The sequence below is a fragment of the Myxine glutinosa genome, chromosome 1 (genome assembly GCF_964187855.1).
Source record: "Myxine glutinosa chromosome 1, kmMyxGlut1.1, whole genome shotgun sequence".
NCBI classification, from domain to species: Eukaryota; Metazoa; Chordata; class Myxini; order Myxiniformes; family Myxinidae; genus Myxine; species Myxine glutinosa.
Genome location: NC_136261.1, coordinates 4,873,142 through 4,979,849, shown reverse-complemented (window position 1 = coordinate 4,979,849; position 106,708 = coordinate 4,873,142). Strand labels below are relative to the sequence as shown.

The following is a 106,708-nucleotide window of genomic DNA, read 5'->3' as shown; positions in this document are numbered from 1 at the left end:
AATAAAAAGAAATGGCATTGACAAAATTATTGACACCCGAGACTTAATATTTGGTAGCACAGACTTTGGACAAAATAACTGCAGTCAAGCGCTTCCTATAGCCATGAATGAGCTTCCTTCACCTCTCTACTGGCAGCTTGACCCACTCTTCTTGTGCAAACTGCTCCAGTTCTCCCAGATTTGAAGGGCACCTTCTCCCAACTGCTGTTTCCAGATCTCCCCACAGGTGTTCAATGGGATTTAGATCTGGACTCGTTGTTGGCCACTTCAGAACAGTCCAGCGTTTTGTCTTGAACCATTCCTGGGTGCTTTTTGAAGTGTGTTTCGGGTCAATGTCCTGCTGCAAGACCCATTACCTTTGACGGAGACCCTGCTTTCTGACACTGGGTTGAACATTGCGCTCCAAAATGCCTTGGTAATCTCCTGATTCCATGATGCCATACACACATTCAAGGCAACCAGTGCCACAGGCAGCACAGCAACCCCAAAACATCACTGAACCTCCTCCATGTTTGACTGTAGGGAAGGTGTTCTTTTCTTTGAAGGCTTCATTTTGTTTTCTGTAAACATAGAGATGATGTGCTTTACCAAAACGCTCTGATTTGGTCTCATCTGTCGAGAGGACATTCTCCCAGAAGGATTTTGGCTTGTTCGGGTGTGTTTTAGAAAACTCCAGTCGGGCTATCTTTTGTCTCTCTCTCAGCAGTGGGGTCCTCCTGGGTCTCCTACCATCAAACCCCCTTTCATTGGGGGTTTGATGTTTATGTTTTGCACTTGCACTTTTGCACTTTATGTTTGTTTATGTTTTCTTTTTGTTTTGCACTTATGTTTATGTTTTATGTTTTGCACTCTGTCAAAGCGTCTTTGGGCTCCTTGAAAAGCGCGATATAAAATAAATGCATTATTATTATTATTATTATTGAGTTGGCGACGGATGGTGCGGGTTGAAACTGTCATAACTTGTATCTGAAGGTCAGCTTGAATCTGTTTGAATGGTAGAGAAAGCATCTCGATCAACTGCCAAACAATCCTTCGCTGCAATCTTCGATCAAGTTTTCTCTTGCGGCCACGTCCAGGGGAGGTTGGCTGCAGTGGCATGGGCTTTAAACGTCCTGATAACATTGCGTACGGTAGACACAGGAACATCAAGGTCTCTGGAGATGGACTTGTAGCCTTGAGATTGCCCATGCTTGTCTACAATCTTGTGTCTGACCTCCTCAGACAATTCTCTGGTTTTCTTTCTTTTCTCCATGTTCATTGCAGAACACACAGTGACACAAAACAGCAGAATGACTCCTTTTCTCTATTCAAACTGGCTGAATGAGTGATTTTTTATTTTGCCGGCACCTGCAACTCACCACAGGTGAGTTCAATTCCAAAGTAAAGGAGAATCACCTGCTTGAAATTTAATTATTCCGAACAACTTCTAAAAGGTGCCAATAATATTGTCCGGGCCATTTTAGGATTTCTGTCTGGAATAAGCTAAGATTTCGTAATTTTTTCTGCCTTTTTTTTTTTGCTCCACTGCAAACCAAAGAAATACATTTGTGGATACCAAAAGTTTTTTTATTTCAATGATTTACTGGAAGAAATTGTGCATTCTTTGAAAAAAGTGCAAGGGTGGCAATATTTTTGGCCATGACTGTATAATTTGAATCACAGGTACGATATGAATAGCGATACTTGTCATGATGTTGTTTGTGTACTCCTGCTCTCCAGACTGGATTGTGGTAGTTTCACAAACAGGATTTGTATCGATTAAAGTGCAAAACAGGTGTGCTCACCTGATCTTTCAGCAACTGAGATGATCACATGTAAGCCCATGTTAAACAGGTAGACTGCCTCGTAAAGCAATCGCTCATTTTGAGCACAGTGCAAACCCTAACCAAAGTCTCCCCTTTCTTTTATCTCAAAACTACATATTGACCTGATAGCCGCAAGACCCCAGCATCTGATGGGCCATGTTTACCAATCTCTTAGCTGCTAGAGCATCTGAAGGGCCTTGTTTACCAATCTCTTAGCTGCTAGAGCATCTGAAGGGCCTTGTTTAGCAATCTTTTAGCTGCGAGAGCATCTGATGGGCCATGTTTACCAATCTCTTAGCTGCTAGAGCATCTGAAGGGCCTTGTTTACCAATCTCTTAGCTGCTAGAGCATCTGAAAGGCCTTGTTTACCAATCTTTTAGCTGTTAGAGCATCTGATGGGCCATGTTTACCAATCTCTTAGCTGCTAGAGCATCTGAAAGGCCTTGTTTACCAATCTTTTAGCTGTTAGAGCATCTGATGGGCCATGTTTACCAATCTCTTAGCTGCTAGAGCATCTGAAGGGCCTTGTTTACCAATCTCTTAGCTGTTAGAGCATCTGATGGGCCATGTTTACCAATCTTTTAGCTGTTAGAGCATCTGATGGGCCATGTTTACCAATCTCTTAGCTGCTAGAGCATCTGAAGGGCCTTGTTTACCAATCTTTTAGCTGTTAGAGCATCTGATGGGCCATGTTTACCAATCTCTTAGCTGTTAGAGCATCTGATGGGCCATGTTTACCAATCTTTTAGCTGTTAGAGCATCTGATGGGCCATGTTTACCAATCTCTTAGCTGCTAGAGCATCTGAAAGGCCTTGTTTACCAATCTTTTAGCTGTTAGAGCATCTGATGGGCCATGTTTACCAATCTTTTAGCTGTTAGAGCATCTGATGGGCCATGTTTACCAATCTCTTAGCTGCTAGAGCATCTGAAGGGCCTTGTTTACCAATCTCTTAGCTGCTAGAGCATCTGAAGGGCCTTGTTTACCAATCTTTTAGCTGTTAGAGCATCTGATGGGCCATGTTTACCAATCTCTTAGCTGCTAGAGCATCTGAAGGGCCTTGTTTACCAATCTCTTAGCTGCTAGAGCATCTGAAGGGCCTTGTTTACCAATCTTTTAGCTGTTAGAGCATCTGATGGGCCATGTTTACCAATCTCTTAGCTGCTAGAGCATCTGAAGGGCCTTGTTTACCAATCTCTTAGCTGCTAGAGCATCTGAAGGGCCTTGTTTACCAATCTTTTAGCTGCTAGAGCATCTGAAGGGCCTTGTTTACCAATCTCTTAGCTGCTAGAGCATCTGAAGGGCCTTGTTTACCAATCTTTTAGCTGTTAGAGCATCTGATGGGCCATGTTTACCAATCTCTTAGCTGCTAGAGCATCTGAAGGGCCTTGTTTACCAATCTCTTAGCTGCTAGAGCATCTGAAGGGCCTTGTTTACCAATCTTTTAGCTGTTAGAGCATCTGATGGGCCATGTTTACCAATCTCTTAGCTGCTAGAGCATCTGAAGGGCCTTGTTTACCAATCTCTTAGCTGCTAGAGCATCTGAAGGGCCTTGTTTACCAATCTCTTAGCTGCTAGAGCATCTGATGGGCCATGTTTACCAATCTCTTAGCTGCTAGAGCATCTGAAGGGCCTTGTTTACCAATCTCTTAGCTGCTAGAGCATCTGAAAGGCCTTGTTTACCAATCTTTTAGCTGTTAGAGCATCTGATGGGCCATGTTTACCAATCTCAGCTGCTAGAGCATCTGAAAGGCCTTGTTTACCAATCTTTTAGCTGTTAGAGCATCTGATGGGCCATGTTTACCAATCTCTTAGCTGCTAGAGCATCTGAAGGGCCTTGTTTACCAATCTCTTAGCTGTTAGAGCATCTGATGGGCCATGTTTACCAATCTTTTAGCTGTTAGAGCATCTGATGGGCCATGTTTACCAATCTCTTAGCTGCTAGAGCATCTGATGGGCCATGTTTACCAATCTCTTAGCTGCTAGAGCATCTTATGGGCCTTGTTTACCAATCTCTTAGCTGCTAGAGCATCTGAAGGGCCTTGTTTACCAATCTTTTAGCTGCTAGAGCATCTGAAGGGCCTTGTTTACCAATCTTTTAGCTGTTAGAGCATCTGATGGGCCATGTTTACCAATATCTTAGCTGCTAGAGCATCTGATGGGCCATGTTTACCAATCTCTTAGCTGCTAGAGCATCTGAAGGGCCTTGTTTACCAATCTTTTAGCTGTTAGAGCATCTGATGGGCCATGTTTACCAATATCTTAGCTGCTAGAGCATCTGATGGGCCATGTTTACCAATCTCTTAGCTGCTAGAGCATCTTATGGGCCTTGTTTACCAATCTCTTAGCTGCTAGAGCATCTGATGGGCCATGTTTACCAATCTTTTAGCTGTTAGAGCATCTGATGGGCCATGTTTACCAATCTCTTAGCTGCTAGAGCATCTGAAGGGCCTTGTTTACCAATCTTTTAGCTGTTAGAGCATCTGATGGGCCATGTTTACCAATCTCTTAGCTGTTAGAGCATCTGATGGGCCATGTTTACCAATCTTTTAGCTGTTAGAGCATCTGATGGGCCATGTTTACCAATCTCTTAGCTGCTAGAGCATCTGAAAGGCCTTGTTTACCAATCTTTTAGCTGTTAGAGCATCTGATGGGCCATGTTTACCAATCTTTTAGCTGTTAGAGCATCTGATGGGCCATGTTTATCAATCTCTTAGCTGCTAGAGCATCTGAAGGGCCTTGTTTACCAATCTCTTAGCTGCTAGAGCATCTGAAGGGCCTTGTTTACCAATCTTTTAGCTGTTAGAGCATCTGATGGGCCATGTTTACCAATCTTTTAGCTGCTAGAGCATCTGAAGGGCCTTGTTTACCAATCTCTTAGCTGCTAGAGCATCTGAAGGGCCTTGTTTACCAATCTCTTAGCTGCTAGAGCATCTGAAGGGCCTTGTTTACCAATCTTTTAGCTGTTAGAGCATCTGATGGGCCATGTTTACCAATCTCTTAGCTGCTAGAGCATCTGAAGGGCCTTGTTTACCAATCTCTTAGCTGCTAGAGCATCTGAAGGGCCTTGTTTACCAATCTTTTAGCTGTTAGAGCATCTGATGGGCCATGTTTACCAATCTCTTAGCTGCTAGAGCATCTGAAGGGCCTTGTTTACCAATCTCTTAGCTGCTAGAGCATCTGAAGGGCCTTGTTTACCAATCTTTTAGCTGCTAGAGCATCTGAAGGGCCTTGTTTACCAATCTCTTAGCTGCTAGAGCATCTGAAGGGCCTTGTTTACCAATCTTTTAGCTGTTAGAGCATCTGATGGGCCATGTTTACCAATCTCTTAGCTGCTAGAGCATCTGAAGGGCCTTGTTTACCAATCTCTTAGCTGCTAGAGCATCTGAAGGGCCTTGTTTACCAATCTTTTAGCTGTTAGAGCATCTGATGGGCCATGTTTACCAATCTCTTAGCTGCTAGAGCATCTGAAGGGCCTTGTTTACCAATCTCTTAGCTGCTAGAGCATCTGAAGGGCCTTGTTTACCAATCTCTTAGCTGCTAGAGCATCTGATGGGCCATGTTTACCAATCTCTTAGCTGCTAGAGCATCTGAAGGGCCTTGTTTACCAATCTCTTAGCTGCTAGAGCATCTGAAAGGCCTTGTTTACCAATCTTTTAGCTGTTAGAGCATCTGATGGGCCATGTTTACCAATCTCTTAGCTGCTAGAGCATCTGAAAGGCCTTGTTTACCAATCTTTTAGCTGTTAGAGCATCTGATGGGCCATGTTTACCAATCTCTTAGCTGCTAGAGCATCTGAAGGGCCTTGTTTACCAATCTCTTAGCTGTTAGAGCATCTGATGGGCCATGTTTACCAATCTTTTAGCTGTTAGAGCATCTGATGGGCCATGTTTACCAATCTCTTAGCTGCTAGAGCATCTGATGGGCCATGTTTACCAATCTCTTAGCTGCTAGAGCATCTTATGGGCCTTGTTTACCAATCTCTTAGCTGCTAGAGCATCTGAAGGGCCTTGTTTACCAATCTTTTAGCTGCTAGAGCATCTGAAGGGCCTTGTTTACCAATCTTTTAGCTGTTAGAGCATCTGATGGGCCATGTTTACCAATATCTTAGCTGCTAGAGCATCTGATGGGCCATGTTTGCCAATCTCTTAGCTGCTAGAGCATCTGAAGGGCCTTGTTTACCAATCTTTTAGCTGTTAGAGCATCTGATTGGCCATGTTTACCAATATCTTAGCTGCTAGAGCATCTGATGGGCCATGTTTACCAATCTCTTAGCTGCTAGAGCATCTTATGGGCCTTGTTTACCAATCTCTTAGCTGCTAGAGCATCTGATGGGCCATGTTTACCAATCTTTTAGCTGTTAGAGCATCTGATGGGCCATGTTTACCAATCTCTTAGCTGCTAGAGCATCTGAAGGGCCTTGTTTACCAATCTTTTAGCTGTTAGAGCATCTGATGGGCCATGTTTACCAATCTCTTAGCTGTTAGAGCATCTGATGGGCCATGTTTACCAATCTTTTAGCTGTTAGAGCATCTGATGGGCCATGTTTACCAATCTCTTAGCTGCTAGAGCATCTGAAAGGCCTTGTTTACCAATCTTTTAGCTGTTAGAGCATCTGATGGGCCATGTTTACCAATCTTTTAGCTGTTAGAGCATCTGATGGGCCATGTTTACCAATCTCTTAGCTGCAAGAGCATCTGAAGGGCCTTGTTTACCAATCTCTTAGCTGCTAGAGCATCTGAAGGGCCTTGTTTACCAATCTTTTAGCTGTTAGAGCATCTGATGGGCCATGTTTACCAATCTCTTAGCTGCTAGAGCATCTGAAGGGCCTTGTTTACCAATCTCTTAGCTGCTAGAGCATCTGAAGGGCCTTGTTTACCAATCTTTTAGCTGTTAGAGCATCTGATGGGCCATGTTTACCAATCTCTTAGCTGCTAGAGCATCTGAAGGGCCTTGTTTACCAATCTCTTAGCTGCTAGAGCATCTGAAGGGCCTTGTTTACCAATCTTTTAGCTGCTAGAGCATCTGAAGGGCCTTGTTTACCAATCTCTTAGCTGCTAGAGCATCTGAAGGGCCTTGTTTACCAATCTTTTAGCTGTTAGAGCATCTGATGGGCCATGTTTACCAATCTCTTAGCTGCTAGAGCATCTGAAGGGCCTTGTTTACCAATCTCTTAGCTGCTAGAGCATCTGAAGGGCCTTGTTTACCAATCTTTTAGCTGTTAGAGCATCTGATGGGCCATGTTTACCAATCTCTTAGCTGCTAGAGCATCTGAAGGGCCTTGTTTACCAATCTCTTAGCTGCTAGAGCATCTGAAGGGCCTTGTTTACCAATCTCTTAGCTGCTAGAGCATCTGATGGGCCATGTTTACCAATCTCTTAGCTGCTAGAGCATCTGAAGGGCCTTGTTTACCAATCTCTTAGCTGCTAGAGCATCTGAAAGGCCTTGTTTACCAATCTTTTAGCTGTTAGAGCATCTGATGGGCCATGTTTACCAATCTCTTAGCTGCTAGAGCATCTGAAAGGCCTTGTTTACCAATCTTTTAGCTGTTAGAGCATCTGATGGGCCATGTTTACCAATCTCTTAGCTGCTAGAGCATCTGAAGGGCCTTGTTTACCAATCTCTTAGCTGTTAGAGCATCTGATGGGCCATGTTTACCAATCTTTTAGCTGTTAGAGCATCTGATGGGCCATGTTTACCAATCTCTTAGCTGCTAGAGCATCTGATGGGCCATGTTTACCAATCTCTTAGCTGCTAGAGCATCTTATGGGCCTTGTTTACCAATCTCTTAGCTGCTAGAGCATCTGAAGGGCCTTGTTTACCAATCTTTTAGCTGCTAGAGCATCTGAAGGGCCTTGTTTACCAATCTTTTAGCTGTTAGAGCATCTGATGGGCCATGTTTACCAATATCTTAGCTGCTAGAGCATCTGATGGGCCATGTTTACCAATCTCTTAGCTGCTAGAGCATCTGAAGGGCCTTGTTTACCAATCTTTTAGCTGTTAGAGCATCTGATGGGCCATGTTTACCAATCTCTTAGCTGCTAGAGCATCTGATGGGCCATGTTTACCAATCTCTTAGCTGCTAGAGCATCTTATGGGCCTTGTTTACCAATCTTTTAGCTGCTAGAGCATCTGAAGGGCCTTGTTTACCAATCTTTTAGCTGCTAGAGCATCTGAAGGGCCTTGTTTACCAATCTTTTAGCTGTTAGAGCATCTGATGGGCCATGTTTACCAATCTCTTAGCTGCTAGAGCATCTGAAGGGCCTTGTTTACCAATCTTTTAGCTGCTAGAGCATCTGATGGGCCATGTTTACCAATCTCTTAGCTGCTAGAGCATCTGAAGGGCCTTGTTTACCAATCTTTTAGCTGTTAGAGCATCTGAAGGGCCTTGTTTACCAATCTCTTAGCTGTTAGAGCATCTGATGGGCCATGTTTACCAATCTCTTAGCTGTTAGAGCATCTGAAGGGCCTTGTTTACCAATCTCTTAGCTGTTAGAGCATCTGAAGGGCCTTGTTTACCAATCTCTTAGCTGTTAGAGCATCTGAAGGGCCTTGTTTACCAATCTTTTAGCTGCTAGAGCATCTGAAGGGCCTTGTTTACCAATCTTTTAGCTGTTAGAGCATCTTAAGGGCCTTGTTTACCAATCTTTTAGCTGCTAGAGCATCTGAAGGGCCTTGTTTACCAATCTTTTAGCTGCTAGAGCATCTGAAGGGCCTTGTTTACCAATCTCTTAGCTGTTAGAGCATCTGAAGGGCCTTGTTTACCAATCTTTTAGCTGCTAGAGCATCTGAAGGGCCTTGTTTACCAATCTTTTAGCTGCTAGAGCATCTGAAGGGCCTCGTTTACCAATCTTTTAGCTGTTAGAGCATCTGATGGGCCATGTTTACCAATCTCTTAGCTGTTAGAGCATCTGATGGGCCATGTTTACCAATCTTTTAGCTGTTAGAGCATCTGATGGGCCATGTTTACCAATCTCTTAGCTGCTAGAGCATCTGAAAGGCCTTGTTTACCAATCTTTTAGCTGTTAGAGCATCTGATGGGCCATGTTTACCAATCTTTTAGCTGTTAGAGCATCTGATGGGCCATGTTTACCAATCTCTTAGCTGCTAGAGCATCTGAAGGGCCTTGTTTACCAATCTCTTAGCTGCTAGAGCATCTGAAGGGCCTTGTTTACCAATCTTTTAGCTGTTAGAGCATCTGATGGGCCATGTTTACCAATCTCTTAGCTGCTAGAGCATCTGAAGGGCCTTGTTTACCAATCTCTTAGCTGCTAGAGCATCTGAAGGGCCTTGTTTACCAATCTTTTAGCTGTTAGAGCATCTGATGGGCCATGTTTACCAATCTCTTAGCTGCTAGAGCATCTGAAGGGCCTTGTTTACCAATCTCTTAGCTGCTAGAGCATCTGAAGGGCCTTGTTTACCAATCTTTTAGCTGCTAGAGCATCTGAAGGGCCTTGTTTACCAATCTCTTAGCTGCTAGAGCATCTGAAGGGCCTTGTTTACCAATCTTTTAGCTGTTAGAGCATCTGATGGGCCATGTTTACCAATCTCTTAGCTGCTAGAGCATCTGAAGGGCCTTGTTTACCAATCTCTTAGCTGCTAGAGCATCTGAAGGGCCTTGTTTACCAATCTTTTAGCTGTTAGAGCATCTGATGGGCCATGTTTACCAATCTCTTAGCTGCTAGAGCATCTGAAGGGCCTTGTTTACCAATCTCTTAGCTGCTAGAGCATCTGAAGGGCCTTGTTTACCAATCTCTTAGCTGCTAGAGCATCTGATGGGCCATGTTTACCAATCTCTTAGCTGCTAGAGCATCTGAAGGGCCTTGTTTACCAATCTCTTAGCTGCTAGAGCATCTGAAAGGCCTTGTTTACCAATCTTTTAGCTGCTAGAGCATCTGAAGGGCCTTGTTTACCAATCTTTTAGCTGTTAGAGCATCTGATGGGCCATGTTTACCAATCTCTTAGCTGCTAGAGCATCTGAAGGGCCTTGTTTACCAATCTTTTAGCTGCTAGAGCATCTGATGGGCCATGTTTACCTATCTCTTAGCTGCTAGAGCATCTGAAGGGCCTTGTTTACCAATCTTTTAGCTGTTAGAGCATCTGAAGGGCCTTGTTTACCAATCTCTTAGCTGTTAGAGCATCTGATGGGCCATGTTTACCAATCTCTTAGTTGTTAGAGCATCTGAAGGGCCTTGTTTACCAATCTCTTAGCTGTTAGAGCATCTGAAGGGCCTTGTTTACCAATCTCTTAGCTGTTAGAGCATCTGAAGGGCCTTGTTTACCAATCTTTTAGCTGCTAGAGCATCTGAAGGGCCTTGTTTACCAATCTTTTAGCTGTTAGAGCATCTTAAGGGCCTTGTTTACCAATCTTTTAGCTGTTAGAGCATCTTAAGGGCCTTGTTTACCAATCTTTTAGCTGCTAGAGCATCTGAAGGGCCTTGTTTACCAATCTTTTAGCTGCTAGAGCATCTGAAGGGCCTTGTTTACCAATCTTTTAGCTGCTAGAGCATCTGAAGGGCCTTGTTTACCAATCTCTTAGCTGTTAGAGCATCTGAAGGGCCTTGTTTACCAATCTTTTAGCTGCTAGAGCATCTGAAGGGCCTTGTTTACCAATCTTTTAGCTGCTAGAGCATCTGAAGGGCCTCGTTTACCAATCTTTTAGCTGTTAGAGCATCTGATGTGCCATGTTTACCAATCTCTTAGCTGTTAGAGCATCTGATGGGCCATGTTTACCAATCTTTTAGCTGTTAGAGCATCTGATGGGCCATGTTTACCAATGTCTTAGCTGCTGGAGCATCTGAAAGGCCTTGTTTACCAATCTTTTAGCTGCTAGAGCATCTGATGGGCCATGTTTACCAATCTTTTAGCTGTTAGAGCATCTGATGGGCCATGTTTACCAATCTCTTAGCTGCTAGAGCATCTGAAGGGCCTTGTTTACCAATCTCTTAGCTGCTAGAGCATCTGAAGGGCCTTGTTTACCAATCTTTTAGCTGTTAGAGCATCTGATGGGCCATGTTTACCAATCTCTTAGCTGCTAGAGCATCTGAAGGGCCTTGTTTACCAATCTCTTAGCTGCTAGAGCATCTGAAGGGCCTTGTTTACCAATCTTTTAGCTGCTAGAGCATCTGAAGGGCCTTGTTTACCAATCTCTTAGCTGCTAGAGCATCTGAAGGGCCTTGTTTACCAATCTTTTAGCTGTTAGAGCATCTGATGGGCCATGTTTACCAATCTCTTAGCTGCTAGAGCATCTGAAGGGCCTTGTTTACCAATCTCTTAGCTGCTAGAGCATCTGAAGGGCCTTGTTTACCAATCTTTTAGCTGTTAGAGCATCTGATGGGCCATGTTTACCAATCTCTTAGCTGCTAGAGCATCTGAAGGGCCTTGTTTACCAATCTCTTAGCTGCTAGAGCATCTGAAGGGCCTTGTTTACCAATCTCTTAGCTGCTAGAGCATCTGATGGGCCATGTTTACCAATCTCTTCGCTGCTAGAGCATCTGAAGGGCCTTGTTTACCACTCTCTTAGCTGCTAGAGCATCTGAAAGGCCTTGTTTACCAATCTTTTAGCTGTTAGAGCATCTGATGGGCCATGTTTACCAATCTCTTAGCTGCTAGAGCATCTGAAAGGCCTTGTTTACCAATCTTTTAGCTGTTAGAGCATCTGATGGGCCATGTTTACCAATCTCTTAGCTGCTAGAGCATCTGAAGGGCCTTGTTTACCAATCTCTTAGCTGTTAGAGCATCTGATGGGCCATGTTTACCAATCTTTTAGCTGTTAGAGCATCTGATGGGCCATGTTTACCAATCTCTTAGCTGCTAGAGCATCTGATGGGCCATGTTTACCAATCTCTTAGCTGCTAGAGCATCTTATGGGCCTTGTTTACCAATCTCTTAGCTGCTAGAGCATCTGAAGGGCCTTGTTTACCAATCTTTTAGCTGCTAGAGCATCTGAAGGGCCTTGTTTACCAATCTTTTAGCTGTTAGAGCATCTGATGGGCCATGTTTACCAATCTCTTAGCTGCTAGAGCATCTGAAGGGCCTTGTTTACCAATCTTTTAGCTGTTAGAGCATCTGATGGGCCATGTTTACCAATCTCTTAGCTGCTAGAGCATCTGATGGGCCATGTTTACCAATCTCTTAGCTGCTAGAGCATCTTATGGGCCTTGTTTACCAATCTTTTAGCTGCTAGAGCATCTGAAGGGCCTTGTTTACCAATCTTTTAGCTGCTAGAGCATCTGAAGGGCCTTGTTTACCAATCTTTTAGCTGTTAGAGCATCTGATGGGCCATGTTTACCAATCTCTTAGCTGCTAGAGCATCTGAAGGGCCTTGTTTACCAATCTTTTAGCTGCTAGAGCATCTGATGGGCCATGTTTACCAATCTCTTAGCTGCTAGAGCATCTGAAGGGCCTTGTTTACCAATCTTTTAGCTGTTAGAGCATCTGAAGGGCCTTGTTTACCAATCTCTTAGCTGTTAGAGCATCTGATGGGCCATGTTTACCAATCTCTTAGCTGTTAGAGCATCTGAAGGGCCTTGTTTACCAATCTCTTAGCTGTTAGAGCATCTGAAGGGCCTTGTTTACCAATCTCTTAGCTGTTGGAGCATCTGAAGGGCCTTGTTTACCAATCTTTTAGCTGCTAGAGCATCTGAAGGGCCTTGTTTACCAATCTTTTAGCTGTTAGAGCATCTTAAGGGCCTTGTTTACCAATCTTTTAGCTGCTAGAGCATCTGAAGGGCCTTGTTTACCAATCTTTTAGCTGTTAGAGCATCTGATGAGCCATGTTTACCAATCTCTTAGCTGCTAGAGCATCTGATGGGCCATGTTTACCAATCTCTTAGCTGCTAGAGCATCTGAAGGGCCTTGTTTACCAATATTTTAGCTGTTAGAGCATCTGATGGGCCATGTTTACCAATCTCTTAGCTGCTAGAGCATCTGATGGGCCATGTTTACCAATCTCTTAGCTGCTGGAGCATCTTATGGGCCTTGTTTACCAATCTTTTAGCTGCTAGAGCATCTGAAGGGCCTTGTTTACCAATCTTTTAGCTGCTAGAGCATCTGAAGGGCCTTGTTTACCAATCTCTTAGCTGTTAGAGCATCTGAAGGGCCTTGTTTACCAATCTTTTAGCTGTTAGAGCATCTTAAGGGCCTTGTTTACCAATCTTTTAGCTGCTAGAGCATCTGAAGGGCCTTGTTTACCAATCTTTTAGCTGCTAGAGCATCTGAAGGGCCTTGTTTACCAATCTCTTAGCTGTTAGAGCATCTGAAGGGCCTTGTTTACCAATCTTTTAGCTGCTAGAGCATCTGAAGGGCCTTGTTTACCAATCTTTTAGCTGCTAGAGCATCTGAAGGGCCTCGTTTACCAATCTTTTAGCTGTTAGAGCATCTGATGGGCCATGTTTACCAATCTCTTAGCTGTTAGAGCATCTGATGGGCCATGTTTACCAATCTCTTAGCTGCTAGAGCATCTGAAGGGCCTTGTTTACCAATCTCTTAGTTGCTAGAGCATCTGAAGGGCCTTGTTTACCAATCTTTTAGCTGTTAGAGCATCTGATGGGCCATGTTTACCAATCTCTTAGCTGCTAGAGCATCTGAAGGGCCTTGTTTACCAATCTCTTAGCTGCTAGAGCATCTGAAGGGCCTTGTTTACCAATCTTTTAGCTGCGAGAGCATCTGAAGGGCCTTGTTTACCAATCTCTTAGCTGCTAGAGCATCTGAAGGGCCTTGTTTACCAATCTTTTAGCTGTTAGAGCATCTGATGGGCCATGTTTACCAATCTCTTAGCTGCTAGAGCATCTGAAGGGCCTTGTTTACCAATCTCTTAGCTGCTAGAGCATCTGAAGGGCCTTGTTTACCAATCTTTTAGCTGTTAGAGCATCTGATGGGCCATGTTTACCAATCTCTTAGCTGCTAGAGCATCTGAAGGGCCTTGTTTACCAATCTCTTAGCTGCTAGAGCATCTGAAGGGCCTTGTTTACCAATCTCTTAGCTGCTAGAGCATCTGATGGGCCATGTTTACCAATCTCTTAGCTGCTAGAGCATCTGAAGGGCCTTGTTTACCACTCTCTTAGCTGCTAGAGCATCTGAAAGGCCTTGTTTACCAATCTTTTAGCTGTTAGAGCATCTGATGGGCCATGTTTACCAATCTCTTAGCTGCTAGAGCATCTGAAAGGCCTTGTTTACCAATCTTTTAGCTGTTAGAGCATCTGATGGGCCATGTTTACCAATCTCTTAGCTGCTAGAGCATCTGAAGGGCCTTGTTTACCAATCTCTTAGCTGTTAGAGCATCTGATGGGCCATGTTTACCAATCTTTTAGCTGTTAGAGCATCTGATGGGCCATGTTTACCAATCTCTTAGCTGCTAGAGCATCTGATGGGCCATGTTTACCAATCTCTTAGCTGCTAGAGCATCTTATGGGCCTTGTTTACCAATCTCTTAGCTGCTAGAGCATCTGAAGGGCCTTGTTTACCAATCTTTTAGCTGCTAGAGCATCTGAAGGGCCTTGTTTACCAATCTTTTAGCTGTTAGAGCATCTGATGGGCCATGTTTACCAATCTCTTAGCTGCTAGAGCATCTGAAGGGCCTTGTTTACCAATCTTTTAGCTGTTAGAGCATCTGATGGGCTATGTTTACCAATCTCTTAGCTGCTAGAGCATCTGATGGGCCATGTTTACTAATCTCTTAGCTGCTAGAGCATCTGAAGGGCCTTGTTTACCAATCTTTTAGCTGCTAGAGCATCTGAAGGGCCTTGTTTACCAATCTTTTAGCTGCTAGAGCATCTGAAGGGCCTTGTTTACCAATCTTTTAGCTGTTAGAGCATCTGATGGGCCATGTTTACCAATTTCTTAGCTGCTAGAGCATCTGAAGGGCCTTGTTTACCAATCTTTTAGCTGCTAGAGCATCTGATGGGCCATGTTTACCAATCTCTTAGCTGCTAGAGCATCTGAAGGGCCTTGTTTACCAATCTTTTAGCTGTTAGAGCATCTGAAGGGCCTTGTTTACCAATCTCTTAGCTGTTAGAGCATCTGATGGGCCATGTTTACCAATCTCTTAGCTGTTAGAGCATCTGAAGGGCCTTGTTTACCAATCTCTTAGCTGTTAGAGCATCTGAAGGGCCTTGTTTACCAATCTCTTAGCTGTTGGAGCATCTGAAGGGCCTTGTTTACCAATCTTTTAGCTGCTAGAGCATCTGAAGGGCCTTGTTTACCAATCTTTTAGCTGTTAGAGTATCTTAAGGGCCTTGTTTACCAATCTTTTAGCTGCTAGAGCATCTGAAGGGCCTTGTTTACCAATCTTTTAGCTGTTAGAGCATCTGATGGGCCATGTTTACCAATCTCTTAGCTGCTAGAGCATCTGATGGGCCATGTTTACCAATCTCTTAGCTGCTAGAGCATCTGAAGGGCCTTGTTTACCAATATTTTAGCTGTTAGAGCATCTGATGGGCCATGTTTACCAATCTCTTAGCTGCTAGAGCATCTGATGGGCCATGTTTACCAATCTCTTAGCTGCTGGAGCATCTTATGGGCCTTGTTTACCAATCTTTTAGCTGCTAGAGCATCTGAAGGGCCTTGTTTACCAATCTTTTAGCTGCTAGAGCATCTGAAGGGCCTTGTTTACCAATCTTTTAGCTGTTAGAGCATCTGATGGGCCATGTTTACCAATCTCTTAGCTGCTAGAGCATCTGAAGGGCCTTGTTTACCAATCTTTTAGCTGCTAGAGCATCTGATGGGCCATGTTTACCAATCTCTTAGCTGCTAGAGCATCTGAAGGGCCTTGTTTACCAATCTTTTAGCTGTTAGAGCATCTGAAGGGCCTTGTTTACCAATCTCTTAGCTGTTAGAGCATCTGATGGGCCATGTTTACCAATCTCTTAGCTGTTAGAGCATCTGAAGGGCCTTGTTTACCAATCTCTTAGCTGTTAGAGCATCTGAAGGGCCTTGTTTACCAATCTCTTAGCTGTTAGAGCATCTGAAGGGCCTTGTTTACCAATCTTTTAGCTGTTGGAGCATCTGATGGGCCATGTTTACCAATCTCTTAGCTGTTAGAGCATCTGATGGGCCATGTTTACCAATCTTTTAGCTGTTAGAGCATCTGATGGGCCATGTTTACCAATCTCTTTGCTGCTAGAGCATCTGAAGGGCCTTGTTTACCAATCTCTTAGCTGTTAGAGCATCTGATGGGCCATGTTTACCAATCTTTTAGCTGTTAGAGCATCTGATGGGCCATGTTTACCAATCTCTTAGCTGCTAGAGCATCTGAAGGGCCTTGTTTACCAATCTCTTAGCTGCTAGAGCATCTGAAGGGCCTTGTTTACCAATCTTTTAGCTGTTAGAGCATCTGATGGGCCATGTTTACCAATCTCTTAGCTGCTAGAGCATCTGAAGGGCCTTGTTTACCAATCTCTTAGCTGCTAGAGCATCTGAAGGGCCTTGTTTACCAATCTTTTAGCTGTTAGAGCATCTGATGGGCCATGTTTACCAATCTCTTAGCTGCTAGAGCATCTGAAGGGCCTTGTTTACCAATCTCTTAGCTGCTAGAGCATCTGAAGGGCCTTGTTTACCAATCTTTTAGCTGCTAGAGCATCTGAAGGGCCTTGTTTACCAATCTCTTAGCTGCTAGAGCATCTGAAGGGCCTTGTTTACCAATCTTTTAGCTGTTAGAGCATCTGATGGGCCATGTTTACCAATCTCTTAGCTGCTAGAGCATCTGAAGGGCCTTGTTTACCAATCTCTTAGCTGCTAGAGCATCTGAAGGGCCTTGTTTACCAATCTTTTAGCTGTTAGAGCATCTGATGGGCCATGTTTACCAATCTCTTAGCTGCTAGAGCATCTGAAGGGCCTTGTTTACCAATCTATTAGCTGCTAGAGCATCTGAAGGGCCTTGTTTACCAATCTCTTAGCTGCTAGAGCATCTGATGGGCCATGTTTACCAATCTCTTAGCTGCTAGAGCATCTGAAGGGCCTTGTTTACCAATCTCTTAGCTGCTAGAGCATCTGAAAGGCCTTGTTTACCAATCTTTTAGCTGCTAGAGCATCTGAAGGGCCTTGTTTACCAATCTTTTAGCTGTTAGAGCATCTGATGGGCCATGTTTACCAATCTCTTAGCTGCTAGAGCATCTGAAGGGCCTTGTTTACCAATCTTTTAGCTGCTAGAGCATCTGATGGGCCATGTTTACCTATCTCTTAGCTGCTAGAGCATCTGAAGGGCCTTGTTTACCAATCTTTTAGCTGTTAGAGCATCTGAAGGGCCTTGTTTACCAATCTCTTAGCTGTTAGAGCATCTGATGGGCCATGTTTACCAATCTCTTAGTTGTTAGAGCATCTGAAGGGCCTTGTTTACCAATCTCTTAGCTGTTAGAGCATCTGAAGGGCCTTGTTTACCAATCTCTTAGCTGTTAGAGCATCTGAAGGGCCTTGTTTACCAATCTTTTAACTGCTAGAGCATCTGAAGGGCCTTGTTTACCAATCTTTTAGCTGTTAGAGCATCTTAAGGGCCTTGTTTACCAATCTTTTAGCTGCTAGAGCATCTGAAGGGCCATGTTTACCAATCTTTTAGCTGTTAGAGCATCTGATGGGCCATGTTTACCAATCTCTTAGCTGCTAGAGCATCTGAAGGGCCTTGTTTACCAATCTCTTAGCTGCTAGAGCATCTGAAGGGCCTTGTTTACCAATCTTTTAGCTGTTAGAGCATCTGATGGGCCATGTTTACCAATCTCTTAGCTGCTAGAGCATCTGAAGGGCCTTGTTTACCAATCTCTTAGCTGCTAGAGCATCTGAAGGGCCTTGTTTACCAATCTTTTAGCTGTTAGAGCATCTGATGGGCCATGTTTACCAATCTCTTAGCTGCTAGAGCATCTGAAGGGCCTTGTTTACCAATCTCTTAGCTGCTAGAGCATCTGAAGGGCCTTTACCAATCTTTTAGCTGCTAGAGCATCTGAAGGGCCTTGTTTACCAATCTCTTAGCTGCTAGAGCATCTGAAGGGCCTTGTTTACCAATCTTTTAGCTGTTAGAGCATCTGATGGGCCATGTTTACCAATCTCTTAGCTGCTAGAGCATCTGAAGGGCCTTGTTTACCAATCTTTTAGCTGCTAGAGCATCTGAAGGGCCTTGTTTACCAATCTTTTAGCTGTTAGAGCATCTGATGGGCCATGTTTACCAATCTCTTAGCTGCTAGAGCATCTGAAGGGCCTTGTTTACCAATCTCTTAGCTGCTAGAGCATCTGAAGGGCCTTGTTTACCAATCTCTTAGCTGCTAGAGCATCTGATGGGCCATGTTTACCAATCTCTTAGCTGCTAGAGCATCTGAAGGGCCTTGTTTACCAATCTCTTAGCTGCTAGAGCATCTGAAAGGCCTTGTTTACCAATCTTTTAGCTGTTAGAGCATCTGATGGGCCATGTTTACCAATCTCTTAGCTGCTAGAGCATCTGAAGGGCCTTGTTTTCCAATCTCTTAGCTGTTAGAGCATCTGATGGGCCATGTTTACCAATCTTTTAGCTGTTAGAGCATCTGATGGGCCATGTTTACCAATCTCTTAGCTGCTAGAGCATCTGATGGGCCATGTTTACCAATCTCTTAGCTGCTAGAGCATCTTATGGGCCTTGTTTACCAATCTCTTAGCTGCTAGAGCATCTGAAGGGCCTTGTTTACCAATCTTTTAGCTGTTAGAGCATCTGATGGGCCATGTTTACCAATCTCTTAGCTGCTAGAGCATCTGAAGGGCCTTGTTTACCAATCTTTTAGCTGTTAGAGCATCTGATGGGCCATGTTTACCAATCTCTTAGCTGCTAGAGCATCTGATGGGCCATGTTTACCAATCTCTTAGCTGCTAGAGCATCTTATGGGCCTTGTTTACCAATCTTTTAGCTGCTAGAGCATCTGAAGGGCCTTGTTTACCAATCTTTTAGCTGCTAGAGCATCTGAAGGGCCTTGTTTACCAATCTTTTAGCTGTTAGAGCATCTGATGGGCCATGTTTACCAATCTCTTAGCTGCTAGAGCATCTGAAGGGCCTTGTTTACCAATCTTTTAGCTGCTAGAGCATCTGATGGGCCATGTTTACCAATCTCTTAGCTGCTAGAGCATCTGAAGGGCCTTGTTTACCAATCTTTTAGCTGTTAGAGCATCTGAAGGGCCTTGTTTACCAATCTCTTAGCTGTTAGAGCATCTGATGGGCCATGTTTACCAATCTCTTAGCTGTTAGAGCATCTGAAGGGCCTTGTTTACCAATCTCTTAGCTGTTAGAGCATCTGAAGGGCCTTGTTTACCAATCTCTTAGCTGTTAGAGCATCTGAAGGGCCTTGTTTACCAATCTTTTAGCTGCTAGAGCATCTGAAGGGCCTTGTTTACCAATCTTTTAGCTGTTAGAGCATCTTAAGGGCCTTGTTTACCAATCTTTTAGCTGCTAGAGCATCTGAAGGGCCTTGTTTACCAATCTTTAGCTGCTAGAGCATCTGAAGGGCCTTGTTTACCAATCTCTTAGCTGTTAGAGCATCTGAAGGGCCTTGTTTACCAATCTTTTAGCTGCTAGAGCATCTGAAGGGCCTTGTTTACCAATCTTTTAGCTGCTAGAGCATCTGAAGGGCCTCGTTTACCAATCTTTTAGCTGCTAGAGCATCTGAAGGGCCTTGTTTACCAATCTTTTCGCTGCTAGAGCATCTGAAGAGCCTTGTTTACCAATCTTTTAGCTGCTAGAGCATCTGAAGGGCCTTGTTTACCAATCTCTTAGCTGCTAGAGCATCTGATGGGCCTTGTTTACCAATCTATTAGCTGTTAGAGCATCTGAAGGGCCTTGTTTACCAATCTCTTAGCTGCTAGAGCATCTGAAGGGCCTTGTTTACCAATCTATTAGCTGCTAGAGCATCTGAAGGGAGTTCTGCAAAGTGTGGTGAAAATAAGACTATTAGTTTTAGCCTCACGGGTGATGAAGTTTATGGTGAAATTTCATCGAAAGTCTGTATTTGAGCGACTATGACTAGTTAGACTCTCATGATGTCTGGTCTGTGCCAACACCTCCTTTGTTTCCTACAATTGTCATACAAATTTCAATCCTACAATTGTCATACAAATTTCAATCCTACAATTGTCATACAAATTTCAATCCTACAATTGTCATACAAATTTCAATCCTACAATTGTCATACAAATTTCAAAAATGTTTGAGGGACTCTGTTAGCATTGGCTAATTTTTACTCGGTAGGCTTCCGTGAGTTATTGCTTTTTGATGTTATATTTAAATGTTGTTGCAGCGCAGTGAATGGACCAACGTCTTGTCTTGGGATCCCAGACCCCGGATCCGTAACAATATATTGTAAGGTTAAAACAGCCATTACAAATTGGGTGGCGATGCCCGTCGGTCCGTTAACATTTCAGATTTTTTTGCCTCTTTCGGAGTGGGGGGGCTCAGTGGGGACTGACCATGCGGGGAGAGTGCTGGGTCCAAACCCCCAATGGTGACAAGAAGCAGCCTCTTTGTCTGGAGTGAGCCTGTCCCTGCTGTACCCTGATTGCCTCTTGGTCTCTTAGCTCAGTCTGGTGTCTGCCTCCAGGGTCTTGTCCAGTGTCTTGCACCTGCACTGGCGAAGATGAGGCCACAATGTGAGAGCTGAGCTCCAGTTCCATTGCTTTTCATACTGTACCTTTCCCTCCAAGAGGTGTGTGTGTGTCTTTGTGTGTGCGTGTGCGTGTGTGTGTTTGTGTGTGTGTGTTTGTGTGTGTGTGTTTGTGTGTGTCTGTGTGTCTTTGTGTGTGTGTGTGTGTGTGTGTGTGTGTGTGTGTGTGTGTGTGTGTGTGTGTCTTTGTGTGTGTGTGTCTGTATGTTTGTGTATGTGTGTGTGTCTGTGTGTTTGTGTGTGTGTGAGTCTTTGTGTGTGTGTGTGTGTGTGTATTTGTGTGTGTGTCTCTGTGTGTGTGTCTTTGTGTGTGTGTGTGTGTGTGTGTGTGTGTGTGTGTGTGTGTGTGTTTGTGTGTGTCTTTGTGTGTGTGTGAGTCTTCGTGTGTGTGTGTGTTTGTGTTTGTGTGTCTTTGTTTGTTTGTTTGTGTGTGTGTGTGTGTGTGTGTGTGTGTTTTGGTCGGTTATCAATTGTTATCTTACTGTAATTCACCAAATGTCCGTCCGTTCCCAGGTACCGCAAAAACGGCTGATCCGATCGCAAGGATATTTTGGGTGAGTAATCCTGGGACCCCCTGGAGTAAAATACGCTATATTGTTTTTCCAATTTTTTTTAATTTTCCAGTTTTTCCAAACACGATGGAATAATATTTACCGATTATGAACAGTGATGTGGCTTTTATTGAAATTCTACAAATACTGTTTAGATTTTGATATGAATTATGATTCTGCCGCGAATGTGGAAGTGGACAGATGACGGCAATGCACGAGTTTGATAATATCCCAATACAACCGTCATTCAATCGTAATGTTAAATCGTTAAATGTTAATCGTGTTAATCGTTTTGTTAAAGTATCAATTGATGATTGGAATTGAGTGAATACAATTACGATTTTGAATTCGTAATTGTATTCACCCAAACGTACAGAACTTCACATCAGGATTTAAATATTTGTTTGCCACGAATGTTGTTAAAAGTTTATTTTTTATATTAATGTTATTTAATTTGTGATTGGAGTTATGGTGTTTGGAATGAAAAAAAGAGATATCGAGTTCAAGTGAATTACGAAATGCCGTGATGGTTTCTGCTTTCTAAACGTGAAATTCGCGGATTGCCATATGCAGATTCGCCATTGATTGGTGATGGAACAAACGTGCCTGTTTGTTTGCGCATGGGTATGTTTTTCATGGAAGTCCTTCACGAACTTGCTGTCCATGTCTGACGTGCGACTGAAGGTGCTACAGGAATGTGGAATTTATTGGTTTCATGCTTTATCATTTGCCGTTTCTGCGTTGTCTGTTTGCTTCTGGCCTCCTAACCATGCGTAGCACAGGTACCTCACTAGTTTTAATAATTTGGGTTTCAGAAGGTGGGACAGAATCCTCTCAAGACTCGAAGTATCCACCTTCGTTTCGGTGAAGGATCCTGATTCATGGTTTAAGTTGTGAAGTTTTGTTGTTCTCAGAGTTTTGTTCCAAAGGATATTTTCAGGGTCGTCACTGAGGCCGGAAAACCTCGAGCTGTACTTCGCTTGTCACTGAGGCCGGAAAACCTCCAGCTGTACTTCGTTTGTCACTGAGGCCGGAAAACCTCCAGCTGTACTTCGTTTGTCACTGAGGCCGGACAACCTCCAGCTGTACTTTGTTTGTCATAATGTTCCCAGGGATGGTATGAAGGAAGGAAGTTTAAATGATTCTTCACCATTTTGAGATTGGCCAAAAACAACATACAACATGATATTTCAAGAAGTTATGGACAAGTTATGACTAAACATGGTGAATGAGTTGGTTCGGCGACAAGAACAAGCAGATTCGATTTTGGTTCAGGTCCGAATCCAGATCCGGCCTATCAGTGGGATACAAACCGTAAAGAGTCATGCTCTCCACCGAGTACCAATCTAGTTACTCCACTTTTGAAGTAGCTTTCTTTGGATAAGTAAGAATTAAGGAACTATAGGCCGATCTGAAATTCGCCATTATGAGGCAAACTCATAGGCACTTGGGACGCGCTGTACATGAAACTTGGGAACCGCTGGAATCTCATTTGTCATATTATCTCCTTTATCCTCGACTGACTGAATATGTAGCAGAACTTTGTGCTGAGAGCCATAGATTCAGGACAGAATGACTTATGAACGAAATAGAAAGAGTAGAGGAGGTGGGGGGAGGGTGAAGAGGGTGTGGAATAGCGTGAAGAGAGTTTGGGGAGCGTGAAGAGGTTGTGGGGGAGCATGAAGAGGGTGTGGAGGAGCATGAAGAGGGTGTGGAGGAGAATGGAGAGGGTGAGGAAAAGCATGAAGAGGGTGTGGGGGAGCGTGAGAAGGGGGATTGTGAAGAGGGTGTGGGGGAGCATGGAGAGGGTGAGGAGAAGCATGAAGAGGGTGTAGGAGCAGTTCGATTAGAGTCCCTGTATTTCCAAGTCCCGACACCTTGCAATTCGAAGCCATTTTGTTTCCATCGAGCACAGCATACCGTACCTGTTTCCATTGTGTGTGAAGTGTAATGTTTCCGTTTTCTAATCAAACTCTCTCTCTGCACCAAAAAGGGAGATTATATTTAGAAATGATTTATTTTCGTTCTTCTATTGCATTATAATAACCATACAATCAGATAGGATTGATTTATAACCTTGAAACAAATCACAGAAACCACGGCAAATGAAGTGTAAGGAATGAGTAGAGTGTGGTTGAGTACGTACCTGATTTGAGGTGTACGGAGAAAGTGAGTAAAAGAAACACATAAACATTTCAAGCTGAATGTGCACACACTATACTTGCCAAATGCACACACTATACTTGCCAAATGCACACACTATCCATGCCAAATGCACACACTATACATGCCAGATGCACACACTATCCATGCCAAATGCAAACACTATACATGCCAAATGCACACACTATCCATGCCAAATGCACACACTATCCGTGCCGGATGCGGACACTATCCGTGCCAGATGTGCACACTATCCGTGCCAGATGTGCACACTATCCGTGCCAAATGCACACACTATCCGTGCCGGATGCGGACACTATCCGTGCCAGATGTGCACACTATCCGTGCCAAATGCGCACACTATCCATGTCAAATGCACACACTATCCATGTCAGATGCACACAATATCCATGCAAAATGAACACACTATCCATGCCAAATGCGCACAATACCCATGCCAAATGCACACACAATCCATGTCAAATGTGCACACTATCCATGTCAAATGCACACACTATTCATGTCAAATGCACACACGATCCATGCCAAATGCACACACTATCCATGCCAAATGCACACACTATCCATGTCAGATGAACACACTATTCATGTCAAATGCACACACTATCCTTGTCAAATGCACACACTATCCATGTCAAATGCACACACTATCCATGTCAAATGCACACACTATCCATGGCAAATGCACACACTATCCCTGTCAGATGCACACACTATCCATGCCAGATGTGCACACTATCCATGCCAAATGCGCACACTATACATGCCAAATGCCCACGCTATCTATGCCAAATGTGCACAATATCCATGCGAAATGCGCACACTATCCGTGCCAGATGTGCACACTATCCATGCCAGATGTGCACACTATCCATGCCAGATGCTCACACTATCCATGCCAGATGTGCACACTATCCATGCCAAATGCACACACTATTTGTGCCATATGCGCACACTATCCATGCCAGATGCACACACCATCCATCCCAGATGCGCACACCATCCATGCCAGACGTGCACACTATCCATGCCAGATGCACACACCTTCCATGCCAGACGTGCACGCCGTCCGTGCCCGACGCACACGCCATCCGTGCCCGACACGTACACCATCCATGCGCACACCATCCATGCCAAAAGGGGCTCAGAGTGAAGAAAACAAAGGAGTGGTGGGGAAACACTGGTGTGAACATGACATGGAGAGGATACTGGGGTGAGGATGTGGTAACCTGGATCTGGTGTGTCCGGGAACCCTGGTGTGAACATGACATGGAGAGGATACTGGGGTTTAGGGTGTGGTAACGTGGATCTGGTGTGTTGGGGAACCCTGGTGTGAACATGACATGGAGAGGATACTGGGGTGAGGGTGTGGTAACCTGGATCTGGTGTGTGGGGGAACCCTGGTGTGAACATGACATGGAGAGGATACTGGGGTGAGGGTGTGGTAACCTGGATCTGGTGTGTGGGGGAACCCTGGTGTGAACATGACATGGAGAGGATACTGGGGTGAGGGTGTGGTAACCTGGATCTGGTGTGTGGGGGAACCCTGGTGTGAACATGACATGGAGAGGATACCGGGGTGAGGGTGTGGTAACCTGGATCTGGTGTGTGGGGGAACCCTGGTGTGAACATGACATGGAGAGGATACTGGGGTGAGGGTGTGGTAACCTGGATCTGGTGTATGGGTGGACCCTGGTGTGAACATGACATGGAGAGGATACTGGGGTGAGGGTGTGGTAACCTGGATCTGGTGTGTGGGGGAACCCTGGTGTGAACATGACATGGAGAGGTACCGGGGTGAGGGTGTGGTAACCTGGATCTGGTGTGTGGGGGAACCCTGGTGTGAACATGACATGGAGAGGATACTGGGGTGAGGGTGTGGTAACCTGGATCTGGTGTATGGGTGGACCCTGGTGTGAAGATAATGGGGTTAGAGAGTTTGGCACCGCATTCCCAAACACAACACAAAAAGGGGAGAATTTAAGAATTCCAAGGGTCGAGAGATGAAAACAGACATCAGGATTGAGATGGCAATAATGATTAAAGGGCCGAAGGCAAACAGCTCCATTGTTCAAGGAATTCATGGAATCTTGTGCGGAGTTTTCTGAGGAAACCGGGACAGAATGTCATGCAGGTTCCTTGAGGATCACCTCACCTGGATCACCTCACCTGAACTGTCGGATTGACCGTTGGCTGCTCTGGTCAGTGTAATTAAAATGACCCCACATGACGTCACTCCTAATTGGCTAGCAAATTTAAATCACATTGACTGCTTCATTCACACACCACTGACACGTCATGTTACAATATGGGGTTTGTGTTCAGTATTTGATTCACACACCACACACGTTACAATATGGTGTTTGTGTTCAGTATTTGATTCACACACCAATCACATGTTACAATATGGGGTTTGTGTTCCATATTTGATTCACACACCACACACATGTTACAATATGGGGTTTGTGTTCAGTATTTGATTCACACACCACACACATGTTACAATATGGTGTTTGTGTTCATTATTTGATTCACACACCAATCACATGTTACAATATGGGGTTTGTGTTCCATATTTGATTCACACACCACACACATGTTACAATATGGGGTTTGTGTTCAGTGTTTGATTCACACACCACACACATGTTACAATATGGTGTTTGTGCTCTGTGTTTGATTCTTGAAATGTTAGTTTCTCACTTCTTTCAACAATCGTGTTTTATTTTGTGAATATTACAATTGAGACACAAAGATGTTTGAACATTTCCACTCTTTATTTTTAATATCACACCTGAAATCATTGTTCATTGATTAATCCGTAATGTACCACCACACAAATGGAATTAAAAATCAATATTTAGATTTGTATTTTCTATCATATATGAAATCTGGTTCATTGATTAATCCGTAATGTACCACCACCCAAATGGAATAAAAATCAATATTTAGATTTGTATTTTCTATCACATATGAAATCATTGTTAATTGATTAATCCGTAATGTACCACCACCCAAATGGAATAAAAATCAATATTTAGATTTATATTTTCTATCACATATGAAATCATTGTTAATTGATTAATCTGTAATGTCCCACGACCCAAATGGAATAAAAATCAATATTTAGATTTATATTTTCTATCACATATGAAATCATTGTTAATTGATTAATCTGTAATGTCCCACGACCCAAATGGATTAAAAATCAATATTTAGATTTGTATTTTCTATCACATATGAAATCATTGTTAATTGATGAATCTGTAATGTACCACTACCCAAATGGAATAAAAATCAATATTTAGATTTATATTTTCTATCACATATGAAATCATTGTTAATTGATTAATCCGTAATGGACCACCACCCAAATGGAATAAAAATCAATATTTAGATTTGTATTTTCTATCACATATGAAATCATTGTTAATTGATTAATCTGTAATGTCCCACCACCCAAATGGAATAAAAATCAATATTTAGATTTGTATTTTCTATCACATATGAAATCATTGTTAATTGATTAATCTGTAATGTCCCACGACCCAAATGGAATAAAAATCAATATTTAGATTTATATTTTCTATCACATATGAAATCATTGTTAATTGATTAATCTGTAATGTCCCACGACCCAAATGGAATAAAAATCAATATTTAGATTTATATTTTCTATCACATATGAAATCATTGTTAATTGATTAATCTGTAATGTCCCACGACCCAAATGGAATAAAAATCAATGTTTAGATTTATATTTTCTATCACATATGAAATCATTGTTAATTGATGAATCTGTAATGTACCACCACCAAAATGGAATTAAAAATCAATATTTAGATTTGTATTTTCTATCACATATGAAATCATTGTTAATTGATTAATCTGTAATGTCCCACCACCCAAATGGAATAAAAATCAATATTTAGATTTATATTTTCTATCACATATGAAATCATTGTTAATTGATTATTCTGTAATGTACCACGACCCAAATGGAATAAAAATCAATATTTAGATTTATATTTTCTATCACATATGAAATCATTGTTAATTGATTAATCCGTAATGGACCACCACCCAAATGGAATTAAAAATCAATATTTAGATTTCTATTTTCTATCACATATGAAATCATTGTTAATTGATTAATCTGTAATGTCCCACCACCCAAATGGAATAAAAATCAATATTTAGATTTATATTTTCTATCACATATGAAATCATTGTTAATTGATGAATCTGTAATGTACCACCACCCAAATGGAATAAAAATCAATATTTAGATTTCTATTTTCTATCACACCTGAAATCATTGTTATTTGATTGATCTGTAATGTACCACCACCCAAATGGAATAAAAATCAATATTTAGATTTATATTTTCTATCACATATGAAATCATTGTTAATTGATTAATCCGTAATGGACCACCACCAAAATGGAATAAAAATCAATATTTAGATTTATATTTTCTATCACATATGAAATCATTGTTAATTGATGAATCTGTAATGTACCACCACCAAAATGGAATAAAAATCAATATTTAGATTTATATTTTCTATCACATATGAAATCATTGTTAATTGATTAATCGGTTATGATCCCATTCAGAAAGATCATTCTTGTTTTAACAGTGAAGTGAACTTTTCAAAGCAGTGAAAGACCCAGTGTAGCACACCCAGATTGACAACCAGCATGACCGGTGATGAGGTCCTTGTGGGAAGGCCACTGTTACCAAGTGAACAGGTGTTCCTCTTGCGGTTACAAAGGTGAGCGAGTGACCGGGACCAAGACTATTCTTCAAAGATGTTTACTTTTACACGCGGAGATGCGTCAGGCTGTAGAATATCATTCTCAAACTTGTGTAGACCCTCCCAGGTGTACACCTTGTGTAATGTGCTGTCATCCTTGTTCTCTCCCCAGTAAACAAATGGCTCCCCGACAATCTTGCCCTTTATCCTAGGAGGTCGGGAGAGGGAGAGGGTTTTCATGTAAATCATACAAAAATACACCACAAGTCCTTCAACCACCTCGGTGGTGTATGGGGAAGGGGTCCTGGAAAGGTAGTCACATAATTGGAGAGAGAGAGAAAGAGAAAGAAAGAGAGAGAGAGAAAGAGAAAGAGAAAGAGAAAGAGAAAGAGAAAGAGAAAGAGAAAGAGAAAGAGAAAGAGAAAGAGAGAGAGAGAGAGAGAGAGAGAGAGAGAGAGAGAGAGAGAGAAAGAGAGGGAGAAAGAGAGAGAGAAAGAAAGAAAGAAAGAGAAGAGAAGAGAAGAGAAGAAAAGAAAAGAAAAGAAAAAAAGACTGACTTTTGTGTCCTTTAATTATAAAAGTGTAAAGCCATTCCACAAAGCAGTTGTAAGCAAAGCAACCAGTTTACAGAAACATTGCATAAGGATAATGAATACACCAAAAAGGAGCAAAGGATATTTAAAAGAAACCAGCAAATATAAAAAATATTTTACAAACCAAAGGTAAAGACACACAAAACCACAAACAATTTTAAAGGAAAAAACCTCATGCAAGAGCTATGAATACATCAAGAGCAAAATTAAGCGTTTCATTTAAGTTAAGCGAAAAATTAAGTGAGAGAGAGAGAGAAATGTATTCAAGGACACATGAAGAAACATATGTGCAAGCAATCAGTTCCAAAGAAAAAGTCAAATCAATCAGCGATTATAAATTAATTATCACTTTTGAATCATCGACTGAACACAAAACATTGCCAATACACCACTTTCTCTCAAAAAGTTGGACGTTTCCATTACTGAAGAAGAAATCAAATTCTAGCTCGAGTCTTGTTGAGACAAACCCTTTAAAAATAGAAATAGCATCAGAGCCATAGCCGTTATCTATTTTAATTTTCCGAGACTTAGTCATGTGAAAAAGTAAGTCCACCCCATGTAAAGTTTTGACTTTTTCAACACATTTCAACATACAGCTATTTGATCTTCATTTCAACAATATTGATAGATAAAGGTGATATAATATAACAAATATCATGAAACATTTACATTTTGTAGTCCATTGTATAATTTAAATAAACATAAATGCAAATGTCGCATGTGGAAAAAGTAAGTACACCCCTACATTTATCACTACTTCAAATACCTAAAATTAGAATCAGGTGCACCAGCTCAGGTGAAAATTATTAGAACATCGTTAGAGAGAATCTTGGAGGTACCTGTCATATTTAAACCTCAGACATTTAGTTTGGTTTGCTCTTTGTTGTTGAAGTGTGCGGCGTCACCATGCCGAGATCAAAAGAGCTCTCTGAGGCCTTCAGAAAGAAGGTTATAGATGCCTTCGAGTCTGGGAAGGGATTTGAAAAGATCTCCAAACAATTTGAAATCAATCATTCGATTGTCCAGAAGATCATCCACAAGTGGAGAAGATTCCAAGCAACTGCCAACTTGTTCAGGCCAGGCCGCCCCAGCAAGTTCAGCCTGAGAGCAGACCGCAAGATGCTGAAAGAAGTCTCTAAGAACCCCAGAATGTCATCACGGAACCTACAGGTAGCTCTTGCCACTGTTGATGTGAAAGCGCACGAGTCTACTATTAGAAAGAGGCTGCACAAATTTGATCTACATGGGAGGTGTGCCGGGAGGAAACCTTTGCTGTCCAGAAAGAACATCAGGGCAAGACTAAAGTTTGCCAATGAACACCTTGGCAAAGCCCAGCACTTCTGGAACAATGTGCTCTGGACAGATGAGTCAAAGGTAGAGCTATTTGGCCACAGTACCAGAAGACATGTTTGGCGAAAACCAAAGACAGCATTTGACTACAAGAACCTGATTCCAACTGTAAAGCATGGTGGTGGAAATATTATGGTTTGGGGCAGCTTTGCTGCATCAGGGCCTGGGCAGCTCACCATTATAGAATCCACTATGAATTCTTCATTGTACCAGAGGGTGCTTGAGGATAATGTGAGGCCATCTGTTGGAAAGTTGAAGCTCAACCGAAGGTAGACCTTCAAACATGACAATGACCCTAAACATACCAGTAAATCCACCAAGGAATGGCTGAAAAGAAAGAAATGGAAGGTTCTGGAATGGCCAAGTCAAAGCCCGGATCTAAATCCCATCGAGATGTTGTGGGGGGATTTGAAACGAGCTGTGCATGCAAGAAAACCCTCAAACATCGCACAGCTGAAAGAATTCTGCATGGAGGAGTGGGCAAAAATTTCTCCCAGTCGATGTCAGAGACTGGTAGACAGTTATAAGAAACGCCTACTTGAGGTTGTTTCTGCCAAAGGGGGCAATACCACCTATTAGAGCCAAGGGTGTACTTACTTTTTCCACATGTGAAATTTGCATTCATGTTTATTTAAATTATACAATGGACTACAAAATGTAAATGTTTCATGATATTTGTTATATTATATCACCTTTATCTATCAATATTGTTGAAATGAAGATCAAATAGCTGTATGTTGAAATATGTTGAAAAAGTCAAAACTTTACATGGGGTGTACTTACTTTTTCACATGACTGTATATATTGCATATTTTGCAACAGCATCCAAAATATTGAGAAGAACACCCACGTCTCTACACGTGGGCCTGAAAGACACACCAAATATAAACAAATGCATATTGAAAGGAAAGGACAGTTGGTGAAAGAGATATTCAAGGAACAAGAAAAGCGATGTCAGTCTACGACACTGTACATAAGCATGAAACAAATCCGCCTTCTGATCACAGAAAGGACAAGTTTCCGGCAGCGAGCTGTTAATACGGTGAACAAAAATATTGGAGGGGAGCGCCCAGTGTGCTAACCTCCATTGTATATCCGCTAACACACCATGTATTGGTAAGGTGTGCATGTGAGGCCAAAGGGGAGTAGAGGGAGACCCCGATCCTAACCGCTCTGACCACAAAGATACTCGTGTTCTCCCAGAGAGGGGTACATTCTTATTTTGTCGAGAGAGATCACGGATTCCAATCTTAGTTACAAGATGAAAAGGAGGGGTATGTTAAATCTACGGCTGAAGAGAAGAAGAAGGGAGCACTTTGATTTCAGGGAAACGTAACCGAAAATCCTCAATGTTACCAACACCTTCCCAGCCGATGTTTAGCTGTCTAAATTTCCTAATGACTATACGTACAACTTGGGCTACAAGTCAGACAGATCGAGATCCAACTGAGGTTGCCACAAACCCAGCAGGTTTCCACTTAATTCCAGATGAATCTCTCCGACACATACTTTGTTGATCCCTCCTAGGATAATTTTTTAAATCAGGGCATGGCTATGAGGGATACCAGGAAAATAGTTATTGAAGAAAAGGGGTTCTTGAAGGAACATTCGACAATTGTAGCCCTCAAGGAAGCGGTGGACGTCAAACCTTTTCCAAGTATCCATTAAACTCTGAAAGAACCTCGGAAGAGAGGCAAAGTTTATATGCTCGAGGTCTATCAAAAAAAGCTGCCGATCATATCTCAGTTTACCAGCCTGTTGTAACAGAAAAAACGCAAAAGGCCGCCAGGGCAGCTGTTCAGCGAACAGTAGTCTCTGCAGAGACTGCAGCCGAAAGGCCACAACCCAGCCAGAGATATCAACCATGCCCTGGCCACCTTCCTTCCGGGGGTAGTACAATATCTCAGGCCTCAGCCAATGGTAGCCACTCAAAAAGAAGTTTACCAGCATTCGTTGAGTAGCCATAACTAGTTGGTTTGATGGCTGTAAAGCAATAATTCTGTGCCATAATTTTGTTGCAACCAGATTGTTTATGACAAGGGTACGACCTCTATAGGAGATGGACCTCAGCAGTCCTTTCCATGCTTTCAATCTGTGCATAATTTTTTCCAGCACTCCTTCCCAATTTTTCATTTCTGTTTCACGATTACCAATATGCACTCCAAGATATTTAACGCCATCCGTTCTCCAGACCAGGTTATGTGGGAGTGAAGGTGGTGATACACAAGAGAGACTGCTTTTGCCACACCATAATGCTGTACTTTTATTCCAATTGATCCCACCGGAAGAGGCTGTGGAGAAATCTCGCATACAACGTTGTACAACATACAACATACAACGCATACAACATACAACGTTGAGCTCATGATGGAATTCAGGGATACCTGACTCGATAAGGCCAACAAGGCTCTGCATGTTATTGTCACTCGCTATTGCGGTTCGAACCCTGTCCCATGTTACAGATTTGAGGCTGAGTGAGGCGAGGGAGGACATAGCAGACGTGGAAACATAGTCGTCGGGGGTTTCTGGTGCTGATCTACGTAAGCCACTCAGGAGGGTTTTGGAATGCGTCAGGATGATGGGTGTGGAATCAATGGCTGCCATATCATCAGTGAGGGTCAGTTTCACAGGCTCTCCGGTTGGGTGGCGTGAGATGCAGTCTGTGGCGCGATGTCTAATCCCCGGCACCTGGACCATCCGGAACCTGTATCGACAGGTCTTCTCCTTCAAGTTCCGAAGTCGAGCGTTTGAGATATCCTCTAGACATCGATCATTAAAGATCCTGAGCAGAGGTTTGTGGTCAACAGCGATTATGAGGTCTTCACATCCCAGAACAAAGTATCTGGCCTTGTCTAGGGCATCAGCAACTGCTAGTGCCTCACCCTCAACTGGTGCATAACGTGATTCAGTAGGGTGGGTGAATCTGCTGCCAATGAGTGTGATTTTCCATCCTGTGTGACAACAGAAGGGTTTTATGTTGGTACAGGTGCAGTGTTTCTGCAGTAGCCAGAAGCCAATGCCAGTCTTGGACCAGTCTGTAGCGAGGCACGTGGGCTTGCTTGGGTCGAATATCCGGACACCCTCCTCGATCTCACTGGCAATGCCACCTTTCGACTCTTCAAATGCATCTTGGAGATGCTCATCCCACTTAAACGGTGTACTAGGTTTAAGTAGTTGCCGGAACGGCAACATCTTCTCAGCCATACTGAAAGCGTATGACACTTGATTGACAAGTCCAAACCAAGAACGTACATCTGTGATGTCCTTGGGTGTTGGGAAATGGAGGATCGCGCGTAGGTATTTCCTGCAAGGACGGACACTATTGGGAGTTATTTCGAACCCAGCAAATTCCACTATATCTTCGCCAAACACAAACTTGTCAGGGTTCAGGGTGATTCCATTCTGTCCACAGGTGTCAAGCCACTGAACAGCCTGGAAGAAACTGTCTGCCAGCGAGTCAGACCATAGCAAGACGTCGTCAACGCACTTGGTCTTATTGGGGATGTCAGACACTCTTGTCATAACGTCTTGTATATCCATCGCCAGATGCAATATACCCTTGAGGGGCTGTTTTATAGCGGTATCTACCCCAGGGTGTGATGAAGGTGCTCAGGTGCCGGTCTTCTTTGCAGATGGGCACGCTGTGGTAACCGTTCCACGCATCAAAGACCGTCTTCTTCTTACCGTTCAGAACCGATCTAGCCTGATGAAAGAGTGATGGCGTGTGATGTGTTTCCTGTGTAGCATGTGCGTTGAGGGCCTGGAAATCAATGGTGCGGCGTGGCTGGCCATTCTTCTTTGCACAGACAACCATTCTATGGCACCAGGTGATGGGTTCACCAATGGGGACTGGTTCAAGCACACCCAACTGTACATCGTGGTCTATCCCAGCTTTGACCACATCCCGCCAGTGTAGTGGGACTGGTACCGGTGTGTGGTGTGCCACTGGTTCAGCATTAGGATCCACCATCAGTTTCATTGGCAGGCCATCCATTAGAGGCAATGTTTGATGCTCACAAGTGTTAAATGTGCTTGACTTATAGTATTCAAAGACAACTGGTCTTATTTATGAACACGGTGCAAGTTGACCAAAGCCACGATGCCTGCTGACTGCACCACTGAAGACCTCGATCCTGCTATCGTGGCCGCACTCATCACTGCCCACAGTGCCATACACGCCCCTGGACATGCCGCCAAGGTTGAAAAAGTCAAAAGGCCCACAATTGTCGCTGCTGGCTCCAGTGAAGAGTGGGCTTACTTCGAGTCACGATGGTCTGAATACGTCGATGCAACCAAAATCACTGGCCGCGATAAAGTAGTGCAGTTACTAGAGTGCTGTGATGAACCTCTGCGCAAGGATCTTTCTCTCTCCAGTCTCCATATCGTCTGAGTTATGGTGTCCTCCTTTCTATCACCTTGTCTGATCATTTGAGAGAGAGAGAAGAGCATTCGCCGGTTTCTCGGAGGAGAGAGAGAGATGATTAGACCTGCCTGATCCTCGCCATCTTCCCTGAAAGTGCCTCCGTGGATTCATGCAAATGTAATTCTTTGGAATAGATTGACATCGGTGCGATCAATGGAGCAAGACCGTGTTCATAAATAAGACCAGTTCTCTTTGTTAATCCAGTTGGCGGTTTATTGCAACTTCAACAATGAACACGGTCTGAAAGACGTAAGAACAAACATAATGATCAGTAATGATTAAGAATCCTCTATAAAGTATGAATTTGTTGTGACCTTTTGAGGGAAGACTCTAACTTAAAGAACTCTTTGTTTGGCATGTCCAGAGTTAAATAGCTCATTCGCATTCGGACCAAGGCACCCATCGCCGAACCGCTTCCGCTAGCACTGCTTTCTTTGCCCATATTAGTTGGTCACGTGCACCTCTCCCAACCTCGTCAACATTCTGTTCTAACAATACAATTTCAGATTTTAACTGATCGATTGATATTGATTGGATTTTAGTGGTGTATGCACTATACTGTTGACAGAAATTCTTAATTTGGGACTTTGCAATGTCCCACCACAGCCGGAGACTATCATACTCAGGTCTGGAGGAGCGAATTTTCTCCCACACGACGTGAAAGGCCTCATTAAATTCCTTGTCGTGTAAGAGATGAGTATTCAAAGACCAGTAAGCACTACCACCGGGTGGAAAGGGTAACTTAAAGGACATTGAGATTAAACTGTGGTCTGTGAATCCAGTTGGTAAAATTTTGGAGGCAGACACCACATTCAACATTGGCTTGTTCACATAAAATCTGTCCAGCCTTGCCATTGACATAATACCATCATTGCATCTACACCATGTATAACAGCGTGAGCGTGGGTGTTGTGATCTCCACACATCCTTAAACCGAAAGATGTTGATGGTGTCCTCTAGAGCTTTCGTAGAGGCAACATGAGGCTCATGACCATTCCTATCAATCGACGGACAAATTGTGCAATTAAAATCTCCCGCGATACAAATAAAAGCTGTTGCGTCCAGAGTTTTTACAAAATCCCGTAGAGTGGAAAAGAAGATTTTCCTCTCCATTGGGTCGCACGGTGCATAAACATTCACTACTATAATCTTTTGGGTATTGTAAAGAAATTCTACGGAGATCAAATGCCCTTTATAGATTTCTTTAAGTGAAACCTGTTGAGCACAAATTTTATGACTTAGGCAAATGGCAACACCGGCCCGAGGTGTAGGGAACCCACTTAGCCATCATTGCCCCTTAAAAGGTTTCCCCCAATTGGCTACTTGAGCACTAGTAGCATGGGTCTCTTGTAAAGGGCACGACCCCCATTTATATTTAAGGATACAACATTTAGTTCCATAGTTGATTCTTCTGGTGGGGGAAGTCCTCTTCCTCATTTAATTCCTTGTTTGCCTTCGTGACGGCTTTCCTCAGCCACCGAAATTCAGGTTCGGAGATTTCCACATGATCGCTCCTTTGCAGCAAAGGTTTTGTGGCTGCAAGGAAGGCCTGGATATTAGGAAAATTATCCTTCATTCGTAGATGCCGTTGTCTGAAAGTTTCCTTCAAAAATCTAACAATATTTTATTTTGAGATCTCCAAAGGCTGTTCTTCCTCCTGAAGGGAGGGAGCCCTGTCAACCATTGCCACTGGTTCCTCATGGCCGATCAGTGTCTCTGTAGTTAGAATTCCCTCAGTGACGCTAGTAACGAGTTCTTCCTGAACCTGTACAGAAACACCTGTTCCATCCCCATCTACCTTAGGTTCTTCATCCTCTTTATCCTCATGCATCATTGCAATGAGGGGGGAGGAGTCGTTATTAGCGGTAATGGGTATTTTGCATTCCCCATTAGAATTGATATGGTCATGAGTAGGTTGTTCGGTTTCACAGGTTGATTTACAACCTTCAGGAAAAAGTTCCCCTTCACTCTGAGCAGATGGTATCATGTCAGCCATAGTTTCACCACCTTGCTGATCTTCATGTGAAGGACTGTCTGAATCATTTAAACTGCTTCCTGTCTGCACCACCAACACATTAACACCTTTGTCCTCATTCCTCGTACCTAAAAGTGACCGTTTCAAATTTTTCCGAGACGCCGCATCTACAATCTACTGCTCCTCACAAATCATTCCCTCTACAGGTAGAGGCTTCTCCCTTACATTTGCTGACTCATCGGTTGCAGGATGGCCAGCTGTACTGGATGACTCATCGCTTACACGAAGCACATCCGTATGGGTCTTATCAGCACCACTCTTAGCCGTACCTTGATGGTCCGATGTAGATTCTCGCACTGAAGGCGAAACATCTATAGAATCATCCGTAATGGTCACGGATGGGGCTGGTCCGGCTGCTGTGGCATACGTTTTCTCCCCATCAGGACAATACTGCCGAGTGTGTCCATGTGCACCACACCCGTAACAAATCAACCTCTCCGTTGCCGCAAAAATCCTGTGCTCACGTTTTGACGACTTAAAAACGAGAGAGACATTCAAATGCGTCAAACCATCCTTCAAAACAACATAACAAAACCGTCTAAACGTTTCGATATGCTTAAGCTTCCCGTCTGTCGTGCGAATGGAGGCTTGGATAATTCTCGACACCACAGTACCGTACTGACCGAGCTTCTGAAGAATCTCCTCATTAGACAGCGTCGGTAGAACGTTTGATAGTATTACCTTCGAGGCCGGAGTGTTCCATGGCGAAACCGGAACAAACTGGTCATTACCCAAGGTGAGTCCGTTCTGCACGACGATGCGCGCGAAACGGACACGTGAGAGGAAAACAACCACCTTGTGGTGCATTCGGGACGCTGCCCGGATGTTCTCACAACCGATCAATTCTCCGATTGCGAGGAGCGTCTCCTCCAGCGAGACATCTTCCGGTGGGACAAAACACATGCCGTGTTCATCTGTTAACACCTCATCGGCGTCACAACCAGCATTACTTCGACTATTCTTGCTAGCCATTTGAAGTAACTAAACAAAAAATAACCAATAAATGGTACTAGGGTTTATAAAGCCTAAATAAATAAAAAAACAACAACAACAATAACTGGGAAATAAATAAATAAATAAATAAATCCCGTTAACCACCTAAAGTGGCTAACTTTAACCGCGCTGTCTCTCCCTATCTCGCTCAGGAGACAAGACGATAGAAAGGGACACCGGCACTCGGACAGCAGAAAAAGGACCAAAAGGTAGGAAGAAGGAAAAAGCAACAAGAGACATAGCACGTACCGCCAGTGACTGAGCAACAGACCTGGCGCTCGCACGTGCGTGCTAAGCGAGCGGCAGCTGTGCAACGTGGGAGGAGAGAGAGAGAGAGAGAGAGGAAGAGGAAGAGGAAGAGGAAGAGGAAGAAGAGAACGAGAGAACGAGAGAACAGGCCTAGTTTCTATTTTAACGGCCTTGGTATTGCTTGGCCATGAGCTTGTAATGTGAGGGAAACAGGAAAACAGGGAAGGTGTCCAATTTCAAGGTGTGAGTGATGTGCTGCTGTTTGAATGTCTCTTCCATTGTTCCAATCTTACGCCATCCCGTTTTGTCGTCGGTAGTTAAGGTGATCATTGTATTTGTGGGTAAATTGTTCACCAATTAGATAATCCCCTAGCCCTTGCTATGTTTATGCTCACGAGGTGTGTTGTGTTCGGTAATATTGTAAAAGGTTTGTGCAACAAGGAAGAGACACTCGAGGTGTATCTCCATGGACTGTCGGTTTGGCTGTGGGACCAGAATAACTCCTTTTTATTTATTTTCTTAGTTTTCTTTTCATTCTTCTTTTGAAAGACCTTCCTTGTCTACCTTCTTTTCCCCCTTCGAGGCCTCTACATAATATCATGGGTGAGAACTGAGTGCATGGCTTGAGAGGGGAATGAGGGAGAGAGAGAAAGAATTGAATTGAATTTGCAACACCATTTATTTCACAAAAAAACACACCAGGTCAAGTTACATTTTTACAGGAGAGAAAAAAATAGAAAAAAACAACAGTTCTTAATGTTAAAAAGAAAAGTACAAATTCGATTCATTCACAACACATAAGGCTTCATTAATACACCATTTGCACTCAAAGAGTTTGACATTTTCATTCCCCACATAATAATCAAACTCTAACCTTATTCTTGCAGACACCAGCCCTTTAAACATAGGAACAACATCAAACCCATGCCCATTATCAATTTTAATTTAACTTGATTTATATATTGAATATTTTGCTACAGCAGCTAAGAAGTTTAGGAGAACACCAGAGTCCTTGCAGGAGGGTCTGAAAGATACACCAAAAATAAAAGAATGTGAAGTAAAAGGAAAAGACAACTGATCAAAAAGGTGTGTGAGAATCAAGAAAAGAGGTATTAGTCTTTCGCATTTCACATAGGCATGAAAGAGATCCTCCTTCTGTACACAGAAGGGGCATGCTACTGGCACTGAGCTGTCAAGGTGATGAACAAAGGTGTTCGTAGGGAGAGCCCAATGTGCTAGTCTCCACTGGATATCTGCGAGGAACCCGTAAATAGGTAGTTTGTACATATTAGGCCACAGTGGCGTGGCAGGAGACCCTGGCCCTAACCTTTCTGACCACAAGGCCACTCATGCCACTCCGGAGAAGGGTGATGCTTGGTTTTCTCGAAGGAGCTTGTGAATACCCGCCTTTGTTACCAAGTGAAAATGAGATACAAGTTCACCATTCGACTGGAGAGCTGGGAGCACCTTAATTTCAGGGAAAGACAGCCGAAAATCCTCGACATTGTTTATACCTTCCCAGCCAATATTTAACTCCTTAAACTTCCTCTTGACGATGCGTATAATTTGGCTGACAATACGCACGGATCTTAAACCAAGAATGGCCGCCACCCTGCCAGCAGACATCCATTTTGTCCCAGGTGTATCTCTCAGGTCACAAACTTTGCCAATTCCTCCTTGAGTAAATTTCCTAATCAAAGTCGGACTATGAGGAATGCATGGAAAAAACCCATTATAGAAAATAGGCTCTTGGATAAACATCCGGCAATTATAAGCCTCAAGGCAACGATGAACCCCAAAACCTTTCCAAACTCTCAGCAAACCCTGATAAAAAGTTGGGATTGAAACTAAGCTGACATGGTCAAGGTTCAGCAGGAACAAGTGCCTATCATAACACAGGCCTCCCGCTTGTTGCAACAAGAAAAACGCAAATGAGCGCCAGGGCAGCTCTTCAGCATACAACAGACGTTGCACAGACTGTAGGCGAAAAGCCATAAGCCGGGTGGACACATCCACAATTCCATGTCCACCCTCCTTCCGAGGATGGTACAGTATTTGCGGCCGAAGCCAGTGGTATCCATTCCAAAAGAAATTAACCAAGACCCGCTGGATGGCTGGTATCAACTCCTTGGGTGGCTGCAAGGCAATTAGTTTATGCCATAATCTTGCTGCTATCAAGTTATTTATAACAAGAGTGCGGCCTTTATAAGAAAGAGATTGCAGCAGTCCTTCCCATCGTTTCAACCGGTGTGTAATTTGTTCAATCATTCCTTCCCAGTTCTTCGTTTCTACTTCCTGGTTGCCGAGATAGACACCAAGATATTTGACCCCATCTGTTTTCCACTCTAAATTATGTGGGAGTGACGGTGGCAGTGTTAAAGAAAGGTTATCTGAACCGCACCATCGGGCTACACTCTTGCCCCAATTTACTTCGGCGGAAGAGGCTGCAGAGTAGTCTTTAAACTTTAAAGCAACGCTGCACTGCAGCAACACTACTTGGGCCCTTAATCAGAACACATACATCATCAGCATAAGCTGTGACCACAAATCTTGAACCAAAAACGGCTCCCACATCCTGAGTTATTCGCTGCCTGATGGATGCTAAGAGTGGTTCAAGGGCAATTATATACAGAAGTCCAGAAAGGGGACAACCTTGACGGATACCCCGACGGAAAGGAAAAGGGGGACATAAACTGTTGTTTACTTTCATCATGCAGAAGGTGTTAGTGTATAACAGCTTAACATAGGAAATGAAAGTTTCGCCAAAACCCATCCGCTCCAGAACAGAAAACAAATATGTATGATCAACACGATCAAAAGCCTTTGTTTGGTCAAGAAACAACAACCCAAAACTGGCACGCAAGTACTTATTACAAGAAATAATATCCCTTATCAGAAAAATATTGTCATAAATTGACCTTCCTGGTACACAGTAGGTCTGGTCAGGGTGCACAATAGAGCTGATCACAGTTCCCAAACGGTTTGCTAAGGCCTTCGACAAAAGCTTGTAATCCACACACAGCAATGAGACAGGCCGCCAGTTCTCGACTAGTTGAGTGTCCCCAGCCTTTGGCAACAGGCAAATGACTGCTCTTCTGCAGGACAGGGGAAGCTCTCCAACATGAAGGCATTCATCAAATACCTCAAGCAGGTCAGGTCCCACAAGTTTCCAAAAAGTCTTATAGAACTCTCTGGGCAAACCATCAATCCCAGAGGCTTTACCATCCTTCAAGCTCCGCATAGCAGTTTCAAGTTCAGCAGCCGAAACTGACATGTTCAATGTGCGTTGCTGGTCTTCCTCAAGTCTTGGAAGCCCAGTAGCCGGCTCCTGCAAGGTCTCATTACTTATGCTCTGGGTGGAGTACAAGTTTGTATAAAAACCCTTCAAAACAGACTTCATCTCCTGTTGGGAGGTCACTATTGGCCCATTAGCAGCACGTAGCCCATGAATATGTTGTGATTTTTTGACAGAGTTCTCCAAACCAAACAAGGCCTTATTTGGCATATCCAACGTTAAATAACTCATTCTCATGCGTACCAGGGTGCCCATTGCCCGCTGCCGTACCAATTCAGTCAAGATTGCCTTTTTAGTCCATAGCAGCCGGTCACCTGTAGTGTCTTTCCCAGCCGTATTAATGTTTTCCTCCAGGGCTGCAATTTCAGCCTTTAATGAATCAATCGAGAGATTTTTCAATTTAGTGGCATAAAGACTATATTGTTGACAGAACGATTTGACCTGACCCTTTGCGAGGTCCCACCACAGTCGAAGGTTAGCATGTTCAAATTTGGAGGACCGAATTCTTTCCTACACGGCTCGAAAAGCCTCTTTGAATCTCATATCATTCAGCAGGTGGGTATTAAGTGACCAATACGCACTACCACCTGAGGTCAGAGGCAAATTAAAACCCATTGAAACCAGGTAATGGTCTGTGAAACCAGTTGGGAGTATCTGGGTTGTGGCCATCACATTTAGCATTGGCTTATTCACGTAGAATCTGTCTAGCCTTGCCATTGATATCCTCCCATCATGGCATCTGTACCACGTATAGCACCGTGAAGTTGGGTGTTGCAACCTCCAAACATCTTTCAAATGCTGATTTTTGATGATGTTCTCCAAAATCCTCGTAGAAGCCGGATGGGGTTCATGACCGGTCCTGTCTACGGAAGGATTGATAGTGCAATTGAAATCACCAGCAATACAGATGAAAGCGGTTGTATCCAGTCCTTTTACAAAGTCATGCAGAGTGGAAAAGAACACTCTTCTTTCCATGGGCTCACTCGGTGCATATACGTTTACAATGATGATCCTTTGCGTGTTGCAATAGAAATCCACCGCTATCAGATGTCCCTTATAAATTTCCTTAAAGACAATCTTCCGAGCAGGGATTCTATCACTCAAGGCGATGGCAACACCAGCTTTGGGTGTGGTAAAACCACTCAGCCACCACTGCCCTCGGTAAAGTTTTCCCCATTCAGCAACCAGGGTGTTCGTAGCATGAGTCTCCTGTATCAGGATGATGTCGGCTTTCACCCTCTCCATCACCTGAATTGTCTGAATTTTTTGTAAGGGGGTACAACCCCCATTGATATTCAGGGATGCGATACATATCTCTCGCAAAGCCATTTACAAAGGTAACTCACCCTCCGCCTGCAATTCCTTATTCGCCTTTGTGACCGCTTTCCGAAGACGCTGAAATTGGGCCTCCGAGATTTCCATTGGGTCATTTCTTTGCAGGAGGGGTCTTGCAGCCCTGATGAAAGTTTTCACATCAGGAAAATGGTCTTTGATCACAACATAGCGTTGCCTAAACGTCTCGTTTAGGAAACTGATGACGTTTTCCTTTGTTGCTTCCATCTGTTCTTCTCCCTGATGATCATTCACAGACACAAGGCTTTGAGCTTCCTCATCCAGCTCCCTAACCACATCAACGTTGAAACTCCTTTGTTGTGTGTCAGGAGCTGGCACACCTTCTGTGTCATCACCACTGCAGTCTTCCTGTTGCATCACCAGGGGCACATCTGTGCCACCACTGCTGCCTATTATAGGTCTGCTTGGACCATCATCCTTGGTCGTTTCAACCGTATGTGAGCAACAACCGTTGTCACTCAGGCCCTGGGACTGCTCGTTGTCACAAGGGACAATGGTGCCATCATCACAACCAATACTGGTGCATTGATTTTCTTCAACAAGAGCAAGGGATGAAGTCCTACTCTCCTCTGTTTCATCACCACCCTGCCCAGCTTGCCGAGAATCATCAGGATAGTCTGAGATACTGTTTGTTTGTATGAGTATCACTTTGCTACCTTTGTCTTCCACCTCGGCGCTCAAAAAGGTACGTTTTAGGTTCCTCTTAGCCTCGGTGCCTTTCATCAATACCTCCTCAAAAACCATATTATCTTGAGGTTGCAGCCTCTTGTCCACATCGACTGGGTGCTCCCCTGCTGCACTAACCTCAGCAACACCGCCACCACTTGCCACACCCTGGTCTTCTGGTGTGGATGTCTGTACTCCACCAGGCTCATGAACGGGGGGCACTGCATCAGTCACAGGGGGGGGGGGGGGGGGGGCCGACCCAGCTGCTGTGGTGTACGTCTTCTTGGCGTCTGGGCAATACTGCTTAGTGTGTCTGTGTGCTCCACATCCATAGCAGATCAAGGTCTCGGTCGCCATGAAGATTCTATATTCATGCTCGCCTACTTTAAAGGTGTGGGAGGTGTTCAACTGCTTCGCTGCGTCTTTTAGAACAACAAAACAAAAACGTCTAAACGATTGTACGTGCTTCAACCTGCCGTTTCTCGTACGTAGAGGAACCCTAATGATTCGAGAGACGACAGTGCCAAACTCACCGAGCTTGTGCAGGATTTCCTCGTTACCGAGAAAAGGCGGAACATTGCTCAGAATGACTTTAACTGCCGGCGTGTCCATCGACGACACAGGAACAAACAGATCGTTTCCCAAGGTCAAACCATTCTGCACAACAATATCGGCCAGACTTATTTGCGAAACAAATACCACAATTTTGTGATTCATACGAGACGCAGCACGAATGTTACTCACGTCGATCAAATCCCCAATCGCGAGCAAAATGTCATCCATTTCAACTCCCTCCGGCAGGACAAGGCACAGCCCGAGCTTACGCGATAAACCCTCATCGGTAACACGATCGGCAGGCCTTTGGCTACTCCTATTAGCCATATCGTCAAAGGAGAAACGAAGTGAAAGCAAATAGATTTGTATAATCCCCAAAAAAAGAATAGAAAAAAATATATATTAAATAACTAAAAACGAAAGCACGGTTTAAACCACGTTAGGAAAAAAACGTGGTTTAAACAATCCCTCACCGTGCTGGCTCTCCCTCTCTCTGTCTCGAAGGAGGGGAAAAAGAGGGACAGGTGGTAACGAAGCAGGAAGGGAGGAAAAAAGGTCAACAGACACGACAAAAGTACAAAAGGAAAAAAACAAAGGAAAGGGAAAGGTAAAAAGGGAGGTGGGGACAGGACGAAAACAACACGAGCCAGGAGCTACAACACACAAACACGAGCACACGCCATCTTGCCACGCCCAACAACAGATGGCCAGCAGGGGGCGAGAGAGAGAGAGAGAGAGAGAAAGAGAGAGAAAGAAAGAAAGAAAGAAAGAAAGAAAAAAAAAAAGAAAAAAAAAGAGAGAGAGAAAGAAAGAGAAAGAGAGAGAAAGAGAAAAAAGGAAGAAGACGCGCACGTGGCCGGTGTGGAGTTTTTGCCGGTGAGAGTATAGGCGGGAAAAGTGAAAGGCAGCAACAAAGAGAGGGACAAGTGCCCGGTTGTGCAGCGGGGAAATCAACCATCTGTGGAGAACTTCGGTGATCCGTCCCATGGGCTGGCAGTTGGAGGCACGGTTTGCGTAGGAGGGACAGGTGCGGAACTAGTGAGGAAGAAGGCCTATGGGGGCCTGGTACATGAAGCGTCGGATAGCAAAATGGGAGAGCGCAGAAGCGTGTAGTGCTCGGCGAGTATCGTCTTCGCCAACCAGAGGAAAGGTGCCGTTTCCTGGTGTTGCAAGAGTTGGAGGAGTTGTGTGGACCAATTGGGTCGTGGAGTGTGGGGACGCGACCTGAGGAGGAGAGAGGAAGGTGAAGATGCCATCTTTGGAGCCTGCGACTGGGACGGGACCGGTGGAGTCATCCAAAGCAGGCTTGAATCCCTTCCCCCTAATTCTCTTTCAATTACTATTTTTTTCTTTTTAATTTTATACCTGGGCAAATATTATTTTGTTATTTTGCTTACTCCTCCCCCCACGCAGCCCTATGCCCCCCACCCTTTGGGATTATATCGGGATATCTGTTTGATTTGGATGTTTGTTTGATTGATGTTATTTTGCTTACTCCTCCCTCCAAGCAGCCCTATGCCCCCCACCCTTTGGGATTATATCGGGATATCTGTTGGATTTGGATGTTTGTTTGATTGATGTTATTTTGCTTACTCCTCCCTCCACCCAGCCCTATGCCCCCCACCCTTTGGGATTATATCGGGATATCTGTTTGATTTGGATGTTTGTTTGATTGATGTTATTTTGCTTACTCCTCCCTCCACGCAGCCCTATGCCCCCCACCCTTTGGGATTATATCGGGATATCTGTTGGATTTGGATGTTTGTTTGATTGATGTGTCTCATTCCGGGGCTTGGCTGTTCTTCTTTAATGAATTATTATTTCCACATGTCTGTGGAATTTTCCTGTTGTTTTTTCCTTGTATGGCTTGGTCGTATATTCTGCAGTTTGGTTTATCCTGAGTGAAGGATTTGTCCTCATTTTTGAACTTGCATTGCTTTGCTGTATTGGGATACATTTGCATACTGTGTATCGCTGAGTGGGGGTGAAGGGTTGCGTCAGTACTCGGATAATCTCGCTCGGTCATATCTGGCTGCTTAAACTGCGCGACCTTCGAAGGCTTAATTATACTGCTTTATTACGTGTATCTGTATTATATACAAATGAGATAGCAATGCGACCTTCGAGGAGAGAATATGAACAAAAACCAATAGCGATGGAATGTGAGGTACGGAGAGCCCTGAAAGAAGCTGGTAAGTGGAAAATCAGCAGGTATCGACAAAATTCCAATATAACGCTTTGAGGTAGTTGGAGAGGAGACAATAACCACTTTAACAGGTATCTGTACATCGATCTGGAGCAGGATTGTTTGGCCTAACAGGTGGAAGCTGTCGGTGTACATGCCATTGACAAAGAATGGGGATCCAAGAGAATGTTCAAATAACCGAACGATTGTCTTGATTTCACAATGGAGCCGAAGGATTGTCTTGATTTCACATTGGAGTGACATATTACTAAAGATCATTCAACACAGAATTGAAGATCAGGGAGAAACACCTGTTGATCAGGTTCCAGAAGAGGAAGAGGTACTGGACATGAAATTGTAAATATGAGGTGGATTATGCAAAAAGCAAGAGAATATCAAAGGAAGGGAATATCAAGGGAAAAAGCAAGGGAATATCAAAGGAAGGGAATATCAAGGGAAAAAGCAAGGGAATAGCAAAGGAAGGTGTATCTCTGTTTTATAGATCACTTGCGTGGATTGGCTGCCTCACCACACGTCGCTACATGAGGCATGGGCTTGTTTAAATTGAGAACAATTACCTAACTGTACCTGAGTTTCTGTGTTGTCATGATTTACACCAATCATACTACAAACATTTATTTAGTACAAATTTATCACTGATATTGGTGATATCATTTATTTGTAATTTATTTGTCATCAAAAAAGGTCCAAGTGGTGTAAAGCTCTAAATGGTCATGGGTCCAATCTGGTCTTGTGGGTCCAAATAAAGGCTCTTATGGGTCTTTGAGGTCTTCAGGATCTAGGGGATATTTGAGGTATTTTTGAACTTTTGGGTCTTCATTGTCTTTAATACTATTTGTGGTCTTTGTGTATTTTATGGCTTCGGGGTCTTTTGGGTCTTTTGGGCCCTCTGATGATGGAGATGATGGAAACGCGGAGATCTCGCGAGATCTCGGAGACGGTGGGAGGGATTTTCGAAGCTCCACACGGTCTCCACGTTTTTCGAAGTTAAGTCTGTTCACAATTGTATTTTGTCGAAACTGTATTTATCCTTCGGTGTGTGAAGTTATTGTGTGCAACTTTGGTTGTTTCTCGGTGTTTATCTTTCATAAATTGATCGTCTGTTTGCCGTGTCGTGTCTTGAGGCCTTGTACAGTGTGCACTGTACAACCTTGAGGCTTTGTTTTTCTCTCAGCGGTCCGTCGTTTGTGATCCAATAACTTTCGTTCTCTGTATTCCCAGGCTTTTCACCCATAGCCTACTTCCTTGTGTAAATCTCAACTCAAAAAAAAAACAAAAAAACATTTCCTTCTCTGTTCTCATTCGTTTATTCATTCTTATTCGTTCGTTCGTTCTTCGACCACGTGTTTCTCCCCCATTTCCCCAGATAGTTTTCACTCATTAACCTTCAATGTTTACACTTTCCCCTCAAGTTATGTATTCCGTCATATTTTATAACACCTTTTTCTTCTTCTTCTTTAAAAGGCTGCTTTCGACTTGCTCACCAAATCAATTCATCCCAAAAAAAATATCCATCTCCTATAGTGCCTTTTTTCTACATTCCCTAAACTCTCCTGCACTCCATCCTCCATCCAGCGTCCTTAAACGTATTTTTAACTCGAAGGTCACAAGAAACTCATTTTGCAATAAATGTTCGTTTCCCATAAATCGTACACTTTCAAAAATCCAATCTCACCCCTCCCCTCCAAATCTTCCCCATAACCCCTCCCCTCCAAATCTTCCCCATCACCCCTCCCCTCCAAATCTTCCCCATCACCCATCCCTTTCAAATCTCCCCCCTTGCCCCCTCCCTCCTAAACTACCCCCTCACCCCTCCCCGCCAAGACGCCCCCTCGCCCCTCCCCTCCTAGACTCCTGCCTCACCCCTCCCCTCCAAATCTCCCCCATATCCCATCCCTTTCAAATCCCTCCCCTTGTCCCTTCCCTCCCAAACTCCCCCCTCACCCCTCCCCTTCAAATCTCCCCACCCTCATTGCTTCTCAATTTCCCCCCTCTCACTCCCCCTCCTCAAAGCGTCCTCCCCGCTTCTTCCCCCTTCAAACTCTCACCTCCATCTCCCCCAACCTTCTGCCTCGCTCTTCCCCCTCCTCAAATAACACCTCATTGTGGCTCACCCAATCACCATCAAACCTTTTGTCCGCCCCATCCTTCCCTTTCTCCGAGCTATTCTGAAATCTCTGACACACCTTCAACAGCTCTCCCTATCTCTTCCACCTCTTCCACATCTTACCCTACCCCTCCTCCCCCCTGTTCTGTATCTGATGCTCCCCCTTCCTCTTCATTAACGGTATGGACCTCAAACATCCGGGGCCTTCGTTCAAACTTAACTGATCTCTCCATACAGGTTGCTTCTGTCAAACCAGACGTGATCTGCTTAACAGAAACTTTCCTCCTTTATGATGTCTCTGATTCCATAGTATCTCTCCCGGGCTACTCCCTCCTCCGGTATGATAGACCTGAGCCTCGCCCTGGAGGCGGGGTTGCTATCTTTATCAAAAACTCTCTTCCTCACTCGCCCTGCACTGCACTCTCTCCACCTCACCCCCAGGAATACCTCTGGCTACGGCTTCCCCTTCGCTCCCACCTCTTGTTCATATGTGTGTTGTACCGTCCACCAAACAGTGATGACTCCATCTACATCTCGCTGTCTGATGATATGGACCAACTTCTATCTACTCATCCCAACTCTCTCTTCCTCATATGTGGTGATTTCAATTGTCACCATGCCAGTTGGCTGGGTGTGGGTACCTCTCTCACCAGCCATGGCTCTTCAGCAAAGGACTTCTGCGACTCACTGGGACTGACACAATCTGTCAATTTCCCGACCCGGATCTCAGTCAACGGAACATCTTCTCTTCTGGACTTGGTTATGACTAACTTCCCTGAAAATGTCTGCTGCTCTTCTTCTGCTCCGATCGGATCATCTGATCATGTCCTTGTTAAAGTGGACATCTCTCTGACCATCCTCAGGGAGCCTGCTCAGCGTCGACGAGTCTGGCATTTCACTCAGGCCAACTGGCACGGTCTTCAAGCAGCCATCAATCATCTGGACTGGTCTCCCATCTCTACCACCTCTGACATCAACTCATCCTGGGAATTCTTCCAAAGTAAATTGCTCTCTCTCATGCACAGATTTATCCCATCTCGTCTTCAGTTGTCATACCCTTCCTCCCGTCCATGGTACACGGAATCTTGTGGTGAGGCTGTTGCCCAGAAACAACTTGCCTTCGTCTCCTGGAAAGCAAATCCAACGGAAGGAAATCTCATTTCCTTTCACAAAGCCCGAAACAAGTGTGTGTCCACCCTCAGGAGAGCCAGGAAACAATATCTCTCCATTCTCAAGACCGAACTCTCTTATCTGTCTCCCTCTTCCAAATCCTGGTGGCGTCTGGTCAAATCCGTTTCTGGTGTTTGTTCCCCCTCCATCCCCTCCCTTACCTCAAACGGCTACACAGCTGACTCCGCACGTGAAAAAGCTGAATGCCTCAACTCTGTGTTTGCCTCTAAATCTTGTGTCCCAAACCCATCCCTCTCTGTACCCACCATACCCAGTCGTACCCTGCTGCTCCTGGACTCCGTGTCCTTTCCTCCTGACAAGGTGGAAAAGTTTCTGTCAACCCTCGACTCTGATTCTGCAACTGGACCCGACGGCATCAGCCCACGGGTCCTAAAATCCTGCTCTGCTGCTCTATCTCACCCTCTCTCTGTTCTCTTCACCCTCTCTTTTGCTCAAGGTCAACTGCCATCTGCTTGGAAATCAGCCAACATCACCGCTTTGCACAAAAAAGGTGCAAAAACAGATCCTAGCAACTACAGACCAATCAGCCTTCTCCCAATTATCAGCAAAGTCATGGAATCCATCATTGCTTCGGATATGAAATCTTTCCTCTTCTCCAATGGCTTGATCTCTGATCATCAATTTGGTTTCAGACCAGGTCACTCTACTCTGGACATGCTGCTTCTGCTGTCTCAACAATGGATGGAGGTCCTCAATGCCAAACAGGAAATTAGAGCTGTCTCCCTCGACATATCACGTGCCTTCGACACGGTCTGGCACCCCGCTCTGCTCACCAAACTCTCCTCCTTTGGTATCCATGGAAATCTCCACGCATGGCTGGCGGACTTCCTCTCTAGTCGTCGTCAACGTGTGGCCCTGAATGGGTTTCTCTCATCTCCTCTTCCTGTTCAGGCTGGAGTTCCCCAAGGCAGTGTTCTGGGCCCCGTGCTTTTTCTGGTCTTCATCAATGATCTCTCTGACTCTCTCGAAAATCCTCTCTATCTCTTTGCTGATGACTCCACTCTCTGCCGCTCCATTCCTCTTCCCTCAGATCGGCAGTCTGCTGCCTCCTCACTCTCTGAAGACCTGGACAAAATCACAGACTGGTCAAACAAGTGGAACATGTCTTTCAATCCTGACAAATCTCACACTCTTACTATGTCTCTCCGAAAAGATCGACTGGACAACCCTCCCATCTACTTTCTCAACAATCCTCTCCAAGAAGTTCTGTCGCTCAAGATTTTGGGTCTCACTATCTGCCATGATCTTTCTTGGGAAAACCACATTTCCAAGCTGGCCTCCAAAGCCAGTCGCCGACTGGGCATCCTCCGTCGTGCGAAGTCCTTCCTCGGCACACCTGAGCTCCTCACCACATACAAGGCTTTCATCCGCAGCTCAATGGAATACTGTTCTCCCCTATGGGCCGGTGCTCCTGCCTCACACCTAGCTCGGCTTCACGCTGTTGAAACCAAAGCTTTCAGAATTATTGGAATCTCCCGCGATGAAGCTATCTCTGAGGGCCTTTCACTCACTCACCGCAGGCAGGTAGGTGGTCTTTCTGTCTTCTACCGACTCCTCTCCGGCCTTGCACCCCCAGCTCTCTCTGTGCTCTGTCCCCCAAATATTCCTACAGGTCGCACAAGATCTGCCAGCAACCCTCTGATGGTTAAACTGCCGAAATCTCGGCTCTCTGCTCACCTTCACTCTTTCATTCCTCTTTTCTCCCGCCTCTGGAACAAACTCCCTCACTCCCTTCAATCCCACTCCTCCCTCCAGGTCTTTAAAACAGCTGTTCACCACCATCTCTTATCTTCCCCCATCCAAAACCTTGATCTTTTCTACCCCCGCTAATTCACCCCAGATCCACCTTGTTTGAAATTCCAACTTCTTTCCTGGAAGTCCTGGCAGTGTCCATATGTTTTATACCTCTCCCACCGCCCCCTTCCCATGCCCCCCCCCCCCCAAAGCCCTCGCCCTCTCTCAGATCTCTCGATGTCTCCATGTCTCTCGGTCCCTGCTCTCAAATGTTGTGTTTGTGTCCTTCCCCCTCTCTCCCCATCTTGTCTACCGCTCCCGATGTTATATGTTTTATGTGTCGGTTTGTCTTTGTGTGATTAATGTTCGCTCTTTCACGAGCCTCGATCTTGTATACCAAAAAAAAAAAAAAAAAAAAAAAAAACCTGGGTCTTTTGGGTATTGTGGGTCTTTGGGTGTTCAGGGTCTTTTGGGTTTTCTTGGTTTTTTGGGTCTTCAGGTTATTTTGAGTCCTCTGGGTCTTTAAAGGTCATCCGGGTTTTTTGGGTCTTCAGTGTCTTGGTGGTCTTAAGGGTTTTGGAGGACTTAACCATCTTAGGGGACTTAAGGGGTCTTAAAGTCTAAGGGGTCTCAGTAGTCGAAAGGGTCAAAATATATATTCCAACAGTATGTAATTAACAGACGTACATAATTAATAGACACATTATCACACAGATTCTTGCATGGCTTCAGACGGACCGTGGTTTTCGGTCATTATATACAGTGCGGCCTTCAGAAAGTATTTGCTCCCCTTGACCTTTTCACATTTTGTTGTGTTACAGCCTGGATTTAAAATGGATTAAATTGAGAATTTTTTTGTCACTGATCCACACATACATATTGTTACGGATCTCAGGGGTCGGCTCTCCCCTTATCAAGGGGGGGGGGGGTTAATCCCCTTGTCCTTTTAGGCTGGCCGTCCCGAGTCCTGGAAGCTATAACGCTCCTCCCGGTCGGTCTTAGGTAGGGTGATTGGTCATTTTGGGTCCCAAATACATAATTACTAACACCGGCCGCGAGCAGGGAAATAACTCCCGCTCGAACCACGGATAAGATGGTAAAGTGCCGAGCGGTTAGCAATCCGCGATCCGAGCCGTTAACAAAGACTAAACCCGATTCTGAGCGGTTGCGATCGTGCCACAAGTACCCAATTGAGAAATGACGAATGCGATCGGATTAAGGAAAACCAAGAAAGAACAAGGTAATTTATTTACAAACCAAAAAGAAGAGGAAAGGAAAGAATGTACAAGAAGAAGAAGAAGAAGCAGGACACAGGGCAATCTTAAACAGTCTTATTCTATACCCCGGACAAACAGACACACTCACATGGGGATTGTAGCTGGCAGGGTGGAAGGTCCAGGTAGATGATCCAGGCTCCAGTTGACCCCGTCCAGGCTCCGGTTCCGCGGCGAAAACCCGGCAGGTAGCTCCACGTATGGTTCAACCGCGAGCGGACCTTACATATGGCGGGGGGGGATGTGGGGGGGAAGGGGAAGGGGGGGGAGGCTCGCGCCCTTCAGCGTACGCAATACTTGTACGATCGTGCTAACGCTCCCTCTCTCTCTCTCTCTCTCTCTCTCTCTCTCAAGTTCTCATTCAGCGCCAGCGAGTGAGTCCTCCTTACAATGTGCGCTTCGTATCAAAAGCAATCCCTCACAACAGGGGCGCCTCCGACCAGTCCTTCAATAACGACGGTCCCCTGCCCCCTGCGCGGTTCGAGTTTGTTAACAAATGTGCTCGCTCGCCAGACCTCCGCGCAGTCCGAGTTCGTTAACAAATGTGCTCGCTCGCCAGACCTCCACGCAGTCCGTAAAAGGGCCTTTCGCGCGTGCTTTTATAACGCCGGCCAAGATTACTATGCGCTTCACCAAGCCATGCCCACCATTGAGCTCACCTCAGCCCTGGTTGGTTGGCGAGGGCTTACCGGCTCCGCCCTTGATGGCTAGTTGACGTGGCCACACCTTCTTCCTGGGGTTCCGCCCCCTTCTTCCTCGAGCCGACCGTATGGTTAATGGCGTCTTAAGCTAGCGCTAAGGCAGCGACGAAGGCTCAACGCAGCGAACGCTGCTGGCAAGACGCGTAATGGCGTCGTTTGGAGAGGGAGGTTGCTAAATGGACGGAATGAAATGGGACCTATTCTTATTTGATTGACACAACGCAGATTCAACTATTGGAAACACAGCCTTAACTAAACACATAATAATGAAATAACTGCAAGTCCTATGGTGTCCTACGTGTTGCTGTGGCCTATATAGGGTGCTACCTTTAACCTTTTAATGATGAGAATTATTTACAACTATTTACACAAGTGATTATTTATTTACAAAAGTGTGGGTTCTCAAAACTGCAACACTGCACCCTCCCTTTCTCTAGGCTCCCCCGAGCCGAAACAAAAGGGCTATCTTTTAAATTAATGTGACACTTAGGTGTGGTTACCCTCTACTTTTAACCTCACCCTGAGTGCGACAGTTTAAACACTAAATATGTCCCACCTGCTGCGTTGGTCCGACCTAACTGACTCACGCCCACAATTAACCGAATTACGGAATGGGTCTTCAAACTAAACATTTAGCCGGTGGGGAGCATTATTTACAAGACTACTAATTTGATTATTTACAAAACTCGAACGCAGGACCTGTCTTTTGTGGGAAAAAGAGCAGATGTTTTAAGGAGGGGAAAAATGCCATTGCCATGCACTGCACAGATACACCATACCATATGCACCAAATGAAATAAAATGCACCAATATGCACCATCACCAAAATGCACAAGAACAAACATTTTAAAAATAATAAATGATGCCTTGTCCTTGCTTGTCTGCTGGGCCGATGTTTCTGGCTGTCTTCTTGCTTGATGTTATTTTAATAAAAAGGGCACACGTCCGTCCGTTTTTTATTATTTCTGGCCTGCAGGGCCAACTCAGGTGGTCCACTGCCAGGCATGGATGCCACTTTAGAACACAGTGGTCCGTAAACCAGATACCGCTGGCCACAGTGGCCGGTCCCAGCAGACGTGCCAGGCCACAGAACGTGTGGTCCATAGGTGGTGCCAGGCCACAGACGTGTGGTCCATATGGTGCATCAGTGCAGGTAGGCGGCAGCGAAGGTGCGGGCACACAACTGCGGCACCTGCACTTTCCCCTCGGGCACAAAATAACATGTCCATGAGTGGGGGAAGGAGGACAAGCAAATCAGCGGGGCAAGGGCGCAAGGGTACACATCAATAACAGGCAATGCGAGGTGAGGGGCGCAGGAGAGCGAGCCGAGAAAGCTCGTCCCTAGCGTACGTCCCCCCCATGTCACCTACCCTACCCTTGCCCTTACCCGTATTTTAACAATTTACACATTTACAAATTCCGTCTCTACTGTCTCATCCCCCATATCTCCCCTAATGCCAAATTCGTCATCAACCCCTCCTAAGGAGGAAGAGATGGAATTACAACAATGTCTCACCCACGTCCTGATGCGTCTTTCATCCAAACATCTGCAAAAACTGGTGTGGAGTTTTATCACCTTGGTGAGTGGATGCGGATGGTGCGAAGAGATTTTCTCCTAGCTATGCTTCTAAATGACATTAACACTTTACACTACCTGGGGTCTTTCCCTGCAAAACCATTGGCCACTTTACTGTATGCGGTTCTAAAAACCAATTCCCATTGCACATACTGTGGCGCTCCCCAATTTGGGGTCTCACTCCCCCGATTCTTTCCCCCTGTGCCCTCGCACAATTTCGGGGCTGGGTCGTGTGGCTCCCCTAGCAGGTCCTACTTACCTGCGCACCTCCGCCACTGAACGTTCGCACCCGAGCTTGCCTAACTCCTCACCCTAACCTACCTGGGGAAGGCCCTCCCTGGCACTTACCCCCTCGATGCCCTTCCTGGCATTGTGCTACCCGGGTCCTTCCTCCGGATCATCGGGCCCCGCTGAACTGTACACCAAACTACCTGGCTCCCAGAGCCTACCTGCGGCCTCACCTGGCCAACAGACTACCAGTGGCGGAGTGCTCAACCAACCATACCTCTAACAGGCCACACACCCAGCCATTCCATACACTCATGCACCCATCCAAGCAATACTCTGCTACTTTCAGCACCACAGATGTCAATATCCAACCAAATTTACCTACTCCCTCTACCTAACTTTAACCTACCCTCCCCGGGTGTTCGTGAAGGGGTCCATCCTTCCCCCATCCACTCCTTCGCACCATACACTCCACTCCACTCATTCCACAATACTCACTCCACACCATCCATTCCAGACCATTCATTCCAGACCACCAAGCTCTCTTGCACACTCTTGTGCTCTCACCATCCATCCACTTGCACCCCTTGCAAGTCAATCACTCAATGCACAATCACACACATCCTCAATACTCTGCTCAATACACAAGCTCATACACAATTCAAGCTCATACACACAGCATCACCTGGCTATCTATTTCCCCCTAACTTAGTGCTTCCCTGTCATCCCTTATACTATGCACTCCCTCGTCGTTATCAACCATCTAATCTGACTACGTCCCCACTACTTGTACAATGACTCTACTTAACTCTCAAGTCACCTATGGTCATTTCTAGGTACCTATACATTTATCCTAACCCTCCCGGGCTAGTTTGTACTGCCACCCCATAATCTATAGCTCATGTGCCCAAAAGGATGCGACGGATGGTAGAGCTACCATCCCTCTACATCACTATCGCCATTTCTATCACTATCCGTTCGCTATCCTTGAGCCTCTCGGTGCGGGAATACATTCTCTTTACAGCTCGGCTTCGAAAAGCCGGCTATCCGTGCAGATGGTCAGTCTCCTGTGGTTGGGTCCGTCCGGCATGTCGATTCTGGGGAGGAGGTTTTGTCGGACCGAGATTCCACGGTCCATCTCGGCGCGGACCATTGCGGTCTCCAGCCCGATGACCCAACCTCGCCCGGTCGGAACACCGCCCCCGCTAGGGGGCGAAGGTCCGACCTGGCATTTCTCCCCCGGAATTGCGCCGATCGCCTGAACGACGCGGCACCGACCATACAGGGTGGGACCCGGCCTGAATCGTGCACGGCGCTTCTGGCAGAAGCGCTGCTGCAACGATCCCCGCCGGCCCCCGCAGCACACAAAGCGCACCACGCCCCGAGAGCTCGCGTCGGCTACCTGTCAGCCTAACCACTGCCCCGGTCAACGTCGATGCTCCAGTCGCATGCTCACATTCACCCGCGTTCCTTTTCTTACTTACAAAACGGGGCGCTCCAACGCCTCCCATACATCCCACACATTTCGTCACTGAACTCTCTCTCCGTGCACACCACGCAGGCACACTCACACACTCCATTACACACCTCTCTCGCGCACCTTCCTGCGCACACTCTCTACTCGCCCACTCCATCATTGCACACACCTCCGTGACACACCTCTCCTCCATTGCACACTCCGTAACACTCATGGGTGTGCACTCTGTTGCACACCCACTCACCACCGCACACCCTCGCGCACACTCCTCGGTTACATCCTCTGTAACAAACATGGGTGTGCACTCTTTTGCACACCCAATCACGTGCTCCGGTGTGCTCTTCCACTCACTCGCCACAACCAACTCAGGTGTGCATCCTTGCACACGCTCCTCATCCATACCACACTCTGTATCACATTCATCACACATACACTCCGATGTGCATTCACTCTCGCACTCGGTATCACACTCTCGCTCCGGCACACACTTTTCTCTCACACGTGCACCATTTCCTCTCATACCACGCACAAAGGACCTTCCACGAACGCCCGGGTGCTGTCTGGATCCCAAACGCACGAAAAATCCTTTTGCGCTAAACACTTTCCCGAAAAACCTTTTCGCGCCATATACAGCCCGGCTTACCTTCGGGATTCTTCTCTCCACACGCACCTGCAAATCTTTATAAGGATTAGCAAGTACGGCATCAGGAAGCGAATACAGACTTTGGACATATTCCATTCCTTCCTCCCGCGAGTGCTTTTCTAAGTCTGCGGTCTCTTCCGCCCCAATTTCCACTATTGCTTCGATTTCTTTTCTTAGCCCAACGACCGCCGGCGCGCCTAAAAAAAATTCTTTTAATTCTGCGGCCGTTGGTTTTTCTATACCCCGGGTCGCGATTTCTATACCCGTCCACACGACTTCGTTTTGCTCTAACTCGCTTTTCTCATGCTCCTCAGGTCGCGCTACCTCGTCGCGTACAAATGCGACCTCCTCGCTTGCCCCGCGGTCAACCTCCCTCTCAAATTATTTTGCCTCATACCTGGCTTGCCCCCTCGCTAGCCCCTCATTAATTTATTGGGCTTGGCCACCCATGTCCTCCAATTGGCCTCCTAATTTGTTTTATAACCCCCCAATTTGGCTTCCCATCTCATTTCTCAATCCGCCAATTTGATTGCCCGTATCATTCCTCAACCCCCCAATTTGATTGCCCATCTCATTTCTCAACCCCCCAATTTGATTGCCCATTTCATTTCTCAACCCCCCAATTTGGCTTCCCATTTGCTCCCCCATTCTATCCATTTTGGCACCCAGTTGGGTCAGGAACAATCTGAGGTCAAACCCCATTTGCACAGCGGCCCCAGCCGCCACCGCGGGCTCGGCCTCCGCCGCCATGTGCGCGGCGCCGCCATTTTGCATGCCTGCAAACCCCACTACCGCACCTCCTTCATTACTTTCCTCATCCATCTCTCCCAATTGTTCTTCCCTGGGGTCCTGGGTTGACTCTAACCCTTCCTCTTCCCCCTCATTTCCCACACCGGCATCCGATGGCCTTGATTATCCATGGCACGATTCAATTTGGATGTTAAATAAAATATCGGCCGCTCTAAATTTTGACCAAAATTTTTTTCCCACAATATAAAAAATTTCGTTCGGGTCCAAATCCCACTCACAGACACCAATTGTTGTGGCCAATAGCACAATTGGTGTCCAAAATTTGGTCTACTAAATTTAGTCCCGTGTTTCAAATCCCAACTCCTGACACCAATTGTTATGGATCTCGGGGGTCGACTCTCCCCTTATCAAGGGGGGGGGGGGTTAATCCCCTTGTCCTTTTAAGCTGGCCGTCCCGAGTCCTGGAAGCTATAACGCTCCTCCCGGTCGGTCTTAGGTAGGGTGATTGGTCAATTTGGGTCCCAAATACCTAATTACTAACACTGGCTGCGAGCACGGAAATAACTCCCGCTCGAACCACGGATAAGATGGTAAAGTGCCGAGCGGTTAGCAATCCGCGATCCGAGCCGTTAACAAAGACTAAACCCGATTCTGAGCGGTTGCGATCGTGCCACAAGTACCCAATTGAGAAATGACGAATGCGATCGGATTAAGGAAAACCAAGAAAGAACAAGGTAATTTATTTACAAACCAAAAAGAAGAGGAAAGGAAAGAATGTACAAGAAGAAGAAGAAGAAGAAGAAGCAGGACACAGGGCAATCTTAAACAGTCTTATTCTATACCCCGGACAAACAGACACACAAACACGGGGATTGTAGCTGGCAGGGTGGAAGGTCCAGGTAGATGATCCAGGCTCCAGTCGACCCCGTCCAGGCTCCGGTTCCACGGCGAAAACCCGGCAGGTAGCTCCGCGTATGGTTCAACCGCGAGCAGACCTTACATATGGCGGGGAGGGGTGGGGGGGGGGGGAGGCTCGCAATACTTGTACGATCGTGCTTACGCTCCCTCTCTCTCTCTCTCTCAAGTTCTCATTCAGCGCCAGTGAGTGAGTCCTCAGTAGATGATAAATGTTGCTTCTGGGACACCTCCGTTTAACATGGGAAATCCCTATCTAATGTCATTTACCCCCCTGTTTTAAAAAAAATCATAAACACCTCTATTTCTCCCTCTATGAACCTATAATCCTTCTCGCCTTATGAACCTATAATCTTTCTCGCCTTATGAACCTATAATCCTTCTCACCTTATGAACCTATAATCCTTCTCGCCTTATGAACCTATGATTTTCTTCCTTTATGAACCTATAATCCTTCTAGCCTTATGAACCTATGATCATTCTCACTTCCATGTAAATTTTACCCTATTCCCCCCACTACCCCCTTAATATAGTTCCTTAGACCACTCTGCTAATGAGCCTATAAATATATTATCTCTTTCTAACTTTTTTAAGAGTTCCATTCTCCTATAGAACTCATCCCCATCAAGTATATTTATAAAGTATACAGGTTCCTTAACCTTTTGTTGTGAAAGTATAAAGTGGTATGTTTCACGGAGGGTTCTTGTTTGACCTCCTCCTCTCCCACATACCATTTTAAAATTATAATATTTATTATCCGATTGATAACCATTAAAGTTCTCACTCCACTCTAATATATTTTTCTTCCCACCCTCCATTACCCCACTTAACAAATGAATACGTTTATCCGTCTTGAGAACCTTCTGACCAGTGATTCTCTCAACCTCTTGAATCTGATATTTTTCACATTCGTTATGTTTTCCATTTATATACCAAGGTTGATTACACCTCCACTCTTTAGTCTGGTTGATACTTGGTTCTATCATTTATATAATAGTAAAAAAGGTGGCGGTAGCCCGTTAAAATCCCTAACCCCCCTTTTTAACTTATCACTTATATATATATATATCTTATATACTTATATAACCATAAGGGAGACGATCAATTCCATTTTCTAAAATAAACCTCTTATCATCAAAAGCCCCCAATGCTTTCTTATTCACCTCTTCTGAATATAATTGATGTTTATAACTTCTTATTCCATTAATCTTTCTAAACTCTTCTTTCTTTGTTGTTAAACAGTTATAATAATCCTTAAAGTTTATTGTTTCTTTAATGACATTTTTCTTTATACCTTTTAACTTCTTATCAGTCTTTTCAACGTTATTCACAATGTATTTATAAGCATAAGCCTTCGACCTCAATCCCACAAATTCACTCATAACATTTCCTCCCAATTCATCCTTGAACTTTCCAATCACCTTTTTATTTTTAGAAGAGAACAACTCACTCTCTGGACTGTAATTACTTGTATCATAGATATTAATGTCCTTTTTCATATCTGAATAAACATCATCAGTATTAATTTTCAAAATAAAACTATCAGTATCCATATACAACAATGACACATTATCCTTATACTTTGATTTTAGATTAATATAAAAGTAATCATACATTAATGACTTTGACAAGTCAAGAATTGATGTTCCAATGTAAATAGGTTTGTCCATTTCAATACTCTCTTTAACCAAATGGATCGCACAAAAGTTCTCAGTAAAGACCTCAGCTCTAGTAAAACTCGGTCTATTAATTAATTTTGATGCTTGTTCCCAAGATGTTGCTAGTCTGATATTTTGTCTTTTCCTCACATTCTCCATGGTCTTACCAAAGACCGCATTATTCATTAATTTATAAAAGTCTTTCTCAAAATCTGTTTTTGACTCTGTTCTTCTTTGTGTATTAAAATCAATGTACCCCTTTAACCAATGACTTTGATTGAACTTTAGAACCCTGTGGATCTTCTCTACTCTTAGACCTTTTGATAAATATTGTCGCAAATTTCTTTGGTGTAGTACATAATTTTTCTTGTTATATAATGTAGTAAGTAATTTTTCTGTTGATTCACCTATATCAAACGATCGTTGATAATCACTCAACCATTCTTTCTTTGGACTTTCTTTCTCACAAGCAAATGGAAGATCTTTATGTTTGATATGAAGTTCTTCAGGATATTTTAAATCAACCTCAAAATAATAACCAACCTTTGAATCATCCAATTGTTTTTGTGTAGAGATACATACATCTTGTAAAACCTTTGTGTAGTCTTTTTCCTTTACCCATCTTAGTTTCCCATAAGGAAGAGCTTGAGACATTGCCCAGCCATACAAGTTGTTTGCGTCATAGTACATCAAGTAAGAACTCTCTTTCGTTGAATCATAATTTGGAAGATATTTGTTATTTGCTTTTGAGTAGCTGCTCGAGCATACTTGTGAAATTCCACCTCTTTTTGCCTTTTCAATCATCAAAAGCATATCGACATCGGTTATCAAATCCAAATCTTGTTTTGTCATTTTCAACATCGCGCTCCAAGCCAATCCAGGTGCTGTGTAGTAGTGAGCAGGATCCAATCCATATCCAGTGCGACAAACAGATCTAAAGGCTTCAAATACATCGGCCAATAAAAGCACATCAGTTTTGAGATACAAATCGTGATACTCACCAAGATTCTTGATGTTATATTTTTCCCAAACATTTTGTGCGTGTACATAATCTTTATCAGATATATGACTGTTGTTTAATTTGTTATCGAAATTTTCTTTTAAAGGAAGTTGTGTTTCATTGAATCTCTCAAATGAGTCCATATAGTCATAGGGGTAAATTCCCTTTTGTGTTAGAAAATCTTTATCTGAAAAATACTCTGAAAGACATGGAAACTCTTTTAGATTTTGAACCAAGTTAGCCAATGGACTTGCCATGAATTTAAATGTATCAAGAAATCTGATATGAGTAATAGGAGATGTGTGAATTGTTTTTGTGAATGAAATGTATTTCTGATCTGTGTTAGGAATTGCTGAAATGTGTCCAGATGTCTTTGAAAGTTCATTAATAAATAGATGCGTATCATAATGAGCATTGTTATGAAGAAAGACAGGAATGAAAGAGGGGAGTTGATAATTAATATTGCAACTTTGATGAGCTGGACCTCTATATTTACCAGTGAGATGACAATGATCTCTAACCTTTAGACCTTCACCAATTTTTTCCTCACAAATATGACAAACATTGTTTTTTCTAAATTCCCTTTTCTGTTCACTCGTCAAAGACATTGGTTTATTAGTTTCTCTCATTATCTTGGTTAATCGGACACAGTCTTTTTCTAGTCGTTTCACAAACTCCTCTGGGGTATTTGAGCCTCTATACTCCTCTAACTTGTTATATTTATCACCAACGGATGATTTGATATAATAACAAAAACCGCAAGGAGTATGTTTTTGATATTTATTTGTGTATGAATCTTTTGGATCTGGAGAAGCAGTATCTATTTTTTCTAGAATACTTTCAAAATCAGCATATATAACAAATGGATGTTTGATCTTTTTCTTTTCATCTTTGAATGTGATATTTGAGCCTTCTTTAGGCATATTGATTACCGTTGATTTATGTTCACCACAATAATTTGAATGTTTATCTAATCTTTCTTGTGTATGGAAGAAGTTAAGACAACGCAAACAAATATATATTTTATTTGTTCTTTTACATACTTGTGGTTTTATTAATTTAGCAATATCTTTAATGTATGTATAATGTGAATTTTCCTCTGAATTAAAATATAGAAGATTAATATGAGTTTGTTTACAATTGTCAGAAAGCTTTAAAACCTGAATGCTGTTTGTTTCTGTTAGACCATAAACATTAACTGATAAATTATTTATCTTTTCAAATTTAGGAATATCATTTAAAGCCATCGGAAACTTTAGATCTTTCGTATTTAATGTATTCTCATATTTTTTATAATGAGATACTCTTTCATCATGAAAATGTGGAGGATGTAAGTGTGCTAGAATAGACCAGAGAAAACATTTATTGTCTTTATTTTTGATATTGATAACTGCTTTTCTATTTTTGATAACACTGGGTAAATCAATGTAGGAAGAAGCTTTTAGAGGATCTGATTTAAGAATATGAATGTCTATGTAAATAATTTTTCCTATATTGAATCCACTTCCTACGATTGAATTATCCACATCTTGCTCTTGTTTAATAAGTTCATCATAGACTCCTGATGTTTTAAAATCTTGATATGAAGATATAAAGTGTGGCTCAGTTCTCATGTATGGTGTATCTATAACTCCTTCGTCCTTTGTCATTTCTAATTTTACTCCCATATAAAATTTAAGTGGTTTCATTTCTTTTAGTGTTTTTTCAATCAACGTTTGAACAACAGGTTTAACTCTTTCTACAGCATCAACTATAGACTCTGGTTCAGGAGGTTTGAAGTTAAAGACTCTTATTTTAATATGTTCTTTGAATGCGCCATCAGAGTTTTTAGTTGTGATAAAATTTGATAAATGTAGAATTGTTTTAAGATGTATTTCGAAGCCTTTCTTGAGGATATTTTTATTACATGCAGAACAGTGTTTTGTTTCCTTCTGAATAGGAGATAGTAGGTGAAGTAGATTAAATGTGTGTTTGTTAGTTTTAAGGTGTCTTTTGTATTGTTTATATTCTTGTTCACAAACATCGCAATACGTTGCTTTGATCATATTTATTTATATAGTAAAATTATACTTAAAACAAAGTGCCTTTTTTAGAGGCTTTTTAAAAGATGAAACTGTGCTTAAAGTAAACACCTTTGAGCTTTTCAACTCGTTTTATGTATATAACTTTACTTAAAGTAAAACACCTTTGAGTTTTTCAACTCGTTTTATGTATATAACTTTACTTAAAGTAAAATACCTTTGAGCTTTTCAACTCGTTTTATGTATATAACTTTACTTAAAGTAAAACACCTTTGAGCTTTTCAACTCGTTTTATGTATATAACTTTACTTAAAGTAAAACACCTTTGAGCTTTTCAACTCGTTTTATGTATATAACTTTACTTAAAGTAAAACACCTTTGAGCTTTTCAACTCGTTTTATGTATATAACTTTACTTAAAGTAAAACACCTTTGAGCTTTTCAACTCGTTTTATGCATATAACTTTACTTAAAGTAAAACACCTTTGAGCTTTTCAACTCGTTTTATGTATATAACTTTACTTAAAGTAAAACACCTTTTTTTTTTTTTTTTTTTTTTTTTTTTTAAATATATATATTTTTTTTTTTTTTTTTTTTTTTTTTTTTTTGTATACAAGATCGAGGCTCGTGAAAGAGCTAACAATAATCACAAAAAAGACAAACCAACTCCTCTCTGGGGGAGCAAGGCCAGAGAGGAGTCGGTAGAAGACAGAAAGACCACCAACCTGCCTGCGGTGAGTGAGTGAAAGGCCCTCGGAGTTGACTACATCGCAGGAGATTCCAATGATTCTGAAAGCTTTGGCCTCAACAGCGTGAAGCCGAGCAAGGTGTGAGGCAGGAGCACCAGCCCAGAGGGGGGAACAGTATTCCATTGAGCTGCGGATGAAAGCCTTGTATGTGGTGAGGAGCTCAGGTGTGCCAAGGAAGGACTTCGCACGACGGAGGATGCCCAGTCGGCGACTGGCTTTGGAGGCGAGCTTGGAAATGTGGTTTTCCCAAGAAAGATCATGGCAGATAGTGAGACCCAAAAGCTTGAGCGACAGAACTTCTTGGAGAGGATTGTTGAGAAAGTAGATGGGAGGGTTGTCCAGTCGGTCCTTTCGGAGAGACATCGTAAGAGTGTGAGATTTATCAGGATTGAAAGACATGTTCCATTTGTTTGCCCAGTCTGTGATTTTGTCCAGGTCTGCAGAGAGTGAGGAGGCTGCAGACTGCTGATCTGAGGGATGAGGAATGGAGCGACATAGAGTAGAGTCATCAGCAAAGAGATAGAGAGGATTTTCAAGAGAGTCAGAGAGATCATTGATGAAGACCAGAAATAGCACAGGGCCCAGAAAGCCAGAAAATAGCACCTTTGAGCTTTTCAACACGTTTTATGTATATAACTTTACTTAAAGTAAAGCGTCTATGTATTAGCCAGAAAGTTTAGATACTCTAGTTCATCAATTTCAATTTCACTATCTGAGTCATCAATAAAGCTACTCTCATAACTATCATTTGAACACAAACTATTAGTATCATAACTATCTTCAGATCCTAGACTCTCAGTATAATAACTCTCAGAGTATTGACTGTTAATATCACTCATTTACATACCATTAAACTTCCATCAATATCTATATATTTTCTTTCATTAGAACTAATAACCACAATATTTTTTACATTAAATGTTATTTTCAAATAATCTCTAATAATCAGAGTACGGAATGATAGTTCACCACTAATATTCATATTATTAATTTCACCCACATCTTTGGGTCTATTAAAGAATATACAAATGTTTCCTCTAGAATCGTTGATGGTTTTATCATTCATTTTCAAAGCTTCTTTATCAATGATCTTTTCAAGCTTTGAGTAAATTGTTAGTAGTAGTGGAGAAACTTTTGTCAAATTTACTTTAATAGAGTTATTAATTAACATAGCTTGTCCTGTAAATTTAATAAAAGGACACATGTTATTCTCCATTATGGGTTTAATCCAAAAATTTCCATATTTATCTTTGTTCAATTTAACATCTTTGACATATTTTTCTATATCTTCCACCGAAGTAGAGATTGATTGAAATTTGTCTTTTGTGTTTTGAAACATTGTATTTATTAGCTAATAAATTTGCGTTTAGTTTAAGTAAAGTTATATACATAAAACGAGTTGAAAAGCTCAAAGGTGTTTTACTTTAAGCACAGTTTCATCTTTAAAAAAGCCTCTAAAAAAGGCACTTTGTTTTAAGTATAATTTTACTATATAAATATGATAAATTCTGAAGGATATTTAGAATTTCCAGACTCTCCATATGATAAATTAGAGAATTGTCCGGCTTGTGGTAGAGTGGGGCTTAATACAGAATCAGAAGCATATAAACAATGTATTTTCTGTGATTATCTTCTAATTAATGATAATAAAAAATATAGAAAAATATATAACTCTTTTAAATTAGAACCAAAAATGAATTACTTTACAAGATTAATAAGAGAGATGAATGTTAAGTATTATGGGGATAATACACCATTTCTTACAAGGGAAGAGACTATTTGTATTGAGGAAATGTATAAGGGTTTAATGATATTTATTATTCAAAATAATTTTAATGGAAATGTTAATACAAGATACTATATAAACAAAATAATGGATTATTTTGAAATTAAACCTGAACTCAGGATAAAATATAGAGTTTCTCAAAAAACTCAAAAAAAGTTAGATGACTTGTTTTCCAAATATATAAATGAATGATTTTTTACCTGTTTGGGAAAATAAGATAAAATTTAATAACCATAAAAATCTTCCAAATTCATTGAGATGTCTAATAGTCGGTTCAAGCGGATGTGGAAAAACCTGTTTACTTTTAAAGATGCTCCTTAGTCCTAATTTTTTAGATTATGATAATTTAATAATTTTTACAAAGTCAAGTTTTCAACCTGAGTATCAACTACTCTCACAGGGTTTTAATGCGGGTCTTAAAAAGGAAGACATTATCGGTTTATTTAAACTTCAAAACAAACTAAATGATTATAATATTGATGATATAATACAATTATTTTGTGATACACAGAAATCAAAATCAAAACTAAAACCCATAACTTGTATTCTCAGTGATAATACGGATGATATACCTTCACCTCAAGATTTAGATAAATCAAAAAAGAACCTCGTTATCTTTGATGATTGTGTTAATGAGAGAAACCAAACAGTAATGGATAGCTACTATACAAGAGGGAGACATTCTTCTTGTAATTGTATTTATCTTAGTCAGTCATATTTTCAACTCCCTCGGCGCTCAATAAGAAACAATGCTAATACTTTTATTTTATTTAAGTTAAATTCAATAGATACAAATAATTTTTGGAGAGATAATTGTTCTACATTACGTAGTAAGAAGGAATTTGAAAATAATATGAAACACACGATCGGAAAATATAAATATATTGTTGTGAAACAAGATGAGATACTAAATGATATTTTTCAATAAATAAATACAGAAAATGAATACCGAAGAAAGAGTAAGAAAGTTTAAAGAACATCAAGAGTTGCTTTCAAAAGTTGTAAAGCAACAGGAAGACATAAAGAAGAAAAGGAGACAGAAACTAACTGGTGAAGAAGCCTTTGAAAGAAAACAAGAGAAATTTTTTAAACCACTTTTAAAAACTCAACAAACGATTTCACCTACAGTTCCCATGGTAGAATTTACTCCAAAAAAATTTCAAATGCTCAAAGATTTTAGTCAAATGACAGAGCAAGAACTTGGAGAATTAGAATATGATGATGAAGGATTATTTCGGCATCTTGAGAAGGTAAATAAACTTTCCAATTATATTGTAGAAGCTCTTCAAAACAATGAATATTTGAAGGGTTCAAAAACCAGAGCAGGTCTCATTCCAACAGAAGAACCAGCACAGTTCCATCTTGTGAAAGAAAAGTTATTGATATTTAATGATAAATTGGTGTTCTTAAGTTCTGACCAACCAAATGTTGAATTAACCCCAAGATTAATGTTTCTTCTAACAAAAGATGGACATTCTAATTCACCTTATTTTGATGAACCGCTTGAAATGGAAAGAGAGGAAGATAGAGAGTATATTGAGTTGCTAAACACACTTGATTATGGAGTTTCTGTTGCTGGTAAAAGTAAGAAGAATGAGAAGGAGAAACATATTATTGATGCTTTAAGTAAGCTTGGTTCGGGTGTTAGTTTTCTTCCAAATGACCCATCACAATTAGTTAATAGGTTATTATTGTTGTTAGGTAGTAAGAAGGCTGGAAACAACAATTGTTTTAATGAAGCATCCGCCATTTTAGATCAGTTGATGAATATGAAAATAATTAATAAATGTCAATACAAAGATATTTTATTAGATATTAAATAAGATGAGAAGCACAATTCTTAGTTTTAATTTCACAACGAGTGATTACACAGCTTCATTCCCTTACCCACTACAACTTGACCCCAAAAAAGAATATGAGGCTTCTTTGTTGTCAATGGAGACTTATAATACCTTGTTTAATATCACAGAGAAAAACAACAAGTTTAGTTATAATCCAGGAAGTGGATATAAAACTATAACCGTTTCACCCGGTGCTTACGAGATTTCTCAAATATCTTCAGAAGTCTCTCGCCTTATGAAAGAAAAAGGTGATGAACCAAAAAATATTGTAATAGATATTCAAAAACACACTTCAAAATCAACTATTAAACTTAAAAATAATTATAAAGTTGATTTCACCATTGAAAAATCGTTTAGAGAGCTATTGGGTTTCTCTTCAAAAAAGGTTGAAACTAACGGGACGTCTTACAGTGATAATGTCATTCAAATATCCTCCGGTATAAATTCAGTATTAATTCATTGTGATTTGATTGATGGTGCTTATAACGATGGAATAAGAACAAATACAATATTTTCATTCAGCGCATACTCAACCCCGATTGGTTATAAATTTAATATGGAACCAAAAAATCTTGTCTATTTACCTGTGTCAGGAAAAACCATATACAGAGTAAATTTTAGGATAACCGACCAAGATAATCGTATGATATCCTTTAATGATGAAATTATATCCATCAGAATTCACCTACGTGAAGTTTTTCAATAAATAAATAATGGTTATTGTGAGAAAACACGAGTTGGGAAAATATAAAATAATTACAGGGGATGGGATGTTCCTTTCACCATACTATAAGGGTGAAGGTATGTTTCTTGGGAGAGGATACTATAAACCAAAGAGACAACGGGGTGTGGGACATCAATTTAGAAATAAAGGAGATGGGATAATTGATACTCTAATGGGTATTGGTTCAACCATCCTTAAACATAAAGACCTAATTGGTTCAACTGCTTCTGCCGTGGGCTCAGTTGCGGGTGCTATAAAGAGTATAAAAGATGCTCAAAAGGAGTCTCATAAATTACAAGCAATCAAAGAAATTAAAAAAGGTAAAACTCAACTATCTTCACAAGAACGACAAAAAATCATTAAAATACTTGGGTCAGGGTTTCAACAATTTTAATGCTATATAAATACAAGTATGGAAGCGATTGATAGTATCTATGATTTGGATGATACGATTATCATTTCAAACTCCACTAAAAAGGAAGACTATTTTAAGGTAAATGCTATAACAGGAACAGACTGGAATTCAAATGGAACAAAAAGTTTTGAAATAAATAATCAACAAACTTACTTGAATATAGCTGATAGTTTCTTGCTGTGTAAATTTAAATTCACTAAGGCTGCGAATAATACTAATGCTACACTCGTAAATGATTTCTTCTGGAAAATGTTTGACAGTGTCCGCCTGTATATTGGAACACAAGAGGTTGAAGCGGTTGATTATGTCTCTGCTACATCTGAAATGATGAAATTTACACTATATTCGTTTAGTGATAGAATGGGTAAGGGAGCTGTTGAAGGTTTTATTCCTGATATGTCAACAGGAACAAACGCAGACCCTGGTTATAGTCAAAGGAAGTCAATGTATAATGATGACGCAAAAGCAGAGAATAGTTTTACGGTAGCAGTACCTCTGAAAGGTATATTTGGATTTTGTGATTATGATAAAGTTTTGTATGGGCTTAAAATTAGATTTCAACTACAAAGGAATGATAATGTAAATAGGTTGCTTTTTGGGGTTGAAAATGCTTTTGGCGACAATAATAAATTTGTTATTAATGATTTGTGTTGGTATATTAGTGAATATACTCCTAATCTTAAAACGGAAGAGATGTTAAATAGAAGACTTAACTCAAAGAAACCGCTAAATGTATCATACCTTAAAAGAAGATGTCAACACGTTAAACTGGAACACACTACCTACACTTGGAATTTGGGTGTTCTTGAAGGAAAGCCACGATACCTATGGCTCATTTTTAAGAAACCAGATGGAGAGGACGGTACTAATAAGAATAATGCCCTGAGTGATAATGCTAAGGTGAAACAACTTCGGGTTTCTCTTGATGGGACATTTTATCCGCGAGATAGATTGGAAATTGATTGGGAAAAAAATGATTATGCGGAAGCCTACAAGTCTTACCAAAAGGTGTGTGAAAGCAACGGTAATAATGAACCTATTTTGGATATGGTTGCGTTTCAAAAACTTTATACAATCTACACAATTGACCTGAGTTCTCAAAAGGAAACTATAAAGTCTAATAGAGTGGATACTTCTCTATACATTGAAAGAGGAGAGAATGAAGAAGTTGATGCTTATTGTTTGCTTTTGGAGGAAACAGAATTACAGATTAATACAGATAATGGTGTTATGATTAATATCACATAGGTTTTTTCTCATAAATAAATGGTAGGGGTATATGTTAATCAAATCAATCTTGATAAATTAACATCTTGTATTCAAAATCAAAAGCCTTGTATTATTAATGTTAATACATTTCAAAGAAAAGGAGCTGTAAGAATTGATGTTTTACTCACAAGAGAGCAGGTGAAAACACTAAATGATGTTGGATCACTTAAAATTAAAATGACAAAACCTATGTTAAAGAAATATTCAATAGACAAGTCAAGAGGAGGATTTCTCCCATTTCTAATTCCTTTATTTGCTGGTTTAAGTGCGGCGGGAGCATTGACTGGTGGTATTTCAGCAGCGATAAAAACTGCTAACGAAAGGAAGGCACAACTAAAAGCTCAAAAAGAATTGGAAAGACATAACAAGGAGTTGGAGAAACAAATTAGTGGAAGTGGTGTAATTGTAGATTTTGCTCAAAAACTTGAAAGTCTACCTGATAAAGCTAGATTGTTAGTTGGAGATATGCTTTCCTCTATCGCTCAAGCGGGTGTTAAACTAACTAAACGGGGTAATGGATTGTATCTTTCTCATAAATAAATGGATAAATGGTTTAAACAATTTGGAAAGAATACAACGTCAAATATAGAACTCGCTAAGTATTGTAAAACACTAAAAATTGATAATGTGGTTATTTGTATGAGAGATGAATTAATACATATAAATAAGAATACAAAGAATATTATTATGAATTTAGACACACAGAATGGTTCTCATTGGGTTTGTATTCATAATAGTCAGGATAAATATTATTTTGATAGTTATGGTATGCCACCACCTGTTGAAGTAATACAATTCTTACAGAATGGTGTTTATCAAACATTTCAAGTTCAAGAAATTAATTCTAAATGTTGTGGTCAATTATGTTTATATGTATTATTTAAACTCAACAATAATGAAAATTTTTATGATATCATTTTTAATCTAATATAAATGACTTATGTTGGAAAAGATGGTTCTATCTTTGGAAAATCCTCTCAGGATATTGATTTATCAAATTATTATACAAAGGCACAGGCTGAACGACAAAAATATAGTGTAAGTAAAAATATTAATATGAAGAATACTTATAAATTAATCAATTATCCAAACCCTACAGATGCGAATGACTTAATTAGATTAAGTGATTTATCACAATATATATTTTTAAAGAAAACAGCACGTTTTGTTAAACAAGTAAAATTTACAACCACAACACCTGGTTATACTGACCATACACCTTTCCTCATTGAATTTAACTACCTGCTTACAATTGAATTTTATAAAGAAGGACATTTAGTTAATATGCGAATTAATAAATGGGGGTATGATATGTCTGATTTAGGGTATAATTGGTCTTTTTCAATAAACATAGAAGACCTACATGATTTAAATCAGTCTCGTAAAGAAGAATATTATCCACTTGGTGAAGATAAGGATTTATGTGGAAGTACAATTAGCAAACAACAAATACGTGATTTTAAGAAAAGAAAAATATATGATAGTATAGCGATGGTTCGCATGACAAAGAAGGAAGGTAATGAGATAAGGATAGAAAGCCGAGGAATACAAACCGATTTGGTAGTGGGAAGATGGGGTGGTATTACCTGTCATAATATTAATCTCACATATATTTCTGATACATAAATGGCAGGAAGAAGACTACAAGAGAATTATAATTTTTGTATTCAAGGATACCTACAAGAAAAGGGTGCTCGGTATTACATACCTTATGATTTGGAGCATATACATGGGAATTTTGTCATTAAAAACTGGCCTTATACTGATATTGTTAAACCCACAAATAGAGACTTGTTTAAAATATTAAATAAAAATGAACTTCTCAAAGTTATGAAATATAAAACTCTTTTAGAAATCGTCAACAAATCTTATTGGTATCCTATTATGAGAAAAATAATTATAGATACAAGAATATCTCAAAATCCAGATGAGTATATGTATAATATTCTTTGGGGTTCAAACTCAAGGGTAGCAAGGGATGAGGAAGGAGTTGAAGAAGAGAAGGAGGAAGGAGTTGAAGAAGAGAAGGAGGAAAGAGAGAAGGAGGAGAAGGGGGAAAGGGAGAAGGAGGAGAGGGAGGAAAAGGAGAAGGAGGAGAAGGATGAAAGGGAGAAAAAGGAGAAGGAGGAGAGGGAGGAAAGGGAGAAAAAGGAGGAGGAGGAGAGGGAGGAAAAATATAAAAATATGACCATTCCTGAGATTAATGAAAGATTGAAGGTATTACGACAAATAAATAAATCTCAACGCACTGAAGAGGAAAATAAAGAATTAATGACTCTTCCGAACTTATTGGTTTTTAAATTTGCTATAATGAATTCAGAGCGCAGATATACAACATATAGTTGATGATGTTGGTGTTATTGACTTTAGTTAGTTTTATTTGTAAATAAATGGAGGAGAGAGTGAAGTCATTTCTAAGGATTCTTTATGTTTTAAAAATCAAGATAGAAATGTATATGTTGAAAACCAAAAAGGTTTTGGCACTATGTAGAACTTTTTCTCATAAATAAATATGAGTTATTGTCTCAAATGTAAAAAGAAAACTAAATCTAAAAATATCTCTTATGTTAAAGCTAAAAATAATAGAGTTTATCAAAAAGGAATATGTCAAGTGTGTGGTTCTAAAAAGTGTCAATTCATCTCTCCTAAAAGTGGAGGAGACATACAAAAGTTTTTGTCAGGTAGCAAATTTACAACAACTGGAATTCCAGGGGAATTACACCTTCCAGGGTATTCTTTCTGTGGCCCAGGAACAAACTTGGATAAAAGATTAGATGAGGCTGACAATCCTAAACCTTGGTCTAAACCTACAAATAGGGTTGATGAAGTGTGTATGAAGCATGATATTGCTTATGGGAAAACCACTACATTGACTGAAAAACATAAAGCCGACAGAGAAATGTTGTATAATTTGTCTTTGATACAAAATCCAACGTTGAGAGAGAAAGTTGATAGGTTTATTGTGAGAAATTTGATAAATGCTAAATTGAAACTTGGCCTTGGTTATTCACCCTCAAAAAACTATTAGGCTCTCATGATGTCATCAAGACTGAGGAGCTTTTGGCTGATGAATTACATAAACCTATAATCACAAAGTTTAAAAGAAGGAAAGTTTATTCTAAATACACCGACCACATATGGTCCGCTGATTTAATCGAACTAAAAAATGATAAGGGATACAAGTATGCTTTAACCGTTATTGATTTGAGGAGTAGATTTGCTTGGGTTGTTCCTTTGAAAAACAAGAGAGGTTATACTCTGAAGTTAGCCTTCCAACAGATATTTAATAAAAGTAAAAGAAAACCAAAGAAACTGTGGACCGATGAGGGAACAGAGTTCTATAACAAAATATTTATGAAATTTCTTAAGGGGGAGGGTATTAAATTATACAGCACCTTTAATGAAGGAAAAGCAGTTGTTATTGAGCGTTTTAATCGTACTTTAAAAGAGAAATTATATAAAAAATTCACACAACTCGGTTCCCAAAAATGGGTGTATTTTATTCAGGATATTGTAGATAATTACAATAATACAGTTCATTCATCAACAAAATCAAAACCATCAGAAACATTTACAAAATTAGAATATGAAAAGGAGATTAATTTGAGAAAGCCCAAGTTCAAAGTTGGTGATATTGTAAGAATATACAGATGGAAAAGTCATTTTGAGAAAGGTTATACAAAGAGATGGACTAATGAATTATTCAAAATCGTTGATGTAATGGATACTATGCCTTGGACTTACAAATTATATGATATGAATTGGGAAGAAATCTTGGGTTCATTTTACTCACAAGAATTACAAAAAACAAAACTGATAATTCATTAAACAACAACCATCCATACTTTCATCCACCCAGATTAGCTAATTTAATTAGTAGTAATAAAAAAAAAAAAAAAAAAAAAAAAAATCATAAGCCACACCCACACAGACCCCACCCACAAACCCCACCCACACAGACCCCACCCACACAGACCACACCCACACAGACCACACCCACACAGACCACACCCACACAGACCCCGCCCACACATAAGAAAGCATTGGGGGCTTTTGATGATAAGAGGTTTATTTTAGAAAATGGAATTGATCGTCTCCCTTATGGTTATATAAGTATATAAGATATATATATATATAAGTGATAAGTTAAAAAGGGGGGTTAGGGATTTTAACGGGCTACCGCCACCTTTTTTACTATTATATAAATGATAGAACCAAGTATCAACCAGACTAAAGAGTGGAGGTGTAATCAACCTTGGTATATAAATGGAAAACATAACGAATGTGAAAAATATCAGATTCAAGAGGTTGAGAGAATCACTGGTCAGAAGGTTCTCAAGACGGATAAACGTATTCATTTGTTAAGTGGGGTAATGGAGGGTGGGAAGAAAAATATATTAGAGTGGAGTGAGAACTTTAATGGTTATCAATCGGATAATAAATATTATAATTTTAAAATGGTATGTGGGAGAGGAGGAGGTCAAACAAGAACCCTCCGTGAAACATACCACTTTATACTTTCACAACAAAAGGTTAAGGAACCTGTATACTTTATAAATATACTTGATGGGGATGAGTTCTATAGGAGAATGGAACTCTTAAAAAAGTTAGAAAGAGATAATATATTTATAGGCTCATTAGCAGAGTGGTCTAAGGAACTATATTAAGGGGGTAGTGGGGGGAATAGGGTAAAATTTACATGGAAGTGAGAATGATCATAGGTTCATAAGGCTAGAAGGATTATAGGTTCATAAAGGAAGAAAATCATAGGTTCATAAGGCGAGAAGGATTATAGGTTCATAAGGTGAGAAGGATTATAGGTTCATAAGGCGAGAAGGATTATAGGTTCATAAGGCGAGAAGGATTATAGGTTCATAGAGGGAGAAATAGAGGTGTTTATGATTTTTTTTAAAACAGGGGGGTAAATGACATTAGATAGGGATTTCCCATGTTAAACGGAGGTGTCCCAGAAGCAACATTTATCATCTACTGTCCTCCTTTCAATGTGCACTTCGTATCAAAAGCAATCCCTCACAACAGGCGCACCTCCAACCAGTCCTTCAATAACGATGGTCCCCTGCACAGTCCGAGTTCGTTAACAAATGTGCTCGCTCGCCAGACCTCCACGCAGTCCGAGTTCGTTAACAAATGTCCTCGCACGCCAGACCTCCGCGCAGTCCATAAAAGGGCCTTTCACGCGCGCTTTTATAACGCCAGCCAAGATTACTACGCGCTTCACCAAGCCACGCCCGACAGTGAGCTCACCTCAGCCCTGGTTGGTTGGCGAGGGCTTACCGGCTCCACCCTTGACGGTTAGTTGACGTGGCCACACCTTCTTCCTGGGGTTCCGCCCCCTTCTTCCTCGAGCCGCATGGTTAATGGCGTCATAGGCGAGCGCTAAGGCAGCGACAAAGGCTCAACGCAGCGAACGCTGCTGGCAAGGCGCGTAATGGCATCGCTTGGAGAGGGGGGTTGCAAAATGGACGGAATGAAATGGGACCTATTCTTATTTGATTGACGCAACGCAGATTCAACTATTGGAAACATAGCCTTAACTAAACACATAATAATGAAATAACTGCAAGTCCTATGGTGTCCTACGTGTTGCTGTGGCCTATCTAGGGTGCTACCTTTATCCTTTTAATGATGAGAATTATTTACAAGTATTTACACAAGTGATTATTTATTTACAAAAGTGTGGGTTCTCAAAACCGCAACAATATTAAATACCCCATAATGTCAAAGTAGAATTTTGTATTTAGAAACGAGTACACCCGTTCCTAGTGGGGCGGCTTAGCCCAAATATTCAAAAGAATTGTGCATTTTGTGATACAAGCACCAAATTTGGCACACTAGTAGACTATCATATTATGAAAAGATCTGGATATTGGGCCATCTCAGATTCAGAGATTTGATTTTTGCAAGATTTGCAGATTTTGCAAGCTGAGATTGCAACGCCAGGGACGGCCGACTCCTTCCTACGAGCTGCCCACGTCACCCACACAAGAAGAGCTCATCAAATCACTGCAGCGGCACTGCACATCCTGCAACACCGTGCGTATGAACGCCACTGTATGACATATGCTGATGATGCAGAAGACCTGCCTGAGTTCGAAGACTGGTGTCACCAGAGAGGAGAAGACATTCCCAACTTTCAGTACTGGGCAACTGTGCTGGAACTAGAGATGTTGGTACTGGTCTACGTGCGTTCTCTGCGGCAGGCTTCATTCACGACGTACCTTGATGCCCTGACGGAACTGGTCCCATGGTTCCATGCCTTAGACCACACACACTATGCCAGGTGGGTCCCTGTTCACCTGAGGGACACGGTTGCACTCCCAATGAAGCACCCAGATGTAGCCAGAGAATTCAGGGCTGGCAACTTCACTGTACAGAAGACGAAGAAGGTGTTCTCTTCGATCCCAATCGAATCGAAATCTTGCAAAAATCAAATCTCTGAATCTGAGATGGCCCAATATCCAGATCTTTTCATAATATGATAGTCTACTAGTGTACCAACTTTGGTGCTTGTATCACAAAATGCACAACAGGTTTGCTATGCTGCTACACTATCCCTACGGGGGTGGAAAGGAGGGTCATTCCTCTCTGGGATGTATACATAACAGTAGATCTAGGGTTGGGCCTCCAGAACATCGGGGAGAGGAAGAGGGGGGTGAGGGGTGCGCGGGGTTGTTTATTTACCGAGCTCACCAAGTGGTTTAAGCATTCGAGCAAGCACTCCATTCAACACCGTTGATAAGGACCGGCCAGCTTGGCAAGCGTTGCTAGCTGCTTGGTAAATAAACACATCCCGGGTTTCCTCCCTTTCAGTTTAGTGTTAAACAGCAGTAGCGACTGATTAAAAAGCTAATCATGCGTGTTTGTGGTTTATAATATTTTTACTTCTGGTAGAGGCCGTTGGGCCATTGCTCCCACAAAACGCCATGATAAGCTATTTATAAACGTTGACTCAACGTTTGTTCAAGGAGGAAAAACACGTTGGGGAGGGGGGACATTATTACGATAAATATTGTTTTGCAATAACATTAATATTATGCTGTTATCATTAGTTTTGTTATTCGAAGCAGCCTTGGAAATATGCCACAATAAAGCAACTTAACACGGATATACACCTCAACACGCAACCCCATTGGTGGGGAAGACCCCATTGGGAAGGGGGGTAAATCGAAATGCATTCGCTACAACCTTCATTGTGTAACTCTTCGTCCTCCTGTCAAGTTTGGTCTACCAAACATTACAGGGAGGACTTTGGGAGAGCAGTACTCCATCAACCTATGGAAGAAGGCCTTGTCGGTGGATAAGACAGGTGTGCAAGGAAAGATTTGCATGATGCACAATGCCCAGTCGGCGGCTGGCTTTGCAGACCAAAGTTGGCCAGGGAAAATAACAGGGAGGCAAACATGACAAGCTAGTCATATCACATTCACTTCAGAGCTGTCTCGGCTGGGTGTGAATCCCAACCTTGCTATAAACCACCCTCCTGGTGTTTCGCAGGCAGGGCGAGGCAGGGCAGGCAGGGTTTTTTTTTTTTTTTGTATACATAATCGAGGCTCGTGAAAGAGCTAACATTTATCACACAAACAAATCAAACAGACAAACAAACAAAGTATATAAAAAGGGGAGCGGTAGACAAGATGGGGAGAGAAGGGGAAGCACATAAACACAACATTTGAGAGCAGGGACATCGGGAATGTGTGGGAGGGAGAGGGCTTGGGGGGAGGCGGCGTGGGTAGAGGGGGGTGGGAGACGTATAAACACAAGGACACCAAGGACTTCCAGGAAAGAAGTTGGTATTTCAAAAAAGTGGATTTGGGGTGACATTAGCGGGGGAAGAAAAGATCAAGGTTTTGGATGGGGGAAGATAAGAGATGGTGGTGAACAGCTGTTTTAAAAAGGTAGGTAGTACGTTTTTCAAGAGAAAAAGTCAAGAGGTTTGACTTTTTGTGTGATTAATGTCAGCTCTTTCACGAGCCTCGATCTTGTATACAAAAAAAATTTAAAAAAAGAAAAAGACATCAATGTGTGAGGCGTTCACATCCGGATGTATGTTAAACTGGGCTTCCCATCCGGATGTATGTTAAACTGGGCTTCCAATCCGGATGTATGTTAAACTGGGCTTCCAATCCGGATGTATGTTAAACTGGGCTTCCAATACGGATGTATGTTAAACTGGGCTTCCAATCCGGATGTATGTTGAACTGGGCTTCCAATCCGGATGTATGTTAAACTGGGCTTCCCATCCAGATGTATGTTAAACTGGGCTTCCAATCCGGATGTATGTTAAACTGGGCTTCCCATCCAGATGTATGTTAAACTGGGCTTCCCGTCCGGGTGTATGTTAAACTGGGCTTCCCATCCAGATGTATGTTAAACTGGGCTTCCAATCCGGATGTATGTTAAACTGGGCTTCCCATCCAGATGTATGTTAAACTGGGCTTCCAATCCGGATGTATGTTAAACTGGGCTTCCAATCCGGAAGTATGTTGAACTGGGCTTCCAATCCGGATGTATGTTAAACTGGGCTTCCAATCCGGATGTATGTTAAACTGGGCTTCCAATCCGGATGTATGTTAAACTGGGCTTCCAATCCGGATGTATGTTAAACTGGGCTTCCAATCTGGATGTATGTTAAACTGGGCTTCCAATCCGGATGTATGTTAAACTGGGCTTCCAATCCGGATGTATGTTAAACTGGGCTTCCAATCCGGATGTATGTTAAACTGGGCTTCCAATCCGGATGTATGTTAAACTGGGCTTCCAATCCGGATGTATGTTAAACTGGGCTTCCAATCCGGATGTATGTTAAACTGGGCTTCCAATCCGGATGTATGTTAAACTGGGCTTCCAATCCGGATGTATGTTAAACTGGGCTTCCCTTCCAGATGTATGTTAAACTGGGCTTCCAATCCGGATGTATGTTAAACTGGGCTTCCAATCCGGATGTATGTTAAACTGGGCTTCCAATCCGGATGTATGTTAAACTGGGCTTCCCTTCCAGATGTATGTTAAACTGGGCTTCCCATCCGGATGTATGTTAAAATGGGTTTCCAATCCGGATGTATGTTAAACTGGGCTTCCAATCCGGATGTATGTTAAACTGGGCTTCCAATCCGGATGTATGTTAAACTGGGCTTCCCTTCCAGATGTATGTTAAACTGGGCTTCCCATCTGGATGTATGTTAAACTGGGCTTCCAATCCGGATGTATGTTAAACTGGGCTTCCAATCCGGAAGTATGTTAAACTGGGCTTCCAATCCGGATGTATGTTAAACTGGGCTTCCAATCCGGATGTATGTTAAACTGGGCTTCCAATCCGGATGTATGTTAAACTGGGCTTCCAATCCGGATGTATGTTAAACTGGGCTTCCAATACGGATGTATGTTAAACTGGGCTTCCGGTTCGGATGTATGTTAAACTGGGCTTCCTGTCCGGATGTATGTTAAACTGGGCTTCCTGTCCGGATGTATGTTAAACTGGGCTTCCAATCCGATGTATGTTAAACTGGGCTTCCTGTCCGGATGTATGTTAAACTGGGCTTCCCCTCCGGATGTATGTTAAACTGGGCTTCCCATCCGATGTATGTTAAACTGGGCTTCCTGTCCGGATGTATGTTAAACTGGGCTTCCGGTTCGGATGTATGTTAAACTGGGCTTCCTGTCCGGATGTATGTTAAACTGGGCTTCTCGTCCGGGTGTATGTTGAACTGGGCTTCCGGTTCGGATGTATGTTAAACTGGGCTTCCTGTCCGGATGTATGTTGAACTGGGCTTCCCATCCTCCAGCATTAGTCGGTGTATGTTTGATGTCACGTTGTCCTTTGTGAAGAGGATGAGATCTATCAGCAGCACCCCATCCCTGCATTCTCATTCTGGTGGGAATGGTGACCAGTCTGGGATTGTAACCCTTAACAAACTAGAACGACCCTCGGTAGAGAGAATACCTCTGCCAGACTGAACAATTAATGTTTTGTATCCACTGATGGGCTGGATCTGGATTTGGACCTGAACCAAAATCGAATCGGCTTGTTCTTGTCACCTCACAAACTCATCCACCAAGTTTATTCATGACTCGTCCATAACTTTTTTTCATATCATGTTATATCTCGCTTTTCACCCTATCTCTCAATGGTGAAGAATCACTTAAAATTAAATAATTATCATATCCGAATGCATATTCAGATCTTCACCAAAATCGAATCGGCTTGTTCTTGTCACACACCCAACCTGTCCACCAAGTTCGTCCAAATCCGTCCACAACCTTTTGAGATATCTTGTTCACAAACGGACAAACAGACAGACAGGGGTGAAAACATCACCTCCACCTTTGGTCCACCTTCGGTGGCGCAGGTAATAAGCTTCCTCGGTAGGACCGATTCTGTATTGAGAATGGTGACTTGATGTTTGGCCTATTTTAAGAATCACCACCAAATGGGAGCAATGTTTACATGTTTTTAAATCGTAACCAATTTGGGACAGCACTGCCTTGGTTTTAACCTACTTGTCATCAACACGACGGAAACAACTGAATAAAAGCTTTTCAAAAACACCTGATAACTTCACCTTTCAAGTCGATAATTAATATGGGAAGAGTACACATGATAAATACCTTTACTGGTAAATAATTTAAAAATTATAAAGGTAAAGATAGAAATAGAAGATGATTGGTTTGGGGCTCATTCTCACCGACAGCAAGCTGCGCTCCACATCATGGCGGGGATGTTGACTCGGTTGTTAGGATCTGACCAGTACGGCGGTGTCCAATTCCCGCACTTTGTCCCACAGCCGATGAAATCACGTCCTTGTATAGCACCGGTGACTGCGAACGTCTCACCTTCTCGGTTCCGGCAGTTCTTTGCAATCTCACGGAGTTCTTTCTCTGCATTTTGCCATGTAACTTTGTTGAATTCCTTAACCTGAGGGACCACATTGGTGAGTGTAAATGTCGCATTTTTAGCCACCTGTGTATTTTGCGCCATGACCGGATTCAGGTGACCCCTATCATAATTACTATTATTGGCGTAGTCTTCATTGATTGCTTGAAAAAGTGGCAAGCACGATCGATCTGTGGTGTTCAAATTTCCAGCTTTATCCATGTCATCCCCTAATTTGCAAGGGTTGTTTTGGTCTCCAAGACCTCCGAGTTCCACCATCCAATTCTTTGGCCTTCTACCTGACCCTGGATTGAACTTGTAGGCCGAGTATATGGCCGAGCGGTTGCCTGTATCGTACAGCGTCACAAAGTGGAACAGGTTTTGATACTTCTGGCAAATAATTTTCACATGTGGTCCAGGGTCTTTATATATCGGTGGAATGCCATTCAAAAAGAATTTCTTACAGTCAGCTGGTACCTCATTCCAGCTTTGGAACACCATGGCTGGGATGCCAAGAGACATGCTGAAGATGATGACAATGGAAAGCAGGTTGGGATTCATGATGACGATCACACAAGGCAGCAGAAGATCTCTGTGTGGGAAACATGATCACAGTTAATAACCTGGTGGAGGTACTCCTGTTTTTTTTTGTTTTTTATGCCTCGGCTGACGAAGTCGCCGAAAGCATTATGTTTACAGGTTGTCCGTCTGTCCGTCCGGATAGGTTGTCGTTACCGCGATAACTTGGGAATGACCCAAGGGATCTCAGTCAAACCTGGTGCAAGTATGTATAATATAATAGACAAGTAAAAATTTGAGAATTTTCGAATAGTGTAGGCATTTTATGTTAAAAGTGGTTAAACAAGTTTTTTAGGATAATTCGAGGGTGCTGAATTCAAAAATGCTGTTTAACCGGTTCAATTTTGGAGTCTTAACCTTCAAATCGTAAAAAACAAAATGCCCGCCATTTTCAGCATATCTTTTGCCATAACTTGAATTTTAAGCAACATAGAAGGCTCAAAATAGTGGCAATACCCATGTTTGTGATACTGAGGATTCCAAATTTACTGTTACCTAAGTTGTAACTAGTTTGGTTTCGCCGCCATGTTGAATTCCAAGATGGCCGCCATATTTTTGGTAATTTCTGGGGTGTATTTTTTTATGTACATCACTTTCACTGGTCAAATGCACTTTTAATTTCTTTAGAACAAAAAAAATGATATTAAATCATTTCTAAAGTGCATTTAAAAAAGGGGTAAAGTTCCAAAATGGCTGCCTTTTAGTAATTATACTTTATAAATACCGTATAGCTCAATATTGGCATTCTCAAATGTTTATCTGTCTATCTTAGTCTGTTATGTTTCTGCATTCTAGTTGTCTGTTGTATGCACATGCACATCCTCCTGTGCATGTTAGCCCAGCTTTTCTGCAGCTGCAACGGCCATTTATACATCCTTTGGTACATCCGCATGTTACTATCTCGCGACACGCCTTAGGAATTGGAGATAGCGTCATCAGCTTCGGCACCAAGTTCCCATCGATGTATGTCCATCCCATGTCTGTTACTTGGGGGAGTACTGGAGTAGCGATGGTTGCGCACTTCCAAATAAAAGCCTGGTAATGTGCGCGCCTTATGTGTAGTCTCACTGCATCTGATGTTGGTGGCAGAGTCTCCTGTGGACAATCCTTAGAGAAGAGTATTACACGTGCCTTGTCGCATCTGTCCACATCATCGGGTACCTTGTAAAGACGGCATATGAACTTTTCTGCATCGTTGATTACTTCTTCAGTGATATCTTCTGTGCCAGATCTGTCAACAATTGGCTGTGTGTTTGAAACACCTTCCAGGCTGTCTTTTTGCCGTGGCCAGCAAGCTGTGACACACTGTCACAACCAGTAATTGCATGGAATGGCAGCAACGCTTCCACTTGGCAAGGTGGCAGTTTCTGGTGGAGTTTGTGGATGGGAATGTATTTTGGCTTCTTAAGAGTTCCTGCCTTCATCCACAGCTGAGTGCATGGCATCTTATCAAAATGAGCAGCTAACAAGACCAGCACGTCAGTGTCACGCACTAAAACCACCACTGTTTCAGCATTTGTGTCGACGCAATGAAGAACAAGTCGTGTGTCCGCCTCCTCATGGTTGGCCTGTAGGGATGATGTGTCCATCTCTGGATCTGAAGATTTCACGTCTGTGATCTGTGCAAATCCTCCAGGCACTACAAGTGTTGTGGGTGCAATAGACACCGCATTTGTCATGAGCTGCTGAGAACGAAACTCTGCTAGATTTGCCTTATTCTCTCCAAGTGAGAGAAAGTTGGTCCATTTGTCTGGTAGAGGAACGTTTTGGTTTTCTATTACCCGACGTATTGGTCGAGAGGCCCGGGTTCGTTTCATTCTGGTTCCAGTCTTGATGGAATCCTGCTGGTATCGGTCGAAAGTTACGTCAACTCTCTCAAATTTTTTCCCCATGGCAAACACTGAATTCACAAACGCATCTGCATATTCACCAAATGTGGTTATTCCGCTGGGCTTTCCAAGAGCCATCACCAGTGCTTGACCATCAATTACTAAGCAAGTACTTCCAGTTAATGTCACTTGTTCTGGGGTTGAGACATCTTGAATCAACTCATTTGCCAGTCGAGATTTACCGCTACTGCCTGTATGTAGACTCCCATTCATGGCAGCAAGTGAAATTGGCACAGGCATAAGCTCATGCTGCAGAATCAGGTCCAGGTTTATCACACGCCCTGCTTTGGAAGCTGTCACAAGTCGCTGTAGAATGTTTCTATCTGCCTTGATGGTCGTTTCTTTGCCTTTGCTTTCTTTGCAGTCTACAGCATACAGAGACGAGAAAGTCTGTGCTTTGTTCCTATGTAAAGCGGCATTGAAATTGATATGACATGTGCCATCAGGAGGCTGAAGAAGGCGCTGATCAACAAACTCATCCAGCTGCACCTGTCCAAGTTTTTCTGCATTAAGCAAAGAATGTTGAATGCTCTCCGATGCCAAATCCTTGGTAGCAATATTCTGCAGTACAGAAGATGACATTCCCTCGCTGAATACATCGAATCGTCGGAACGCTGAGACGACTTTCTCCTCATCAAGGTTGTCACGCCCTTTCCTGGAAGGTGTAAGCTCGTTGTACACATACTCACTTTCCTCCCCTTCGATCATCAGCATTTGTCTAGTTTTACTCGATATGCAAGTTCTCAAGTTATATGATAGTGCCCATCTGCCTAATGCAGAGATACTTCTTGTGATGCCCACAATGCCACCGCTCTTCTTTCCAGTGCCATTCAGCCATTCTTGGCTATGATCAGGTGATACTTGATTTAATTTCCGGCCGGACTCCTTTACAACAAAATTTCCTGCCTGGAATTCCTGAAGGACTTCTGGTGGAAGGCAGTTCATTTATGCCAGGTAAATGGTTCCCCATCTAGCATAATGAGTGTGGTCATACCTAAAGAAGAAAGGTAGCATCCTCCTGAAGGCATACATGTGGAGGTCCCAGACACCATCACGCTGTGCTCTGATGAAAAGCAAAAGAATGCTTACCATGTCCATATATTGCCACCAGAACTGAGAATTTGGATCGTCTTCCTGTAGTTTGTGACTAAAGGTATCCATGTGATTACGGAAGTCCTCTGTAGAGAATGTATCCAGCAGCTCTGCAAAATCATAGTCGTTGGATTGCAAAGTGCTCTGCAGTTGTTCCTTCAACTCTTTATCATGCTCGTCTAAGTAACTGTAGAGTTGGGGAAGAAGTAACTGCCACGAGGCCTGTAATGTGATCTTGTGGACTCTAACGGCACGTGCATATGCTTTGCCCGCCATTACGTGTTATGCTGCATTGGCTCCAAGAATGTCAGTTTCGGTCCACACATCAATTAGACCACAATCTTGCATGTGTTGTCCAATTACTCGAAGGAAGTTCATGGATGTATGCAGTCCACCAAGGCGTGGTATGAGGATATCATTGTATTTTGGAACGGACCACTTTAGCTCCATTAGCTTTGGAAAGAGGACTTCATCGACAGTTAGGACAATATGTTTCTGGTTGAGGGCTTGTGTGATGTGTAGCGCTCTTCGAACAACAGTGTTCAAAGTGTTAATGGCATGCGCTGGGGCTTGAATGATTGGCAGATACCCTACAGTAGTCATTTCAGCATTAACATCACTGTGTTCCTGGTTGAATGCAGTCCATGACGGCTTTGGAGAAGTTGATTGTCTTGTCATCATGAACGCATTATCTGTTGCCTGTGCTTTCAACGCTGAAGGTGATTCTTCAAGGGGAATGTCAAACCACTCCTGTTTAGTAGCAGCTCTGAAAGGAGGTTGAGTAATACTCTTAGAGTTGGCATGTACAGGTAAGATATCATTCATGGCATCAGGAATACTCAATGTAGTATTTTTTGAGAGTTTGATACCATCTAGGAGACTGCCAGCAGGTGGTCCTCTCTGCCAAGCAGCAAATTGTGTGGCATGGAAGGAGTTTTTCCAATCAAGCGTGTTTTCGTTAATATCAATATTGTCAGTAGAGAAAAAAACGAAACGATCTTTCACTAAATTGGGTGGTAAGACAGCCCCACTTTCATCCATTCCTTGCAGCGTACTCTCTGCTAAGGCTGTGTCTAATCGACGTACGTCTGTGTAGCTTATAACATGTCCAGCATTGTGAAACATCTGCACTAGTTCGTTTGAGCGAGTTGCTTGGTGCAGGGCACTGCCTAATCCGATGTGTTTTGGAGTCAAGTGCTTGTCACCACTAGCTGTGTAAATCAAATCTTGTGCAATACTGAGGATGCAGCATCGTCTTACTGACTCCTCTTTGCTTTCATCATAATCCTCATCAATATCTTGCTCTAGTAGACGCTGGCCGCCCAGCATCATGTTAAGGAACATATACAAGCTATTCCTTTTTATATATTTTTATATAGGACCGAACTCCCTTATCTGTCTCCCTCTTCCAAATCCTGGTGGCGTCTGGTCAAATCTGTTTCTGGTGTTTGTTCCCCCTCCATCCCCTCCCTCACCTCAAATGGCCACACGGCTGACTCCGCACGTGAAAAAGCTGAATGCCTCAACTCTGTATTTGCCTCTAAATCTTGTGTCCCAAACCCATCCCTCTCTGTACCCACCGTACCCAGTCGTACCCAGCTGCTCCTGGACTCTGTGTCCTTTCCACCTGACAAGGTGGAAAAGTTTCTGTCAACCCTCGACTCGGATTCTGCAACTGGACCTGACGGCATCAGCCCACGGGTCCTAAAATCCTGTTCTTCCGCTCTTTCACTCCCTCTCTCTGTTCTCTTCACCCTCTCTTTTGCTCAAGGTCATCTTCCATCTGCTTGGAAATCTGCCTACATCACCGCTTTGCACAAAAAAGGTGCAAAAACAGATCCCAGCAACTACAGACCAATCAGCCTTCTCTCAATTATCAGTAAAGTCATGGAATCCATCATTGCTTCAGATATGAAATCTTTCCTCTTCTCCAATGGCTTGATCTCTGATCATCAATTTGGTTTCAGACCTGGTCACTCTACTCTGGACATGCTGCTTCTGCTTTCTCAGCAATGGATGGAGGTCCTCAATGCCAAACAGGAAATTCGAGCTGTCTCCCTTGACATATCACGTGCCTTCGATACGGTCTGGCACCCCGCCCTGCTTACCAAACTCTCCTCTGTTGGTATCCATGGAAATCTCCACGCATGGCTGGCGGACTTCCTCTCTAGTCGTAGTCAACGTGTGGCGCTGAATGGGTTTCTCTCATCTCCTCTTCCTGTTCAGGCTGGAGTTCCCCAAGGCAGTGTTCTGGGCCCTGTGCTTTTTCTGGTCTACATCAATGATCTCCCCGAATCTCTTGAAAATCCTCTCTATCTCTTTGCTGATGACTCTACTCTCTGTCGCTCCATTCTTCATCCCTCAGATCGACAGTCTGCAGCCTCCTCACTCTCTGCAGACCTGGACAAAATCACAGACTGGGCAAACAAGTGGAACATGTCTTTCAATCCTGACAAATCTCACACTCTTACAATGTCTCTCCGAAAAGCCCGACTGGACAACCCTCCCATCTACTTTCTGAATAATCCTCTCCAAGAAGTTCTGTCACTCAAACTTTTGGGTCTCACTATCTGCCATGATCTTTCCTGGGAAAACCACATTTCAAATCTGGCCTCCAAAGCCAGTCGCCGACTGGGCATCCTCCGTCGTGCGAAGTCCTTCCTTGGCACACCTGAGCTCCTCACCACGTACAAGGCTTTCATCTGCAGCTCAATGGAATACTGCTCTCCCCTCTGGGCTGGTGCTCCTGCCTCACGCCTAGCTCGTCTTCACGCTGTTGAAAGCAAAGCATTCAGAATCATTGGAATCTCCCGCGATGAAGCTAACTCCAAGGGCCTTTCACTCACTCACCGCAGGCAGGTTGGTGGTCTTTCCGTCTTCTACCGACTCCTCTCTGGCCTTGCCCCCCCCAGCTCTCTCTGGGCTATGTCCCGCAAATATTCCTACAGGTCGCACAAGATCTGCCTGCAACCCTCTTATGGTTAAACTGCCAAAACAAGACTGTCTGCTCACCTTCACTCCTTCATTCCTCTTTTCTCCCGCCTCTGGAACAAACTCCCTCACTCTCTTCAATCCCACTCCACCCTCCAGGTCTTTAAAACAGCTGTTCACCACCATCTCTTATTGGTTCACCACCATCTCATCTGGCTGTTCACCACCACCACCCCCATCCAAAACCTTGATCTTTTCTATCCCCGATAATTTCACCCCAATTCCACTTTTTGAAATACCAACTTCTGACCTGGAAGTCCTTGGTGTCCTTGTGTTTTATACTTCTCCCACCCCCCACCCCCCCCCCCCCACCCCTTCCCACGCCTCCTCCCCCCGAGCCCTCTCCCTCCCACACATCTCCCTGCTCTCAAATGTTGTGTGCTCTCAAGTGTTTGTGTGCTTCCCATTCTCTTGTCTTCCGCGCCCTCTTTTTATATATTTTGTTTGTCTGGTTGATTTGTTTGTGAAGTAAATGTCATGGGGGGTTCTGGAATGTCAGCTCTTTCACGAGCCTCGATTCAGTATACAAAAAAAAAAAAAAATCCCCTCCGGATGATAGGGAGTAGTGCGACTGGCAGTGATCCCCAAGCCCACAAGGAAGGTCCGCACCTCCTGTGACATGAGCGTGGCCCCTGGATTCGAATGCATGAACCCGGGATACCCGAACATGACAAACAGGTGACGCAGGCATCGAATAACCGTGGCGGATGTCATGTCCGAGCACGGAAATGAAAACGGGAAGCACGAGAACTCATCAACTACCATCAACATATAACGTAGCGTGCTCTGTGTGGGTAAGGGACCGTTTAAATCGATGCTGAACCCTTCCCAAAGTCAAGTCGCCTGAACGAGAGCTCCCACCGGCGGTTTATAAAACCGCGGTTTCAGCTCAGCGCACACCGAGCATGAGCGGCATAGACGTCTGATGTCCTCAATTGAAAACGGTAAATTGCGGCAGCGCACGAAATGAGCAAAGCAAGTTACCCCTGGATGGCACAATGAGTCATGGATGCGGTTCAGATCCTCCAAAGTCATGCCGGCACATACCGATGGGCGAGATAGCGCGTCGGCGGCTACATTTTCGCTCCCTGGTCGATATATGATATCATAACAGTAGTCAGCCAGTTCGACCTGCCATCGTAATATTTTCTCGTTTTTAATGCGCTGGAAATATTTATGTCCGTACATAAATGCCACGGACTACTGATCAGTCAAAGGATCAAACTTCCTGCCCAGCAGCAAGTGGCACCACCGTCGGACTGATTCCACAACCGCATAAGCTTCTTTTTCTACCGCAGAATGTTTATGCTCGGCCGAGGTCAATGTCCTGGAGAAGAATGCCACCGGTTTACTCCCTTGAGTGAGGGTGGCAGCGATGGCACAATCCAAGGCGTCTGTCTCGACGAGAAATCGAATGTTGTCATCAATCGAAGTCACACAGGCCCCAGCGATATCTTCCTTCAGAAGTTGAAAAGTGTCTTGAGCATCCTGCGTCAGAGGGAAGGCTTTACAATCCACTTTCACGGTCCATTTTTATTCACTCGAATCCGACGCGTGGGAGCGATGGAGAAGCTGCTACACCTTGAGGTCTTCTCGGGCGACCCTCAGGCTACGAACGTGGCAGACCAATGGGACCATTGGTACAACTCTCTTCGGAATTACATCTCTGTAGTTCCTGATCTCACTGACCTGATCTCAGCGGCTATCGATTCTGAACTGTCATGTCACCGACATCATTTATGGTTACATTTCCCAATGTACCATGTATGATCCAGCCGTGGTGACGTTGTGAGGTATATACATCAAGCAACGAAGTGCGTTGTATGGTCGCCACATGCTCGCCTCCCGGCATCAGGATTCGTCGGAGAGCCAAGAGCATAACATCCAGGAGTTGATACGCCTGGGGAAATATTGTTTGATGGAACCTCGAACGGTTGCAGAGTCGACTGATAACCTAATGTGAGATGCTTTTGTGACGGGAATCGCCTCGCCAGCAATCAGGTTCCGATTGCTTGAGGAAGCCATGTTGACCTTCCAGCAAGCATGCGACAAGGCTCGCATATTACAGCTGGCGACAACTCATGCGGAGGCGCACGGTGGATCCTTTCTCACGGCAGGGGCTATTGCAGAAGCGGGCGGTGAGACAAAGCAAGTATGAACTGACTGTAGACTTGGTGCAGCTCGTGCAGGTGAATCCGCAGTACGCAACCGTTCGGCTTAGGGACGGCCATTTGTCGACCGTGTCGATCGAACATTTAGCGCCATGTGGGGTGGGGGCTGGGGATGAGGGCCCCCATAATGACGTGGTCTCCGAAACTCCGGTCGCCGAAATGGAGGTGTCCGTGCCGGGCACCCCTCAGCCTGATCGGGCCGCAGGTGACGTCGAGCCGTGACAGGTGTGGAATTTCGGGGTGGCGCCTCCGGACTCGCCTTGTCTTCCGTCCCCGGAGAGCGAGCGCGGGTTGGTTAGCTACCACACACGTGCCGGCCGGGTATGTCGTCGACCCCAGCGCTTGGGAGTGTGACGAGTTGTTGTGAATCTTAGTTGACCGCTAACCCGAGATTTTATACTAATGGCTTCGACTTTTATACATTTATACCGTTAGTGCACGTGCTGGCTGAAACTTTAATGGTGGGAGAATGATATGAAATTGTGGGTTCTATCTCTGAGCTGTGACCTGCTCCCTAATACATTACTGACAATGCAGTCCCTGTGTCGGCCGCGCGGTGAGCGGCTTATAATACCACCTGTAAGCAAGGAGGGTTCATTACTGCTGTAATGGGTCCTCAAGTTGGTAAGACCGATGATGATGTGCATATGTACCCGCAAATGTCTTTGCATTGCCTCTGCATTAATGAAGGTTGTCTGGACATGCTTGCTTATAAGGTTTCGATACTTCTTTTATAGATGTGTTGCATTCAAGTGAATAAAAATGTTATGAAGTCAAAGATGTCCACCAATAGACTCCAAAGTGAGCTTTTATTCACTCGAATGCAACACATCTATAAAAGAAGTATAGAATCCTTATAAGCAAGCATGTCCAGACAACCTTCATTCATGCGGAGGCAATGCAAAGACATTTGCGGGTACATATGCACATCATCATCGGTCTTACCAACTTGAGGACCCATAGCAGCAGTAATGAACCCTCCTCGCTTACAGGTGGTATTATAAGCCGCTCACCGCGCGGCCGACACTGCATCGTCAGTATTGTATTAGGGAGGACGTCACAGCTCGGAGATAGAACCCACAATTTCATATCAGGGAGAGTTGTTGATCATGTGTTGGAGATTGCAGAAGAGCTAGGAGAGAGGAAAGGATGAGAAGGACAAAAGGTTTGATGGTGATGGGATGAGACACAGTGAGCCATTGTTTGAGGCAGGGCAGAGTAAGGAAGGAAGAAGGTTGGAGGAGGGGGAGGTATGAATTGGAACGGAGAGGAAGTGGGGAGGAAGCAGCTTTGAGGAGGAGGGGAGAATTTTAGAGAAATGGAGGGTGGGGAGATTTGAAGGGGAGGGGTGAGAAGGGAGTTTTGAAAGGGAGGGGCGAGGGGGGAATTTAGGAAGGGAGGAGGCAGTTTTGGAGGGGAGTGGTGAGGGGGAGATTTGAAGGGGCGAGGTGAGGGGGGAGCTTAGAAGGAGAGGGGTTAGGGGATGTTTAGGAGGGGCGAGGGAGGAGTTTGGGAGGGGTGTGACGAGGTGGAGTTAAGAAAGTCTTGGACAATCAATGGAAAACGAATATTTATTGCAAAATGAGTTTGTTGTGAATTTCAAGTCAGAGGTCCGTTTGAAAACGTAAGAGGGGTGGAATGAAGGTGAGTTTAGGGAATGTAGAGAGGAAGAACTATAAGAGATTGAATTGTTTTTCATCAGAATCAAAAAAAATTTTTTTGATAATGACAATTCATTTTCAAAAAGTTACAGATTCAGAGGAAGCACTGGTGGTTTAGGTATGCTACAAGCCAATTGATTAAGAAAATATTTTATGATTACTATTTATTGATTTTAATTATGCAATTTCATTGTATTGAAGGAGCTGGGGCTCCCACGTCGATCAGAAGAATGGACGCGACAAAAAGCTGGAATTCATCTGAGTTGCTTTATTGAAATCAAACACTCAGGCACTCTGAAAACCCGTTTATCGGTCAGCAATATATATCTATTAACCCAGGGGGTTTGCCCAGGCCCGGCGCCAGGGGGCGTGGCCCAGCGTCCTGGCTGCGGCCTGGCAAGTTGAGGGCGAGCCTGCCCAGGCGTCCTGGACGAGCCCGGCATGGTGATCGCTCCGCGTCCTTGATAGGTGCAAGGCGATTGTGAAACCCCAGCGGCAGCCGCTACACACGTCCCCCCAGAATCGACTTGCACCGGCAGGGTCAACTTGAGGGGGGTCCTGATGACCCGGCCGAAGCGACCCCTGGCGGGTCGTGGGAGGGGGTCCGGTGAGGTGGTGGGCGGTCGAGTGGGGGGCCCCGTGGACGGGGGGCGGCCTCGCCGCGGCGGAAGGGCCACCCGTGGTGGGTGGTCGACGTCCACGTGCGCCGGCTTGAGGCGGTCCACTGCAATCCGGTCCGACCTGCCGCCGATGTCGATGACGAACGACTTGTCGTCCCGTCGCAGCACCCGGAAGGGCCCGTCGTACGGCGGCTGGAGTGGCCACCGATGTGCGTCGTGACGCACAAAAACATACTCCGCTGTGCGGAGTGCTGGGGGGACGTAGGACCGGGGGTCACCGTGGTGGGATGTCGGCACGGGGGCAAACCGTCGGGCGGCCTCCTGGAGGTCCGAGCGCTGGTGAGCTGCGGACCAGGGACTGGTAGCGTCGGGCACGAATTCGCCCGGGACGCGTAGCACCTGGCCATAGACCAGCTCGGCGGTGGATGCCTGGAGGTCCTCCTTGGGGGCCGTGCGAAGGCCCAAAAGGACCCACGGCAGCCGGTCGGCCCAACCGCCGTCTTGAAGGCCGGCCATGAGCGCGGCCTTCATGGAGCGGTGGAATCGCTCGCACAACCCGTTTGCTTGGGGGTGGTAGGCCGTAGTACGGTGGAGCTTGACCCCCAGGTTGCGGGCGACCGCGCCCCACAGCTCGGAGGTGAACTGTGGTCCGCGCTCTGACGAGATGTCCGCCGGTGCGCCGAAGCGGGCGACCCAGGTGGCGATGAAAGCCTGCGCCACGTCGGCGGTGGTGGTGGAGACGAGGGGAACGGCCTCCGGCCACCTGGTGGTCCTGTCCACCATGGTGAGCAGGTGTGTGAACCCCCGTGACGGGGGGAGGGGGCCCACCAGATCCACGTTGACGTGGTCGAAACGTCGTTCGGGCACGGTGAAAGGTGCCAGCGGGGCCTGGGTGTGTCGGTGGACCTTGGCCCGTTGGCAGGCCGTGCAGGCGCTGGTCCAATCGCGGACGTCCCGACGAAGGCCGTGCCAGACGAAACGCGCCGACACCAGCTTCTGGGAAGCTTTCCGGCCCGGGTGGGAAAGGCCGTGGAGGGAGGCGAAGATGCGGCGTTGCCAGGTGACGGGCACGATGGGGCGAGGCTGGCCTTGGGAGACGTCGCAGAGCAGGACAGTGTCCGCACAGGGGATGTCGGCCAGGCGGAGGCCCGTGTCCGCCGCCCGGAGGGCTTGCACCGTGGTGTCGGTGGTTTGGTCCGCCGCCATAAGCGCAAAATCCACGCCCAGGTGGACCGCGTTCGCGCTGGCCCGGGAAAGACAGTCGGCCACGGCGTTGTTTTTGCCGGCGACGTGCCGGATGTCCGTGGTAAACTCCGACACGGCGGAGAGGTGGCGCTGTTGGCGGGCCGACCATGGCTCCGTGACCTTGGCCATGGCGTAAATCAACGGCTTGTGGTCGACGAACGCCGTGAAAGGTCGGCCCTCCAGGAGGTGGCGGAAATGGCGGACGGCCAGGTGTAGACCGAGGAGCTCCCGGTCAAACGTGCTGTATTTGAGCTCGTTCGGCCGGAGCTGCCGGCTGAAAAAAGCGAGTGGCTGCCAAACCCCGTTCACCCATTGCTCATGGACGGCGCCCACCGCGTAGTCGGAGGCATCCGTGGTGAGGGCGATGGGAGCGTTGAGCACCGGGTGAGCGAGCAGTGTTGCGTCGGCGAGGGCCCGCTTTGAGCTTTGGAAGGCCGCATCCATTGCTGCGGACCAGACGATGTCGTGCTTGGCCGGCTTGCCCCGGAGGGCTTCGTAGAGGGGCCGCATGAGGTGAGCAGCGCGGGGCACGAAGCGGTGATAAAAATTCACCATTCCCAGGAATTCCTGCAGGGCCTTTATGGTGCGGGGACGCGGGAACGTGGTGATGGCCTCGACCTTGGTTGGCAGCGGCACGGCCCCGTTCTTGGTGATGTGGTGGCCCAAAAAATCAACGGCCGTCGTGCCGAAGTGGCATTTGGCCGGGTTGACGATGAGGCCGTGCTCGCTGAGGCGCTCGAACAGTGTTCGGAGGTGGAGGAGGTGCTCGGCCCGGGACGTGCTGGCGACGAGGATGTCGTCCAGGTAAACGAAAAGGAACGGCAGGTCACGCAGCACGCCGTCCATCAAGCGCTGGAACGCCTGAGCCGCGTTCTTGAGACCAAACGGCATCCGCAAGAATTCGAATAAGCCGAACGGCGTGATGACTGCCGTTTTAGGGACGTCGGCCGCCCTGACAGGTACCTGGTGATATCCCCGTATGAGATCAATTTTCGAAAAAATGACCCGTCCCGCCAGACGGGCGGAGAAGTCTTGGATATGCGGGATCGGGTACCTGTCGGGGGTGGTAGCGTCATTCAGACGGCGGTAGTCGCCACACGGGCGCCATCCACCCCCCGGCTTTGGCACGATGTGCAGTGGCGAGGCCCACGCGCTATCGGAGCGCCGCACGATGCCGAGGTGCTCCAACGCGTCGAATTCGGCCTTCGCTACGGCGAGCTTGGCTGGGTCGAGGCGGCGGGCCCTGGCGTAGACCGGCGGGCCCGTGGTTGGTATGTGGTGCTCGATCCCATGCCGTACTGCGACGGCCGAAAACGTCGGCCGCGTGAGGGCCGGGAACTCCGTGAGCAGGCGAGCAAACTCGTTCGCCGCCGGGACGGTGCATGCCAGCTCGGTCGGCGCGGAGCTGCTGAATGTGCATACCAGGGAGCTGAAGGTTTCAGCGTTGATTAAACGACGCCGTTGGACGTCCACCAGCAGTCCGTGTGCGCAGAGGAAGTCGGCGCCTAGCAGAGCCACGGGCACGTTGGCGGTTACAAACGTCCAAGCAAAGCGTTGGCCGCCGAAGCAGAGGGTGACGTTGCGCGGGCCGAAGGTGCGGATAGTCGATCCGTTGGCCGCAACTAAGGAGGGGCCGCAAACCGCGGATTGCCTGTCCTGGTCAGAGGCGGGTATGACGCTCAGTTGGGCGCCGGTGTCGCACAGGAAGCGCCGTCCGGACGCTTTATCCGTGATGAACAGTAAGTTGCCCGTATGGCCGGCGCTCATGGCTGGTAATGAACGCCGGCCCGGCCGTTTCCCGGCCTGCCGAAGGTGCACGGGGGTCGGCATGTCCGGGCCTTTTGTCCGAACCTGGCATGATAGTAACACCACGCTTGGTCGGGTGGAGGTGGTCGGCACGGTAGAGCGGCCGCCAATTGCGTCGGCAGTTCGGCCGTCGACCGTGCCGGGTGCTCGGGCGCCATGGTTGTTGCGTCGGACGGCGGTGGGTCCCATGTTGCCGCTGCGATGCGCCATCCTGCAGCGGAGATCTTGTCGGCTTCTCTGGCAATGGCCCGGGGATCTGTGATCGTCGTGCTTGCCAGGGCGAGGCGTACCGGGTTAGGCAGCTGACGGAGGAACAGCTCCCGGAACAGGAATGCCGGAGAGTGCTCGCCGATCAGTGAAAGCATGTAGTCCATTCGCTCGGAAGGGCACGTGTCGCCGAGCTCAGGCAGTTCGAGCAGGCGCCGTGCGCGTTCCGCCGATGGGAGGGCGAAAGCATCGAGGAGAAGCTGCTTAATCGCGCCGTATTTGTCAGCGGCTGGCGGGCTCTCGAGGAGGCTCAGGGCGCGGGCTGCGGTAGCCGACTCGAGCGCAGCTACCACATGGTGGAAGCGGGTGTCGTCGGCCGTGATGCCTCGCAGGGCGAACAGGGACTCCGCCTGTGCGAACCAAACCGCAGCGTGAGCCTCCCAGAAGGTAGGCAGTTTAAGGGCGACTGCCGTGTCCATGTCGATAGGTCACCAATGAAGGAGCTGGGGCTCCCACGTCGATCAGAAGAATGGACGCGACAAAAAGCTGGAATTCATCTGAGTTGCTTTATTGAAATCAAACACTCAGGCACTCTGAAAACCCGTTTATCGGTCAGCAATATATATCTATTAACCCAGGGGGTTTGCCCAGGCCCGGCGCCAGGGGGCGTGGCCTAGCGTCCTGGCTGCGGCCTGGCAAGTTGAGGGCGAGCCTGCCCGGGCATGCCCGGGCATGCCCGGGCGTCCCGACCGAGGCCTGGCAAGTTGAGCGCGGGCCCCCAGCGGCAGCCGCTACAGTATCATTGATTTTACTTATGCAATTTCATTTATACAAGCCCGCTTTGATACAACCCCGCTTTGGTGCAACCTCACTTTGATACAAACCCTCTTTGATACAACCCCTGTTTGATACAACCCCTGTTTGATATAACCCCTGTTTGATACAACCCCGCTTTGATTCAACCTCACTTTGATACAAACCCTCTTTGATACAACCCCGCTTTGATACAACCCCTGTGTGATACAACCCCTGTTTGATACAACCCCGCTTTGATTCAACCCCACTTTGATACAACCACGCTTTGATACAACCTTGCTTTGATACAACCTCGCTGTGATACAACCCTGCTTTGATACAACCTTGCTTTGATACAACCTTGCTGTGATACAACCCTGCTTTGATACAAACCCTCTTTGATAAAACCCCGCTTTGATACAACCCCTGTTTGATACAACCCCTGTTTGACACAACCCCGCTTTGATTCAACCCCACTTTGATACAACCTCACTTTGATACAAACCCTCTTTGATACAACCCCGCTTTGGTACAACCCCTGTTTGATACAACCCCTGTTTGACACAACCCCGCTTTGATTCAACCCTGCTTTGATTCAACCCCACTTTGATACAACCACGCTTTGATACAACCGTACTTTCATTGGACAAGCTTTGATACAACCTTGCTTTGATACAACCTCGCTGTGATACAACCCTGCTTTGATACAACCACGCTTTGATACAACCCTGCTTTGATACAACCCTGCTTTGATACAACCACGCTTTGATACAACCCTGCTTTGATACAACCACGCTTTGATACAACCGTACTTTCATTGGACAAGCTTTGATACAACCTTGCTTTGATACAACCTCGCTGTGATACAACCCTGCTTTGATACAACCTTGCTGTGATACAACCCTGCTTTGATACAACCTTGCTGTGATACAACCCTGCTTTGATACAACCTTGCTGTGATACAACCCTGCTTTGATACAACCGTGCTTTGATACAACCGTGCTTTGATACAACCTCGCTGTGATACAACCCTGATTTGATACAACCTCACTGTGATACAACCCTGCTTTGATACAACCTTGATGTGATACAACCCTGCTTTGATTCAACCTTGCTTTGAAACAACCTCGCTGTGAAACAACCCTGCTTTGATACAACCGCGCTTTGATAGAACCTCGCTGTGATCTTTCAGAGATTTTGATACAACCCCGCTCTTCTCGTGAAACTGCCAAAATCAAGACTCACCGCCTCTGGAACAAATTCCCACAATCTTGTCAATCCCACTCCTCCCTCCATGTGTTTAAAACAGCTGTTCACCACCATCTCTTATCTTCCCCCATCCAAAACCTTGATCTTTTCTACCCCTGTTAATACACCCCAAATCCACCTTTTACAAATTCCCTGTTTTCTTTCCTGAAAGTCCATGTAGTGTCCATTTTGTTTATCCTGTGTACCCCACTCCAACCCTCTCCCTTCCACGGATCTCCGGATGTCCCTGTTCTCTACTGATGTGCTCCCACCTCTCTCCCCCTCTTGTCTTCCACTCCCATTATTATATATTCTCTGTGTAAGCTCTTTGTGAGCCTCGACCAAATACACAAAAGAACAATTCCTAATCACCCATCTCAACTCACTGTTTCTCATGTGCTGTGATTTCAACTGTCACCATGCCAGCTGGTTGGGTTGTTGACTCAACAATAACCACCATAGCGCTATAACAAAGCTATTCTGCAACTGTGGGTTTGACCCAATCTGTAATCTTCACAATCCAGATTGCTTCTATTGGTACATCCTCTCTACTGAACCTAGTAATAACTAACTTTACATCCAAAACCTCTTGTATCTCTTCGACATTCATTGGGTTTTCTGATCACTTTCTTGTCAAGGCCTATATCTCCCTGGGTTTTGCAAGGAAACAAACTCAACTAGAACTACCACTTTATACCTGCTGGCAGTGATGACGGTTTCCTCCGCATTCCCACTTTGATACAACCCCGCTTTGATACAACCCCGCTTTGATACAACCCCTTTGTGATACAACCCCTCTTTGATACAACCCCCCTTTGATACAACCCCCCCTTTGATACAACCCCGCTTTGATAAACTCCACTTTGATTCAACCCATCTTTGATAAATCCATCTTTGATACAACCCTGCTTTGATACAACCACGCTTTGATACAACCCGCCTTTGATACAAACCCTCTCTGATACAATCCCGTCCGACCAGACACATTCAAAACGCCTGTTGGAATACATTTCTCCGATTTTCTCAACTGTAGCTGAAACTGAGACTTAAACAATCCTAGCTACTCTGAAAAATGAAATCAGATGGTGAATTAGAGTCGAGATAAAGCTGTGAGGAAGTCTCAATGGGCTTTATGTTGCAGACCTTCATTTCATCTAAAATGCATTTTGTTCTAGAAAAGGAAACTTTCATTCAATTTTCACATGATGGAGTGGGTCACAAACACGGGGGAGACTGGGTCACACACAGGGGGGAGTGGGTCACACACGGGGGATTGGGTCACACACGGGAGAGTGGGTCACACACGGGGGAGCGGGTCACACACAGGGGAGCGGGTCATATTACGGAGGAGCGTGCCACACGCGGGGGAGCGGGTCACATGCGGGGGAGCGGGTCACACGCGGGGGAGCGGGTCACACACATGGGAGCGGGTCACACACGGGGGAGCGGTTCACACATGGGGGAGCGGTTCACACACGGGGGAGCGGTTCACACACGGGGGAGCGGTTCACACACGGGGGAGCGGTTCACACACGGGGGAGCGGTTCACACACGGGGGAGCGGTTCACACACGGGGGAGCGGTTCACACACGGGGGAGCGGTTCACACACGGGGGAGCGGTTCACACACGGGGGAGCGGTTCACACACGGGGGAGCGGTTCACACACGGGGAGGGGGAGATGATCACGACATTCATTGGTGGTCTCGTTCTGTTCCCTCATTCTTGTATTCATTTTGAAAATGGCAGTTACAAATGACCCTCATGCAACTCTTTGAGACAGTGCTGACATAAAGAAGCAGGAATGACCACCCACATGCCCCACATTACGTAACCTTGAGCTAAAGACAGCTCGGATGCACGCGACACATATGAAGAATATTCTGACGTCGAGAGCAACTCGCACCAATAACCTGACAAAACAACGCCAGCAACACGTGACAGCACGGGATCACAACGAATGGCAGCGGCCACTTCTGCAGCGATTATAATCTTAATTACTGGACCAGATTATTCCTGTGTGTGATCCTCTCCCCTGTGTATGATCCTCTCCCCTGTGTATGATCCTCTCCCCTGTGTGTGATCCTCTCCCCTGTGTGTGATCCTCTACCCTGTGTGTGATCCTCTCCCCTGTGTATGATCCTCTGCCCTGTGTGTGATCCTCTCCCCTGTGTGTGATCCTCTCCCCTGTGTGTGATCCTCTCCCCTGTGTGTGATCCTCTCCCCTGTGTATGATCCTCTCCCCTGTGTGTGATCCTCTCCCCTGTGCGTGATCCTCTCCCCTGTGCGTGATCCTCTCCCCTGTGCGTGATCCTCTCCCCTGTGCGTGATCCTCTCCCCTGTGTGTGATCCTCTCCCCTGTGTGTGATCTTCTCTCCTGTGTGTGATCCTCTCCCATGTGTGATCCTTTCCCCTGTGTGTGACCCTTTCCCCTGTGTGTGATCCTATTCAATCTGTCCTGTGTGTGATCCTGTGCCCTGTGTGTGATCCTCTCCAATCTCCCCTGTGTGTGATCCTACAACCTGTGTGTGATCCTCTCCAATCTCCCCTGTGTGTTATGCTGTAACCTGTGTGGGATTCCTCTCCCCCTCTCCCCTGTGTGTGATCCTACAACCTGTGTGTGATCCTCTTCCCTGTGTGTGAGCCTCTTCCCTGTGTGTGATCCTCTCCCCTGTGTGTGATCCTCTCCCCTGTGTGTGATCCTCTCCCCTGTGTGTGATCCTCTCCCCTGGGTGTGATCCTCTCCCCTGTGTGTGATCCTCTCCCCTGGGTGTGATCCTCTCCCCTGTGTGTGATCCTCTCCCCTGTGTGTGATCCTCTCCCCTGTGTGTGATCCTCTCCCCTGTGTGTGATCCTCTCCCCTGTGTGTGATCCTCTCCCCTGTGTGTGATCCTCTCCCCTGTTTGTGATCCTCTCCCCTGTTTGTGATCCTCTCCCCTGTTTGTGATCCTCTCCCCTGTTTGTGATCCTCTCCCCTGTTTGTGATCCTCTCCCCTGTTTGTGATCCTCTCCCCTGTTTGTGATCCTCTCCCCTGTTTGTGATCCTCTCCCCTGTTTGTGATCCTCTCCCCTGTTTGTGATCCTCTCCCCTGTTTGTGATCCTCTCCCCTGTGTGTGATCCTCTCCCCTGTGTGTGATCCTCTCCCGTGTGTGATCCTCTCCCCTGTGTGCGATCCTCTCCCCTGTGTGCGATCCTCTCCCCTGTGTGCGATCCTCTCCCCTGTGTGCGATCCTCTCCCCTGTGTGCGATCCTCTCCCCTGTGTGTGATCCTCTCCCCTGTGTGTGATCCTCTCCCCTGTGTGCGATCCTCTCCCCTGTGTGCGATCCTCTCCCCTGTGTGCGATCCTCTCCCCTGTGTGCGATCCTCTCCCCTGTGTGCGATCCTCTCCCCTGTGTGCGATCCTCTCCCCTGTGTGCGATCCTCTCCCCTGTGTGTGATAATCTCCGCTCTGTGGGGTTCCTCTCCCCTGTGTGTGATCCTTTCCCCTGTGCAGTGTGCGCGATGTGGGAGGGAGAGGATTTGAGGTGTTGAAGTCACATTTTACATTTGGTGTAATTACACATAACAAATTGTTTTCCCATGTGCATGCACATGCATTCATATGTTATCAGAAGTAAATAAATTGTATAGATTACATCATTTCTGGATCTGATGAATTGACAGCAACCATTTTGTAAAACTGAATGTGCAGCATCGAAATCAAGATATCCAAATGTCAAACACGTCCATGCCCGTGGGATTCCCACGGGTGCCCCACTTGTATTATACAGATATTGTGATCTGGACTGCAGATTGGTGTGGTCCAACTGCTCCTGAACTCTGTGTCCTTCTCTCCTGACAAGGCGGAGAAGTTTTTTTTAATCAAACCTCGACTGATTCTGCAACTGGACCAGACGGCATCAGCCCACGGGTTCTAAAATCCTGCTCTGCCGCTCTATCCCACCCTCTCTCTGTTCTATCACCCTCTCTTTTGCTCAAGGTCATCTGCCAGCATCTTGGAAATCAGCAAACATTACCGCTTTACACAAAAAAGGTGCAAAAACAGATCCTTGCAACTACAGACCAATCAGCCTTCTCTCAATTATCAGCAAAGTCATGGAATCCATCATTGCTTCGGATATCAAATCCTTCCTCTTCTCCAATGGCTTGATCTCCAATCATCAATTTGGATTCAGACCAGGTCATTCGACTCTTGACATGTTGCTTCTGCTGTCTCAACAATGGATGGAGGTCCTCAATGCCAAACAGGAAATCGGAGCTTTCTCACTTGACATATCACGTGCCTTCGATACGGTCTGGCACCCAGCTCTGCTCACCAAACTCTCCTTATATGGTATCCATGGAAATCTCCACTCATGGCTTGCGGAGTTCCTCTCTGGTCATAGGCAACGTGTGGCCCTGAATGGATTTCTCTCATCTCCCCTTCCTGTTCTGGCTGGAGTTCCCCAAGGTAGTGTTCTGGGCCCTGTGCTATTTCTGGTCTTCATCAATGATCTCTCCGACTCTCTGGAAAATCCTCTCTATCTCTGCTGATGACTCCACTATCTGCCGCTCCATTCCTCATCCCTCAGATCGGCAGTCTGCAGCCTCCTCACTCTCTGCAGACCTGGACAAAATCACAGACTGGTCAAACAAGTGGAACATGTCTTTCAATCCTGACAAATCTCACACTCTTACAATGTCTCTCCGAAAGGACCGACTGGAAAACCCTCCCATCTACTTTCTCAACAATCCTCTCCAATAAGTTCTGTCGCTCAAGTTTTTGGGTCTCACTATATGCCATGATCTTTCTTTGGAAAACCACATTTCCAAGCTGGCCTCCAAAGCCAGTCGCCGACTGGGCATCCTTCGTCTTGCGAAGTCCTTCCTTGGCACACCTGAGCTCCTCACCACAAACAAGGCTTTCATCCGCAGCTCAATGGAATACTGTTCCCCCCTCTGGGCTGGTGCTCCTGCCTCACACCTAGCTCGGTTTCACGCTGTTGAGGCCAAAGCTTTCAGAATCATTGGAATCTCCTGCGATGAAGTTAACTCCGAGGGCCTTTCACTCACTCACCGCAGGCAGGTTGGTGGTCTTTCTGTCTTCTACCGACTCCTCTCCGGCCTTGCTCCCCCAGCTCTCTCTGTGCTCTGTCCCCCCAATATTCCTTCAGGTCGCACAAGATCTGCCTGCAACCCTGTTATCGTTAAACTGCCAAAATCTAGGCTCTCTGCTCACCTTCACTCTTTCATCCCCCTTTTCTCCCGCCTCTGGAACAAACTGCCCCACTCCCTTCAATCCGACTCCTCCCTACAGGTCTTTAAAACAGCTGTTCACCACCATCTCTTATCTTCCCCCATCGAAAACCTTGATCTTTTCTACCCCCGCTAATTCACCCCAGAGTCCTTGCAGTGTTCATATGTTTTATACCTCTCCCACCTCACCCCAAGTCCTCCCGATGTCCCTGCTCTCAAATGTTGCGTTTGTGTCCTTCCCCCTCTCTCCCCATCTTGTCTGCCACTCCCCTTGTTTTTTGTTTTGTGTGTCGGTTTGACTTTTTGTGTAATTAATGTTCGCTCTTTCACGAGCCTCGATCTTGTATACAAAAAAAACAAAAACAAAAAACCCAGGTGTTGATTCTGACCATATTTAGGTTCACATCTGGGCAGTTCGTTTGCTTTTAACAATGAGATGCCATCTCTGCAAAATTTCATCATTTTTCAGGCTTGTACCACCCAGTCTGGGCAGTTAGTTAGCAGCCCCAAATTCAAATATTACACCCACAACTAGAGCGACACTCGGTAGAGCACAAATCTCCATCAGGCTAAAGAGTTTATGGTTTGTATCCCACTGATAGGCCGAATCTGGATCCGGACCTGAACCAAAATTGATGTGTGATTGATATAAGAATGCGCTTTTGGTTTTATGAAAGAGAGGGAGAGAGGGAGGACAGGATATTGGGGTTCGAAAGGGTGAGGGAGAGCTTAGATTAAAAGAGTTGGGAGGAGTGGGAGAAGGTTACAATTTGGGGGGAGTTGAGGACTTTTGGTTGGGGAGGGGTGAGGATGTTGTGGGGGTTTGAGGAGTTTAGAAGTTGTGGTGGGGAGGGGTTTTGTAGGCTTGGAGTGTGGAGGGCAGGAGTGGGATTGAAGCCTCCAGGTTGGGAGGGGAAGGTCGAGGACTTGGAGTTTGGGAGTGGGTTGGGAGGGGAAGGTCGAGGACTTGGAGTTTGGGAGTGGGGCTTGATGATTTGGGGTTTGGGAGGAGGGCTTGAAGAAGAAGGGTACTGAGGACTTTGACGTCACATTTTACATTACGCCCAATTTCCACAGGTCCCTGCCATCATGATGTCAAAGGACATTCCCGTCAAACTCGCGAAATATTCCACATGCTAATGGGAACTAATTTCCTTAAAATGGCCCGTTGAAACCGGGTTTTCTGCAAGTATTTAATACACAAGTTATTTTATTGTTCTTCAATCAAGTCTGTGTAACATTTTCCAGATCATTTGATGGATCAAGATGGAATGCAACCCTGACGGTCTTTGAGCACCATGGTGGACAGATGGACAAATGAACCTGCCACGGAATCGTTCTCTGTGATGAGAATCACAATGTACAAGTAGATTCTTTTGATGTATGAGTTATGTACCATTATTCAAGATATCCGTGTTTAGAGAGTGGTGAAAAGACGTCCGAAACGTTCCGAATCCGAATCGATTCCTTTATTAAACAGAAACAGACCAACCGATGCTCATCTCTCTTCCGGCCCCATATGGTACTGGAAAATCCTTCGATCATACAGAGCTCGAGCATATTTATATATTATAACATCAAAGTCAAAATGATTTTGCTGCACGTGTAATGTAATATCAAGTAACTATGCGTTTTTTGTTAAAAAGTTGTTCTATTTTTTACACAATATTAAGGCAGTTTTATGTCATTCTGATGTCAACAAAAAGTTCCAACACAATGAAAAAATATCTCGCCCTTTATGTTTCACGCTGTATTAAATCCAATATAAAGTCAACTCACCTTGTCCCAGGGTATTGAGATCAGCTGACTTGTCTGAGCTCACACCTGAAATCTTGCTTTTAAAGGTTTCAGTTGACACTCCCATTAGGCCACAGGTGAAGCTGCACAGCCGGTTTGTTTGAGTGCAATTTCCTCCTTTCGAGGAATGTAACTGATGCTTCAATTTTGATGCTTTCAGCTCTATTTATTTGAATAGAACTGAAAGAAGAGAAAGCAGTGGAAGGGTTATCTGCAAACACAATAAGAGAGTACATGAGCGACAACCCCATTATTACACAAGGTAATGGTTGGACAAAACTACTATTTAATCATGAAAACTGAAAATAGAATCATAATGATACAATTCAAGGTAGCTCAAAATCAATTCATTGGATCTCCTCAACGTTCCAGCTACTCACCAGGATGGTGGTTTGCAAGCTTTATAAATGTACATGGCCATCAGAGTTCCTTCATGAGGTTTGTCTGCATTGCGATCTCAAAAAGACGAGCTCGAACCAGGCATTCACGATCCTCCAAGATGGTGGCCCCAACCCAGTCAAGCCGAGCAAATGGATCCACAATGCATCACTCGTTCTTCAGTTCACACAAATTAATTTCCAAGTAAATTATCAGAGTTTAATGGAACACAGTGAAAATCTAAACTCAACAATAACAACGTTACACCTTCTAGATTCTAGAACATCATTTGATAAAGTCATCACCTGCAATAACATCTGGTTCAGTCATTATCATCAGTTCAATTCAGCAGAGTGGTCGGCAAATCATTTTCCCTCAACTCAAGTCACAAGTCATTTTATATCAAGTCAAGTCACAAGACATTCTGCCTCAAGTCAAGTCACAAGCCATTCTGCCTCAAGTCAAGTCACAAGCCATTTTCCCGCAAGGCAAGTCACAATCCATTCTGCCTCAACTCAAGTCACAAGCCATTCTGCCTCAAGTCAAGTCACAAGCCATTTTCCCTCAAATCAAGTCACAATCCATTCTGCCTCAAGTCAAGTCACAAGCCATTTTCCCTCAAATCAAGTCACAAGCCATTTTCCCGCAAGTCGTCACAATCCATTCTGCCTCAAGTCAAGTCACAAGCCATTTTCCCTCAAATCAAGTCACAAGCCATTTTCCCGCAAGTCAAGTCACAATCCATTCTGCCTCAAGTCAAGTCACAAGCCATTTTCCCGCAAGTCAAGTCACAAGCCATTTTCCCGCAAGTCAAGTCACAATCCATTCTGCCTCAAGTCAAGTCACAAGCCATTTTCCCGCAAGTCAAGTCACAAGCCATTTTCCCGCAAGTCAAGTCACAAGCCATTTTCCCGCAAGTCAAGTCACAATCCATTCTGCCTCAAATCAAGTCACAAGCCATTCTGCCTCAAGTCAAGTCACAAGCCATTTTCCCGCAAGTCAAGTCACAATCCATTCTGCCTCAACTCAAGTCACAATCCATTATGCCTCAACTCAAGTCACAAGCCATTCTGCTTCAAGTCAAGTCACAAGCCGTTCTGCCTCAACTCAAGTCACAAGCCATTCTGCCTCAACTCAAGTCACAAGCCATTCTGCTTCAAGTCAAGTCACAATCCATTCTGCCTCAAATCAAGTCACAAGCCATTTTCCCGCAAGTCAAGTCACAATCCATTCTGCCTCAAGTCAAGTCACAAGCCATTCTGCCTCAACTCAAGTCACAAGCCATTTTCCCACAAGTCAAGTCACAATCCATTCTGCCTCAAATCAAGTTACAGGCTATTTTCCCGCAAATCAAGTCACAAGCCATTTTCCTGCAAATCAAGTCAAGCCATTTTCCCGCAAATCAAGTCAAGCCATTTTCCCGCAAATCAAGTCAAGCCATTTTCCCTCAAATCAAGTCACAAGCCATTTTCCCGCAAGTCAAGTCACAATCCATTCTGCCTCAAGTCAAGTCACAATCCATTCTGCCTCAAATCAAGTTACAGGCTATTTTCCCGCAAATCAAGTCACAAGCCATTTTCCTGCAAATCAAGTCAAGCCATTTTCCCGCAAATCAAGTCACAAGCCATTTTCCCTCAAATCAAGTCAAGCCATTTTCCCACAAGTAAAGTCACAATCCATTCTGCCTCAAATCAAGTCACAAGCCATTTTCCCGCAAGTCAAGTCACAAGTGATTTTCCCTCAAATCAAGTCACAAGCCATTTTCCCGCAAATCAAGTCACAAGCCGTTTTCCCTCAAATCAAGTCAAGCCATTTTCCCACAAGTAAAGTCACAATCCATTCTGCCTCAAGTCAAGTCACAAGCCATTTTCCCGCAAGTCAAGTCACAATGCATTCTGCTTCAAGTCAAGTCACAAGCCATTTTCCCGCAAGTCAAGTCACAATCCATTCTGCCTCAAATCAAGTCACAAGCCATTCTGCCTCAAGTCAAGTCACAAGCCATTTTCCCGCAAGTCAAGTCACAATCCATTCTGCCTCAACTCAAGTCACAATCCATTATGCCTCAACTCAAGTCACAAGCCATTCTGCTTCAAGTCAAGTCACAAGCCGTTCTGCCTCAACTCAAGTCACAAGCCATTCTGCCTCAACTCAAGTCACAAGCCATTCTGCTTCAAGTCAAGTCACAATCCATTCTGCCTCAAATCAAGTCACAAGCCATTTTCCCGCAAGTCAAGTCACAATCCATTCTGCCTCAAGTCAAGTCACAAGCCATTCTGCCTCAACTCAAGTCACAAGCCATTTTCCCACAAGTCAAGTCACAATCCATTCTGCCTCAAATCAAGTTACAGGCTATTTTCCCGCAAATCAAGTCACAAGCCATTTTCCTGCAAATCAAGTCAAGCCATTTTCCCGCAAATCAAGTCAAGC

At 44.2% G+C, this 106,708-nt stretch overlaps 1 protein-coding gene across 1 annotated transcript; it reads right to left on the bottom strand.

Moving 5' to 3' along the window:
* Positions 1–25,898: 25,898 nt before the first annotated feature.
* Positions 25,899–103,941, bottom strand: LOC137428920 (endonuclease domain-containing 1 protein-like). Its single transcript, XM_078778690.1, has 3 exons — positions 103,886–103,941; positions 80,380–81,159; positions 25,899–28,108 (listed from the first exon to the last, which is right to left on the bottom strand). Exons 2-3 carry the CDS (start codon positions 81,126–81,128, stop codon positions 27,943–27,945), a joined length of 915 nt encoding a protein of 304 aa, XP_078634816.1. The 5' UTR covers positions 81,129–81,159; positions 103,886–103,941; the 3' UTR covers positions 25,899–27,942.
* Positions 103,942–106,708: the final 2,767 nt, after the last annotated feature.

Bases quoted from the DNA above. Each gene is read 5' to 3' on its own strand.
- LOC137428920 (XM_078778690.1), bottom strand. From the start codon at position 81,128: ATGAATCCCAACCTGCTTTCCATTGTCATCATCTTCAGCATGTCTCTT. The intron at 28,109-80,379 runs GTGAGAATGAGC...CCGACCTCCTAG, and splicing joins TGGAGCGCAGCTTGCTGTCG to GATAAAGGGCAAGATTGTCG.